This window comes from Rattus rattus, chromosome 8 (assembly GCF_011064425.1).
Source record: "Rattus rattus isolate New Zealand chromosome 8, Rrattus_CSIRO_v1, whole genome shotgun sequence".
Lineage (NCBI taxonomy): Eukaryota > Metazoa > Chordata > Mammalia > Rodentia > Muridae > Rattus > Rattus rattus.
In genome coordinates, this window is record NC_046161.1 from 61,052,278 (window position 1) to 61,195,954 (window position 143,677).

Genomic DNA, 143,677 nt, shown 5'->3' on the forward strand with positions numbered 1-143,677 from the left:
GTCATGGAGATCCTGTAGCTTTGGAACAGCAGGGCTGACTGGCCTCAACCATGCATCACAACCATTAGCAAATGATATAGATTTTGGGATGGACCAATACAGAGCCCTGGATCTGGGCCTGGGTGGTAGCTGAGCTGGTCAGCCCACTGGTTCTTCCTTATCTGCACTACTAGGGCGAGCTTTTATGCCCAGGTCACCCACTGCCACCAGCTGCAGGAGGCAGGGTCAGCTTGCCCACACCCATGCCTCTAGAGCCAGCTCTACTGTGCTGCCCAGTCAAGGCACCGGGTCCATTCTCCCAAATGCTGCAGTCTGTGAGGGGCTGGGCCAGCTCTCCTGCTCTCACACCTGAGGGATGGATTACCTTTGCCATCAGACCAGGGGAGGTGCAGGGCCTGCTCTCCCAAGTTCTGCAACCAGTGAAAGGTAGGGCCAGCTCACCCATTCTCATGATCCCAGGGCCAGTTCTCTCCACTATCATAGGTGGTGAGGGGCAAGAGAGGTGAGGAAGGCATCACCCCCTCACCCATGCTATTTTGCAGCAGACAAGTGCTCTCCCTTGCACTTTCCTCAGAACTGACTCACCAGCTCCCCCTCAACCAGTGCCAACACTACTGTGCTGCCCAGGTGAGGTGCAGGGCCTGCTCTCTGGAATGCTACAACCAGTGAAAGGCAGGTTAGCCCTTTCATGACCCTGGGGTTAGCTCTCCCTACTGCCTCAAATATATGAGCCTATAAGGGGCCACTCTTATTCAAACCACACACCTCCCTTTCTTCCATGACAATACTATCTAATTAACATCCAGCTACACTGTCATCTGCTGCCCTGTTGTAGGTGCCTCTCTTCTTATTTCTGTCACTTTTAGCTTTACTCTGTGCCCTTTAAGTTGCCTTCCTAAAATACAAATTCCACATCCATTCACAATTCCTTTAGGAAACAGTTGCTGCTTCAACTATAGAATCCCACATCTTTCTTGTCTGGAGCTTACACTTTAAGAGTCTCCCTGGGGCAGAGGAGGGAGGGACTCAGTTTCTAGGCCATGTTTTATCACTCCTTCTAATTGACACATTTTTTTCTCCCTCTTTTATTTTGCACACAAAATTTTTTTATTGAGGCTTAAATAGAATTTAAAATTCTGGGGTGGAAGAATAGTTTTGTAATCAATGTTAGTGATACATTTATTCTTAAGAATTACATTTATTGGGGTTGGGGATTTAGCTCAGTGGTAGAGTGCTTGCCTAGCAAGTGCAAGGCCCTGGGTTCAGTCCCCAGCTCCGAAAAAGAGAAAAAAAAAAAAGAATTACATTTACTTACCTATTTGCGTACACGTGTGTGGGCATGAGCATACCACAGCATATGTGTACAAAGGTCAGAGAACAGTTTGGTGGTAGAGGACTGGTTCTTTTCCTCTACCTTCTGGGTCCCGGCTCCAAACTCTGGTCCTTAGGCCTAGATACAGATGCTTTATACACTGAGCCATTTGTCTACCTAGGACTTTTCCCACCTGTTTGGGGGAAGTTGTAGAACGTGAGAGTGCCTTTTCTGAGTTTGCTATGTAGTGTACATACTTTAAAACATTAAATGACCATTTTATGACGATGGGTGTTTTATGTTTGTTTTGTTTTTAACAGTTCATTTCACCAAAAGGTGTAATCTATTTTCCTGCCCTTTGAATCTATATTAGAGTCAGCTTGCTTTGACCCATGATAATAATATATGGATGAACTGAGCTTCCTTGAGCTTAGACCTTATGAGATGGCTGCCCCTGACTTTGTTCAGATGGAATGCTGTCTGCAGACTAAATAGAAGGAAGCCCATGGGAGGCTGAGACAGGAATCAAGTTGGTCCAGCAGACACTCTGCACAAACTGCCAGCTCAGCTGAGCTTCAGAGGGAAGCAACGGAGGGAGGGTGTACTCATGGGTGTATCCATGGGGGAACAACAGGACAGCCTCTCAGGCAGCTACTGTCTTAGGAGAAATGACAGATCAATGGGCTGTAAGACACCCAGTGTGACAAGGGGCTTGTTTTGTAGAATAGATAAGTGAAACAATCTATTTTGTAGAATAGATAAGTCACTCGTGCCCACACATGAACATGTAAAGGAAAAAAAGTTCCTTAGAGCTTAAAGGTACTTACTTTCTTCATTCATTTCCACCCCCACTTTTATAAGAAATAAATAGAACACAGTCTAGGAATTGCAAGTAAAATGCCAACACCAAAGATGTGGGCAGCCTCTTGTGGTTCCTAATCAGCGTATGACACGATACATCTAAATCGCTTTTCTTATGAAACATATCCAGGGTACACAAAAGAGCAAATGAATATCAAATAGTAGCACACCCTGTCAAAGAGGACCGTGGGCACCCCTCCCCCAGCCACCTCACATGTTCTCCCCTACCTCCTCTGAGGGAACCACTGTCCCAAGATATCGCCCCTCATTACCAAGCTGTGCAGTTTTACAGTGATATGAAGAGCATCATTGCCTGTATTGATGATTTGCTTTCTTTATTTAATATGAGAGCTTTGAGGTTTTACTCTTTGTACCGGAGGTGGAAGAACAATGAACTCAACTCTCTGAAGAAAGAAGGGCTGGGTTGGGAGTGAACCCTGCTGGTGGAGTGCTTGCCCAGCATGAATGGAGCCCTGGGTTCTATCCCTAGCACAGTGTAAACTGGACCATGGTGGCACATGCCTTAACCCTAGCACTCAGGAGATATAGGGAGGAGGATCAGAAGTCAGATCATCCTTGGCTCTGTCAGGATGACTGAAAGGACAGCAGAGCCATTATGTCCCATTGTGTCTTTACCCAGGGTGGCACAAACTCACCTCCTCTGTTGATACCGTCCTTAACGTGTACCCATGATTTGGCTTCATTGATGTTTCTCTTTAGCACAGTAGGTGTAGTATTAATGTCGTAGACTTCAAATCCAGAGGCAGGATTTACTCTTGCTAGTCAACATGGGTCATCTTGAATGGTGTAGTAGTCACATTAAAAAAACAAAACAAAACAGACAAAGGGGGGTTGTTTGTTGAGACAGGATTCTCTTTACAGCCCAATCCAGGCTCAAATTTGAGATCTTCCTGCCCATCCTCCAGAGTGTTGATGTGTGTCATCATGCCCAACTTTAGAGAAATTCATTTTAATAATACACTTCTCTTAACCAAGTATGTCTATAATGTTATCCATATATACTTGTATATTTAATATATAACTGAGATAAAAGTTATTATGTGACAGTCTACATTTTTAGGTGACATATTCAAAATTAGATGAACATTTCACAGTTATAGCACAGGTTAATTTGAATTAGCCCTATTTCAAGAGCTCAATAGCCACCTGCAACTAGTAGCTACAATTTTAGCACAGATGGGCTTTTAAAGCCACATGCAGCACAGTCATTGGCAAACCCATCACCAAATTGGTAAGTAAACATTGTGAGGTTTTCTTCATATTCTTCTGAGGCTAGAAGAGTATGTGCATCCAATCTCCCAGTGGAAGCATCTACTATGGTGAGCCTGTGGAAGTCTTTGACAGTTTATATCTCTGTACATAGGTGTGGGCTGCATATATTTCAAGAACCTTTAGGGCACTAACAGTACTGACTGCCCCACCATCCATGGCCAGTCTTTCTTAGGATCAAGAACAATGGCTGGTGCCCTGCCAAGGAATGAACTACTGTTTGCCTTCCCAACATAGAGCTCCTAAGAGCCTTTCATTAGGAGCTGACTCCTATGTAGTCCAAGGAGACTGAGTGTAAACCCTTGTTCTTTGAGGAGAAGCAGGATTCCGCCCAAGGCCAGACTGGCACCATTGCAGTCCAGAGTGGGAAGAACCACAAGCCAACTCCCTGCACGGTCCAGGCAGCACTTTATTTAGATGAATCCACACAGAGATGCTACAGTTTGGTCTGGACATATGATTATAAGGTTTTCATGCCATGCAGCCTTACGGGAAGTCAGGAACACTGTCAGTAAGTGCTGGACCACATGGAATTTATTGTTCCCTGACTCAGTTTCTTTTTTCATCAGTTCAGTAGTACAACTAGTACTTCCCTTATATGATGATTCTATCCAGACCCTAACCCTTAACAAATACTTCCAGGAATATATAAATCAAAAGTTTAAGTGCCTTTGGACTGGAATGAACTCCAAAAGGTTCCAGTTTGTTTTCTGGTCATCCCTGAATTTCTTTTCTCTTCTTTTCCTTTTTTTTCCCCTTGACCTCAGAGATCATCTACCTCTGCCTCTCTAGTGCTGGGATCAAAGGTGTGTACCACTCATGCCTGGATCCCAGGAGATTCTTGAAGCATAACTGGAGCACTGAGAAAAGTTTCATTCCTTAAATCCTTGTCCAAAGAGAGGGGACTCTGTGTGTCCTTCAAGGGGAAGGTCCTCTGAACTCTTGGTGTCTTCTAAGGTCCTGTCAGAAGTGGGGACCATCTCTGAGGGGCTCACAGGTAGGCTCTCTTCCTAATAAACTTCCTGTGAAGAGTCAGGTGGGTTCTTCTGGCTTTCCCATCCTTGGCAAATGCCATCAGATCACAGGTAAAGTGCACATCCTTGTACATCTTAAGACACATCACCTCCCGCAACAGGCAGGCTTCTCTGCCCTTCCAGGTGCTTGGAGTTGGAGTGGGATATTTCATTGAGTTCCAGAGCTGGATGTCAGACTGGGCAATATAAGTGAGATCCTGTCTTTCAAAACAAACAAAAAACAAATTCAAAAAAAGGATACTTTTTCCCCTGAAAGTCCAAATTCCTAGAATTTTTTTGTTTGATCCTCTCAGAGTTGTGAGTTTAATTTTCATGTACTCCTTTTAATTTTGAAATTAGTTTATAATTCATTTTTTAATTTAAGAAGCTACACATGTTTGGGCTGGAGAGATGGCTCTGAGGTTGAGGGCATAGGCTGTTGCTCTTCTGGAGGTCCTAAGTTCAATTCCCAGCACCCACATGGCTCACCGCCACCTATAATGAGATCTGATGCCCTCTTCTGCAGGCATGCATGCAGACAGAACACTGTATACATGATAAATAAATGAATAGTTCTCCTTTAAAAAATGAAGATACACACATTCAGTACAAACTGAACAAAAGTTGTTCAACAAAACCCAAATAACTATCTATTCTAGTCAAGTCCAAATATCTTATGGGTCACCTGTGTAACATTTCAAAGTTATTCCTTGTGTGAAATAATATATTTTCAGTTCTTTTTAAATAAAAAGGAGTATTGTTTCACTTTTAAAGTTACTTTATTGCAAGGCCAGATAAAAAGGCAGAAATCTATGGATTAAAAAAGAAAAAAAAAACATCTGCGGTATAATTGTTTTAAATGCTGTGTTGATGCGTTGAGTTTAAAAATATTTTGATGTGTTCTGATGCTTGGAAAACAAGATTCTGTGAATCACTGTCCTGGATAAACTGTCCAATATGATTATACAGTGTGTGCTCGCTGTGGCACGGTCACCTTAATGAGTTTACATAATAATATACAGCAAGCAGAAAACTAACCAATGAACTGGGGAAAGCAGGCAGGGAGGGAAGGCGTGGAGGGGTCAGGCAGACTCAAGAGTGGCCACTTGAGGACAGGAGTTGTGAAGGACGAGATCAGGAGAGGGTGCTTCCCGAGAGGAGATGGTAAAGTGAGGGCACGCCAGACATCCTCTCCGCACTCCAGTGGGTATGCCGCCATTACACCAGACATCCTCTCCGCACTCCAGTGGGTATGCCGCCATTACACGTGCACTTCAGATCTGCCTAGTGAGAGAGGGACTGGACTTTTACATCTTATTTGTTTAAATTATTTCTAACTTCTACCTAGCTGTGTGGGGGATAGTGGTTCCCATGCTGGGTATCGTAGTTGTGTGCTTGCCACGTTTTCTGAGGAAGCATCCTGAACCCAAGCAGAGGAGGAGGACATGAAGAGAAGGAAAGGAAAGGAGTGTGTGTGAGTGAGTGTGTGAGTGTGTGTGTGTGTGTGTGTGTGTGTGTGTGTGTGTGTGTGTGTGTGTGTGTGTGGTGAGACAGTGTTGAAGGGTGCAGATGGCCAAGAGCATCTATTTTGAGTGGTCCAGGTCTCACTGGCAGGGAGGGTCTTCCACCTGTAGTACTATGCTGGGATCTTCTGAAAGGTTCCTGCTGGGGCACTGATCTACCTGGGCCTAACCGGTCTCTGGCCTCAACTGCCAATCCTGCTGTGATACAAAACACTCCTGTGCCTAACCATTTATGGCAAGGAAACCCCACAGTTTTACATACCACTAGGTGTCACTATTAACCAAAATGAGTATTTATTTATTTATTTGAATTGAATTGCTTTTAGCTTGCAAAATGTGGTGAGAATCTCTCTGAGTTGGTGTTCATCTCTCTATACGACCGACTTGAGGTATTTTTCTCATTTTGTCTCATGGAAGGCAAGGCGGTTTGTGCTCTGGGAGCCCACTCAATGGAGATTCTAATTTGCTTCATGCTGTTCCCAGTTGGAACTTTGCTGGTTCAGAGACAGACACTCACTCATTATTAACTACCTACCACGTGCCTGGCACTGGCCACACCCACAGAGCAGGAGTTACACATTGCACAACTGCAGGAGGCCACTGATCACATGAACCTCTGTGTGGCTCAAGTCCCCCCAAGCGCACAGTGGATTAACTCTGCAAGGCTCTGGGCTCGGGGACCAAAGATTAAAGTACAGTCCATCTGCTTGCTCTCTTCCTCCCTCCTCCCACCCTCTCTATCTTTCTCTTCCTCTCTTCCTCCTCTCCCCTCGGCTCACTTGCCTTATGTACTCCTGTACTAGCCTACGTGTACCCCTGCCTGGAGATTGCTGACATGAGCCAGCATGCCAAATTTAAGGGGTGCTGGCTGGACTCGGCCTCAAGCATGCTAGGCAGGCCCTCTACCAATTGAGCTGTATTCCTGCCTTGCTCTGTTCTCTCTCTTAAGGAAAGTTTGTCTAAGACCTTCTGACTAGAAATACCTTTGCCCTGTTCTCTTTTTGAGAGGTTCAGAGACTACAGTGTAGGTTCCCCTTCAATTTTTGTAAGAAACACTAAATTTTAGCCCTTTTCAGAAAATAACCCCCACTGTGCATAAATCTAAAAATAAAGCAATGTACTTGGAAAGCTAGAAAAATCAAGTCATGACATTGGACAACGCACACACAAAAACAAAACAAACAAACAAACAAAAACAAAACACAGCTCTCACCTCCAAGGGAGTAAAAGATAGTTTAGTCTGGAGCTAAATTTAAGTGGCCAAGAACCAGGAAATGCGGAGACAGGTTACCCCAGGTTCTTTGTTCTCAACTTGGAAGAAGTTTCATGAAGTTTTACACTAGCAAAACAAAGAAAGCCATAAATCAAGACAATTTAAAAATACTTCGGTGGGAGCGTCTACTTACAGGAAGACGGGGGAAGCTCTCCTAAAGCCCCTAGACTATCTGATGATGTTCTTAGCTTTGAGTTGGTGGAAGCTAGGGGTCTGTTAAATTAAAAGACTCCAAAGGTGTCTCTTTTTCTTTCTTTCTTTTTTTTTTTTTTTGTTCTTTTTTTCGGAGCTGGGGACCGAACCCAGGGCCTTGCGCTTCCTAGGCAAGCGCTCTACCACTGAGCTAAATCCCCAACCCCTTTTTTTTCTTTTAATCTATTAGCCACAGGATGCTAGCTGTGGCATAGAGGTAGGGAAGGAATGGCTATTCTCTGCTAATCTAGGCAGAGATAAGGTTGACTGGCCTCCAGATCTGTAACATTCCAAGCCTGCTATGTTCCTGCAGTTCTAATCAGCCTGTCAGTCTTCGTCTACCTGGCTTCTCTGCAGGAATTCCTATTGACATCTTTGCCCTGGAGAAATTGAAGGTGATGCTTGATCAAATCTAAAATCCAAAACAATATCCTTAAATTTTGCATGTCTAAATCTGATCTTTGAAGAGGTGAGTAACAGTAACTGTAAGAACGTGGGGACCAGGATCCTAGAGTCAGACTTGACTAGGTTTCCTGCAGGAAAATACTAGTTAGGCCTCACTGCATAACAAACCAGCCTGTATCTCAGGGAGTTCAATCAACGAGCATGGTTATTAACAATTTGGATCCAGCTAGAGAGGCACATCTCTGTTTAGATGGTGGCCTTACTCTTGTCCCTGGGCCCTGACTGCTGGCTGGCTGTGGAGACCTGGTTGAGATGGTGTAACTGTGCAGGGACTTCTCATTCTTCAAGCAGGCTTCACACGGTGGCCTCACTATGGTGTCTCAAGGTGCGGAAGAGCAACAAGAGGGGGCAAGGTTTAATATACAAGATTCAATATACAAGATTTAATGTACAAGATTTAATATACAAAATATACAAACTTCTTCTTATGGGCTTGCAGGATATTAGTGGATGGAAGCACTTGCCAAGGCCCCGATACACAGGACTCACACAGTAGAAGGGGATAAAGAACCCCTGAGGGTTGGCCTCTGGTCATCATATGCACACGGAGGTCTCTACACACACAACACACAGATGGGGAAAGAAATTAAAGGTAAGAATTTCAAACGACATGGCCATTTGTTTCACAGTTTTCCCTAGGGTCATTTTGTGGGCTGCGTATGAGCACACTAAGGATGCAGCTAAGAAAGGTATTTAAGGCTAGAGGCCCAGGCGTGTCTGGCTGTTAGCTAACTGCTAATAACTATGCCTGTTTGCCAGACTCCTCGAACGCACTACTGAAAACATTGCTCAGTGTTGCCCGGGCTAAGTGGTTGTTGCCATGGTAGCTGAAGAACCTAATCAGATAAGAGTGATTAGAGAGGTACAGTGTGTGTTCTCATTCTTGATTGCGTATTGCTAAATGTTAACTGGAACACCGGTTTTATAAATTTCACCCAAGTCATCCTGAAACCAGGATTAGCCCAGGGATTAATTTATCCTTATTCGTAACTTGTTTGTTTTTTTTTTTTAATTGGTGAGCTCCAATATTTTCTGTGATGAGCAAACATTTATTGAGCAACTATTATATGCTAACTGAATTAGAGATTAGAGATACCAATCAAGCAGTCTTCGCTCTTCTGGAGGTTGCCATGTAACAGGTCAGATAAACAATTAACAACAGACAATAAGGAAGCCTGACAGATTAGGGCTCTGTCAGGCAGTTTTTACTAATGGGATGAGTCTGAGGAGGCATCATAGCTCGGAGCTTGAAGATGAGTTGGTGAATAGAGGGAAGGAAAACACCTGGGGCCTGGCTTGGTGACAAAGACTTTTGATCCCAGTGCTTGGAAGGCAGAGGCTGGTGGATCTCTGTTTTATTTAACTAATAGTTTCAAAACGAGGAACAAGGTTTGCACAACAAAAGCTTATAAGCAGGAGAAGTCACTTGTAGGCCTAGACCTTTCCGTACAGAATTTAGCATTACAATACACAGCAGTAGACCGAACCCCTACTAGGGGATATAGATGGTAGAGATAGAGGGCAAGTACACAGTTGACTCAGGACAAAATGGTCTACTGGCTGGGTCATGTGATTTTGGGAATGCTGTAGAGGTGGAAACCGATTTTACTCAGCCATGTGCTGGAGGCCCTGGGCAGTGTTATAAAACAACAACAACAAAAAAAGAAGCAATGGGTATATGGAATTAAAAAGAAATGACAGGGGTTGGGGATTTAGCTCAGTGGTAGAGCACTTGCCTAGCAAGTTCAAGGCCCTGGGTTCAGTCCCCAGCTCTGAAAAAAAGAAAAAGAAAAAGAAAAAAAAGAAATGACAAACTGTCCTTATTTTACGGATACTCTAATAATCTATCAACATGCCAGCTTTGATGGGTTAAGAGGCACCTCAATTAGCCATGTGTCCAGGGTTTGAGACTGAACACTATACAGACTACAGAAGAAACAGGAAAATCTTTGAATATTCATGTTCAGCAAGCGCCAGGGACAGTTCTGCTCACAGAAAGCAGTAGAGCTCTATTACCCATCTCCAAAACAGCTTCTCTCCACAACAAGCAGGACCACTGCAGAAAGCTACAACTAGACACTTAAGGACCCATGAATCTGGGGGAGGCCAGCCCCAAAGGGTACATCTGTAGTACAGCTTCTACATCGAAGGCTCAGGAACATCACAGAAGAAGGGGCAGAAAGACTGTACAAGCCGGAATAGCAGGAAGTCTGCTGTAAGACCGCGTCTCTCAGACACAGCTGCACAAGCAAGACCTGGACAAAGGCAACATCAATAGACATGCTTGTGTGGAGGAGGGACGATCTCATGGGGTCCGCAACCTAGAGAAGGAGCCACAGATGGTGATGAGAGAAGGGGAATTACCTTCTCCCCGGCACGAGGCCCCTGATGGTTCTCCAGCACAAAGTGGTCAGCCCAGAACAGAAGGGACCCAGCAGGTTCTGTTTATATAACTGTCTTCGTGAGTGCGCTCGTGTACGTGTACATGTGTGCGTGTGTGTGTGTGCTTGTGTGTGCATGTGTATGTGTGCTTGTGTGTATGTGCATGTGCATGTGTGCGTGCGTGTGTGCATGTGTGCGTGTGTGTGTGTGCTTGTGTGTGTGTGCTTGTGTGCGTCTGTGTGTGTGTGTGTGTGCGTGTGTGTGTGTGTGTGTGTGTGCTTGTGTGTGTGTGTGTGTGCGTGTGTGTGTGTGACAATAATAATGAAAGAAAAAAAGGCTGTCAATTTGAGAATGGACATGGGAGGGTTTGGAAGGAGAAAGGAAGAATGGGAGTAATGTAATTATATTTTAACTAAAAATGGGAGGGGGAAATCAGTCATATTCTTCTTTACCAGCAATCTTTAACAGAAAAGCAGAACAGAAAATAAGACAATTTTCACATGAGCAGCAGAACCATAACACACCTAAAATCAACTTAATTAAAAATTCCAGAAAGACGGGGCAGTGGCAGTGCACGCCTTTGATCCCAGCCCTCAGGAGGCAGAGGCAGGTGGATTTCTGAATTTGAGGCCAAGCCTGTTGCAGGATGTTCAGGGCTACACAGAGAAACCCTGTCTCGATAAAAACCAAAAAATAAATAAATTCTAGGAAAAAAGAAAAGCAGGAATCTATCAAACCCTATCAAACAACAAACACAGACCCAGAAGGTTACATTTTCATAGTTGTCTGTGTGAGGGTGTGTGTGGAGACTCCGAGGGATGACAGTGGCAGAAAAGGAGTCTGCATGGTTGCCATTAGCTCTGGAACAACTAAAGAAAAAAGAGTAAGTCTTATGGGAAGATAGTTTTAAAACGCGAACTCACAAAACTGGAAGGAAAGACGGCAGAAGAGAGCCGGGCTCAGAAAATGACAAATGTATGCCCTTTGCTCTGTCAGTCAGCAGGCTGTAAGCACCAAAGTCCTTCCTGCTGAGTCCTGTGGCATGGAGGTATGCAGCTCCCTGGAGCCCCTGCAGAAACACGTCATTGCTGAATAAGGCTGGCCCTAGGCCCACCAGCCAGCTCCCAGCATGGAGCCAGCTCAGCTCTGGTCCATGCGACTGGCCCTGCTGGAAGCCAGAGAGAGTGGAGAGTGTGGGGTAGCAGAGCTGCCCACAGCCTAGGAACACAGGGGTCGAGCCTGGCAAGCCTTGGGGTGGCAGAGCTGTGACACGATCAGGAGCTCACACAGAACCTTCCTCGGGACTCCCTGCCTGACTGCAAGATCACCCTGACTCTGGGCAACAGCAGAGTATCTGAGATGAGTCTCGGCAATGGCCAGTACTCATGGTGCTTCAGAGACTAGGAACCTTCAAGTAGACTAATGACTCGAATATCTGCATGTGTCTCAGTTAGGGTTTTATTGCTGCGAACAGATACCATGACCAAGGCAACTCTTATAAGAACAGCTTTTAGTTGGGCTACAGGCTGGCGGCTTCCAGGTTCAGAAGTTCAGCACATTTTCATCAAGGCAGGAACATCCAGGCAGGCATGGTGCAGGAGGAGCTGAGAGTTCAATATCTTGTTCCAAAGGCAAACAGGAGAAGACTAGCTTCCAGGCAGCTAGGATGAGGGTCTTAAAGCCCACAGTGACACACTTCCTCCAGTGACCGCACCTACTTCAACAAGGCCACACCTAACAGTGCCATTTTCTGGGCCAAGCACATTCAAACCACCACAGCATGCAAAACTGTGGGTGAAATGACAAAAACAAAAGACAAAGGACAAAACAAAACAAAACAAAAACCCATAACAAACCAATCATGTGACACATTTCAGTTTCCCAGTGCCCCAGGAAATGAATATTTGATGGAGACATGGTGGAAGTGCTAGGTGTGAGAGAAGCCTGCTGGACATGGAGTTGTTGAGTTAGGTCAACACAGTGGTGAGCAGCAGCTTGGAGCTTGCACTCCAACTCAGCCCCGGAACATGCTGCCCGGCCACATGCACAACTGCCCTGGTTCTGAGTAACAACAGAAGTCCAATATGAAGACGGTGCATATTCTGGATCAGATCTCCTCAAAAGACCTCTATGGTCCATGCTGTCCTGGAAGCCGCTTGGTATCTGTGGCTTGATGCCCTCCGCCATGTTGAAGCCTGAGATTCATGTGGGTATCAGTTTCTACAGCAGCAAGGCTCGGTGCTGATGTCCCTGTCCAAGTTACCACTAAAGGCCATACAGATGCTGTTGGTCTGGGCTGCCACCTGAGGCCGTGCTGATGTTTGTGGACCCTGCTGAGGGCCATGCTGCCATGAGTGGCTTGGGTAGCCATCTGAGGCATGTTGATATCTATAGCCCATGCCACTGCTGAGGGCCATGTCTGGGTGCACAGTCCTACTGCAGCTGGGATCTGTGTTGATATCTGTGGCCAGCATTGCCACTGAGGGATATCTGGGTGTCCAGATGTCTGTGGTCTGTGCTGCCACAGAGGGCCATGTTGATATCTTTGACCTGAGCTATTGTCAAGGGGTAGGATGGTATCCGTGGCCTGTGCAGTGGCAGAGGGCCATGTTGATGTCCATGGTATGCACTGCCACAGGAGACCATGTTGACACCAGAGACCATGTGGATGTCCATGGGCTGTGCTATCATGAGTAAGTCCATGATACACACTCCCACTGACTATAAAGAGTAAGGAAGCCACTTTTTCCATGATACTGATGACTGCAGACATACAGTTGAGAAAGAGGGACATGAAAGGCCAGCCAGCACAGATACATAATAAAACATTTACATAGAGCAAAGGTAAGAAAGTGCTAAAAATGTACGTGTGTGTGTGTGTGTGTGTGTGTGTGTGTGTGTGTGTGTGTGTACAACTGATGTGTAGCAAATCAACAGGAAGGGATGCTACCACATAGATAGTACAGGGGAACTGGCTCACTATATAGAAGTATTATGTTTGGTCCCTAACTCCTAGTACCACCATAAGTAAACATGAACTTAAGACAAATTAAGGAATCCAGTGTGTGTGTGTGTGTGTGTATGTAAGTATGTATGTATGTATTTTGGGACTTTTTTTTTTTGTGGTCTCACTGTGTAACCCTGGGTGACTTGGAATTTGCTATGTTGAGTAGCCTGGCTACCTGCCCCTGCCTCCCAGGTGAGTTTTATTTTTATGTGTACGAGTGTTTGCCTGCATGGATACACCATATGCATGCAGTGCCCTTGAAGGCCAGAAGAGGGCATTGGATCCCCTGTAGCTGGAATTATAGGAAGTTGTGAACAGTCATGTGGGTGAGGTGAACCAAGCTGGATACTTTGCAGGAGCAGTAGATGCTCTTAACTACTGAAAACATGTGTCCACTCCTCAACGTTAGTTCTTGTAGCAATGTACTACATGTGAGACAACATATTTGCCCCAAAGTTATCAGGAGAGGTTTTTTTATTGACATGGACAAGAAAGAGAACAAGATGTAGAAAAATGAAGACTGATTGAATGACATGTAGGATGGATCATTGGACTTTCTCGGTCTTTAAAAGGTTATATGTAAATAACTCGCGTGGCTGAGTTATTTCATTGTTGCAGGTCAACATACAACGTTGTTTCCTGTCTCTCCCAAGGAGGCTTTGCCCAATACCATGTTGCTCACCACTCCCCTCCAGTGGATGGCTCTGGAATTACCTTCCACTGCCCGCACCTCCTCTTTTGCTCAGACAAGGCTACATACAAATGAGGCTAGCTCCTTCCACAGCTTCTCTGCTCTCTTCCTCTACCAGTTCCCTCTAGGGGCAGCTGGTCACATGAGACTGTTGTGAGCAGGGCACAATGCTGCATGCCTGCAATCTAGTACTCAGGAAGCAGAAAACTGATGCTCCCAAGGCTTGTCTAGGCTGTGCATGCAAACAGTAAGGAGAAAACAGCATGGGATTTCCATTGTTCACTGTGTCTGACTTACTCCCTGAGTTGGGGCTGTGCTAATTTGGTTTAATTTGGTTTTCAGAGGTGAGGCGGGTCCAGACACTCTTGTTTCCAAAGCATTCCTGATGCCTCCACTAGCAAATCTCTGGTTGCAGGTGTCAATCAACTTTGTAATTAGGAATTATGGTGGTCTTCCTCCGTAAGTATTAGAAAAGAATTTTTACACGTTTTCACTGGATCGAGTAGCACAGTCACTATCATAAAGATAGTGTGACTGAGGTCAGACACCCCAGGTCCCAGAGGAAATAAAATTTTCAGAGTCCAAGTTGGTAGGACTCAAAATTTCTGATCCTTTTAATAGTCTTTGGGAACTCTGGCTATATCATGCCATTGTTTCTGCCACTCACAAAAAACTGGGTAGTAAGCAGAGACATACAACATCAGAACCAAACTTTGTACATCACTGTTATGGTGTAGACATTAGTAATCAGACATCTGCTTCTTGTTTGTCTTGACAGGATTCCATGGAGCCCAGGTTGGACTCAAACTCTCTGTGTAGCCAATATTGGCCTTGAACTCCTAATTCTCCTGCCTTTATCTCTCAGTACTGAGGTTACAGAGCCAAGCCATAATGCTTAGCCAGTAATTCCATTCTAGTCATTTAATTACTGCCACAGAATCCCCAAATCTTCGAACGGAGACGTTAGGTAAAGCAGTTCCTTCATGATGCATTTAGCTGTTCCAATGGTCTCAATACCGCATGTTTCCTTGGGAGGTGTCATAGTTCATTGGTCAAGCCATCTCACAGGAGAGAACTATGATGCCCTACCAACCACCAGCTAAATCTTTAGCCGACACAGGGCTTGGGAGGAAATTAGATCAGCAAGGCTGGCTGCTGGCCAGAGAGGCAACTCAATTTGATGGTCCAGGGACAAGCTCACTCTACATATCTTTGTTTATCCATGTCACAAAGCCAGCCACATTAACTGCTGCCCCTAGGCTCTTAGCCCTGAGCACTATTAGGCCGCAGTGTCTAAGGTGGCCCAGCTTAGTGTATCAATTCCAGTCGAAAGAGAAGAAGAAAAATCGCATGCATGCTCCTCCAACCCACTAGTAGGGGTGGTTTACGCTGACGTGTAAGTAACTGGCAGGTACCAGTCAGTTTTCTTTGGAAGTGCCTGAAATGAGGGGGCAGATCATGACCTCCTGGAGTTGTAGACAACTAGAGAGGAAGAGGAAATTTGTACACTACAGTGTAGAGGAAATTTCTAGCTTCTTCTGAGCCAATGTGGCAGCAGCTCTAAGTTCTCTACATCAGACTTTCCCTGTGGTACAGTACCTGTGGTTTGGAAGGCTTCTTCCTTCAGTAGAGAGATTAGGTTTGTGATCATGTCAGCTATGGTTTTGGAGGAGCCAATGTGTAGAATCATGGGGAAAACTGTATCTGGAAGTTTTTGCCTGTTCATCCATGAGGGCCCATGGAAGTTGGTGAGGTTGCCCGTACCAAGTATGGAATTATGGGACAAAAGGGCTGGCCTCTTCCTCCTTCAGCCATGCAAGACCCTTTTAAGAGAGTACATTTATGCAGTGTTAAGTGTGCCATATTTAAACATGCCTAGTTTATTATATTACTTCTCTATAGCTCTGTGGGGTATACGTATTATAGCCCCTGTGTCTTTGATATTTTAAATTAATGTTATCATTTTGAGTTTTTGAAGTAGTGTTTCACTGTGAACGTGTGCTCTTCCTGCTGCAGACTCCTGAGTGCTGGCATTACAGGGGCTACTGTCCCCACTCCTCAGACAGAGGCTGCTTGCCCAAGGCCATGTAGGACAGGGAGTGCTGTGGAGATGCAGACCCAAGCTCTTTCTCCCCTGTGCCTTTCTGTCTGTCTGACTCAGTGGAAGCTGCTGGCTGGGTTTGATTTATGTTTCACTTACAAGCTTCATGAGTGGGAGCTGTCCCTGCACTGTGAAGAGAGGACATGCTTTGGACCAATTCCAAGAACAGGATCTGAGACTCCTGAGGTTAGAGGAGGGTGGATCCAGCCAGCAGGTGTGCAGGGAGAGGTGGCTGCAAGAAATCCAAGCTACGCCTTCTATCTTCTATCTTCCAAGCCCCCCTCATGTTGGCTAACCATGATTTCCTATATACCTAGAATGAGGTAAGGTACATTGCATCAAGATTCGTTCTCTTAAAATGATAAATCGTCTTGTATGTAGAATTGTGAACTTTATAGTTTTTAAGTTAATTATGCAGTATTTTTTATAAAGACTGATTAACAGCCATTATTCCACATTCACAAGGAGTAGCAGCTGAAGGAGTCCATGGACAAGTAACTGAGCCAGCCTCACCATGGTAACGTGAGGCAGCAATGGGCCGAGAGTTTCCACACTGGAATCCAGTTTTCATTTTCTTAGATTAGAAAATTAAGGCTGAGATTCTACAAACTTCCTTTTATTTTAAGCTTGCTCTTAAGGAGCAATACCAGAGAGAAGACACACACACACACACACACACACACACACACACACACACACGAGAGAGAGAGAGAGAGAGAGAGAGAGAGAGAGAGAGAGAATGTATTTGATTATTTTCCAAAGCATTTTCATACATATGGGCCCAAACCTGTATGGGATTAGACATTCTTGTCCCAGCTAAGAGGTCAGAAACCAGAGGCAGACCCAGGGCGAGAGGCGTGTGAAGGTTCCAGGGCAGGTTCCTGGCAGAGTCAGGAGTTTGGCACCATTTCCTCCGGGTCACACTGTCCTCTCACTGATCCTGCCTGAAACTGAGTAGAGTAGTTGCAGTTCACACAGAGGCTATGAATCCATGCCCTGGCTGCATGCTGTGCACAACGCTGTAAAAGTCATTGCATTTTCACATCTGTGTGCACGGCTTTGCACACAGAGGTTGCCTCAGCTCAGGTACAGACAGCTAAGTCTTCTTTTCCTTCTTCTTTCCCCCTGCCCCTCCCCCCTCTCCCTCTTCTTCCTTTCCCCCTTCTTTTCTGGCTGAAGCACAGCTCATTAACAGAACAAGGAGCTGTGCAGAGGGCTCAGGTTCTCCTCCTTTGCTGGAGAACTGTGGAGTCAGAGCCCGGGGTCTCAAGTTCCTTCTATCACATTCCATCAGATGCTGTGCTCCTCAAGAGGCACTTTGTCTCCATCTCTGCCTATGGGGCTTGGAGAGGAGACGCAGCCTCGTCCTCTACTGAGAATGGATTGGTGGAATCGACGCACCTTGCCTCTGATCAGAAAATACAGAACTACACCATCTAGAAAATCGAGAGTCCACATCTCAGAGGAATCCAAAAGGAAGAATAGCCATAGGAAAGCCTGCCTTGCTCTTGAGATAGAATTATCTGGGCCAAGAATAAAGTCTCATAAATCTGCGTTAAGAAAGGATTGATCTTCTTCAAGCTCAGATTCCTAAAACCTAATGCTACCTACCCCGCAGGCGATTAAAGAGCCACACGCTGTCACGAAGCTGTCACGAATCTACAGACAATCAATAAACGTTAGTTTCCCTCCACACAGCCCTTCCTTTGGCTCCATACAAAGGTGAATTCCCAGCTAAGACACTCCCTGTGGAGCTCATCTCTACCTTAGGAAATGGAATTCTTGGGGTTGGAGAGTGGTTAAAATCACGTGCTGCTCTCAGGGAGGATGTTCCTAGCAACCAAATGGAATGCTCCAGTTCCAAGACCTCCATCACCCTCTTCTGAGTTCCTTGGGCTGCACACGTGTTCATATCCTCCTCTCTGACTTCTACATGCACATTTAATGGAAGGAATGAAGTCTCAACATCTAGCAATTCTGTCTGAAAGACTCATGGAACAGCCAATGCCAGCGGCAGCTGCCTTGGCAAAGAGGACCCTGGCAGTTGCTGTTAGTCCCGAAAGTTCATGAAGTCATGGGATCTGATTCCACACTGACGATGTCTGCTGTCAGCACCCATGAGGCCTTCTGGGTCACACACCTACCTTCCATCGCACCACTCCAATTACAGTCCCATGTCATGTATGTGAGCCTTTGCCTTCTGCCTGTGTGCCCTCCGAGAACATGCTTACCTAACAGTTCCTGCCACACAGAAGGTGAATGAACGAATGGACAAAAATATTTCCACTGAATGAATGAATGGGTGAGCAGAAACCATTTCACTGGCTTGTCTCTCCTCCTAGCCATATATGGGTTCTGTCAGGGGCCCAGGCTTACCCCTCTCACACATAGGACCATTGGCCCAAAGCGGGGGCCATAGCTGCCTCAGTCCAGACCTCTAGACAGCCAATTGGTGTCCTCTCCTCCACTCTCCTTGGCTCCTTCACTCTCTAGCCTGGCCTTCGGGCCTGGTTAGATACAGCATCCTAACCAAGCACAGTTCCCTGGACCCATCTGATGGCCAGGTGCCATGATTGCTTCACCCCAAGTCGTGTGAGTAGCGGGCTGTTCTTTGGCTGGCAACAACCTTGCCTGATGATGTCAAAGCTGCTCCTCACTTGTAAAGCTACATTCGTTTCAGAAAACGGAGAAAAGATATGCAGAGTTGGGACTGCAGACCGGTGAGGGGTGGCTTGTGAAGTCTGTTCATCCTACCCATTTCAATTTGCTGCTCCTGTTTCTGATGCTTTACAAGTATTGTTTCCCCTCAGATTCACGCTAACTCCTTATGGCAATTCTCTCTGCCAGTCTCAGCCTCTCTCTCTCTCTCTCTCTCTCTCTCTCTCTCTCTCTCTCTCTCTCTCTCTCTCTTTCAACAGAGTCTCAGCATATAGCTTTAGCTGGCCTGGAGCTCACTATGTAGACCAGTCTAGTCTTAAACTCACAGAGATCCTCCTTCCCCTGCTTCATGAACTAATCCTGGCCCTTTCTTTTTAAAAATATCATCATTGTCATCATCATCATCATCATCATCACCACCACCACCACCACCACCACCACCACCATTGTCACTGTGGGGCTAAGAGGCAAGCATGCTTTGGCATACACGATACATGTTGAGGTTAGAGGACAACTTGAAGGAGTCAGCTCTCTCCTTCCTTAGACTCTACTGTGGGATCTAAGGATCAACTCAGGCGATAAGGTTTTCCCAGCAAGCAGCTTCACCCTCCGAGCCATCTCTTTCTTATCTCCTCCCATATTATTCTGCCCTTTTCTTGTTAACCCAGGGTTTCACTATGTAGTTCAGAGATCCCCCTGCCTCAGCTTCCCATGTGTTGGGACTTCGGGTATAACCCACCACACCAAGTCTCAGCTTATGTTCTTGAGTCCCTTTTGTTAAACATTCTTTACCAATTAGCCAGCCGTCCGATGGAGACGTGTTAGGAACATCACAAGCTTTCTCTCTGTGACTCCTAGTTTATGATCTGGTCTTACTGTTTTACTAACTCCACTGTTTCCTCCTTTCTTCTCTCCATCTTCAGGGAACCTTTTAAAGCGAACATTTGAGGAGAAGCTGAACCGGGCACTTTCCGACATGCTGAAAAAACACCTGGCGTGGGAGTGGCACAGGCCAGTGGCGGGTATGGTCCAGTTGGTCCAGTGGTGGGTATGGTCCAGTTGGTCCAGTGGCGGGTATGGTCCAGTTGGTCCAATGGTGGGTATGGTCCAGTTGGTCCAGTGGCGGGTATGGTCCAGTTGGTCCAGTGGCGGGTATGGTCCAGTTGGTCCAGTGGCGGGTATGGTCCAGTTGGCCTTGAACCAGTCAAGGCTCCACTCTCTGGCCCCAGAATCTGCACCTCTGAACATGCAGGCGTCTCTCTGGGCCTCTGCTCTCCATTCACTTCAGCTTTTAGCCATACTGCTGCTAGGACACCCCAGAGCTCACTCAAGGCCATTTATCTCAGAGAAAAGGTCACCCTTAAGCTTATTGTGGTCTGGAAATGCTTGTGACAAAATTGTCATTGTAACAACTTCCTTGAAGAGATTTCAAGCCCTTTATTACCCATACAATAGCCGAGCTGTTAGGGACAGAACGGTAACACTCCTTGAAATACAGGTGGCACCAGTTTCCTGGTGGTTCTCGGCTGCCCAGTCTCTCCAAGTTGTAGGTGAACAAATGTCTTCTTTGGTCACCAAGGCCAACTTGAATCTATATAGGTTAAGTGTCAGAACAGACAGGGGAACGGGGAGGGCTGGGCTGGTTGCCTTGGCCCAGAGAAGAGGGCATGATGGGCCAGGTTACAAACTTAGAAGTTATGTACTGTCCATATGTGTAGGCAGTAGGAGGACAGGGTTACTAGGAGCAGGAAACCCAGACCCACACCTGAGGTGGTATAGTGACACATGGAGGGGCCAGGGAAGCAGAAACCATCTCAGGGTGGGAATAACAAACAGAAGACATAGGAAGTAAGTGTGGGGGACAACAGAGCAGGAGGCCAGTAAGACTCAGCTCCACATGGGCTCGACACGAAAGTGATCAGAACATCGTGCTCTTGTGTAGAGCCTAAGCATGCATATTACAAAGCAGGCAGAGGTGAGAGAAGAGTGGGCACTAGCCACAGGGGGTAAACCAGCATTGGAACCCGCCTGGCCACTGATCCACACAGCACCTAGCCTGGTCTCAGACGCTTTCCACTCAGTAATGAAACAAGTCCTTTGCTTTCACCACTACTTCAGAGCGGGCAGGCACCTTCTCCAGCAGCTTCCTACTGAGGATGGCCAGATCCTGTGAATTTGCACAAGGAGTGAGCCTGTCTTCCTGCCTCCTCCTAGGGGAAATGCTATTCATTCTTGTGAATGTCTTTATCTCGGTTTCTTATTCGCAGTCTCTTTGTGGTTTCATTGAGAAGAGCTTAATCTGGATGCACTGTGCAATTCGCAGCTACTTGCCTATCCGGTCCAGAGCAGGCAGAAACATTCTGGCTGTGAATGAGGCTTTGACCCAAACAGCATCCTATGCTGGGGCTTTCAAGTAAGGGCGGTGACAGACCACAGTCACATCTAGGGAAGTGAGTGGTGCATGGGTCCCTGACTTCCCATACCTCCCTGGGAGAACTGGCTCCCCCAGGTAACCCGTGGCCCAGAAGAAAGCTGTGGGCCATTGAGGACCACTTAAGTCAGGACTGTAACTCACCTTGGACCTGGGGCTCCTGCCCTCGGGTAGGCTGGGCGTCCTGCCCCGCCCTCCTGCATGATGACATCATGTTTAGGGTTGAGTCGCCGCATAAAAAGCAGCCTAGAGGCGGCCACGAGTCGACACAACCGACGTGCACGCTTTGGTCCCAGGCTACGTGCACGCTGTGCTGGTGTGCTGCTGCCAGCTCGGAGCGGAACAGAGCGCCCCACAGCTTAGAGCCAGCGGCAGCTTTGAGTCGCCGGGACAAAGATGCCTCACTGCAGCCTGCACGCTACTGTCGTCCTCCTATTAGTGATCCTTAAGGAGCAACCTTCCAGCTCAGCCCCACTCAACGGTAAAGTTTCTGCTTGCTTAAAAAAAAAAATGAGTTCTGTGCACTCAGCCTTGCCTGGGCAGAAGGATTTCTGCCAGGCTCTTGCAAGATAAAATCACTACTGAGCGAGCGGGGAAGTTGCTGTGTGCCTAGCACATTTTCAAGAAAGGATGCTAGCTTTGGGATCCTTTGAGACGCACTGTTCGCATTGTTCGCCGAGGTTAGTTGGAGGCACGTTGCCTTTTTAAAGATGCTTGGTGCACAGTTGTAGTTACTCATTTCCCTCTTTTCTGAGCACTACTACCTCTGGAGATGGGTTTGGAAACTTGTTAGCCAGGATCCCGGAACCACGTGCAGAGGGCTGAGAAAGGACTATCTATCTTCCTGTGTGCTGTGGTCCGCAAGAAGGGGAGTCTGGCTGATCTTCAGAACTCCGAGGCAGTTAACCAGTAGGCTTCACCTCCCTGTCAAGGGGATAATGTAGTTCACCGTTAATCATTGTCTTTCCCCTGGAGAAGTCTACTACACTGAACCTACATGTGAGTGCACGTGCCTTATTTCTAATTGTAGCAAGGGGCTGAAATCCGAAGGGTAAGGGTGCTGAGGTTGAGGTGGGAAGAGGAGCCTGAATTGTGGGCTCGTGTCCAAAGCCTGGATAATTAACTCCTTTGGACTAAGAAAAGGAAAGCAAGCTTTAGCCTGCCTCTCCCCCAGCCACTTTCCTTAGGGAGAAGGTGGGGACTGGGTCCTGCTTGTGCCAATGGACCCCACACTGTGGCGATACTTGTGGGTGTACAGCTCTTGAGTTGCCATAGAAGGGAACAAGAGTGACTGTAATGGCTGTAAATGATTGCCTCTGGCGAGGCAGCAGGGAGAGCATTACTCCTGCCCAGCAGGATCAGAGCTCTGCACTCCTTTCCCTGGACTCTGTGGGTAACACGCAATGATCCCTTTACTGAATCTTCGTCCACTGGCTGGCAGGGTCTGCCTACTGTCACCTTCCCCATGCAGTCAGGAAGAAGCAGAATGTGGGAGAAGTCCCAAAAAAGTGGGGATCGATTTTGAAAACTGCTAACTTTGGCTAACTGTTAACTCTCAAGAAATCTATGGAGACTGAAGTTCACCAGAAGTTGTGTTAGCACCAAGCACCTCACACAGAGGAGAGAAGGACTCTCTATTGCTCTTTTTTTTTTTTTTTTTTTTGCAAGTTTGGGACTAACCATTCTCCCCCAACCCCACCCCATCATGTCCAACTCATTCTCCAAACTGCGTAAGAGGGCGCTTGCAGTCCACTCTCACTCACGCTGAGCAGTTTTAGCCACTTCTAGGTTCTGATATTTGTCGGGCAGCATTCTTGACTGCCTCAGGGGATGAAGCCAAACAAAACTCACTGAGGAGGACAGAGACAGTTAATACAAGACTGGGGCTGGAGGGTTAGCTGAGTAAGGGGGTCAAAGTGTGCTCTGTCTGGCACTTGGGGGTTGAAATTTGCCCAAGCTGACACTAGTAAATGCCCCCCCCACAAGAGCCCCCAGTCCAGGAGTAGGAGAAGCACAAGGTGAAGCTGAAGGGTTTTTGGAGACAGCATGGTGTTCTTTGTTGCAATGGCTGAGGGCTGATTCAGTGAACTCCATTGAGCCTGCTCTGCCTGAACTGAAGGTGGAGAGCCAGGCAAGGTCACGCTGCCTGAATGCAGTGTCATCAGCTCCTGGAAGCTGCTAGCACCCATGACAGGAAGGAGGCAGGGCAGGACCCTGGACCTCTGGCCTGACTTTGCTAAATGCCCTCTCCTTGGGGCATCTCCTTGCCCGGTGCCAACCGAGTTTTCAAGTTCCAACAGGCACTGCTGAGCTGCCCAAATTCAACGTTCTTTTTTGAAAGGTAATGGTTCTATTCTAGGAAGAGCTTGACACCCCCCCTCCTTAGGAAGCTCCTGAAATTCATGGGAACATGGTACATGAGTGATAAACATGCCGAGACTTGTAGCAGGCACATGGTCTATCTATGACAGGTCGCTTGACATCACCTGAAAACTACATTCTCCTCTTCTATGGTAGGAAGTCAGTAAATGGCGCTTGAGTCTACAAAACCCAAATGGGGACAATATGAATATATTTTCAAAAGGTATGGAGAAAATACTCAAAGAATCACTTAAAAGAGTCCAAAACCACCCTGGGAAATAATTAAATGGCACGTGACTGGGGGAGGGGCAGTGATATTTGTTAAGAAGCTTTGCAGAACCGTCTGACTCTAAACTGTGCCCAGATGTCATTTGATCAAAATTATCAATTGAGTCTGAAAATTAAAAAATGAAATTAACCCAGAGGCAAAGAAATGAAACAAGGCAGTAATAGCGGCAATGGAGGGGGAGAAAAGAGGTGATACCAGCATTGGAAAGACAGAAATGAAAAAGCAAGGTTCTCTTTCAGCTTTTAGAAGCCACCATTGAGGGGGATGGGGATTTAGCTAAGTGGTAGAGCGCTTGCCTAGCAAGCACAAGGCCCTGCATTTAGTCCTCAGCTCTGGGGAAAAAAAATTAAAAATTAAAAAAAAAAAAAAACCCACAACGTAGACGCCACCGTTGGCTTGAGTAGGACATTCCTGCTCACAGAGGGTGGTCAGATCTTTGACACCACATTTTATCGAGAAACAAAGGGGAGCCAGGTCTTTACTCTTCCAGCTATTCCTCCCAACCAGAGACACCCGGAGACGACAGCAAAAGGTGCTCAGGAGTCCCCCAGTGTACAGGGAGACACAGCTCAGCTTGGGGGTTCAGTGTTCTTCCTGAGGGAGGGTGAAGGTGGGCAGGCCGGGCGACAAGAGCGGAGTCCTGCAACAACTGCTTAAAAATATCACTCGATGTGGGACCTGTGCGCTGTGAAAGGTGGAGAGTGGGAGGTGGTGGGTGGCTCGGGTTATATTCCTGGCAGGGTTTCTCCTCCATATTCCTGCCAGGGCTGGCATTGAGACTCAGATGAGGATGGCAGCTCCCTCGGAGGAAAACACCTTCCATTTCTGCTCCCTGGGTACTGATGTAAAAAGTTCTCCAGGATATGGTGTTGAATGGACAAAAGCAAGATGCTAAATAGTGTTTCCAGCATGGGAGAAGATAGAACGCAAGAGTGTTTGGTCCACTGTGAGGAGCCCTATCACTCATACCCAAGATGTCTACCAGAAGAGGGAAGAGAGGGTGCGAGAGCGAGAGAGAGAGAGAGAGAGAGAGAGAGAGAGAGAGAGAGAGAGAATGAGAGAGAGAGATTCCACTAAACCAACACATTGATTACCTTTGGAGTTTCAAGTCACTTAGAATTCCCTGTCCAGTTAATAATGTTTGGTTTTCTAATATGTCTAGGGATAGCATCTATGCCAGAAGCCCCTTACTGGGTCTACAACCACCCCCATAAACTCCCCATCCTGAGCTCTGTGTGGAGCACAGCTCAGAGGAGACATGGTTCTGGTTCTAAGTCAGGAGTTCTTATTTGGGGCACTGACCTCCTCTTCAGCCTTACCCATTTCAAAACTAGATGTGGAGTTTCTTCTTCACCTGCTTCAGCTCTGTTGTATTGGACTTACCTGTTTCCCTCTGTTCTTTACAGGATCCAAGTGGACCTACATTGGTAAGTAGAGATTCTAAGTGTGTGTGTGTGTGTGTGTGTGTGTGTGTGTGTGCGTGTGCATGCGCGCACGTGCACATATGTGTGCTTGTATATACCACAATGGAGGATGTGTGCATGGATTCTGTGACTCCCAGTAAGCCTTTTGGGCCCCTCTAGGTTTTATTTTCCCTATCTGCAACTTGAGGATGGGGTTCTATAGATCAGTGTTCCTCAGACTGTGTCTAATGTAGCATCGGCTACACTAGAATCTTCTTGAACGCTTTCTGAAAATGCAGGCTTCTGGGTTCAGCCTGAATGCAAGGAGAAACCTGAGAAACCTGTATTTTTAAAGACATTCCCGAAGGTATAGATTTATTTATTTATTTATTTATTTATTTATTTATTTATTTATGTGCTTTTGCTGTGCCAGGGACCTAACACAAGGCCTCTGTCTGTCTGTCTGTCTGTCTGTGTATGTATGTATGTATGTATGTATGTATGTATGTATGTATGTATCTATCTATCTATCTATCTATCTATCTATCTATCTATCTATCTATCAATCATCTGTGGAGATGAATGTCTTAATAAGAAAGACAGAGGCTTGATGGAGGTTATTTGGGGTGTGTGGGTGGTTGGAAATGGCTGGGCTGGTGTTGTTGGGAGAGTCGGCAATAGAGAAAGGCTCCTCAGGAGAGCTATATTCTGAAGTTTTCCCCAAGTAGAAAACCTGCTCTAGGCACTTGAACTGTGAGACTCAGGATTAAGACTTCCAAATTCCAGTAAGGATTTCTCCCAGACCTCCAGCTGCAGGGGCCCTGGCAGGAGGGAGCCCTTCCTCCTCACAGGTCATGTGTACTTCAACAAACAAAGAAGAAAGGGCTCCCTTCTGAAAGTTTGGCTCAGGACCTAGAACTTAAGCTGTCAGTGATTCTGAAATTAACATCTTGTGGCCATGTTGTAAGCAGGTCGTGGATGCAGAGATAATGGTCAGTCTTCAGTGAGGCTCGTTCTGTGTGAAATATGGCCCAGGGCTTCTGGGGGCTTGGTTAAGAACATGTTAGCCGGTTTGGCCAGCCTGTAAGAAAGTTGGCAAGGCTACATCATGGCAGTGAACTGGCAATCTCACCACTGGCCTTCTGACCAGTGTAGGAAAGTTAGTGATATTTTGATATGGACAGAGTCCACTGCACAAGATGCAGCATAGAAATGACCTCCCTGACCCTGTCAGATGAAGAAAGCAGAGGTGTTCTGCCAATGTTGAAGCCAGGAGACTCAGTGTCTATGGGTGGTGACAGTCAGGAAAGTTGATTATGAGAGTAGAAGCATACTGAAGGGAAGTCTGACCTTGGTGTGCAAAGATTACCTCTGGAATGCTTGGGTAGCCAGGAAGCATAGGAAAGTCACTGAACCAAAAACTACCTTCTCCCAGGCCAAGCCCCCAGGCATTCAGCACCCCGCCCCCCAGCACTGCATAGCTCCACTATTACTAACTTCCTTTATGTACTTATTACGTGCAAGGCACGTTACTAGGTGGGTGGGTAATTAGAAGGGTATGCTGAGCTGTGTAGCTGGAAATTACTAAAGTTCATAGTTCAAAGCAGAACATAATAGGTAGTAAGCGCAGATTGCAAATGAATGGTCCAGTGCTCTGATTGTCAGAGGAGAGACCCAGGGCTGGAAGGTAAAGAGACTTCCTGAAGGAACCACATTCCTACATCAGCCTTAAAAGAACAGGAGGACTGGGCAAGGTGAGAGAAGTGCTGTTGGCCCAGGTGCCAAGGGCATCACTCGGGCAGAGACGGGAGGCCAAGCAACTGAAATCGGAAGGAAGCACATGGAGAAGGCTTTGTGGAAGAGTCATGGGTTTGGAGGTCAGAAAGAATGGGTCAGACAGAGGAGTTCTGTCTCGTTCTGCATGTAGTGGGCAGGGGAGGGAGCACATCTGGGTTTTAGGAAGAAGACACTTGGGCCGATAGAAAGAAGGTAAGAAAGTTCTGGGCTCTTGAGAAAACTCTGTTCTGTTCCCTGTCTTCACACTCACCTTACAAAAACAGGTCAGGGCGAGAGTCTGCCTATGGAAGAATCCCTCAGTCAGGTTCTGTATGTTCCCTGCACGTGTGCCCGCATGTGTACGTGTATGCCTGCGTGTGCATTTGTGTATGCCACAATGGAGGATGTGTACATGGATTCTGTGACTCTCAGTAAGCCATTGGTGTCCCTCTAGGTTTCATTTTCCCCATCTGCAACCTGAGGATGGGGTTGTATAGATCAGTGTTCCTCAGACTATGTCATGGGATCAGCTACACTAGAATTTTCTGGAATGCTTTCTGAAAATGCAGTTTCTGGGTTCAGCCTGAATGGAAGGAGAAACCTGTATTTTTAAAAACATCCCCCAAGATGTAGATTTATTTATTTATGTACATTTGCTGTGCTGAGGGCCTAACACAAGGCCTCTAGAACGGAGGCTCTCAACCTGTGGGTTATGACCCCTTGGGGGTTCAAACAACTCTTTCACAGGGGTTGCATATCAGATATCGTGGATATCAGATATTTACATTAGATTCGTTACAGTGGCAAAATTAAGTTATGAAGTAGCAGTGAAAATAGTTTTATGGTTGGGGCCCCCACAACATGAAGAATAGCATTAACGGGTCACGGCATCAAGAAGGTTGAGAGTTGAGATGAGCGCTGCCCACTGAGCCATATGAAAGGACCCAAGGTCCTTCTAGCCAGAGAGTCAGCGCTAGCTTTCCCCCACTGCTTCTGCTGGCATCTCACACACAAGTCAAGTCTCTACAGGGTTCTCTGGGTCTCTGTCATAGCCCCCCAGCCTTCAGGCAAAATGAGGAGGGAACAGGGAACAGTCACATCAACTGTAGCTGTTGTGAGCATTGTTACAGGAAGGGCTTCTTTGAGTGGCCATGAGGCCCGGCCTAGGACTCTTCTTCCTGACTACTTGCCCTGGGCAGAGCCCTGCCATCTGCACTGTGCAGCTAGAACAGTTCCGTGATGAGGATGAAGGACAAACTCTGATAATATGTGATGAGAACATTGGAAAATCTAGACTCTGTTTTTGCTTTTGGTGTTTTGAGACAGGGTCTCTTCTTAGCCCAGGCTGGCCCCCAAAGCTCACAATGTAGCAGAAGATGACTGAATTCTGACTCTCCTGCCTCTACCCCCTGAGAGGTGGGATTACAGGCGTGTGTTACCATGTCCAATTTATGTGTCACTGGGATTAAACCTGGGGCTTTGTGCTTGTACTCTACCCCTGGGTTACAAACCCAGCCCAAAGCTGGTTTCAATTAGGGGTGCACAGTCATCCCTCAGTGCAGATGTGTACTGGGGGACAGAATGAGGGCAGCTCTGGAGGCAACAGGTCCAGGCCGGCAGCTGGCAGTTGGCACCTGTACCCAGAGTCACACAGGTAGACAGCAGGCTCAGCACTGGGGTTGGAAAGAAGTGGTTTCCCAGCAGGAAGGGCTGAACAGAACATGACAAGCCCAACCAGTGCCATGTGCTGGTTTCTCCAGGGTCCAGAACCCAGCACACGGCTACACTAAATCACCTTGCTCCAGGCTTCCGGCTGGACTTCTAGAAGTATATGGGAATTTCTTTTTCTGCTGTCCCTGGCACTGAGCTGCCATGTTGACCTCAGCGTGGATCTCCAGAAACAGGATCATTTTCCAGCCAAGATGGCCCAGGTCCTGCCCCTTCTCTGTTCCTGCGCTGGCTTTAGAACTTTTGAGACTTGGTCATGAGAGAGGCAAGGGGATGGAGCCGGTCTCCTGCCCACCTCCACTTTAAGCCGGTGCCCAGCCCGCCCTGTAGAGCTGGGTACTTTACCTGCTCAACTGCCGAGTGACTGACCCGCAAGTCAGGCTGTCATGTGAGCAGAGGACAAACTCCAGCCTGCTAAGGCAAACCTGGGGCTGCAAGTCAAGGAGTGGGTGTCCTGTGGGCAGTGAGGAGGAGGTGACTGGAAAGTGGCATCAGAGGTAGCTGAGTATACACAATTCCTTGGCATGTGTACTGTGAACAGTTTATGAGAAGCCACCAAGCTGTTGGCTTATGAAACATGCACTTGCTTGTAAATGCATTAGATTCAGTGCAAATGTACAGATAGCTGGTAGAGTCATTTTTCTCTGGTAGGCAGGTTTTGCTAGCCTTATGTTAAAAAAACAACAGCAAAAATCCCATTGTGGGCTGGAGAGATGGCTCCGTGGGCAAGTGCCTGTGGCCAAGTCTGACGCCTAACTTTGCTCAGGGGTGACCCACACAGTGGAGTGAGAGAACCAGCTCCTGCAAGGTGTCTTCTGACCTCTACACATGGGGTATGGTATGTGTATGAGCATACGCATGGACACACATACACACACAATACACACACACACATACACACACATACACACACACATACACACACATACACACATATACATACACACACATACACACATCACACATACACACATACACACACATACACACATATACATACACACACATACACACATCACACATACACACATACACACACATACACACATCACACATACACACATATACACACACACACACACACACACACACACACACACACACACACACACACACCCTCCGGTGTGTTTGAAACAATGGAGTAACCAAACAGGAATGCCAGTATTGGGAGTAATGAGCCAAGAGCAGAGAACAGTCATGATCTCCAGTGGTACCAGGTGGTTGTCTGCAGATTTTAGCTTAGAAAGAGACTCAGGCAACTAAGATGGGCCTTCATCATAACGTTGGGAAATGTAGGTCCCAAAGCTTCCCCTTTCCAAGTCATCACCACCCCGCCAAGAGCATCTGTAAGGTTAGCCTCTCCATTCGACATGTCACTTGGGATCAATGGGGCCCTGGCTATGTTGGCCAGTGATGTTTGGCTGCAGTAGAACACAGCTCTTCCTGCCCAGCTCAGTGATAGCTCGGGCAGCTTTGGCTTGGGGAAGATTTGGTGTGCCCCAGGCACTGCGGTGCACTCTCAGCACTGCCATTCTCTAAGCCTATCCTGCTCCTCCCACACAATGGATTCTCCTTCCTAAAGACCTACCTTCGGGGGTTGGGGAGGTAGCTCACTCAGTAAAGTACTTCCCATACAAACATGAAGGCCTGAGTTCAGTGTTCAGCAATCACAGAGGAGCTGGGAATAGTGACACATTTGTAACCCAAGTGCTGGGGAGACAGAGACAGGCCGATCCATGAGGCTTCCTGGCCAGCTAGCCTAGCCTAACTGGCTAACCCCAGCTTCCAGGGTTAGCCAGTTGTCTCAAAAACCAATCTTGACAGAGTCTAAAGAAGGACCACGGAGACTGACTCTGGCTTCTACATCCATGTGAACACATATGCACATGTTCATCCTGCACACACATGAGCGTGAGGAAATCACATGGGATCCTCCATAGCGGCAGACACCACACTCACATCCCTCACGTCTCTCCAGCCCTGCCTCCACCTGCCCTCTGCCTGCCTCTGCTGGAATACAAAGTTGCTGCCAACACACGTGCCCTGGGGCCCTGCACACTCTTTAAGCCCTTCTTAGATGTTAAAACCCAGAAACGGAGCCCAGGAAAGGAGCTGGGAAGCAAATGTTACTTTGTACCCTAAAGCAGAGATGGAGACCCATGTGTCCCTCCCCCAAACTGCAGTAATAAGAGCAGGTCTGTTGAAACTGAAGGAAGGGCGGAAAATGGCAGCTGGGGCACACGCAATTACAAGGCAGATTTAATTAAGGGGGTGCATGTCTTTCTCCAGTGTCCCACAGCTGCCATCCTGAGCATGAATAAGAGGCCCAAAGTACTCTTCAGAGAGCTAGGAAAGGCCAGGCGTGTTTTTCCTATTAGAGAACTGAACCTTGTCCTGTGTCCGGGGACCTTTCCTGAGGCCAGCCATCTGACCCACTCTCATTTATTACATCTGGGCTGCAGTCCCAGTGACTGCTAATTAAAGCTGTGACATGCAGGGTCAGTTGGGATGCGGTGTGGTCTGCCCGCTTGCAATGGTCCTCATCGTTCCTGGGTTGCAGAATTGGGGTTTAACTGTGCCCTGCATCTTTGTGACTGCAGATGGCCTTACCAGCCAAGTGAGAAGACAGAGGTGGCAGTATTCATTCCTACAGTTGGCTGTAAACTGGGATGTAGAAGTGGGGAGACTCCAAAAGCTGACAGACGTTGGGCATATCCACTAGGTTACTTTCTGGATGGCTGGTGTTAGAAGTAACTTGGCTGCTCTGTTCCTCAGTCTATAGCTATAAAACAGGGAGAGACAACGTTTACCTCAGCGTGTCTCAAAGCATAGTCCTTGGGCCAACACCATCAGCATCAGTGAGACAGTTAGATATGAAGATTCTTGGCCCCGCCCCAGGCCCACCCACCAAACAGGAAGTCTAGGTAGGCCAGCCATCATTTTAGCAAGCCCTTTATATGAGTCTAGTGTCTACTCAAGTTTGAGAACTACCCTGGGCTTCATAGGGCTGTGGTGAGGATCAAAGAAGACATTTCATGGAAAGAGGTTGGCTCAAAACTAAAAGCCACTCATCTGTCTGTGTCAGTATCTGATGACACTGGAGTACCCAATGTACCCATGTGCGCTCTCTCTCTCTCTCTCTCTCTCTCTCTCTCTCTCTCTCTCTCTCTCTCTCTCTCTTTTTCTCTCTCTCTCTCTCTCAACTGTAGATATCCTCTTATATTCTGACTAAACAAAGGATATTTCTTTTTGAAAAGGGAAGAATTAGACAAAACACACAAGAGCCCCCAAACCCACCCCCAGCCCAGTGGTGCTTTTTCTGGCTTTGTCCTTCAGATCAGTGTGAAGCTGGGTCTAATTTCCTGTGCTTTCTTGGTACTTAGACACCATGTATCTGTCTGTCCAGCCAAGGTCACTTCAGCCAAACACCAATTTCCCAGGAAGCAGGCCTATCCTGGGTGCCTGAGCCTAAAAAGGAAAATTAACTTGGCATAAGGCTGTTGGGATTCTGAGCTGCATCTGTCTACATCCACACAGGACCTTCATGGCTAGAGAGCATGTATGGCTCCCTATGCATTTGACCCAAAGAGACCTCTAAATTGGCAAAAGAGCTGAATTCAAAGTTGGTGTGTGTGTGTGTGTGTGTGTGTGTGTGTGTGTGTGTGTGTGTGTGTGCGCGCGCGCGCGCACGCGCTCCAGAAAGCCAGAAAGCACACATTTTTGAATGAATGTGTCACTGTGACAAATGCCTAAGGGGAGAAATTTTTTTTTTAAAGAAAGGGTCTCACTGTGTAGCACTGGTTGGCATTGGGCTTGCTGTTTAGATAAGGCTGGCCTTGGGTCACAGGGGTCCCGTTGCCTCTGCTTCTTAAGCATTAAGATTAAGGACACAAAATACTGTACCTGGCAAAGAGAAACGTTTTTTATTTCCCTCATGGTTACACAGCTTTCACCAGCTGTCATCATTCCCCTGGCCCTGAGCGAGGCAGGACATTGTGGTAACATGGTGGAGACGGTGGACTGGGGCAGGGCTACTCACCTCATTACAGCCAGGGAGCAGAGAGGCAGGAACATCCATGTAGCTCCTTCACAGACCCCTCCTCAGTAGCCTTCTTCCACCAGTCATTCCCACTCTGATGGCTCATTAAGTTATCAACACCCTCAGGGATTCCCGTATTTATGAAATTATTGTCCTGGTGAGCCAATCACCTCTCCATAACCACACATAGCAACTGGGACCAGACCTTCAACACATGAGTCTTTGGAAGACATGTCAAATCCAGAGCATAAGAGCAGTGAAGAAAATGGTTCGCACAACACTTTAGGGAAACGCCCACAGGCTAAAGGAGACAGGCCCTCTTTCCTGGTCACTTACTTTCCTCTGCCAGGCCGCCCTGCAGTGAAGGAGCCACGCAACTAGATTTTTCCAGGGCAGTGCTGTGGGACGTAGATAGAGTAGGTGCATCTGCCACAGTCAGAGACCGGATTCTATTGGTTCCTGATTATCTCCCTTCCCCACTCCTGAAACCCAGATAGATCTCTTTGGGACAAGAGTCTCACCATGTGTCCCAGGATATCTGGAAGCATGTGGGTCTTCTACCTCAGCTTGCTGAGTGCTGGGCTGAGAGGCTTGCACAACCCATTGAGTCTTTGGTGAGAGATCCAGTCACCAGTGGCATCGAGAACCATGAAAGTATGGTGGATGTTTCACAAAGCTTTACTGAGAAACCATGATCCAGATGCCAGGAATATGGCGAGAGGAACTGAAATGAGTGGTTTCAATAAGTAGTGAAAACAAGGGGGGGTCAAAGGATGGGAGAGGTGATGGCTGCACACGCTCTGCTCCAGCATCTAGGACAGACAGGGACTCACTCAGTCTTGAATATAGCTCTGCCCAGCCTTCTATCAGTCCATAGCTCACACGCTCAGGCAGTGCTGGGTAAGCAAGGAAAAGTTTTAGCAATGTAATTGATGTGTCCTTTTAGTTTACAGAAGTATCCCTTTACAGGGCAAGCTTATGCCAACCAGGAAGGAACAAATCTTGGCTGCCACCTCCCCTCCTTGTGTCTATAAAGGTTGACTCAGGATTGGCAGAACTCTAAGATAACTCTTAAGTCAGATGGTTCTGTTTAGCTCGCCTTACATTTTACAATGCTTTTGCAATCCTTAATTGGTGATTCAGTCTGCTGCAGGACCTCTGGGTAGAATGGGGAAGACCCGTGCAGTTCTCACAGGGACACGTGCAGATTCCTGCAGAGGCGCCTCAGTCACGATGAGAGTGGGCTTTGCTTACTGTACCCAAGGGTGACATTAGCCAATGAGTCCCAGGGCTCTTTTGGAGTAGCCCCTCCCTTGAAACTGCAAGTGGAATGGAGAAAGAAAAAGAGGTGATACTTTCCCTTGTGTGACAGAGATGTTTTGTAGCAGATCTGAAGCAGTTATGCAAGTCACTGTTTCCCTTCTTGGCTTTGGTTACCAGGAAGACCAGAGACAAACTGTAGCTCCAGCTTGAACAAATGCCTATTTTTATTTATTTATTTGAGATAGGGACTAACATGTCCCAGGCTGGCCTCAAACTCGATTTATACCTGAGAGTGACCTTGAACTTCTGATCCCGTTTCCATCTTCCAAGAGCAGGGATCACAGGGGTGTGCCACCACACCTAGTTTTATGTGGTGCTGGGGACTGAACCTAGGACTTTGTTCATGCTGGTTAAGCACCTGAGCACCTGAGCTATGTCCCCAGCTGATTTTTGTTTGATTTTAAGAAATTACTACAGCAATGAGCTGGCTACCATGTAATAATCAGGTTTTAATACACCTGAGAGGATCAGTTTACATCACGCTGCAAATATTTACTGAGTGAATAGTAAGTGGCAAACATCGGGCTGAGGACACAGGCATCAGGACTGAACTCTGTTATGGGACTGGCAGTCTGGAGACTCAGCAAGTAACTGCTTCTTAAGGCACTGAGCAGAACTCTCTCGTAGAGTCTTGAGGAAAGGATCAGGGCAGTCGTTCTCAACCTTCCTAACACTGCAGCCCTTTCATACAGTTCCTCCTGTTAAGGTGAGCCCCAACCATAAAATGATTTGCTACTTCATAACTGTAATTTTCCACTGTTACGAATCGTGAAGTAGATATCTGATATGCAGGATATCTGATATGTGACCCCTGTGAAAGGGTCATTTGACTCCCAAAGAGGTCACGACACAAGTCGAGAGCCACTGGATTGGGGCAGTTCCTTGAGGCAGCATGAGCTGAGATCTGAAGGTCATTTAAGAGCCAGGGAAGAGCACTGGGGACAGAGCACAATGGTCAGCGAGGAGGCTGGCATGTTATGAAAGTGACCCGGAACCTCAGTGAAGAAAGAAGAACCTTGGGGAGAGAGAGGAGCCTTCAGCCTGCTAGGGAGGCAGCAGGAAGCGGCTACCAGATGTTCTAAGTCGAATACTCATGTGAGGGGGAAGCTTTGCGAAGGATTATCTTGGCAGTGAGACGAAGAATGGATTGGGAGGGAAACGCTGGGAAGGGAGACTGGAGGAATGTGAGGAAAGTGGAGTGGGTTCCAGATCACAGGACCGGCAACGTGGACATGGACCTGCTGGAACGGTTTAGAGCCATACAGCTCCCAGTGGAGCCTGCCTGCTCCGCTCAGCGTCGCTGAGTACTCACGCAGGCTGACTGTCACTAATGCTTGGAAGGGCCCTAAGGTAGCACGGGGAAGAGGAGGTGCAGATGGAGCTATTCAAACCTTTACAAACAAGGCCAAGGAACGGTTGGCAGGTGGCTAAGCAGAGCAAAGGGGCCTCGCACACCCAGACCTAGGTCTCCTGACTCTCACCTGAATCACTTCCCCAGGCGCTCGGCCATGCTTTACGCCAGAGACTGTGCTCCTGCATGACACATCATGCCACAGAGGAAACGCAGGGATTGAAAGAAAAAAAGTAGACAATGTGGACGTGTCAGAGACGAATCACGTCAAATTAACTCGCTTTTCTTCCCCTCCACGGGATAAAAGGCTTGGTGGTTAAGGAAAACACAATAGACTAAAGCCTGTTGATATAAACAAGCATTTGGCAGAGCTCATCGCCGCGTGCTCATGGGAAACGTGGGTCAGACCGGTGTGATTGCTTGGAGGAGAAATTAGCGGCCTCTAGGTCACCACTGCCACTCTCAGCACCTGGGGAAGAGGTGCAGCTTTCCCTGGGAGCCGTCCTGAGCCAGTGCCCTTTTCTGAGGCCTTAGGACTGCCACAGATGGTGGTAAAGGTACTGTGGCTGGCTTGAGAGCACAGTGGAGGATGTGCCTGAGTGATGAGCCAACCAGGGGTGGCTCTGGCTTGCAGGCCTCAAAAGGGATGGAGGAGCAGGCCCTGCAGGACGTGAGGAGAGCTACATGCAGAAATGGTGGAAGAGAGGCGCAGCACATCCGCCCTTGTTCACACGTGACCTCTGCTCTCCTGACACCTTCATCTACTTAGGGGCACTGGCCTCCCAGTTTGTTACTGAGCTGCATATCTGGGCCTCTATGTATTGTTTGGCTCCATCTTAAAGCCACTCCTTCGCTGGCAAGTTCCCTGAGAGTCCCCACTTTTGATAGACTTGTTGGCGTAATGGGTCCATTAGCAAGGAGGAGGCGGGAAGGGTCTCATCTCTAAATGGATATGTGGTAGAAGACCACAGGGGTTGAGAGTGGTCCTGGCACCTAACTGCCACAGGAAGGACAGAAACCATCTCCCGGGGCAGCCACGCACAGCTGCACTAGCTGTGAGACCTGGGGTACCTTGCTTTGATTCTCAGAGCTCCGCTTGCAGAATGCAGGGAGCAGCAGCCTTCTAACCGTCATTCTGCACAGTCTAAACATGATCTTGGTGACCACTGATGAAGACTTTTCCCTCAGTGGCAGCTGGTGATCTGGATCTTGCTGTGTCCAGAGTAGTGTTCTGGGGCCTGTGAGTGGTGATATGCCATGAGGGACCACGCATGCCCAGGAGGGGAGTTACTCAGAGGGGATGTGACCATGTGCTGAGGCAGTTATCCTCCCTCCCCATGGAGGCTGCCCAGGATCCTGGATCTCGTGATTGGCTCCAGAGGTGGGCGGTGGTGATTCAGGAAACATCTACCTATGGACACAGCTCTGGGATTCAGAAAAGGCACTGAGGAGACCATGACATTTGATCGAGGGTGGTAGGGTTTCAAAGGAGACACCAGTCTGAATGAAATACAAAGCCACTGTACACTAGGCCAGGAGCCCTGGATGTGTTTTAGGTGAAGTAAAAGGGAGACGCTACTGTGAAAGGTTGGAAAGCAGGCCCTAAATCTGGGAGGAACCGAGATGCTTCAGCTCTGAATGAGCTGCGCTCCAGTAAAATAGCCCACCTTGTTTAGACCGTCCAGAAATGACACCAATACCCCACAGCTGCCCTATGTGATGGCTGCTGCTCCCTGAATTCTGCAAGCGAGGCTCTGTGAATCAAAGCAAGATACCCCAGGTCTCACAGCTACTGCAGCTGTGAGTGACTACTCTAGGAGATGCCTTTGGTTTCCCCACTGCACTTCACACCTGTGGAAAAGACTGTTAGAACCAGTCTATAAAGGGACTTACTAAGGAGGAGACCTGGCAAAACACCGTTTTTTCCATAAAGGGATAATTGAGGTAGTTACACACACACACACACACACACACACACACACACACGAGCTATAGGTTATCTACAGAAAGGACTTCCCCATTGTGAAAGTTACTAAGTTCTGGATCAGCATTCAGAGGCCAATCCAACTTTACTTTAGCTCCAAATCCACTCTGGGGAAGGGCAGGAAGTTCATGTCTTTGTGTTTGTTTGTTTGTTTGTTTGTTTGTTTGTTTGAGACAGGCTCTCAAGTCCAGGTCCTTTAACATGCTAGGTAGTCAAGGATGACCTTGAACTCCTGATCCTGTCTTGATTCCTATGTCTTGAGATCACAGGGGTGTGCAGGCCCATCTGGTTTTCTGTGGCTCTGAGGACTGAGCGCAGGGCTCCCTGTGAGCGTTCTACTAGCCTAGCTGCACCCCAGCCAGTCCCCACCTGTTCTCAGTTCTGGGTTCCCCAGGGACTGCTTATGGGGATGTTTTATGCTGTCACAGCCCCCTCCATTTCTGGTTTCCCCCTCCAGTTCTTGCCTATCCCGTAGGCTTTATCTTCTAACTTCCACTGACCACTGTCCAGTGTGTTGAGAGGTTGCTATGATGGAGAACAAGGGCTCCCACAGGTCCCAGCTCAGCCTCGTTAGTAACTGTGTTAGTAACTGGCCATGTGAGTAGCCAAATGTCTCAGTTAAGGTCTTTATTGCTATGATCGCCAAAAAGCAGGTTGGAGAGGAAAGGGTTTCTCTGGCTTACACATTCATATTACTGCTTATCATTGAAGGATTATCATGAGCATTTCTTTCTGTGCTATCCTGCTCCTCGTGGCTTGCTCAGCCTTTTTTTCTTAAGTAGAATCCAGAAGAACAGCAGTCCAGGGGTGGCACCACCCTCCCCCACTAATCAGTAATTAAGAAAATGCCATATAGCTGGATCTTACGGAAGCATTTTCTTGATTGAGGCTCTCTGCTCTCAAATGACTTCAGCTTATGTTACCTGGACATAAAACTATCCAGCAAACCATCTTATTCCATCTTTCTGAGTTCATTTACCTTGTCTCCCAAATGAGAGCAGGTACCTATGTCACAGGGTAGCTATGCAAATAGAAATAACTCAGAGCCGTGGTCCAGCCCTCCACAGTTCTTGTGAATTGAGTTGCATAAGGGCATGCCTTGGTCTTTTACCTGCATATTCCCCGGGGCTGCTTTTGTGCCACAACAGCAGAACTGAATCTCAACAGAGACTGTGTAACCTGTAAAGCTGGAAATCCTTCTGGTCTAGCTTTCTTGTGGGAAAACTTAGTCAATGCCTTATCAAAGAGTTGCCTGGGGCATAGTCAGTGCTTACTGAATCATGGCTTTGTTGAAAGAACTCTAAACCCAGTAGGTCTTGGAGTTTAAGAAAATTTAAATAGAAAACTAACTCCTGCACATTGTCTTCTGATATCTCTACTCAAACCATGTTGTGGATACATATGATCTCCCCCCCACTCTCTCTCTCTCAAAAGAAAAGAAAAGGTGTGGAGGGGAATCCAGAATAGACACAGGTTGTCTGCGTTCCCTGAGGATGACCATTGTGTCCTGTCTTTTCAGATGGCAGGGACAGTGTCATCCTCTTACAGACAGCCTTGCCTTCGTGGGCTGCAGTCTCTGTGCCTATGTCCTCTCATCCTTGAAGCCCCTACTCCATGTTTCTGCCCATGATGACTGACAGTGACAGCTGCCACTCCCATCAAGAAAATGTTCTCTGTGGGTGTTATTTGGTCCCTTCTTCCGTGTTCCCTGATGGGGCAGGAACAATCCTCTAGTTCAGGGCTTCTGAAATTCTGCATGACTGAGCTTTGTGGTGGGATCTTTCTGTCATAGAGTGGTCCTGTGCCTTGCAGGATGTTTCCCAGTATGCCTAGCTCCTGTCCAGCAGATGCTGACAGCATGCCTATACTTGTGATAGACAACAATATCTCTACACATTGCCAAATGTTCCCTGAGGGGCAAATTGCTCCAACTGAAAATCACTTGGCTTAGTCTAAAATAACCCCACAGTTATTTGGTTAATTGGGTCCAGAGCAGATTAAGCTCACGTTTAGAAAAGCAGGGTTCTGTGCAAGGGCATGTAGACACTGCTTGTGTCTGATTGGTCCTGTTGCTTCATTCCATAGAGTACTGGGGCTCGGCTCGACTCTACAGCTGATGCTGCACATAGCCCGAGAACCTGGATAGCTTCTGCCCCCTGTGTTACTAAGATGTTTCTTCCTGCTCCCCTCCACTTCCTCTTTCCTTCCTTCTCCTCTTAGGCAGGGGATTGACCTCAAGGCCTTGTATACCCTATACAAGCACTCAGTCATGAACTTCAGCTTCAGCTAAGAGAAGAGTTTTGTGTGTGTGTGTGTGTGTGTGTGTGTGTGTGTATGTGTGTGTGTGTGTTTTGACTTACATGTATGTGTGTGTAGAAGTCAGAGGTTAGCACTGGGTGTTTTCCTCCATCACTTTCTATGTATGTATGTATGTATGTATGTATGTATGTATGTATGTATGTATTATTGCATCTGTCCATCTATCTATGTATCTATGTAACTGGTCTCTCTGTCTGTCTGTCTGAGACAGAATCTCTTACTAAACTCAGAACTCACAGATTCAGCTAGCCTGGCTGCACAAGGAGTTCCAGGGAGCGGCCTGTCTGCCCCAACTCAGGACTAGGGCATCAGAAGCCTGTCATTTATGTTGGCCTTAGGGATCTGAACTCAGGTCCTCGTTCTCAAACGGCAAGCACTTTACTGACTGAGCAGACTCCCTAGCCCAGAGGGGTTTCAAAAGGTCCCCTCCCATAGTACCAGGAAGGCTGCCCTAGGATATGAACATGCTTACGAATCCGACACCCTGTGCCAGCCTGTTAGCGCCTTCATCTCCATACCTGACTCCACTTCAGAGGGAGTATTTGGATACTGCGAGTTCACTGACTCACTTATCACTCCCCTGCTTCTTACCAATTTTCCCTGGGGGTGCTGATCATTCGGTGGTATATAGGGAGGATCAGAGGCAGAGCCTCGCCCAGAGTGGATTTGTAGTTAAGGAGAAGTAGACAGATACTGCAGCAAAATAGCTCAGCCTGAATTTGACCCCTGGGAATGACGTGGTATACGAAGGGTACAGATCACCTCAGAGGTGAGCATTAGAAGAAAAGCCAAAGAAGAAGCCACCACAGGGCTCATATTAAGAGACAGCAGCCTGGGGCTGAAGAGATGGCTCAGTCATTAAGGCCAGGTTCACAACCAAAGGACAAGAGACAGGCCACCTCACAGAGATTCAGAGGAACAAGAGATGTGAGGTGACAACGCAGACCAGACAAAGCCATGTCCTGAAAACAGCGAGCTGCAGGGCTGCTGAGAATGACACATACCTGTGATCTCAGCACTCGGGAGGCAGAGGCAGGAGGGCAAAGAGTTAGGAGCCAGGTTGGGCCACACAGTGACATAAAACAGGAAGAGAAAGAAAAGTAGCAGGGGCTGCAAGATGGAGCATGGCAAGGGCGAAGTCTGCAGAAGAAAATGAAGGCAGAAGAAAGAGCATTTGGACTCAGTGGTCTGTGGACATGGGATTGAGCGCAGTGAGCAGCCAGGGTCACTATTCCCCTGAATAGCAGGGGAGGGTGAAGAAGGCAGTAGGCGGACAGTTCTTGTAACATTCAGAGCAGAGAGAAGCCAGACCAGATCAAAGGCGAGGTTCTCACCTAGTGGACAGACATGGAAAATCCACAACTGGTCATCAGTCCAGAGTGACATTCAATTTAGATAGTCCAAGTTTCCTTGAACTCCTGTGCAAATGCCAGTCAAGCTGTGGCCCCATCCCCAGCCTCTGGTATATAACAGATGAGCCCCTGAGAAGGGGGATGAAGAGAGGGAGGGAGAGCGAGTGCTTCTGTCAGCAGGCAGGCAGCTGCACCCCTGAAGAGAAGCACCTGTGACATTTACAAGTCTGCCAGGGAAGCAGCCCGCCAGGGAGCTGCCTCCACCCACAGCGTTTACTCTCCCACAGTCTCCTTTCTGTGCCAGGAACATTGTTATAGCCTTGTAGCTCCTAATACTTCAAGGTTTCTCTTCCTACCCAGGAGCTTGTTGTGAATAATAGCCTTCTTGACCCCCAGCCTTCTCCTGCTAACTGCTTTCTAGGTCCATTCATGGCTTGCTTTCTGAAATGCAAGAGGGAGGACACCACCGAGGTTTTACTTTAGCCAACAGCTACTTTACAGGAAAGGACAAAGGCAACATAATAGAGTTGAATACTTAAATTACAATAAGATTGGCCTTATGAATGGCTAAGTAAACTGTAGCATATACACAGAGAGACATAGTACTCAGCTGTAAAGAGGAGAGAAGAGTGAACACATGCTCGAGGGACAAGTCTTGAAAACATGATGCTAAATTAAAGAAGCCACTCTGGGATCATATACCATGGGACTGCATTTACATTAAATACAGAATAAGTGGATTAGTGGTTACCCTGGGACTGGAAGGAGGGAGAATGGATAGAAACTATTGATTATGTTTGGGGAAACCTTTGGGGGGGCTGAGGAAAATGTTCTAGAACTAAACAGAGTTGATGGTTTCACACTTCTATGAATATTTTATTCTTTGTCTATTACGACACACAAAAAGAATAGTTACAAAATGGGGCTGAGGGGGCTGGTGAGATGGGCCAGCAGTTAAAGGTAATTGCCACCAAACCTGGACACCCAAGCTCAATTCCTGAGACCCACGTGCTGGTAGGAGAGAACTGATTCTTGCGAGTTATACTGACGCCTCCAACACACAAATAAATTAGTAAATGTAATGTTTAAAATGTTTTAAAAGGGGGGCTGGGGCTGTAGCTCATGTGGTAGAGTGCTTGCCTAGCATGCATGAAGTCCTGGGTTCAGTCCCTAGCACCACATCAAACCTAATGTAGTTTTACATGTCTGTAATCCAGAAAGGCAGGATCATCAGAAATTCAAAGTCAACGGATTCTATGTGACTGTGAGCACCATGGACTCTGAATCCAGAAATGCAAGGTCACTTTTTAAAACTTTATTTATTTATAGTGCATTCGTGTTTTGCCTGTATGGAGGTGTTGGAATCTCTAAAATTGGAATTACAGACAGCGGCGAGCCACCATGTGGGTGCTGGAAATTGAACCTGAGTCCTCTGGAAGAGCAGCCAGTGCTCTCATTGGCTGAGTCATCTCTCTAGCCCTCAAGGTCATTCTTAAACTACATGAGAGTTTGAGGCTAGCCTGGGCTATATGAGACCTTGTCTCAAAAATTTTGTTTTTGGTTATTGCTATAAAACACAATAGAAACCTCGCCTTGACCCAAGAGAAAAACACAGCCCTGGCTCCAATCATAAGGCCTTTGATCAGACAAGGGCCTCCACCAGCTCTTCTAACTTTAGCTAAATATTAGGATCACTGGGGCAGCTCGAGACCAGTAAAGCAAAATCTCACAGGCAAGATTGGAAGCTCACAGAGATCCCTGTGTGTGGCAAAGGTTGAGAAATACTGCTTTAGGCCAGTGGTTTGAAAATGTGGCACCTAGCCCAGCAACATCAGCACTATAGGGGATGTGTTGGACAGGGAGAGTTCAAGGTTCTGTCTCCAAACTACAGTATCAAAAACACTGAGTTTCCGAAAGACTCAGTGGTCTGTGTTGTAAGAAGCTCCCACTTGGGGTTGGGGATTTAGCTCAGTGGTAGAGCAAGGCCCTGGGTTCGGTCCCCAACTCTGGAAAAAAAAAAAAGAAGCTCCCACTTAAGCGTGGTGACCGCTCTTCTGAGTCTAGACCATGGGAACCAATCTTGGAGTAAGAGTCTAGAAGCCTCTGTTGTGTGTTTGGCTCTGGGGTGGCTGTTGTGAAGACACAGAGGCATACCCAAGCCCTCGGGCACCCTGTGGGTTGGGTTCTTGGAATAAGATGCATCCTTTATGGCTGGGTAATATTCCATTGTATGTCTATGCCACCGTCTTGCTTATTCATTTCCCTGTTGATAGATATGGGTTATTTCCACCATTTGGTTTTATGAATAATACTGTTGTCTAACCAGGCTAGTGGCCACAGGCTGCTGTGGATTCAGCAGTTTCGCACGTAGTCCAGTTCCCATGTCAGTGAGTCAAAGAGAACCAGCAAGAACATCGTGCATTGGGCTTGCACAGGCCGCTGCTTGTTTTCATCATCAGGGTAGGCTAGCACCGTGTTAGCAATTGGCACTAGCTCATAGTTACTGCAGTTTCTGTACTCAAGAACTATTTGAACATTTCAGAATGTCCAGGCTCTTTTTGCAGGACTCTCTCTCTCTCTCTCTCTCTCTCTCTCTCTCTCTCACACACACACACACACACACACACACACACACACACAACTAGTTGCTTGTCTTAGTCCTTGGCAAGCACCAGGATCCCTTGGGAAGGTGATATTCAGGAACAGGCCCTATGCCCACTTCCAAAGTCTGGTTCAGTAGGTCTAGCAGGGGACCTGAGAGCCTGCATTGTTTTCTTGCTTTCCTTGTATCCTTGCCTTTTAGCTCAAGGTGACCTTGAACTTCAGATCCTCTTGTCTCTACCTCCTGAGAGCTGGAGTTACTAATATGCTCCACTGTACTTTATCTGGTGCTGAGATTGGAATCTGGGGCATCTTGCATGCTAGGCAACTGCTCTCCCAACTGAGCTACATCCCCAGTTAGAATATACATTTTGAAGGGGCTCTAGGGAGATGATGATGATGGCGATAATGAGGAAGACCATGAAGAAGATGATGTTTCTTTGAGGAGTAGTCTAAGTACCACTTGACTGTCGGGATAGAAAGACCAGCATTTCTTTGGCTAAGTGTAGTTGCTGAAGGAATGAAGAGTGCAGAAAAGGCCCTGAATATACAGAGGAGCGCAAGTATTTAGATCTGCCTTAGAGTGTGAGCAGGTAGATATTCTGGGGAGCTGCAAGAAGTTTAGCACACTGGAATTTAAAGGAAAGGTGAGAGCAGGGAGGTGGTGTGGCTTCTCTGTGATCAAAAGACTCTAAGACAAGAGGGCCTGCCAAGAGGGTCGATAAGATGGAGAAGCAAAAGCAAACAGATAATTTACCTTTGGCATCTTGGAAACCCCACCCTCCTCACTACAGAGAGCTTCCCTCCAGAAAGAACCTGACAAAAGCCTTAAGGTCAGAGTGTGAATGCTATGGAGCCCGTTGCCCCTTACCCCTGCCATATTGAAAAGGAATATTGGAGAGGGTTATAGGCAGGTGGGATGGTGGGATGAGCAGGAGGGCGAGGCTTGCAGTGACTGGCGGAGCTGATTGACAACCCCAGGCTCACCCTCCCAACCTGCACCATCAGTCCCTCCCACCATGGCTGGAACAGAAATGATGGCAGACAGGCTTAGGGTGGACTTTACAAGGCCCAAGCTGATTCTGCCTCTTAAGTCTACACAAATTAATGGACACGATAAAGATAAACTCCGGATACAAAGGATGACTTAGGCATCTTTAGAACATTCCGTCTATTTTGATTGGTCTATAATGTAAAATCCAAGAGAAAGAGTGGCCTGCTGGGGCAGCGTCCTTCAATACTTATAAGTAAGGAGTCGCCCTGGCCTGCTAGCCTTTGCTCTCTGTTCCAGCCAAGGCCTGATTCATCTATAACATTAACAAAGTGAAAGTTTCCAGTTTCCAGCCCAGTGTGATTCCTTGACCTCTGTTAGTAAATAACACAATCGGAAGGCCTCAGCCATCAATTATTAACCTGTGGTCCAGGCAGCTTCCTTCCCTCTGGCTGAATCTTGCCTTTATACTTGCGTCTGACCACTTGATCGACAGGAAAGCAGGCCAAGTCCAGCCAAGGTGTGCCTAGATTTGTTGTGAGAAGCCAGGAACTTAAATGTACTTTAACTATATTTTTTAAATGTGCCTCTATATCTGAATGACATCCTAGAGATATGTGGTTTTGAGTTGGTTTTAGAGGGAACAGAAGGATCCTTCCTTCTGAATGGGATTCTAGGGGCTTAGCTGCATTTTCTGTAGTTCCAGCCACAGAATCAGGAGTAATGGATAGTCTCTCCCTACGGGGTGGGTACCGGACTCCTGAGGGGAAGACTTCCTCAGCCTGTGAAAGAGCACATGCCAGTCGGCATCCAATAACCCTGCTCAGCCTCACCACAGAGCAGCTTCTTCTTTGGCAAGGAGCCCAGTGGGCCCAGGTTCTCTCTGAGGGCAGGTCTCCTGTACATCTGACACACGCCAGCTATTAGCTTAGCAGGCCTGTAGGCTCCCCAGGATCCCCATCTGGACGGCTGTTCCTCCTTCTTTGTTGTGGGTCATTTCATCTCATCTTTTTTAAAAAAAAAAAAAAAAGATTTATTTATTTATTTTATGTATGTGAGTACACTGTCACTCTCTTCGGACACACCAGAAGACAGCATCAGATCCCATTACAGATGGTTGTGAGCCACCATGTGGTTGCTGGGAACTGAACTCAGGGCCTCTGGAAGAGCAGTCAGTGCTCTTAACCGCTGAGCCATCTCTCCAGCCCTCATCTCATCTTTTAAGTCTCAACTTTGATGGCATCTCCTTAAGGAAGTATGCCTGTACCAGGAACAGTGTGAGGTCTCTCCGTTTCCTCCATCACAGCCTTGTTCAGTTCCTTCACAACAGCAATTGCAGAAGTTCCTTACGTGCAACTCATTCTTGGTCTCGATCCCTGGAATGTAACCCTACAAGGACAAGAAGTAGACCTGCTTTGTCATATTAACCCTGGCTATAGCATCTGGCGTACAGAAGGCCCCTCTGTGAAGAAATGAACTTCAAAATTAAGTAGCAGTTCAAAAGGATATTAAGTAGAGATTTTTCTCCTTCATTCAGTATGTGTATTTTCTCCTTCGTTGAGTATGGTTACTCAGATGTGCATGTGTGTGTGTGTGTGTGTGTGTGTGTGTGTGTGTGTCTGTGTAAGCCAGAGGTTGACCCTGAGTGCTGTCCCTCCAGAGCTGTCATCTTATTTTTGATAGATGGTCTCTTACTAGGACCAGAGCTTGCCAGTTTTAGACTTGGCTGGTTGGCTAATGTGCCCCAAGGATCCTCCTGTCTCAGCCTCTCCAGCACTGTGATTGCAAGTGCATGCATATCTAGCTGTTGCGTGGGTTCTGAGGATCAGACTCAGGTCCTCACGCTTGCAGGACAAGTGCTTTACCAAATGAGCTCCCACCCCAGCCTCTGAACCCTCTGTTTTTATTGTAACTACAATCTATCTTGTTAAGTATGAATTTGTGGTTTGTTCATAACCACTGATCATTTGCGTGCACACTTACGTACTAGGACTAGGCACGGTTTTATTCTCCCTAGATCTCCAAATACAACAAACTAGCCACATCCTTGAAGGACTAACCAAAACCTACACATTTTCACTGAGTGGAAAATATGACTGTTGGTTGGCAAAAGGTCACCAGCATCTAGAGTATCAACTTTGCCACACAGGCAAGTTCTGATCTGTTTTTGTAGCCAGTCTGAAGAGACATGGCCTGGAGCCAATTGCCAGGCAGCTGCCTGCCTTAAGCATTCACACAAACACATAGGGCATTGACTTCAGAGAGTGTGACCAAAAGTTGGGGACAGAAGGCAAAACTGAAAAAAATAAATCAATTAAAAAAAAGAGAGAGACCCCAAAGACCAACCTCAAAACCACATTATTTTTTATTATTGTTGTCACTCCAAACTCTATAATGTCCTGTAAAGTCACAAACAAAATATATTTTCTTTAAAACTGTGGGGTTGGGGAATTGTATCAGTGGTTAAAGGTCCTTACAGGGGACTCGAGTTTGATTCCCAGCAACCATGACATGTGCTCACAACAGCCTTTAACTCCAGTGTCAAGGGATCCAGCTTCTTCCTCTGGCCTCTGTGGGCACTGCACTCACATGTACATACTCACCCACCCCCACATATACACATAATTAAATATCATAAAAATTGTTATTAAGCTTGAGCACATAGGACAGTCAGTGAGAAACTATAAACAAGCCTTATGGGTAATTACATGGTTCATGCTTTTATTATCATGATATATTCTATAATGTGGGTGTATCAGGTATATAAACATAAGAAATTAGTTAACCTAGACATTTTTTTACCCAGACATCATGTCTGCAAGCAGGTTATAAAATTATCCTTCAATCCCTTGCATGAATTATTCGCCTAGAGCAATGGTGCGTCTGCACACTGGATGCCTAGATGCCCTGTGAGCACTGAGGATACAAACAAGCTCTTAAATCACTCTATGAGATGAACAGGGAAAGCCGAAAACTCACTGGGTATTTAATTATACTAATGAATTATAAACGGGTTTTACATGGGAAATGAGCTTATGGTGTAAAGAATCCTATCTTTAATGATACATAAATATCGGCAATGTTTCAGTTAAATTTTCTATTGCTCTGATAAAATACTATAACCAAAAAGCTTGGGGAGGAAATGGTTTGAATTCTAAGGCTTCAGCTTAGAATTCCCAGGTTACACTCTGTCACTGAAGGGAATCTGGGCCAGAACTCAAGACAGGAACCATTGGCAGAAACTGAAGAAGAAGTCATGGAATGCCACTTATTGGCCTACTCCCCATGGCTTGTTCAGTCTGCTTTCTTATACAAATTAGGACCACGACTGAACATGGGTGACACCACTCACAGTGAGCCAGGCACTCCCATATCAGTCAATAATCAAGAAAATGCCCCAAGGGTCAATATGGTGGGAACATTTTCTCTCTTGAAGTTCCCTCTTCCCAAATGACTGTAGCTTCTGTCAAGGTGGCACAAAGGTAGCCAGGGTTTATAGATTTTCTTCTATAGTTAGGGGAGGGAATAGAGGAAGTTGGGGTACAGATCAAACTATTGAAGTCATGAAAAGATGGTTCATGGTCTTTATACACTATATACCACCCCACCCCCTCTCATATAGCCTCATGTAACCTAGGCTGGCCTTGAACTCTTGTTTTATCTCCTGAGTCCTGATATTACAGGCATGTACTCACGCCTGCATTTATGTAGTGCTGAGGATTGAGGCAAACCATCTCCCATATTGCTTCACCTCCAGCCCATACAACGTGTCTTTACTTTTGTTAATGCTTAAATTTTTCTGTAATTAAAATTCAAAACAAGACATGTGAGTTGAATGTGATTGTGCATGACCCGAAACCCCAGCCCTGGAGTCAGACACTGCCTGCCTCAAGTTTGAGACCAGTCTGGTGTAAATTTTGAGTTCCAGGCTAGCCAAGGTTAGTGAGACCCTGTCTCAAATAAAACTAAACTGAGTTTTGTGAAAGCAAAGACACGATGTCTATTTTCAGAAAGCAGCTAAGGTGAGTGCAGGCTTAGAAGTCACATCTTTGTTTTAGGCTTGGTCTGGCTGGGTCCATCTCAGAGCGACAGACACCAGACTGCTGTTTCTCCATAGCGGATCCTCCTTTCCCATCACCTTGGCGGCCTACAGAATCTCCGACTATCTGGTTGGGGTTTCCATTACCTAGGTGCCTTTTTCAGGCAGGCTGCTGTGTTCTGGTCTGCAGCGTGCAGCAATCCCTCACTGGGTGCCTTCTTCAGCCCAGGATGGATTCTGATCTTACAGGCTGGAACTTGTCCCCTCCCACTTTCTGACTCCCGGTCAGGTCTACTTTTCCAACTTGTGAAAATGCTGTGCCCACAAATGTCACAAACACCCTGTGCTGAAAACCTGCATCTTTTCAGAGCTTATCTGTGTTTCAAAGTCCAGTCCAAATTTTGCCAAGGCCAGTGTCTGCTTTACCGTGGCGGAACTTCTCAGCCAGCTTAGAGATTCCCACAAGGGCAATGACTCAACCCTTTCTGCACCTGAGTCGCCTGAGGCTACCTCCAGACTAGCGCTCTCCCACAGTCTCAGACCTTCGAAGGCCGTTCCCTAGGAGCATGTAATGGTAGTTACAAATCATAGATACAGTAAACTGCCTCTTAAGCTCATTTTAAAAATCCAGCCCAAAAAGGAATGAAAAAAGAAGGGTGATTACAAGAAAGATGTTCTGTTCTTTAATGGGGAGACTCAGATATACTTCCATGGCAACAGAGATCAGGGAAGGAAGGTTACACAGGAGAAAGAAATGTGTTCCTGGAAAAAGCAAGGGCTTTTGAAAACTTTGACAGGCTGGGACACTTTAAAAATGTGAAAAACAGCTAGTTTCTGCTTTGTCTTGGTGGGGACTGGGGAGGCACATTGGGGATAAGGGAGTAGTATTTGGAAGGACCAGCCACAGGAGCAAGGCCACCACCACTAGATCAGGCTGGTTACAGCAGGAGAATGTCATTAATCTGATTAAGGCAGGAGAGGGAAGCTGGCAGCGTGGGTGACAAGGAAGGGGGAGCCTGGGCAGCCTGTGGAGGGAGGGCCTTTGCAAGATGAATTGGCAAGGGTCTAGCCTACAATGGAGGAGGTGGCCATGGGAAGTTGTGACTCAAGTAACTGAGAGCAGAGGATGCAGGGCTCACCTGGGTGAGGGAGAGGATGCAGGGCTCACCTGGGTGAGGGAGAGGATGCAGGGCTCACTTGGCTGAGATTTTGACTGTTGGAGATGTTTTCTGACAGGACACTATACAATCAAACTGTGATCTGGGCCGAATGTGATTGCTGCGATGTGTGGACCTTATTGAATTCTAAAATTTACAAACAAACAAAAACTTAAAAACTTGTAAGTCTCCCATGAAGTCTGCACTCAGGTCTTGAATATATGCATCCTCTCCCTAAGTGTCCTTCTCCCTCCTCCTGACATCCATACTTGGATTTTCTGTTAAAACTGTTTCATTGTCAACTCCAACTTCGCTTCCTGATTCACAGTGAAATAACTTTATTCTGTTCAGTCAAAACCCTGTAGTTTCACCTGAGTAGATATCTTTAAAGAACTCATGCTCCTACAGGATGCAGAAGAAGGCTATGTCTCCCACTGCCACTGCTGTTAGGGGCCTACCTGAGATGACCCTGAAGCATTACTGAGTTCCATAGGATGAGGATCCTCCAGGCCAAGACTGTCTCATGTCCTCCCCCTCAGGGAAGGCAGGTCTAGACTTTAGGTCCTGGATAAGCAGGATCTAGCAGGATGTATTCCTGTTCAATAGTGAAGGAGTTTCAAAAATCTGATATTATTATCAAACCCTAAAAATAAGGGGCCAAAATCTCAAGAGACTGGATAGAAAGATGGGGAAATGGGGAAATTGGGAGATCAAAAGGATGAGAAAAAAAACCCTCTCTGTAGACTGGTTGAAACCTTTTTTCAGCTGAGAGCCAAGAATTTTAGCATTACTAGAATTCACTGTAAATGTAGAGACATATTCTCTTCTCTATAGGGACACTGCAAATAAGAATGTTACAATAGCAGAGGCAAGGGCTGCAGATCTGTCATAAGTGAACTTGACTTGCATGCATGTGGCCATAGGTTTAATCACCAGACTGCTAATAATAATAATAATAATAATAATAATAATAATAATAATAATAGTTTAAGAGAACGCTAAGAAGAATGAAGAGCTTGTGAGGTAAAGGTACTTGCTAACAAGCCTGCTGACCTGAGTGCAGTCCCTGGGACCCACATGTGGAAGGAGAGAACTGACTACCCATGCATTCCGTGTCGCATGTTCACACACACAGGCATGAACAGCAGGTGTGTATACATACACAATATATAAAACTTTAAAAGCAATAAATTACCCTTAAAGCCTAATAATATATGACCTTTGGATTTAAAAAACTATCATGTGGTGCATGATGTGCACGTGTGTAGAGTCAGTTCTCTGCTTCCAGCTTTATGGGGGTTCCAGGAATCAAACTCAGGTCATCAGGCTTGTGCATCAAGCTCTTTCCCCACAGAGCTGCTCACTGGCTCGTGACCTTTGGCTTTAACCTCACCCTCTCCCAGCCGTAGCTTTCTTATAAGCTTTCTTACAAGAATCTTACAAGCATGAGTATGAACCCTGCTTATAGTGAAAGCATGTCTGGACTTCTTTGTTACTTAGATCTAGGAAAGATTCCATAGTCCCTTATGAACTCTGTGTTTAATCCTACCAGCTTACAATGCCCACCCAATGATCACATTTACTAAAAGAAGAAAGAAAATCTCTTAGAAACCCTTCGAACAGTGTGATTTCAGAAGCCACCGATGTATCGGGGCTGATATTAAGTCACTTAAATACCAGTTGCTCTGGAAGCGTGCACCTGTGTCTGTGTCACCCTTTTCCCGAGTGCCTTCCTCTGTCCCCTAACACCCACACATAAACCTGTTAGCACCATTTCTTCATAAACTCCTACTTTGCTTCCTTGAAAAAAAAAAAGGAATGATCTGGTTCTAAAACTGAATGCTGATTGGATTTGGTAATATTAAACTCTAACTTAACTCTGCAGGGGCCACAGTAGTATTGAGCTTTTGTTTTGAGCTCTCATGGTTTAGGAGAGCTTACGGAGACACAGGCAGAGGAGATCAACCTGGTTTGTTTCAGAGTTGTCCAGGCAGACAAGACGGAGAAGATGAAACAGGACTGGCTGAACTCATAAACTGTCACAGCACCGCAGCTAGGTGACATGGAGTTCACTTTGCTTATTGCTCTCTCCTGTTGTATATATTTGAAATTTTCCCTACACAAGTAATCTTGTACTCAGATAATGTAGGTCCTGTATCCTGGGCCTCACAATTCCCAGTCAGAAGTCATAAGAGACATTTTGAGCTGTGCCATGTTATATTTCAAAACAAAGATCTGCCCACTTTTTGCTACCAGGAGGGAAATTCGTGAACTATAAAGAAACAATGCCTTGCTTTTACTTGGGAAAACAAGCTTTGGGACATACACGTTCTCTCCTTCATGATCATGGGGTGAGGGATGGGGATGGGAGTCCCACCAATGGAAGAGGAACTGTGGAAACCTAAAGCAATGGCCAGTATTTAGAGGAACTGCTCTCTGGCAAAGAGCACTTGTCAGGAGTCTGAAAGCTGGTGCGGGGTGTGTAGCTTGGTTGGGAGAACGATTGATCCATAGCACCACATAAACCAGGCATGATGGTGCACGCCTGTAATCCCAGCACTGGAGAGATGGGGGCAGAGGCACAAGGTCAGCCTGAGACACATGAGACATTGTCTCAGGTTTAAAAAAAAAAAAGATTGTGAAAGCTGAGACTCCATTGAGAACTTAGAGCTTTCAGTGACCCTCCCAGGATTAGTGTGGTTGCAAGTCACGTGGTCTGGACAGAAACTGGAGGGCAATGGCCGAGTCTCTACTGTCGTATTTGATATTGGTTGGGTAGATAGATACCTAGCCATGTCTCTCTCTCTCAAGCCAGGAAGTCATGAGGCTGAATGGTAGCGTCCCCAGCTGTGCAAGGGCCATAAGTGATGGTGGTGGTGTCTATGAACTCTGTGAAGTCATAGTAACCAGGCCACATCCCACAGCATAGGACGGAAAGCAGGTCTCCTCTTCAGCAGGGAGTCCCAGCCTTCCAGAACCAATCCTCACACAGATGAACTTGAGAGCTGAAGGGAGATTCTGAACCTGAACAAGTGATCTCATTTTCAAATATTCTTTTTAAACACAGGATCTCATTTAGCCAAACTACTCTCAGACTCACTATGTAGCCAGGGCTGGCTTTGAGTTCTTGGTCCTCTTGCATCCATCTCACAAGTACTAGGATTGCAGGGGACCGGCAAGATGGTCCAGTGGGTAAATGTGCTAACTGTGAAGGCCTGAGGAGCCAAGTTCATATCCCGGGACCCATGACATGTGGCACAAACCTGTAATCCCAACAAATCTATCCTGAGATGGAAGGCAAAGAAAAGAGGTCTCCCCAGAAGCTCACAGGCCAGCCAGCCTACAGTATGTATGCACCTGCACATGTGCACGCACACACACACACACACACACACACACACACACACACACACACACACACACAGTGGGGGAGAAAAACTGAAGTGGCACTAAGTTCTGGATACGCACCACCATAACTAGCTCTAATTCTTCTTTGAAGAGAAAAACAGCATGTGGGGACTTCAAACAGGTAATCAGGTACCCTTAGAGAAAAATGAGCCGGAAACAGGTGGGAGAATTAGTGAACATGTGAGGACCTGCTGTGTGCCAGGCACTGTAGGAAATGTGTGAATGAGTGAGACACTCCTTGCCTCCAAGGAGAATGTAGGGGAGAGGAGGAAACAGATGCACAGAATCTCCCAGAGAAATACCCAGAGAGAGAAGGCAGCAGAGCTCTGTGATCCATGCCAGGTAACTGATAGTGAGCCTTAGTCTACCTGAGGGCACTTCATTCATCTCAGTGTTTCATCTACAAGATACTTTCATCGTCTCCCCTTGGCTGTGTCAACGTTATAGATTTTAAAAGGAGCAAACCATGCTGCTGATGGTGAAAGAAGGGGGAGGGATGGAAAGGGTCCTTCTAGACCCTGCTGCCATACGGGCCTGCGACTGGCACCAACAACAGAGGTCAGGACCAGGCCAGGTGGTGTCTACACCCCAGGCAGCCCAGGGACACCGGCATCCTGTGCCTTCACTTCCAAAGCTGGTTCCCACTGGGCGTCTTAGCAGATGCATTGGAGCTGCTTGGACTTGAACGAGCCTCAGTAAGTCGTTCCAACTTGCCTGGTGCAGAGGGGAAGGTGCTTAAATCGCGGATCTCAGGCACCAGAAGGGACGCTCCAGAACACAGTGTCCGACGCTGCCATTTCTACCTAGGTTGGCAGTAGCTCCATGAGCGAACATGACCTGGCCATGGCCACTCACCAAGGCAGAGAGACAGTTGGTACTGCAGTCTGGCTCTCTGGGCATTCCTGGTCCAGTGTTCTCACTTCGGTTTCTCCTGAAGGCTTTGCCCACACTGACTCTGCTCTCTTTACTTTACTTATTTTTCTTGCCCCCAAATACCTAATGTGGCTTTAACTTCTTATAGAGTCTACATGGGACACAGTTTAGACAATTTCCTCCTTATAGTCTCCCAGGATCTCAGTTCTTTTAGGGGAATGTCTGCTAGTAGCCTCAAAACCCATTTAATTTCCATGGGAGATAATCTTTTAAACACAGATTTACATTCTTTCAAGATTTTTCCCCTGAGGGAGTGGCATAGTTTTCAGTGGTTCTCAACTTTCTTAATGCCGAGAGCCTTTAGTGGTGATCCTCATGTTGTGGTGTCCCCCAGCCATATAATTATTTCCACTGCTATTTCATAACTGTAATTTTGATACTGTTATGAATGGTAATGTAAACATCTGTGTTTTCTGATGGTCTTAGGTGACCCTGAAGGTGCCTTGTTCCACAGGTTGAGAACCACTGGTTTATCTGCTCATGGAATGTTTGTTTCCATTCACAGAGGAGCAGCTGCCAGCCCTTATTTAGCAAGAGCATGGGCCTTGCTGCTTTTTAGTTTTAAGTCTGTTTCTCCTCACTGAGGACTTGTCAGTTTTATTACAATAATTCAATTGCAGTATTACCAGGCTCCCTCTGGTTAAAACCCTGCCGTGCTTGGCTTTGTGGTCCGAGGCCTATAATTACACAATGTTTTCAATTATCCCTTTGAGATTGCACCATAGATGTAGATATCAGGAATCTGTATCCCCAGGGTTTCCTATCAGGAACCTCACACTGTGAATCGATCAGCCTCAAAGACGTACAGTTAGATTCATCAAATTTTCCCCACTAGGATAATGTCTCCTTAGTGTTCAACATGGGGGCCTCAAGACCTAGGTAATTCCTGGATCACAGTAGATGTTAAACAGTCAGGTGGTGTACTGTTGGATAACACCAGTTTTCATGTTGCGGGAATATGTATTGTGTCAAAATGAGAATAAAGTGGAGGTTGGGTAGGGGGCTCTAGTTTCTGTCCTGGGTTACTCTAGTCTTTTATCCTCCACAGCACTTTAATGGCAGATGGCTTTGATATGTTTGCTAGGCCTGAGTCTGTAAGCTGCTATCTCCAGGTCTTGAATAGTTTACCTTAAAGACTAGGACTGACCCTTCTTCCTCATGGTGGTTACAATGAGCGAAGGTGTTGAGTATTTCTTCAGACCCTCACCACTCTTAGATGAGGTCCACAAGGAGGTCAGGGGCCAGCACATACACTCGCCTCTTACAGAACAGTGCAGCTGTCTATGCAAAGAAAAAGGAAAGAAGTAATAAGGAACTGTTGTGTAGACAGATTAGAAGATGATAGAAGATTAAAAAAAATTCTTGGTGGAAAACTGAGCTTGAGTCTCTCCTAGGTCCTGCTGGGGAAAAGAACTGGTCCAAGAAGTACCCGTCATGTGGGGGCCTCCTGCAGTCCCCGATAGACCTACACAGTGACATCCTTCAATATGATGCCAGCCTGGCACCACTCCAGTTCCAAGGTTACAATGTGTCTGTTGAAAAGCTATTGAACCTAACCAATGATGGCCATTCAGGTAAGGGAGACACCTCAAGAGGCAGGTCTGAGTCTCCTTTGACTCCTTGGACATCTGACCAGGAGGGGATCCTCTGAAGCACCCAGGAGAAGGGGTTGGGAAGAGACTGTGAGACATCCCTGACCTACTGTGTGTGTGGGTGGGGTGGGGTGGGGGGGTTGGAGTTTGTTGGAAGCCCTGGCTCCAGTGACTCTTTGTGGACAGCACATCTCAAAACCATGTCTCTTGTGGGAGGGAAAGGGAACAGATTGGTCTGATCCTAATGGCTCATTGGCTAATCATGACTTGGACACACACACACACACACACACACACACACACACACACACACACACACACACACACACACAGCCCAGGTTCAAAGGAAGTTTTTCCAATCTAATAATCCAACCAAGAGTATCCTCACCGGAATGCTCAACTGCTTAAGTTTTAGTTGACTCCAGATGTAGTTAAGCTGACAATCAAGATCAGGCGTCACAGGTACTAGTGAGTCATCAGACTGGGTAAGAATTTTAACTTCCTTGAGTTGTCATTTGGAAGAGATCTGCAGACTGGGTATATCAGAATCTGTTGTACAGTAGTGCTTCTTAAATAGCACTTGTCACTGTAATTCTCCAATCTGAAGAGTTCTTCACTGAAGGCTCCAGTGTCCGACAGGAGCCTGATCCATGGAAAAGTAAAAACACCCACCATCGGCTTAGAGTTGGTGCTCTGCAGGGAGATCTGTGAAGGTGTTGGTGTCACTAGAGTTGCACTAGGGAAAGAGGCCAAGTGCCATGGCTATGGTCTGCTCCTAGTTCCTGCAGCCACCCGTGCCTGTGCAGTGGCTGCCTGTGGGCCTGCTTTCTAACAGGGTCGGTCTGGCCAGGGCTCTGAAGGCTGCTTCTCTATTCCTCACAGTGAGACTGAATCTGAACTCAGACATGTACATCCAGGGACTCCAGCCTCACCAGTACAGAGCGGAGCAGCTGCACTTGCACTGGGGGAACCGCAATGACCCCCATGGCTCTGAACACACCGTGAGTGGGAAGCACTTTGCTGCTGAGGTGAGTGAATGGCAGTATGGCAGAGAGAACCTAGCACTGGGTCCCCCTTCCACAGCCACTGGGATGGAGCAGTCTTCACAGTCTTTGTCTCCACTATTCTGTCTACAGCACGGGAAGGTCTCCCTCCCCTGCACTTATCCGGGTCTTTGTCCCTTCCTTTGTTGGGCCACGCTGAGTTTGCCTGTTCCTTTCACTGTATGATGCTGTTGAGAAGGCTGGCCTTGCAGATTCGTGGTGGGATGCATCTAGACAACCCCCGCTTTGTGCGGATGAAGACCTCACAGCTTGCCTGGCTGCCACAGCTCATTGCTTACTCACATCTGCTCCTCCATGCTTCTCAGTCTCCACACATTGTGCTTGCTTACAAACGCCTTTCCCTCATCATTGGACTTGGGAATATGAGGACTCTGACCTGGGCCACTCTTGCAGTTTGCCATAGGTTAGGGGGTGACTGGCATTAAGACGTGGAGGGCAGCATGATGATTAGAGATTCTCTGAAAATGGTTTGGGCACAGCACTGTGTCGTGCCACCTTGAGGTTCTAACCTAAAATGCCCAGAAAGAGAGTGAGAAGTCAGGCAGAATGTTCCTGCTGTACCACGGGCACATCACGGGGTGGGATGGCGAGGGGTCTGAGCTGGGGATGTGGCTCTGAGTGTAAACAGAGAAATAAATAAGTAAGAAGAGGTGAACGCTGCTGATCGGCCAGCAGATCCCAGGGTAAGTAATGACACAACTATTCTCTCCTCCGTTCACAACTGCTGAACTGCTTAACGTCTCAAGCTAATTATAGGTCTGGTACGAGTGTGGAGGGGATGTGATTCGGGCCCAGCAGAATGGTATGATTGGAGATGCACGTATTTCGGAGCAGACCCTTCCTTCCTTGGAGCTCAAGAACTGCAATTTCTTGCAAGTTAATTGCAATGTTGAGGCTTCTGCTTCCCCCTGGGAGAACAAAGTGGCAGCTAGGACGTAGGCTTGGAGAGTTTGTGCATTTAAAAATATTTCCAGGGTGCTGGGGAGATGGCTCAGCAATTAAGACAGCATACTGCTCTTACAGACAACATGAGTTTGATTTCCAGAATCCATGTTGGGAGCTCACAACAGCCTGTAAGTCTAACTCCAGGGGATCTAATGCCTTCTTCTGGCCTCCTCAGACACCGCAGTCACATGCACACACACACGCACATGCACACGCACACACACACACAATCTTTATAACATTTGAGACAGAATCTTACTATGTAGCCCTCACTGACCTGGATCTTACTATGTAGGCCGGGCTGGCCTTGAACTCACAGAGATCCTCCTGCTTCTGCCTGTTGAATGCTGGAACTGAAGGTATGCACCACTATGCCTAACTAAAATAAAAATAAAATCTTTTAAAAATATTACCAATTGTTACATTCTCTGCTCTTAAGCTAATCATTAGACAAGGCTGAGGGTCCTGATTGCTAATAAGAAAAAGCATCAGGTGCCCCTAACTGGCCAGGTCTGTGTATGGAATCTTTTTGAAGTAGTGGTTCTAAGGGCTGGGGGCTACAGAAGAGTCTTTCAGAAGCCCTCACCAGGGAACTCCCACCGCCCTGGATTAGTTTTTACCTCTTTTTTAATTAGTTTTAATACATTAAAAGCAGAAGCAGATCACAGGGTCAATCAAGCAATAAGGACCTTGGGTAATTTAGAGAAATAGACATCTCTCTGTTTCTCCAAACCATTCCAAACTGGCGTGGGCCATGTGATAGGCATCTTTTATATGGAAAGACAGTGAATCAAGAGCCCCAAAGAAGCCTTAACAGATGATCACTTAGAAGAAATACCATGGAAGTCAGGTGTGGTACTGTATTCCTTAATTCCTAGCACTCAAGAGGCTGAGGCAGGAGGACTTCAAACTCAAGGCCAACTTAAGCTATACAGTAAGATTCTGCCCACCACCCCCAAAATGACGCTGGTTCAATTCCCAGCCCTCACCTGTCAGTTCATAACCTTCTGTAACTCCAACCAGGACCCTCTTCCAACTTACACTGGAACTAGGCATGCGCATGGTACACAGAAAGAGGGGGCATGTGGGCAAAACAGCCAAACACATAAAAAGAATGAAATGGAAAACAGTAGAGGCCACATAATGACATTAAAAATAGACCTTATGCTGAATTTCCTTAAAAGAGAGAGATGATGAGTGACTAGGAAAAATCTCGATATGCAATAGTTCTGGGGCATGGGGTAAAAGTGCACGTGTTTGCATGAAGAGTTACCCACTACGAAGTCTTCCAAAGGCTAGGTGACACTGTCTTTAGGGTTAAAAGTCAGGTTTAAACATTACAGAATTTATAATAACAATGACCATAATGCCTAGGTTTTCTAAATCTAGGACATCTCAAAAACTTCTCTTTGCCTTAATAATTAGTTTCTGATCTGATTAAAAATGTCAGTATTTAGGATTTTATTTTGAGAAGATTTATCTTTAAAAAGTCTTGTTTTATAGACTCTTAAAATCTGGTTGATAAGGCCAGGCAATGATGGTGAACCCTTTTAATCTCAGCACTCTGGAGGCAGAGACAGGCAGATCTCTTCAAGATCGAGGCTAGCCTGGTCTACAAAGTGAGTTCCAAGATAGTCAATGTTATATAGAGAAACCATGTCTCAAACAAACAAACAAACAAACAAACAAAGCTGGTAAAAGCCATGCTATGATTTCATCTGCCTGAGGGATAAACACCAGTATTTTGTGCATTATCAATTATGATTAAGTTGTAGCCAGCAACTGGTTTCCTTCCCCACCCCTACTGCTTCCAGATCAACTACAGAGATACCAAGTTATAGGAGACCACTTGACCCCAGGCTCCAGAAAAAAAACTGAAGGGAGAAGAGCTCCAAAGTACCCAGCTTTTTAACAGTTAACATAAAGACCCACCCACCCATTCGTGCCTACTGTACCTCCGCTACTTTCCAGGTGCCTTAGCGGACATGAGAAGTCCAGTGAATAAGATAGGTTGTGCCCTGGCTTGCAGGTTATAAAGGACTGGAGGAAAAGAGAAAGCTAGGGAGGGATGGTAAGGGTAGGGGATGAGTTCTTTGGGAGAGGCGAGAGACAGATGTCCATCTTCCTGGTTAGTTCAAGTCTTCTACAGAAACAAAAGGTTCCCGTGAGTCACTTGTTCCCTCATAGGTACCTTCTCTCCTATTGCAGCTGCACATTGTCCATTATAACTCAGACCTGTACTCCGACTTCAGCGCCGCCAGTGACAAGTCAGAAGGGCTCGCTGTCCTTGCTGTTCTTATTGAGGTATGGTGTGTTTAGAGGACTTCTGACATAAAGTCTGAGCAGAGAAGGTGTCAGGACCAGGTATGTGTTCTGTGCACAGCAGCCTGTAGTGAGCATTCCTGGGTGGCCCCGCCTGGCCTCTAGAGCAGGGTATGCTCCCCGTGAAGCTTCTTCTCTTTTCTCAAAGGAAGCTTTTTCTATATCTAGGCAGCTGAAGAAGACATGCCTTTTGTGACATTAGAAATATGAGCCCCCATCTCTAGCCCTGTTGCATGGTATGGCACCGGGGAGGGCCTGTGGGGTATAGGGATCCATGCTGAGCCATCACATCACATGTGTCTATCACACATACAACACCTAGTATCCAAACACCATTCTGGAATGAATTATTTAATCTTGGAAAATGAGAATTGAGCCTGGTGTGGTGACACATGCCTGTCATCCTAGCAGGTTAGAGGTCAAGGCAGGAGGACTGCCGAGAATTTGGGGTCAGCATGGGCTATATATAAAATTTTTATCTTAAAAACTTGGTGGGGGTTGGGGGCTAAGAAAGGAATGACTTCTAATCAGCTTGCTTTGTTTTCCTCCAATGAGGCAACATGTTCCCATTTCCCAGTGTGCTAACTTATTTGGCTTGGCTTTTGTGAACTCAAAGTTCTTCTAAGTTTCAGGTTAAATGGACTGGTTGTAGTCTACCAGGCTCATATCAGATAACCAGGAACATACCTTATATACCGGGACAATCAAACCTGGCGTCTTAAGCTAAAACTAGCCAAGGGTCAAGAACACTATACTAACTTTCAACAATCTGGTTTGGGGTCAGAATTTTCTTTGTGAGGCAGATCCTCAGGGAAGGCACCCACTCCAGCCATCTGATGGCAACTGTCAATGTTGACATAGGACTGAGCCTATCTTACTCTGTCCCGGCTCACCCTGTCTGATGTCTGTTGCAGATAGGCTCTGTCAATCCGTCCTATGACAAGATCTTCAGTCATCTTCAACACGTCAAGTATAAAGGTAAGCGGTGTTGGCTACTTATTCGTTCACCGTTACACAGCATGTGATTATCCCTGTGCCATCTTGAGCATAACAGCATAAGGGGTAGGTGCTACCGGTGTTCACGGCATTAAGAGCAGCAAGTTGCCAGGCCATGTTGGGACACTGGTCAGGTGGCCCAGAAAAGAGCACATTCACGGATGTGACTCTGAAGGTTTACGCTGTGCTGCCGTGCCTAGCTGTGCCTTTTCTCTCAGGAGTTAGGCTGATGCCCTCACACCCAGCATGTCTCCCCAGGCCAACAAGTGCTCATCCCAGGCTTCAACATTGAAGAACTTCTGCCTGAGAGCCCTGGCGAGTATTACCGCTATGAAGGGTCCCTGACTACACCTCCTTGCTACCCTACTGTGCTCTGGACAGTTTTCCGAAACCCTGTGCAGATTTCCCAGGAGCAGGTAACGAGCTAGAATCTGTGTGACATCTTGTTCCCTGCCATCAGCTGTTCTAATCAAAGACTTGATTTCCTCAGAGTTCCATTGGCATCTCTTCAGAACTTCTCCAGATTGGACCTGCTACTGAAATGCTATAGAAATTACAGACTAAGCTCTAAGAGGAGCTAAACATCAAGCTAGGAAAATGAGCGCACTTCCCACAGCTCTTTAAAGAGAGCTGCAAGGCTGTGTTTGCTAATATACCCCTCAGCGGCTGGATGGCATTTGCTGTCCTTGTAGGAGAGAGAACCTGGCTCCTTTGGTGGAGCAGAATGAAGATTATACCAGGCTAACCCATGGGCTGTGGTACTGCAGTGGTAAGAGGCTCCCTTCCCTGCCTTTAAGCTCAATCTAGCCATGCAAGCGGAGGAGCCATCTCTAAGCTGCTCATGTTGGAAGGCAGGCTTAGAAGTTCTCACCTGACTTCTGAGCTGAGTCACTGCTCATCCTGCTACCCCACAACTTGAAATCATGAAGAAGAGTGTAGGGAGGTGGACGGTGCTGCACAGTAATCACCCACCCATCATCCTAGCCAGCCCTCACTGTCAAACATCTGCTCTGTACTATGAGCTTCTGAGCTCAGAAGCCTTGATAAATGGCAGCCGGTGGGTGGACAGGAGAGGGGATGAGCTGAATCAGAGGTGAAATGTGTGGGGAAGCAGCAGTAGCCAACCCAGGAGCTGCCATAGAAACAGATTGTATCATATTCACGGGGGTGTGAAAACGCCAGGGAGCCAGCAGCCTGATCACCAGAGGGCCTCTTCCCTCTGTCTTTTTACTCTGATTTGACCATAAAAACAAGCCCACCCACACCCCAACTGCTTTAAGAGTTGGGTTCCAATTTAGGGTCATGAAAGGAATGTGGTCTTGTGGGAAGCTAAAAGGAGAGCCCCTTCTCTTCCGCTTTCACTGGGGGGTACTCTGGAGTCATCAGGAACCTTGACAGCAGGGAAGCACCCAGCCCAACCCAGCAGTACCTAGTGAGACCCTCAGAATGAAGTTCTTCTTTGGCTTTCCCATTGTTTTCAAATACTTTCTGCCAAGCACCTCATAGGCAGATTCTAGAGGGTTCCCCCAAGTCCTCTCTCCAGTAGGCCAGTCCAGCGAGCATCATCTGCTCATGAGACCTGTTTCCATTTTTCTCCTCAGCTGCTAGCTTTGGAGACAGCTCTGTATTTCACACACATGGATGATCCTTCCCCCAGAGAAATGGTCAACAACTTCCGGCAAGTCCAGAAGTTTGATGAGAGGCTGGTGTATATCTCCTTCCAACAAGGTGAGGAAGGTGTTGGGGAAAGGGAGAGGCAATGTGCACCAGATGTCTGTTTCCTACCAAGGAAGCCGTGTTCTTTGGAGACTGGCTGAGCCCCTGGCTGCCAAGGAACCAGGACACATCCAAGATCTTCGGTGTATGGAATACTGTAGTCTCCCTCAGTGTCCTCCATGTCCTCAAGACTTTGGAGAGAAGTTCAGACCATGACCTTGAGGTACATGGACCAGAGCCCTTATTAAGTCTGGGAGTCACCCACAGGTGGAGATGAGATGTTTTGAGGGACTTCTTTGCTCTAAGAATGATCCCTTATTCTAAGACACATGGAATCCTTTGTACCAGGAGAGACTTCAACTTCTCACCCTAGATTCTCTTGCATCAAGGGCTACATACACCCTGCCCTCAGTCTAGCAAGGTGATTACATGCTACAGTACACACATTCATATATGTTCCTTTATAAGGTCAAGAATATAACCCATGTTCAGAACCACAGCAGCTCAAAATCGAATGTCGTAGCAGGACCCATTATGCAAGGAAGCTCTCTGGTTCACGGCCATATTTTTTTTTTCTATCTTGAGCTTGCACTAACAAACGCGTTCCAAGTTGAATAAAGCTTAATAGTTTCATTTATTGCAACTGCTAGGGACTCATTATTCCTCCTAAGTCTGTAACTGTAACTATTAAGGGAGAATTAACATTTCACTTGCTCAGTGCCTCTGTCATACACTGAAAGGGTGGGGTGAGGGGATAAGGAGAACTGTTGCCATCCACATCCATCTTCAAACCTCTGAGGTCACTTTCTCACCACACCTTCCTGAGCTGTGCCAGGTTTGGGGATCTTGGATGGTCAGAAGCAGTGCAAGGCTGCAGAAGTACCCTTGTCATCTCCTCATGGAGCAATAGGCCAGATGTTCGTATTTTAAAGCAATTCATAGGCTCATCTGTTAGAGGAGCCGTGCCCTCATCTCACCTGATGTTGTTGTTGTTGTTGTTGTTGTTGCTTTACTATGTGAGATTATAACTGTCACATGCTCAGCTTAGACATGAACCAATGAAGACTGTTGCCATAAGGTATTAGAAATCTGCCCTTCTGACCTGACCCATCGACATGGCCAGCATTGTGTCTCTAGGCTATCTCTGTGGGTTACCCTCATGCCTGAAGATGTGTGTTTCGTGTTCTCCTCTCCGGATAATGCTTGCTTCAGGTCACTCCCCTTCTCTCCAGTTTCTGAGTCTGAAACAGCCCAGAAACAGGGTGGCCCTTCTATAACCTGAATGTGTAAGGCAGTGACAATCCACGGGTTTTCTAGAGAATGACTTGAAAGCCTGCGATGCTCTCATTTGTTCTGTTCTGGGCACAGTGTTCTCCTTTCCCATTCTTCTAAGTGAACTGTGTAGTACTTAGGGTTGAGCAAAACTACTTCAGTTCTCTGTGTTCTTGAGACAAGGTCTCATGTATTTCAGGCTGCCTCCCAACTGACTGTGAAAGTCCAGGCTGGCCTTGACCTTGTGGTTCTCTTGCCTCAATCTCTCAAGAGGTTGGAGTTGTAGACATGAGGCACCATACTTGGTATGGAACTACTTTAGTTCTTAACTTAAAAACCTGGAAATGAAGACCATTGTCCAGAGAGACCAGGCAAGATTTTGCTTATGTAAGAGCTGTTTTCTGAGGTAGTCTGTATATATTCTTGGAAAAGGGGGTAATATATACTATCCCTGAAGTCAGGAGACCTCCATTTAAGGTGTTGCTCTGTTTTCTCTCGACTGTATGATGTGAATGAAACATACCCTTCTTTGACCTAGGTTTCCTTGGTTACAGGACGCTGGGCTAGAGTCTTGCTCTGACATCCTTTCAGTGCCAGCATATTAAATATGGAAACTAATAACTGCCAATCCTAACTTTACATTGCAGGGTCAGAGTATGGGGGCAGTTACAAAGGATCAGAAGAAACTGTGCAGGAATTTGATTATGACAACTAAAAGTAATCCCCCTTGAACCAACGGACTGTGGCACTGGTGCTAATTAGCCATCTTTCTAGATGGGCTCAGGTCTAAGTAGCTGCTTGTAGACTGGACCATACAGGCAGGTTTGTAGCTGAGTGCTTTGGTAGATCCTGCAAGATCTGGCTGGAGTAGATTGAGAAGGCTCTAGACAGAAGCTTGAAAAGTAATTCCTGGCTTCAGCCATTAAGATCAAAGCCCAAATGCAGCTTTGCCACAGACCCTCCTGCACGGCTTGGTCAGAGCTGCTGCTTTGTGAGGCTAGACTCAGCTTTCTCCTTGGAGAATCTGTGATAGTTCAAGGCAAACTTGTTCACTTAGACACTGGTTATAGAAACTTGGCCAAAGTACTGCCCTTCCTCATCCTCCAAAACATAGGCAGCCAAGGCTACTTCCTGAGGCAAGATGAAGAAGAGGCCCCTAGGAGGCTCGGCTCCTACTCCTGTGCCCACAGGTGCCTGGATTCACAACCAGCCTAGGGCAGGTCTGGTTTATGGTGTGAGCCTGCTTAAGCACATGACAGTGATTTGGTTTCAATTCTTTGCAGATTTTTCCATGTAGGCCGTTTATAACTCATGTCTATTATATTCAGAATTTCCTTTGGAAGTTAATGAGAGCTAAGGAGTCTAAGTATTTTCCAGGAACAGAAAGTAATCTAAAGAAAATCTCTAGGGGAGAAAGTGTGTGTGTGTGTGTGTGTGTGTGTGTGTGTGTGTGTTCTGAGATTTAATCAAATTAATTGAAACAAATAGGACTGACCCATTTAACCTCTGCTATTTCCCTAGAATATATTTTCCTAGAATATGCTTATAAAGGAAGCTTGGAATCTGCCTGCAAGGGGCCTGTACTTTAGCTATACTATAGCTCTAGGGTGGGATTTCTGAGCCCTGGCACTATTGACACACAGGACAAGGCAATTCTTGGAGTGGGTGCCTCCCTGTGCCCTGTGGCATTAGCAGGTGTCCATCATCCTCACTTACTAAATGCCAGGGGCATATTCCCATTTGTTAGATTAAAAAACAAAATCTCTAGACATTGGCCAGTTCTCTAGGGGAGATGGACCAAAATGGCCCCATTGAGAACCACTATCCCTTAGGGATTGGTCAAAGAGTTTGTAGGTTTAGGACTGGTTTTCTCGCTATTAGTATAGAATTCTAAAGTTGAATATCACATGCTCTGATATGTATTTTAATTAGATTTTTATTTTATATGTATATGGGTATTTTTCCTGGCATGTGTGTTTGTGTACTATGTACATGCCTTGTGCTCCAGGAGATCAGTAGGGTGTTGGAGTCAATGGAACTCTAATTACAGATGGTTGTGAGCCACCATGTGGGTGCTGGGAATTGAATGCAACTTCTCTGGAAAATCAACCACGGAGCCATCTCTAGTCTTTAGTGCATTATGATCCTGAAAAACCAACCCAAGAGAAGCCTTGTTCCCAAAGGCGAATACCCTTCTTATATAATTAGGTAAGGTTAAACCCTTCTTATATAATTAGGTAAGGTTAGGAGAAGTGGCAAGAAGAACTGGTCTTCCTTTGGGAAGTCCACAGAGCCCTTCATCTAAGCACCTTTCTGCAGGACCCTGTCACCCTTTGTCTCTTTCCTATTTGTATGGGGCTTTCTTGCCTGGTGGTTCTTTTGACTCCCTAAAGTCCCTACTCTAGATGGGAAGCTGCAGGCCCTGGAAAAATCACCTCTTCCAAGGAAAACTTGTGCTTGCCCTCAAGGTGGGGTACTAGAGAGAACACTCACCTAAAGCCACTTTTGGTTTCCTGAGAGCAGGTACCCTAAGTGAGGATGCTGGCAAGAGCACAGGTCAGGGCCCAGAAGTGGATTAATTTCTTCCTGGTCAGTGGCACCAACTCTGAATCCAAGTGGTGACAGGTAATAAGCTAAGGACCTATGAGACCCAAATACTGATATTGTCTAGCTTGTTTTAAGCTTGTTAGGGGAAAGGAAACTGGAGAGGCACAAGGAGGCCAAAAAGTTTCTGTAATCATGTCTTTAGTAGGCCTGCTCTGAGGAACTGCATGCCACTCTAGAGCCAGCTGAGGGGCGTTCAGATGAGTGCGTGTGCTGGACTATCGAGCTTGCTGGACGCGTAGTGGGGGGGGGCTCTAACCAATGGCCATTTGCAGAGTAACATAATTAGAGCCTGCTTGACTTAGAGAGAGACCTGCATAGTTTTATAAAAACCTTCAAAAGAGAGAAACCTCACCCAGCTAAGATGGCTAATTAATTTCCTGGAGACTAGAACTTGTGTGCTATGGTTGTTGACCTTCTGTTTCTTCAAGTTTCTATTTATAAATAAAAGGTATTCGATGGAAAAGTAGCACCGATTCTTCCAAGGTAACCAATGAAAAATCAGAGACGTTCCTACCTTCCAATTCCTAGACCTGGATCAGGGGTCTGAACTGTCAGCAGCAATCATCAGGAGTGATAAGAAGTGAAGCCCTGGTCCTTCCGGCACACCAAGAGTTTCCCTAGTGCAGCCTGAGTTATATACTGTGGAGTCAGAAACGGAACAGAACAGAACCAAACAAACCCACTGTGCAGTCCTTCCTGCCCCTGACACAGAGCAGGCTTCGTGCAGGAACAATAGCTGGGAAAGGACCCTGGCCGATCCTCCCACTTGGCTCTCTGGGGCCCCCATCCCTGTCCTCTCAGCCTCAGTCCCCCCAAACTGCAGGGCCTCCTAAAGCAGGACAGGCACATACAATATTTCTCTTGTCTGCACTGGCCCTCCCATTCTCAAAGTTCTTTAATCACAATTTTAATCACACCTCTCAGAAGCGCTGAGCACCACCCTGGAGGAGGCTTACCCACCTCTTTCATGTCATTTATTTGCCTCGATTGAAGTATGAGGCATATAACTGAATAGGTATTTATTACAATACAGTAAAACTAGAGAGAGAGAATATTATACACACCCAATGGGCTCCTTAGGGAAAGGATGCCTGATGGCTCATGGCTCATTCAGTCTTTATTTCTGGCACTGCACCCAGTATGCTATAAGCTCGCTGAGAGAATATAACTGACCATTTACTTTTCTCTTTCCTCTCCAGTATCTTCTTTCTAGAATGGTTTACCCATAAACCTGGCCAGTTGTGGAATTTCAAGTCTTAACTTTGCTCTATTCTCAACTTGCCAACGATATTAAAATAAAACCACGTGAAAGGGAAATTCAAGACTAGAACTTGCAACCAACTTTTAAAGGCCCGGAGGAAGTTGTCAACCGATGTCAATACTTTTTGTTGCTCTGTGATGACAGGGATATAAGTTCCCCATCCTATTTCCCATCACCACTTAAGCCCAGACAGCCTGGACCACTGAATGCCACTCGTAGTACAAGAGCTGGCATGACACCTGGCTCAGAGCAGTGTAGCCTCCATGCTTGCAATCTGGGAGACAAAGTCCTCCGTTCCTAGCCCAGTTTTATAATCCAGCTACTCCATGATCTGTCTAATGATGCATTCTGAGCAGATTTCTTTGCAGAAGTCATTCTCTGACTGGATTGCATATGGTTGATTAAAAACAGTGCTGAGTTAGAAATGCCCTCCAAAGACAGTAATGTGTGCTTGGTCACTGAGGACATTTTCCTTAGCGAAGTACAATTTGAAGGGGACACTAGCACTGTGGCTTATACATCACTCAATAAGTCACGTGTTACCATTCTAAGTCAATGTCATGTTCTTAACTATTCACCCCCGTGGTAAACCTAAACTCTCCTGGCTTATTCCATAAGATTGAAGGCCACTGAAGACTGGCCTATGTATAGATCATCCCTACATAACATGCCGTCTATGAAAACAGTCCATGCTTTCCCTGGACTTTGAAATAGGAAGGGATTGCATCCTTCAATCCAACAGAATGTTTTAAAAAGCTAGAGAATACCAGACTGTTCCTCCAGGTGTGCCAAGATGTGTAAGTGAGCACTTGCTCTTCGGGTGGACTTGTCTGTGTTTGTGCTTGAGGCTTCAGAACACCTCAAAAGCAGTTAACCAGCATCCTCGGTGCAGCCAGATGCCGGCGGAAGATGCAGCTCCTGAGCCAGCCAGTCCAGGTAGCAAGGCCTTTGGGTCAAACAATACCCGACCTTCTCCAGGTGTCCTGCCTTCCTGGACGATGCAGCTGTCTGTATCTGTGCGCAATTTCCTTTTGCGTGTCATATTGCCCTATCTCTGCTCACTCTGGCTGGTTACCCCAGTGCTCTATGGAGGCCCTAAACAGGCAGCACTCCCCTATTTTCTCAGCACGAATCCTCGTAGAAACTATCTCAGGAGTCCATTCTGCCAGGTTCTCCTCAGCTGGCTGTCAGGGTCACCTCTGAGAGCAAGCCTCTCTCAACTTCCCCCATCTGTCTCAATGTTCTTCTTTAGGAACTACCTGTCATCATCCCTGTTTGGAAACAACCCATTTCTTTGTTTAAGTTGAACAGAACCTTCTCTAGCTCTGTCTGCCCCACACCATCTTTGCTACCCGCACTCTAGTTACCCACAGGTTGGCCTCACCAAGCTGAGACTCTGCTGAGAAACACTGTGTCTTCTCTCTCTGGCTTTAGTTCTCAAATCACCTCAACTTTTCTTCCTGAAATGGCTAGCCCCCTGGCTCTTTAATCAGCAGGCGCTTTGGCTCTAGCTTCAGTGGACCTCGAGCTCACTAAGCAAGATGACTTTTCTCTGCAGACCTTGGTCGGTGCTGTCTAAATTGGTAGGATGGCATTCTAACCACATCTTCCTGTCTTGAGCATCATGGGAAGGAGAATTGTTGGGGTGACACTGCTATTTGAGTTTTTCTTCCTTGGCACGTAGGTTCCTTAGGTTCTTTGCCTGCATGGCCAAGCTGCTTTGGCTTTTGCAACATAAAAGTCTTATTTGAAAATTCACCTAGCACAGTCTCTGGAACTTTCTTTGTCTTCATTGCTGTCTAAGCTCACATCATTGTTTCCAACGAGAGGCAATTTAGTCCCTGACAAGAGGATACCCAGGAGTGAGAACTTGGGTTGGAATACTCGGTTCAGTAATGCCATTGTCAAAGTGCTACAGAGCAAGCGAAGAAAGGTGGACTGTTTCTACAGAGTCCACCGAGCTTGGCCACTCTGGAGAAAAGCTCCACTCTACAGCCTAGCTCTCCATGGGCTTTGCTCAGCAACCCAAGACCATAACACACAGGGACCTCCTTCAGCCATGTGGTAGGAGCATTGGGCTATTTGGGTCTGTATGGCTTTCACATATTTCTGGTGACTGTGAAATAGATGGACCACCTTGGACAACCTAGCTAGGTGGCTTGCTGGCGACAGTCTTACATGGCTGGCTCGGCACTAAGAGTTTCTGGAGCTTGAGGAACAAAAGTGTTTCATCACAGGGCTAGAGAAGAAACACCAGAGCTTAAGATAGAAACAAACAAGGTCTCCAGAAGCCATGAAAAAAAACAAAATAGCAGCAAACTCAAATTCTAAATTGTACTGTGCTTGAACCTCAGGCCAGTGGGAGCACACAGTAAGTGCTATAGAAGCATGAAATTCTCCCCTAGTGGGAACCTGCCCTCTGTTTATCTCAAACCATATATTGCTACCCATGGTCAGTTTACCAGGGAGACCCTGGCAGGCTATCTGACCAGAGGAACTACTTAAGAGCTATAGTGGTAGCCAGCCAGAGCAGGAGCAATCACCTGTCCGTGAGGACACTCTCCTTCTGACTACTCAGTTTACTCTCAAGGTAGCCAGGGACACTCAGGGTCTGGCTCATCTCAGGGTTGGCAGACTTGGTGTGAAATTGTAGAGTGGTAGAGAAGAGGAACAGGTATCCTGGTTCCTGTTGAGTCAGCCAGGACTTGGCCACGGGATAGGAGAAGGCAAGTGAGTGAAACTTCACCTGGCAGCCTCTGGTCTTGTGAAAGCCTTAGTGTGTTGAAAGCCTCAAGGGCGAATTCTTACCTCTGCTGGCGCCTCGCACTAGGGCTCACCTAGCGTCTTGGCTGGCTTATGGTGGGCTTTACTGGTGTAATCTGTCTCTGTGTGTCAGATTGGCTTACCACTGCCTGTCACACTCAGGACTTCAGTGGTAGAACAAATAAACAGGAAAACAGGGAGACAGGGAGGCAGGGGGAGGCAGGGAGACTGGCAGGGGGTGAATACACACTCGCTCTGTTAAGTTTCAAAAAACCACTAGAAAAGAAGATGTGTGTAAACAGAGACTTCTCTGGATGAAGGCCCTGGCTGAAAGAGGGAAGAGTAGTGAGACCCTACTGGGGGTAGCCTCGGGGAAGCTGTGACTAGGTTCCCATTTACTCAGGAAGATGCAGTTACAGGGACTATGTCTTCTGAGATCCCTAGTAGGCTATGAGATTTTACCTTCAATGGCTGGATCCCACTCAGAACTCTAAACTCACCCTACTTATCCCTAATAGTGATCTCTTGGGGGAAGTTGTAATACTCCAGTCTCTTGAAGCAGAGAAGATAGGTTGGTAGATAGAGGAGTTTGTCCAGTAAGGCCAAGCAGAAATGAAAAGAAAAGAACCAAACCATGGTGAGAGAGTAGGTGGCAGTAAGAGAAGGCTCATGGCAGGTTCTGTACTGGGGGTACAAGTACCAGAGAAGTAGACAACAACCGACCAAGGTAGGTTGATTCTTATGCATCTTCAACTTGACTTTTTGACCACCATGATTAAAAATTGAAGTCTTGTCCTAGCAAAGAAAGTGACTGTGGTAAAGGAACAGAGGATGGAGAGGAAACAGTATGGATCCCTAGGTGGGAACTTCCCCCACCCCATCAACCTAAGCCAAGAATAACCATCCCCCAATATGAATAACCTCTGGAATACCAACCAAAAGTAAAAGGTAGACTACTGTGCACCAGTCAGATCCATCATGGTCTGGCTCTAGATTAACTTCCAATCTTCTCTCCCCCTTTTAAGTAGGACTGCTTACCGACACAGGACTGAGTTTGGGTAGGTGGCCTCCTGAGTGTGCATGCTACAACTGGGTGACCCCATGATTTACACTATGATCTGGGCCTGTGAAACTTTCAGCCCATCTTCTCTGCTTCTCTGCTGTCGCTTGGGCTTCTGGTGCCCCTCAAGCTGCTCTCTAATTAAAAAAATGAACTGCCAATCAAATGTTTCTCTAATGAAAGACCGAATCAGAGTGTGATGTGTATGCAAAAAATCCCACCTAAGACAGTCTGTAGGTTAACGTTGGAGGGCATTGTGTTAAAACATACCTAAGCCCAGTGTTAAGGTCAGGTGGCTGCCCATATGACCTTCACTGTGGGGCTAGTTGTTTAGGACTGCAATGGAAATTGAGGGCAACATTGATAGTCATTCCAAGAGAACTTACATCCAGCAAGCAAATGTAGATCTTGTTCTGTAGCCCAGGATTTCTCACAGTGTGGTTCACAGACCACAAGCATCAGCATCAGCTGGAGATTGTTGAAAATAAAATACAGATTCCTGGGTTCCAAGGTCCAGTAGATCAAGCCACGTCTCTGAGGGCTGGCCTTTTGGAAAGTCTACATTGTGCAAGTTTGAGAAGCCCTGCTAGAGACCACTGCAGTTTGCATATGGCACTTTAAGTGCAGCAGCCCAGTGCCCTGTAAGCCACACAGGACAGAGGCTAGACGCTGAGAATAGAAGGGGGGCGCTGATAATGTTCTGAGGACAACTGTGTAGCTAGGACATAGCTTCCCACCCGAGTGCTATGATGGATGAGGTGAGGCAAAGGGAGGAGAATGACGTGTCCCCTGCCTCTGCACCAGGTATCATCCTTTCAGTGGCCCTGGCTGCTGTCCTTGGGATCTCCGTTGTTCTGGCAGTGTCTGTTTGGCTCTTCAAAAGGAAGAAGAGGTGAGTTGGTTTGGATTCAGACTTCCTATTCTGAATGTGTACCTTATGTGCCCATGATGATTGATCTACCTGGCAAGACAACTTTGCAAAAAGCTGTGTAACCTGACACTATCCTAGGAGTGCTGCTCTCCAAACACCAGTGCCCTAGTTCTTTGCTTGAAATGCTGGTCATTTAAGGGTTACTGTGCTCAGGTGTGGAGGTGACTCTACCTAATTAGGCTCTATTACTAATTAGCTGTGTGACCTTAGATAAGTTTGTATTTGTCTTAGCACGAATATCTGTACATCTGGCTTTTCTTCTATGAATCAGTAAAGAAAAATGAAGAAAGCCCTGATCTCTTGCTCATACTAGCTATAAATGCCTTTTGCCCATAGCTTTATTGCAGTGCTTGGTTTTTCCTCAGACATATTTCATCTCTTCTGCTATGGAAAATAAGAAGGTTTCTAGGAATTATGGCATTGGAACTTTGAAGTGGAGTGGGGGTAATAATAGGACCTTCTTCAGAATGCAGATCTAGTATGACCAGGCCTTAAGAACAGAAAACAAATAGGTTCTCTTCTAGTCAGTGCTTAGTGGATACCATTCTCTCTCAAGACCAAAGGACCTGGAAAGTTTCTCAAGAGAGGAATCCGGACTTGTAAAAGTCCTACATCCCACACCTGAGCCAGGCTGCTCTCTGGCTCGCTTTCTCTTTTTTGACTAACAAGACTTGTGTTCTTATTGTTCCTGTAGCAAAAAAGGTGACAACAAGGGAGTCATTTATAAACCAGCTATCAAGAAGGAGGCTGAGGTCCACGCCTGAGGTCCCTGGCAGTCTCAGACATCCAAGGAAGGACCTTGCTTTGGACACTACATACTTTGGCTCTCTGGACACTTGAAATACCTCAAGGTGTTCTCTTGAGCTCACCTGTATCCCCTTCCCCCAGACTCTTGTGAGGCTTCCAGCTGGGCCTCCCCTGTTCCACTGTCACATCCATCCCAGAATGACCAGTGAGTGGGATGAAGTGAACTAGGGGGCAGGAGTTTTGAGTGGACTTCTCCAGCTGTGTGAGATGGCTAAAGATTCTGAATTCTGAGTCACAAAACCTAACTTGCTGGTGGACCATTCTGGTTTGGAAAACACTAGCATCCTGGTTCTTCCTGGTACATTTCCAGAGTCCTGAAGGTTATTCTCCAACCTTCCAGACTACAACATGCACCCTTTGCTTAGGTGACACTTTTGAAACTCAGCTTCCTTCCTCAGGGAGCAGTTGTTCTCCTTGGATTTCCTTCTGCTCTGACAGACCCGCCAACCTGACCTCACACCTACAGGGAAGAACTGAGACAGGAAGTACAGATTATCAGAAAGAAATGAAAACCATAATATACCAGGACATTTTTACAGTCCTATCTTTTGGGTTACAGACATTGACCATGCCTTACAGCAAAGCACGCCCATGTTTTATTCCTTAGTGGGGATGGAACAGAGACAGAGAAAGGAGAAGCAGAGGGAGCGGGAAGGCATACACTGTCCAGGAGTCGGCCTTTGGAGCCAGAACTGGACTCAAGATACAGTGCAGGGGAAACAGTCTATGCTATCACCTACTTGGCCTCAGGAGGACAGTTACACTTTACACTCCACTCCGTTATTTGGAAATGAATTACTTCCTCTGTCCTGGAATAATCTACTCTGTTTTGAACTCAGGGGAAGCAGACAGAATCAAGACTACTGGACAGCTTTGCCTCCTTTGCCCAAATGTCCATTCTACCTTGTCTGATCTTCCTACTACCCACTCGGTGTCAGGACTGTCTACTCCTCTGGCTGTGGGGAAGTCTAAATAATGTCTAGTGAAATGTATTTTCATATTATCAAAGCAGGAAGCTATCTATCTGTGTAGAGCTAAACCAGGTCTTGGTATTTAAGTACCGAGACCAATAGAATGTTTCTAAGATTCTCCCTGTTCTTCCCCTCAGTCCCATGGTTTCTGGGAATGCTTAATCCCTTCTTCATGTTCTTTCCATCGAGGTGAGAACCCTGTGGAGAGCAGTCAGTTCCATGGCTCAGAAGAAATCTCAGTCACCAGCCCCTGATTGCTAGTTCCTTGCAGTTCATAGGGAGTTCTCTGAGTTAGTCTCATTTTGACAGCATGGAATGTCCTCTTGAAGAACAGGTTTATATATATTTTTCTTCTTCTATCCTCCCTCCTGACTTGATAAAAATCTCTTCCGCTATTACAGTGTTTCACAGTGGCGGCCCTGTGTCTTTGTAGCATAATTCACTGGGCAAGATTACAGGTGATTAGATGGGGGCTCAGCTGTGTGTGCAGTATCTGTGCATGCACTCCTTGGAGTCTGGGTGCCACCCTAGCCTTGGGACCAACATGCCTGATGGTGTCACCAGAGCGAGGGCAAGCCTCAAGAAGAAACAACCCAATTTAGGTGGCGTCCTGACCTTGGTCCAGGATTGTCCTCCAGAAGCTATCATAAAGCAGTCCAGGGCAGCAAGTCTGTCTTAAAGAAGTGTACACACTGACAAGTTATGTGAGAGTACAGCGAGGTCATCATAGCTGGCCTGAGGATTGGTCAGAAAAGGAGAGATGCTAGGAGGTGAAAACAGTGGCATTTCTCCTTCCCTCTTCCCCTTCAGCATGGTCCAGGCATTCAGTCCTCGCTCAATCCTCATGGCTGAGATGAAACAAAGCCAGGGAGGCAGAAAGAGTGCTCCAAGAATCAGCGCTGTCAACCTTTAACTCCTGAAGATGCAGCTTTCTTCAGATTCAAAATCATTCTGTTGGACACCTGGCCACCACTGAGGGAAAGCAGTGCTGTGGTTTATGATGAACAGCGCGCCTTGCACTCCTTAACTCTGCTGTGTGAGGTGCAAGGTGGGTGCCTGGGAGAGCCTGGGCTGGCACAGGGCTGGGCACATAGCAGGTGGAGATGACCAACACAACGCATGGGTGGGCAGGGGGCACGCACCAGGGACCTGAGGAAGGCACTGGCTTCTGCAGTATTTCCTCTGCCTCTAACAGGAAAACTTGAGTCTCTGTTCTTTGTTAGTATCTGTCTTCTATTATAGCAAATCCTATATCCATGGCTTTAATGGACATTCTAAAATTTGCTGCACTGACAGTCTTAATATTTCTATTTCTCTCCCTCTCGATACTCTTTGAAGACCTCCTGATTGGCCCTGAGGAAGTACCAGGGGTAACAGTATCTCTGGGTCCCTGTCCCTCAGCCCATAGGCCACTGTGATAATTGTCTGCTTAGCATTTCCATATTTATTGTACCAATGATTGTAATGAAGACATACACTGAAAGTTTGAGATTATAATAAAAACATTTTTCACATCTGACTGATTTTTTTCCCGAGGTAACAGCAGATGAAGCATTACTCTTGGTGATGAGTAACTGACGAGAATAAAGAGTCTTGTCATTTGCATCCAGCTCATTGACTCTGGCTGCAAATGAAAATACACAGATGGCCTTAATCACTTAGGATGGAGGAGTATGAAGATGTATGATGTGTGCAGCTCTGAGCCATGTGGCTGTTAGGGAGGCCGGGGAATCCAGAGTAAACAGAGGAGGACTTAGGAGGGAAACAACATATACCGGGGCTTGAAGAACAAGTCACAGGATGCCTGCTTTCCTAGTAATTGAGAGTCTGAGACAGAAGTATCAGGAGGCCAAGAGTACTTGGTGCTTTTGCAGAGAGCTGATTTGGTTACCACCAGCCATGTCCAGTGGCTCACAATCACCTGTGACTCCAGGTCCAGGCGATCTAACACCCTCTTATGGATTTTGGTACCATACCCATGTTAGATTTGAAAGAGAGGAGGTACCCCAAACCAAAGGGTTATGACTACAGGAGATAGGGCTGTCTCTTCTTACCCTGATGATACTACAAGCAATAGGTAGATAGTAGTAGATAGTAGATAGTAGCCTCTCTTGGCTGCCTATGTCCTTATTTTGGATCCTTTGCAAAACATGCTATCACCCCCCCCCAAATAACCTATTTTCTAAATTCAGATTTCACATACTACTTTGCTGATGAGGCAGTGCCATTCAGGTTATGGTAGGTTCCATCATGTTTGAGATATTTAGAGAACTATCCACAAGTGACATGCTCTGGGAGGTGCCAGCTGCCCCAGCTTTAGACTAGAAGTGCTGACAGTTGCTTTACTGAGAACCCAGGCATTCTCTAGTCTCTGCTGAGGCATCCTTCCCGGTGACGTGGCACTTGCAGAGATGCAGACAGGTTGGGAGAAAGGCACAGAGCTCCCTGAAACGCTCATGCTTTGGACTTGCTCCTATTCCTCTAGGCAGGAGGGTGGGAGGACACTTCCTCAATCAGGCAGTAACTCCTCTCTCTGCAGCCCTTACCCACATTCTGTAGAATCAAGACTCATCTGGGTTAAGCCAGAGAAGCATTCAGGTGGAAGCTGCCCGTGGTAGAATGCCTTCAAGGCCTTTTCGTCTTGATCATGCCCTTGTCTGAATACAGTTAAAACTACCCAAGCTGCCTTGAAGAAAAAGGCATAGGTTACTTGTGTTACCAACCCTTCGGTGGCTGAGGTAAGGAGGATCAAGAGCTCAAGACCGGCCTTGGCTACACAGTGGATTTGAACAGTGGATGGAAAAGAAAGACTGAATATACTGATATACCATCCAAAGATAACATAACTGCCACGCAGCACTCTTTAGACCACTGGTTTCCAACCTATAGGTCGTGACCCTATTTGGGATTTATATTATCAGACATTTACATTATAATTCATAACAGCACAATTACAGTCATGAAGTAGTAACAAAATAATTTTGTGGGTGGGGGGGTCACCACAACATATGAAACTGTATTAAAGAGTCTTAAGATTAAGAAAGCTGAGAACCACTGCTTTAGACTTTCTAGTATACACACAAAAGGGAATAAAGAAACTAGTGACATTTTAATAATCTTATATACTCCAAAGGACCTAAGATAATGTCATTTCAATGTGTGATCCCCACTTGCAATGAGATATTTCAATTATACTCTCATATAATTTAAAAATTTGTTGTATATTTTATATGTGTACCATATTTTATTGCACAGGTGGCACTATTAGGTCTAGCGGTCCAACTTGGGGTTGGAAGGATGAAGATGGAGACAGATTTTAGAGGACAACATAGAGGGAAGAAGACAGGAGGAAGAAGGAAATCAAGCTAAGATGAGCAGATTAGCAGCAGACCTTGGACTTGGTTCCTCCTCCCCTCCTATTTCTTCCTTATAGCATCAGCAGCTTCATAGCCCTTCTGACCCTTGACACTGCCTGGAGGGTCCAAGTGTTGAGTGACTTGGACCTGGGGTGTCCCAGTGCTTCTGCCTGTCATCTACTGTAGGTGGTACCTGATTATCCTCAGTAAAACACAGCCTCTCTTTCTTCTTTCCTCCCTCACTCTTCCCATTTCCTTAAAGTCGTTGGGTCATCTCACCTACAAGGTATTTCTAGGTGCCAGCCAGCTGAAGAGGCAGGTTCTAGCAGAGTGATGCACACATGAACTCTGTTGACTGCATTATTCACAATGGATCTGTCCTATGTTAGAGAATGGTGCTCTTTCATGGAGTCATAAACCCCACAAGGTTCACTCCCAGGAGGAATTGAGACCTCTGAGGCATCTGCAAGAAGAGGAGGCACAATCCTTATCACCATCTGCAGGGTAGATCTGGGTATGGCCAACACTGAGCTGCCATTCACTCTGAAGGTCACCCAGCCAGGGACTCATAGTGGCTTTTATGACTCAGATTTGATTGTTACAAAGGTTTCAGGTAGACATGAGGCTGGGTGCCATGGGGAGAACCTCCTGTTCCGTTTATGCTCCTTCATTACTTAATGACTCGGCACAAACAAGGACCAAATTCCTGGCTCACTGAATGATTCACCGTAAAGTGTTTGTTACCAGGTGCCATCCACTTGCCTGTATGTTGTGCATTTGACTGTATTGTGTCAGTATGACTGTAGGCCAACTAGCAGTTTGTGGTGCCTTAAACAGCTTTGACTGTTTCTGTGTACTTTCACTCCACGATGCAATCACCCAGGGAACTGTGGAGCACTGCTTCCATCTCCTAAGTGAGAAACAAGTATCTGGCTGGACAGACGACCACAGTCTTCATCAGCAGAACCCTCCTCAGGCTACACGAAAGCACCTTACTTTCTCTGTGTCTGTTTCTCTTTCTCTCTCTCTTTGTCTCTTTCAGTCTTTCTCTGTCTCTGTCTGTCTCTGGCTCTCTGATTCTGTCTCCCTGGATCTCTGGCTCTGCCTCTGTCTGTCTGTCTGTCTGTCTGTCTGTCTGTCTGCATGTATATGTGTGTATACATACCTGTGTTCAGGAAGTTGGTATAGAGTACATGCAGATATCAGAGGACAACTTGCAGGAATCATTTTTCTCCTTCCAACCATGTTGGTCTTGTGAGTCCAACTCAGGCCTTCAGGCTTCAGCAGATACTTCTACCCAGATTCATCGTTATGGTCTGGAAGCACTTTTTTGTAATAGAACTCACCATCCTTTCCTTGATCATGCAATGATCCCAGAGACTGAAGGCACTAAATGATTTCTAGAAAGTTAAGAACCTCCTGCCTCCAATCTGTTTGATGGCATTAAACTTTGACTTCTACTCAGGTACAGTCTCAGCCAACATTGCCAACTACAGTGGGCAGAGGAGCTGGCTCAGCTCCCAGGATATTATCTTTATCTCTAATTTAAGTAAAACTAAATTCCCAAGGCTGCGTTTGTTGGCCTGTCTCTCTTCCTAAGGCAGGTCTAGAGTAAAACAGTAAACACACACGCAGTGTGAGTGTGTGCTTCTCAGTCAATACATGGATATCATTTCATATGAGAGAATTCTAAAGAATAAAACATAGTGACAGAAAACAGGTGAATGGTTGCCTGGGGAGGCAGAGTGGTATGTGCGTGTATACATGTATGTAAGGATACAAGTTTATGGGAAGTGGCTGGTAAACATGCTCATTATCTTGGTTTCTCCATATAGGTCAAGAATATACAAATTTTACACTTTAAATAGAAGCTTTATTATAGCATTTACAGAATTCAATAAATATCAGGGGAAGGGGACTCACATATGGGCAAACCATTTTATTTCCTCTTGGTCACCAAGTAGGAGAGGTTTGGCCAGGGCTATATCACTCCCTTAGACTCCTACTATGGGGAGTGAGATCTCTAGCCACTTGGCCAGCTATGACCTCTCAAGACTGTAGGTGAAATTCATCATTTCCATTTGAGTTCACCCCTTTCAAATATTAACTCATTTAATTGCCTACAATGTGCACAATAAACACAGTATCCTTGGTCTCAAGGGCATACTCAGGCTTCTATAGCAACTCAGTGATGACAGCCAACTTGGAGAAACAAAGACTTTTCTTTTTTTTTTAACAAAGACTTTTCTAGTGAAAAATATAACATAAAGTAACATAACATATCTGATCAAACCAGGTCTCACATGTCTTAGTGTCTCTTCTCATGACTAACATAGAACCATTTGAATCCTTTCTGTAGAGGGCCATGGAGCCATTAACAAATACACTTCAGGAGCTTACCACTCCCTTTTAACCCCTGGTGAATTGAAGATAGTATCCTCGTATCCGTTAAAGCAGTTTTCAGCTGACTACCTCACATACCATCTCATTTGAAAGCAAAGCTTTAATGAATTGTCTGCTAAGTGTAGAATAAGTAGTGGGGATTCTAGCATAAGACAAAAGCCACTGACTATAGCATATAGTAACCTGAACATAATGCTATGTTGCCCATTAACAGAAGGATGGCTAACCCAATAATGGCATATACACAAAACTAAATTCTATTCAGCAATAAAAAGTTGCAAATACTGATATTCACTAAAACAAATGAATCCTGGGAAATTGATGGGCAAAAGAATCCAGAGGCAGAAGTATAGTTCATGTTATTCTAGTTAGATAAAGTTCAAATAAGAACAAGACATTTTTGAAAATTAAAATATATATATATATATTTGAGCATATGTGGGCAAGAGGAACGTAAGCCACAGTGGAAGTTGGAGGACAAGTCCAACTTCTACTTTTACAGGGGTTCTAGGGATGGGATTCAAGTCACCAGGCTTGTGTGGCAAGCACCTTCATCATGACACTGAGCCATCTTGATGGCCCCAAATGAGCACAGTTTATCTCTGAGGATGGGTATGATAGTCACTAGTGTCTGTGTAGAGTGACTTAAAGGAGGAAGAACAACCATTAGGGAAATGATATGTTCTATATCTTGGCAGGAGAGGAGTATAAGAGTACATGGGGGCCATTATGTACATATAATATGTTACAAATCATTTATTGAATGTAAATTATCTCCCAATTTAAGAATGAAACATGTAAGGGATCATGGTGAAGAAAGTCACTTACCTTTCTAAGTCTAATAAAGTCAGGTAAGGCTTCACACAGGAAATGACACTTGAGAAAGATCTTGAAGTCAGATGCTTCCTACTGGAAGCTAAAAGAGAATAAAAATGTGGGAGGTATTCATGGCACAACTAGATAAAGGAAGCCCTAAGGACGTACTTGAGAATATCCAAGAATGGAGAATAGGTCTCTGACTCACTTTGAACTGATTTTTTTTTTTTTTTTGTTTTTTTTTCGGAGCTGGGGACCGAACCCAGGGCCTTGCGATTCCTAGGCAAGCGCTCTACCACTGAGCTAAATCCCCAACCCCTGAACTGATTTTTATACAGAGTGAGATATCCCAATTTCATTCTTTTATATGTGGATATTTTGTTTTCTCGGCTTTATTTGAAGAGGATCTTTTTCTCCAATGTTTGCTTTTCAAAACATCTTTGTCAGAAATTAGCTGGCTTTAGCTCTGGGTTTATTTCTGGGTACTCTTTCCTTTATTCTATCAGTGTGCATGTTAGTGGCACAGTGTTCTGATGCCCGTGCCACGCTGTTCCTGTTACTATGGATGAATGGTACAGGAATGCTCAAGGTTCTTAGTAATCAGGGAAATGCAAATCAAAACAACTCTGAGGTCCCATCCTACACCCAGCAGAATGGCTAAAATAATACAAGCTGGCAAGGGTGTGGAGCAAAGGGAACACTCCTCCACTGCTGGTGGGAGTGAAAACTTGCATAACCACTTTGGAAATCAATTTGGTGTTTTCTCAGAAAACTGGGAATAGTCCTACCTCAAGACCCAGGTACACCACTCCTGGGCATATACCCAAAAGATGCTCCATTATACCTCAAGGACAACTGCTCAACTATGTTCATAGCAGCTTTATTCATAATAGCCAGAAACTGCAAACAACCTAGATGCCCCTCAACTGAAGAATGGCTAAAGAAAGCGTGGTTCATCTACACAATGGAATACTATTTAGCTATTAAAAACCAAGACATCATGAATTTTGCAGGCAAATGGATGGAACTTGAGAATATCATCCTGAGTGAGATAACCCAGTCCCAAAAAGACATTCATGATATGTATCACTTATAAGTGGATATTAGCCATAAAGAGGTACCATGCTATACTCCACAGACCTAAAGAAGCAAACAAGAAGGAAGGTCCAAGCAAGGAAGCTTGAATTTCACTTAGAAGGGGAAATAAAACAGTCATAAGAGGCAGATGGAGGGAGAGAACTGGAAAGGAGGGGAGATGGAGAGAGGAATGGAAGATTAGGTGTGGGGAAAGACAGGAGAAACGCCTAGATGGCCATGAAAGTGAATGGAACTCTGCAACTGAATGGAGTGAGGAGGTAGGGGGCATCTCCAGGGTGAGACATGGCCTGGGACAAGAGAGGCACCCAAGAATCAATGGGGGTAACCTTAGCTGTGATTCACTACATTGGAGATCTGGAACCTAAAGAGGTCACCTCCTGTATCCAAACAGGAACCCCAGTGGAGCGATAGAGATACCAACCCGCCCACCAAACTTTCAACCCAAAATTTATCCTTTCTACAAGTAACGCAGTCACGGGGGAGGGAGCAGAGACTGAGGGAATGACCAACCAATAAGTGGCCCAACTTGAGACCCATCCCACGGGCAAGCACCAATCCCTAACACTATTAATGACATTCTGTCATGCTTGTAGACAGGAGGAAGTTGTCCTCTGAGAGGCTCCACCTAGCAGCTGACTCAGACAGAAACAGATACCACAGTCAAACAGTGGATGGTGCTTGGGGATTCTTATGGAAGAATAGGAAGTATTGTGGGTCCCAAAGGGGATAGGAGCTGTACAGGAAGACCAACAGAATCAACTAACCTGGACCCTTGGGGTCTTCAGAGTCTGAACCAAAGAGCATACAAAAGCTGGACCTAGGCCTCCTCACTTATGTGTAGCAGGTGTGCAGCTTGATTTTCATGTGGGTCCTGAACAACTGCAGTGGGGGTTATCCCAAAAGCTGTTGTCTGTATGTGAGATACGTTTTACTAGCTGGGCTGCCTTGTCTGGCCTCAATGGGAGAGGAAGAGCCTAATCTCACAGACTTAAAGAGCCAGGGTTGGAGGGGATACTCAGGGGGACTCCATCCACTCAAAGGAGAAGGGGAGCGGGAGGGGGAAAGGATTGTGGGAGGGGGTAGTGAGTGGGGAATAAAGTGAATAAGTAAAAAAAAATTACACTAAGAGAAATCAGACACAGTGAAACTCCCAACTTTCTATCTAGGATTGCTTTGGCAATTTGGAGTACACTTTCATATGATTTTTCTAATTTGGTGACACTGTAATGGACTTCACTGAATTTATAGATAATTTCCAGTAATATACTAATTTTTAAAACGAAAGCATCTTACTCTGTAGCCTTGGCTTGCCTGGAACTTGCTGTATAGACCAAGCTAGCCTCAAACTTGCAGTGACCTTCCTGTCTCTGCCTCCAAAATGCTGGAATTACAGCGCTGTGCCACCATACCTGGCTTCACAATGCTAACTCTCTGATCCATGAACATGGGGGAACTTTCCTTCTACTGTCTTAATTGGTTTGCTCATTTATTTATTTATTTTCTCTTCTTTCCTCCTCCTCCTCTTCTTCTTCTTCTTTCCCCTTCTCCTCTTCCTCTTCCTCCTCTTCCTCCTCCTCTTCCTCCTCCTCCTCCTCCTCCTCCTCCTCCTCCTCCTCCTTCTCCTCCCCACTTCCTCCTAGGGTTTTAAAGTGTTCATTATAGATGCCTTTTTTACACCATTGGTTAGGTTCAGGGATTTTTTTTAGGCTATCCTCAATAGAACTGTTTTCCTAATTTCTTCCTCAGTATGTTCACCATTGGTACGTAGAAAAGGTACTGATTGTGTATGTTGATTTTTTTTATTCTGCTACTTTATTTAAAATGTTTTCAGATTGAAGAGCTTTCTGGTAGAGCCCTTAAGCCTTTTAAGTACAGGATAATTTAATTTCTTCCTTTCCTTCTCTTGCTTTGTTACTCTAGCTACAACTTTAAGTTCTATACTATGTAAGAGTAGAGCAAGTGTATACTTCTGTCCTCATTACTGACTTTAGGGAAAATATGTTTCTCAGAGACTCATGTTACCTGAATAAAAGGGTTTCTCCAATTGCCCTCCCCTTTAAGTCTTCTGTCTTATCCATTACGAAGAAAAATAAGAGAAAGCCTAGGACGAATTTCACTAAAAAGCTGATAATTTTAAGATTATGGGACAGTGGTTTTTATCATATGGGTTCTGACCCTTTGTGGGGGTCACATATCAGATATCCTGCATATCAGATATTTACATTATGATTCATAACAGTAGCAAAATTACAGTTATGAAGTAGCAAGAAGATAATTTTATGACTGGAGGCCACCACAACACAAGGAACTGTATTAAAGGGTTAAAGCATTAGGATGCTTGAAAACCACTGTTATAAGACATGACCCCCATTTTTGCAACAACAGAACCCCAGTATTGGTGTGTTGCAGCAGAATAAGCTGTACGACAGTCTCTAAAATAAGCACAAATGGAGGCTACAGTCAAGAGGACAGGAAAATAAGAGTAACCCAAAGGGACCCCAAGTTTCTGGCACAAACAGACAACAAACCCAAGGAACCCTATTTCTGGCACAAATAATTAGCAAACATTAAATAAAGTCTAACCCAATACAGTTTAACATGAAACTCATCTGAATAGTTGTTCTACTCACCAGGTGATCTCTAGCTCTTGACTGATAATGAAAAGCAATATTAAGCAAGAAAGGGGACTAGGAAGATTGTGCAGTGGTTAAAGCACGTATACAAGAGTGGGGACAGGCATTCAGATTCCCAGAACCCATGTAAATGCCAGGTGGACATGGTGGCCTGCTTGTAATTCCAACCTCAGGAGACAGACAGGGGACTCCCAGGGCAAGCTGTTTAGCAAGAATAGCCGTATTCTCCAGAAAGACAGGGCATCAAGTGAAGGATGGCGTTGCTATCCCACAGTCAAAGCTCTGACCCATAATTCTTCCTGTCTGAAAGAAATGAAGGGATGGAAATGGAGAAGAGCCTGAGGAAAAGAAGGTCCAGTGACAGGCCCAAAGTAGGATCCAGCTCAAGGGGAGACCCCAAGACCTTACGCCATTACTGAAGCTATGGGGCATTCATGAAAAGAGATCTACCATGACTGCCTTCCAAAAGACCCAACAAGTAGCTAAGAGTCAGATGCAGATATGTGCACCCACCCAATGAACAGAAGCTGCTGATCCCTGTGGTTAAATTAGGGAAAAGCTGGAGGAAGCTAAGGAGGGTAACCCTCTAGGAGAACTAGCAGTCTCAATTAACCTGGATGCCTGAGATCTCTCAGATACTGGATCACCAACCAGGCAGCATACACCAGCTGAGATGAGGCCTCCAACACATAGACAGCAGAGGACTCCCGGGTCTGGGTTCAGTCTGAGAAAATGCACCTCCTAGTCTTCAAGAGACTCGAGGCCACAGAAAGTTTAGAGGTCTGGTGGGGTGGGGATATCCTCGTGGAGGTGGGGGCATGGTTCGGAGATGGGGGTGGGGTGGAGGTAGCAGGATGAGGAACTGCAGGGGTCGAGGTGGACCGGGAGGGGAATCTGGAGTGTAAAAATAAATAAATAAATAAATAAATAAATAAATAATTTTTTTTAAAAAGAGTAGCCACATTAGCGAGTATTGTGTTTGATTAGAGACCTTGTCTAATAAATAGGATGGGAGAACAAAGTAACCAAGGCTGATTATTGACACCAACCTCAGCATTCACACGCATGGATCTCACGTACAAATATGCAAGCATGTGCACACACATAACACATGTACCTACCAAACACACATGGAAATAGAAAAGAAGGCAAGAAAAGGCTGTCTGGAGAGACACAGATTTTTATACTTTCCTTTTGTCAAATATATATTTATTTTTATTCACTGTGTATGAGCATTTGCTCGCATACATTTATGTGTACCACATGCATTCAGTACCCTCAGAAGAAAGAAGAGGGTGTCAGAACCCCTGGAATTGGAGTACAGAAAACTGTGAACCAATATGTGGATGCTGGAAACTGAACCTGTGTCCTCCGTAAGAGAGCAAGTGCTATCTTAATAAGCTACCTCTCCCAACCCGGATTTTCTGTTTTTTGAATAAGCTTTGTGAGTGTTTCTTACACCTCATTCATTTAATCTAAAATTTAAAAATATTATTTGTAATTATACACATGTATATATGTCTGTGTGTAGCACGTGTGAGCACAAATGCCCATGGAGGCAGAAGTGCTGGATTCCTTTGACGCTGGAGTTCCATCTGGGTTTCCAGGCATGGTTGTTGGGGACAACGTGTAGTTTCTTTGGAAAAACAGTACACTGTTCTTAACTGAAGAGCCATGTCTCCAGCCCCTCAACTAAAACTTTAAATTTATTGACATTAAGTTGACCTCAGCATTCTCTTTTTATTAATGTTAGATCTCTAGTAATGTTCCATTTTCTTTTTTTGTTCTTAGGTATGTTGTTTCTTCTTCCTTTAGCTTTTCATAATTTTTGATTTTGAACATCTGTATTTATCTAATAAGCCTTTAATGCTTAATATATCCCTCTCTACTCACTTCCCAGGGACTTTGATGTGGTAACTGTTTTCCTCTCTCTTCAACGTCAACTTTTCCCCCTTTCTACTGAATTATCCCCATCACAATACATTTCCAACAGAGTCACAGCCTCTGCGGCTCCCCATCCTCCCCAGGCTCTCCTCCCACCCCTCTACAGCACTGTGGGTACAGTGGAGACTGGCCTGTCCTCCCATTCTCTAGAACCAGCTCCATTTAGGTGATCAGCCTTTTCTCCATGGTGAAATTGTTTCCATAAAGGTCACCAGCAAGTTCCACCTCTCTACATAATACCATCCACTCCTGCTCTTCTTACTCATCAGTCAGCAGTATTTGACAGCTTTTGCTCTTGTTCCCAGCATACCACCCACACTGGTTTCCTCCCTCCTAACTGCTCCCCTTTCCAGCTCTCACATGGGTTCCTGCTCCATGGTTCTTAGCCAGCACCTGTTATTTTGTATCTATATAAACTGCCCAGTGAGTGTCATCCTCCTAAAATCTAAAATGATATGTATTCAAGTCTTCTATATTATTCATAATTAGTAGCATATGCAGACTTTTGAGGCAGGGTCTCACTGTAGCTCAAGCTGGTTTGAAGTGATTCACCCTAACAGGCCCTGGGATTACAGGTATGAACTTCATGACTGGCTAAACTTAGCTGTTTTAATCTATGTGGTTAATTATAAGTTCTAAAGTGACAAAAAGACTCTATAATATCTTGTTTCTTCCATCCTTTAAACATGTCTAAATAGTGTGTGTGAAAGTCAAACCCCAAGAAAGCACCTGACATTCCACCTTTTATTTTACACAAATACTTTTTAAAAGTATAGTTTTACATGATTTACACTTAAATAACAAATATCATATACAAGTCACTGAACTTTAAAGTATTGGACATGTTAAAATGTGTGTTGAATGGAATACAAGTGTTCTACTCAAATCTAGATCAATAAGTCAGCTGAGCAGTTCTTCTATTCTAATTCTTGATAAGATGAAGACAAAATATTTATATTTTTCTAGTAGAGGATTCTCACATCTGAGGCTGTTCATCAGGAAACCTCCATTCTAACTAAACCCCAAGTAAGTGACACCTAGCAAGACTCACGACTTTATTGAGAAAGGGCCAGTGAAGCGGTAGCCAACCCTGGGCTGACACATGAGGAGTGTTCACCTCCTCACCTGTATTGAAAATATACTGTATTGTAGCTCAGAGCTATTGGTCCAGAGGCTGGATCATCCAGGAAGATGATCAGTATAAACCTGGAACAGCCCCATTTCAGACAGAGCCAACACTCACCGTATGGATTCCAATGACAGGTCCTCCCAGTTTTCTGACCCTCCTGTCTGAGGGTAAAGGGCATACATGACCCCTTAGCTGCCTCATCTCCTCACTAGGGGGGGGGGGAGTGACAAGACTAAGCTATCTGAAGCTGCCAAGTAGAAACTAAATCATGCTGTTTTTGCCTGCCTCTGTCTTCAGCTACTACTCTGTAAGGATTTGTAAGTTCACTCTTTCACAATTTCTTAGAGAGTTTTCAAAGTAAAACTCCAAAATCCTTAAGGGTTTTTTTCCCCTTTACTTGGCTTTAAGAAGCCTCAAGAACATCTTTGTGCCAAATTGATTCTGAATACAGAGATATGAGACATGCCTTGTGAATTGTAAATTAGCTAATGAACTTCACTTTGGAAGTCTCATAACTAATCAGTAATAAACAACAGAATGTACAGCCAAGTTTCAAGCAAGGCAGTAACTATAGTAACAGATACTGAAGGATGGTCTACTCCAAATGAGGGAGATATTAAGAATGAAATGTTAAATAATGTTTTTACTGCCCATTGGAAAAAACACAGGTCTGGAAGGTCTGCTGCTACAGAGTGAAGGTCATAAAGGTTTAACATATAAAAACGTTATAGATGATACACAGAGATCGTGTTCATTTCCTCTAAACATTAAAAAAGACTAAAGTAAAGCCTACTGTTAAACTAAGAAAATAAACATTGTAATCGTAATGATATCCTTTAGCTAGGCATGGTGGCACATGCCTACAATCTCCAGCAAGGGCTTAGTGCTCACATCTATTGTTTACACCTGTGTTGATACAGGGCTGAAGCTAATGTAACAAGAACTAGGTATAGAAAGCCTCTCTCACAGTACTTACATTTACTGGGAACAAAAGGCATCTTCTGTGCAGTCTGAAGACACTGTCCTCACCTCCTTTGAGCACATTTCATCTGAAGAGGTCACTGTTACTACACTGCTAGTTAGGCAAGCAAAAGAACAGACGGGTGGCTTTACGCAGCTCCAGTAATGAGCACTGGTTCAAACAAACTAAAGATAAACGTGACTTATATAAGAGCACAACTGAATCTGTCCCTGCTATTCACATGGCCAACGAATATCTGTTACACAAGCGCTAAAACAATGTTCAAGATTCCAGGTCAATTTTATGTGCACTTTTCTCTCTTCACAGAAAACCTGTGTGAAGCACAGCATACAACATCCAGGCTACTCCTTTTCAATTATTAATAAGAGCAGCATTTCAGTGTGTATGTGTAAGACTCCTCCTCCCTCAGGCTTCCTAGGTAAGGTGCAAAGCACGCTATTGAGAGAGTTCTGCCTGAGCTACAGCGACACTCACAGTATCAGAACTACTACAGGCAACCAAGGACTACTCAATAATTTCCTCAACTAAGTTTCTCTAGGCAAATTCCCTTCCAATGTGTGTTGGTTCTATTGTTGAGTATGCATGCTCTGGCCTGTGTAGGCACGTGAATACAGTTGCAGTTGAAAGCCAGATGCCTTGGATCTCCTGGAGCTGTACTTAGAAGTGGTGGTGAGCTGCTCAAAGGAGGTTCTGGGATCTGAACTTGAGTCCTCTGAAAGAACAGTGTGTGTGCTAAACCAGTGAGCCATCTTCCCAGCCATTCATCTGAGCTTTTATTAATTGAGATTTTATAATTGTCTCATTTGTAATATCATGGTTTGCTTAGATTACTTGCTTAGAGCTCAAGTTTAACAACAGTCAAATTCTCAGGTTCTCCATACCTCAGACAAGCAAATATTTTATCAAAATATCTACATACAAGGTGTATAAGACAGCAGTAATAACCAATGATATGTGTTTCTTCCTTAGTTTAACAAGAGAAAATACCATGTTCAGGAAGAAACACAACCCAGCTCTGTGGGCATCTATTTGTTTTTGGCTCTGTAAAGTGAAGTTTGCTGTTTTTCTTTCTATGTCTTTGTCTTTCTACTCCAGGGAAACTCTTATATGAAACTACAAATCTACGAACTCCAGCAAAGGCACTGCCATGACTTAGAGCTGAAGTAACCTTTAAGAAGGTAACAATGGTGGTTTCTCGGGAAGTCTGTAGTCCTGCTAGAAGCTTCTTACTCTTGCAACTCTACACTGAGACACTCACATATTTTAAGCATGGTGGGAGTTCATAATTAAGGTTTAGTTCATGGTTAAGATTCTAGTCAGCTCAAAACACTGGCTGCATCCTCATTTCAAACACATCCATTCTTCTTGTCACCATGGTGCTGTCACGCTCATCTTCAGTGTCACTGTCAAGCCCTCTCTCTGCTGCCCCTGGTTCTTACGGAAGTGCACGTGTGTGCTGGGTTCACCAAGGCATCACTTCCATGTAGATTTCCATGTAAATTTCTACTTCACACTCTAAGTTCCTAGAACACTTGGACTGGGAACAGTTTCCACAGTAGGCTCACAATTTAGTAGCGTTTCCTTTTACAGAGGAAGCCAGAGGACTGATCTGGAAGACTAACAAAGCCCTCTGATAGTCCTATAAAGGGAATGCTCTTTGTGTCACTGAAACCAGAACCCAGACAAACCCTGAAGATGAAAAGTTACACGCCAGCTTGAAATCTGACAGCTTAATGACCATCTCCAATTTTACCATGTACCATTAGGGCACTGTTTGGTGTCACAGGAGGAAATGAGAAGTGTCATTGTCATACTACTTTGTGGTTGAGCTACATTCTCACAAAGTCCAGAGAAGATCTTCCAGAGGTATATGGCTCATCTCCCTACCCAGCTTCTCAGAGATAAAAATGGGGAGCTTTATCTTGACGAGGCCAGCTTCAGACAGCACACACAGCAGCTTAAACTGAGGAGGCTATGTTGCTATTAGTATTACATAATGAATAAACCTTTGGAATCCATAGAAATTGCACTGGCAATTTCTTCCAAGGAAGTCAGCATATAACCAATCCTCAGAGTCTGGATTTATACTCAAATAATTTAGTACCTGAGGAAGAAAAATTTAAAATGGAAAAAGTAGCAAGAAAACTACAGGATATCTGTGGTCCTTACCGTGGCTAAGTTATAATGTCAGTGTAGGTTACTGCATTTAAAGGCACAGCCTATGATGCTGGTGAAGGACAGCAAAGCCATCCACAGACAGAACAGCCCTTTAGTCTGTGACGTCAGTGCATAAGAAGACAAGGGCTACCCAGGTTTTCAGAAATTTACTTGCTCAGCAGAAGTTGGCTTAGGAGACAAATACAGAACAGCCTTTGGGTTCTCTGAAACTTCCCATTGGACCCCAGTGACTCAGCTGTATTGCACATCTGGGATACTCGAGTCTGGAGGGGAAGCCCAGAAGCATCGGTCTTTGTTTCCCCAGATGCCTCAAATGTGCAGCCAGGCTGCAGGCCACACTGCAGCTCTTCCAGAGGCTGCTGCATGAAAGCACAGGACAGCTGCAGGCTAGAAGCTCTGCTGCTCCAAAGCTCCAGAAGAAAAGGGTCATTTTAGAACAGGGCCCGGCTGCCCTTCCTCTGGCACACAGGCTGCTGTTTGGAGGTGCTGACCGTCAGAGGTTATCTGGAGCGCTGGTTGTAAAGAAGAAAGTCCTTGTCTTGGCAGAGCAGACAGAGTTTCAGGCTTCGGCGGCTGCCTCCAGCAACACAGAATGCCCAGATGCCCATGAACACCATGATTATATATGCTGTCACCAGATTCACTTCATAGTGAGGACTTAGTAAAGTCTGCAAGGAAAATAAATCAGTTTGGGTAAAAGCACAAGCCTCTTAAACACGTGGAATAAACAGAGATAGAGGAAAATACACAATGCTTCCAATAGCTGGACTGTCTCACAAACAGGAGATGGATGTCATCTCTGTCTCAGAAAGGCACAGAACAATCTACACAGCAGACAGTGGTCTGTGAACTTGCATTTTGATTGACTCAAATGGCAACCCAGAAGACAGCTGTTAGCCAGAACCCAATGGGATACTTAACAGGAAGCACATGGAGCATATGCCTAACTTATATCCATTTCTGTGTTAAGTTGGCTCTAAGAATTTACAAGAAAGTCAGGTATACCTAGGTTACTTTAATATGAACCATTAGTATTCAAAGGAACATGAGGAAACAGAGTCAGATTTTGGCTGTGCAATGTCTATGGATTCCACAAGTTTATTCATTGTAAACACCAACAGCAACATAGCTCTTGGCAGAGCACATGTTTATTATGGATTCAATGTCCAACACCAAAGCATGACTGACAGAGTGCCAAAGGGCGCTGTGACCGAAATCACTGAGGACAAGGCTTCGCCGTGATGGGACTTATATACCTCATAAGTAACGGTAATGAAATAAATTAACTACAATTCATGATTGATGCTAAGACAGAATAGTGGCAGTTGTGACAAATGCTAGGATGAGAACAAGGTGATTTACTTAAGGGATGATGGAGGCCCTGAGGAAGTGGCACTTAACCTGAGACAGATAAGAATGGGAATGAACTAGCCCTGTGCAGGCTGGCCATGGGAGGAGCAAAGGTGAGGACAGAGCTGGATACAGGTGAGCACTAGAGCCAGCAGGAATTCAGTTTAGAGGACTGGAGAGATGGTTAAGGGAACTGGCTGATCTTCCAGAGCTCCTGAGTTCAACCCCTGGCAACTACATGCTGGGTACCGCATGGTGGGTCACAACTATCTGTACTGAGATCTGGTGCCTAATAATTTTTTTACAAGGATTACAGTTTAGGAATTGAGGAGCAGATGAGGTCAGGCAACTGTGAAACCAGCAGCTAAGCAATGTGAATGTTACTGTGTGTGATACAGGGTCCTGTAGAGGGTTTAGATTGGGATAATTATGATTGGCTTTGATTTTTAAACTGCATAAAAAAGATTAGAGGGACTGGTGAGTCAGGAGATGAGTTAGGAGGAGACTGCACTGCTGAGGAGAGAGTGCATGGTGATCTAGGGAGGTAGTGATGCAGATGGAAAGCAAATAGGATGAGCTCACAGGGCTCAGTGATGGACTCAATGCGAGGAGGATGCCAAGACTGGCTCTTGTATTTCTGGCCTGATGGCTGATGAATGCTTGAAAAGCACCAACCTTGGAAGAGACTGGCAATTAGTGGGCAGGAACAAGCTCACAGTGAATGCTACATGACAGATCCAAAGATACCATAGTAAGGATTAATAGTCCATGAAATTTCAAAGGGCGGAGGTCAAAAAGTTAGTCAAGATTTTTTTTATAAAAAAAATATAAAGGACTCTTAAAAATTAAAGGCAGTAGCAGAAGGACAAAATATTTGAACAAGGGTGTCAAAAAGAATTATCCATCTGACAACAGATCCACATAAAGATGTGTTTATTATCCAGTAAATGAAAGTTTGAAGTTTACTGTGCTTCTACTATATTCCAGCAGGATAAGGAAGTTATATCAAGTGTTGGCAAAGACATAGAGGAGCTGTCTATAATTGATAGTAGATACTGTTTAAGTAGATAGTGTTTAAGTTAACATAACCAAGCTGAAAAACTGAGAGATACCACAAGCTGACTTATGCACTCTAACCAGAGTGCTTCTGGGAATGTGTCCAAAAGAAATGTGCATGTGTGTTTGCTGTCAGACATACATGTAATATTTTTAGTCACACTCTACACAATAGTTAGAAAGTAGAGTACTGAGGGTCTGCACCGAAACATGGCAGAGGTTGGGTCCAAGTCAGTGCTGTTTGTGTGTCTCGGTAACATCTGCCGGTCACCCATTGCAGAAGCAGTGTTCAGAAAATTGGTAACTGATGAAAACGTTTCAGATAACTGGAGGATAGACAGTGCGGCCACATCCACCTATGAAGTGGGGAACCCCCCTGACTATCGAGGGCAGAACTGCATGAAAAAACATGGCATCCACATGCAACACATTGCACGGCAGATTACAAGAGAAGACTTTGCCACATTCGATTATATACTGTGTATGGATGAAAGCAATCTGAGAGATCTGAATAGAAAAAGTAATCAAGTTAAAAACTGCAAAGCTAAAATCGAGCTACTTGGGAGCTATGATCCACAGAAGCAGCTCATTATTGAAGATCCCTATTATGGCAATGACTCTGACTTCGAGGTGGTGTACCAGCAATGCCTTAGGTGCTGCAAGGCCTTCCTGGAGAAGACTCACTAGCTGGTCCTAACCACCACCACTGAGCAACCCACTCCTCAGTGCTGTGCCCAAGGGTGGTGGCAGTCCTTAGCCCCATACCCCACCTCTCTTTTCAGCTGACTTACTGTATATCTTTAAAATAATTGTAGGTGGAAATCAGGCATTTGTTCAGAAGGATAAAAACATTTGAGGCAGACATTTGAGGTGTGGCTCAGTATTCTTAGACTAACAAAAGCTCTGGCCTCGCCATAATTACAAAATAGTGGAACGAGCAACTGTGGAACAAAAGAAATCCCAATAAAGTAAGAATGACCCACAAGGTCCAGATCAGCCTTTGAGCCCAGCCAGCCTGGGTAGTCTGGTCTAACTGGAGTGCGAGCATGGCCAGCACCCAGTGTGCTGTTTGCTTGCCTTACACTCTCTATTCTATATTGTCTCTTATTGTGACAATATCTCCATCCATGGCAGCCTTCCATTTAACACTGGGAGAGTTTAAACCCAGGCACAATGAGGGTTCAGATATTTGAGAAAGGAGAACCTGGATGTGATGATGGGCCTGGAACTCCAGCAGGCCATCCTGGGCTGTACAATGACTCTCTGTCTGAAAGATAAAAATGCTAACAGATGGGAGCAACAGGTTGGTGAAGTTAACACCTTTAATCTCACTTGGTTTTTGTGTAGTTTCTTGAGCTTGGTTCCTATTTGAGCCACTTTGCTTCTTTAAAGAGAAAGTAAGTGTGCTTAAATAGTGGTGTGCATTTGTAAGTGTTCTCTCATCAACATTTTACAAAGTTACAGGCAAGCATGAGTAATTTTAGTGTATGTTCAGAAAAGGGACCTCAAATTTATGTGGATATATGTCAGAAAAGATTGTGAATTAAACTGGGATGTTACCAAATACAACTAAAAATATAAAAAAAAAAAAAAGAAAGAAAGTAGAGTACTAAAGACATGACTCGGTGGGTAAAGTGATGGTTGCCTAATCTGAGTTCAGATCCTGGTACTCATGTTAAAAGATGGCAGCAGCTATCAGATGTTGTGATGTAAGCTTTTACCCCAGCACTTGGAGGGCAGAAACACATGGGTTTGTAAGTTTGAGGCCACCAAGGTGACACAGTAAAAGTATCTTTAAAAAGCGGCATGGAGCATGACATTTGTAGATGCTGGGGGCTTGCTGCCTAGCTAGTCTAGACAAAATTCAGAATTCCAGGTTCAGTGAGATACCATGACTCCTAAAACGAAAAACCCTCAAAAAAAACAAAACAAAACCAAAACAAACAAACAAACAAAAGAACAAAACCACAAAGTAAAAAAAAAGAAAAAAAAGTGGAGAGCTGTAGGGAAAGGCATTTCAACATCCTCTTCTGGCCTGGACCTGCACACATAACAATATGTGCACCCACATGTACCTCACACACAAAACTAAAAATAAACCAGGAGCCAGGACATGAGACTCACACATGTAATCATAGCACTCAGGAGGCTGATGTAGGGGGAGACTTGAGGTCGGCCCGGGCAACAGATGAGACTCTCAAAAATCAAAAAACAAACAAACAAACAAAAAATAACCAATCTGGAAATACTCTAAATGCTTCTATGTTGTGGAACAGATATTATGGTCTATGCACAATGAAATGCTGTACAACAATGGTTATGGTTATTTAATGGTGAATTTCATAAATATACCACCAAAGTAGTGATAAATTGCAGACTTTCTGAGCAGATGTCATGGAGGTTAAGCATTCCCTGTTAGTGGGAAGACAAATCCTGCCTGAAACACAGCAGGACAAGAAGGTGCACTACTGGAGTGTATGATGCGAATGGTGAAGAACAATGGGGGGGGGGTAAACTTTACAGCCCCAAATGAATAAACCTTACATCAAACAAAGACTTTAGGTTCTACTCTGAAGGCTTCTAAAGCCCACATCTCTCCTCCTCAGTGAGTTTGGCTCCCAGGACACCCAGGCCTCTGGATTTCCCAATTTCCTCCTATGCTTCCTTGCTGACTCCTCCTTTGTAGCCTAATCTCAATGATGGAGCTCATGGGACTCATGCTTGAGCATCCACTCTGTTTATCCAAAACCCTTTGAATTACCATTTCTCGACCAAACCCTGCCCCAAAGTTACCCATTTCTCATCTAACTTTTACCTGACCTAGTCTACTCTTGGATATTTAACAGGCACCTAAAAAGTAATGGCCCCAGATAGAACCCATGACCATGCCTCTCAGTCTCAGTTGATGACACCTCTATCCTTTCAGTTGTCCAGGCCAAAAGCCTTGAATATAACCTTAGCTCCTCCTCTTCCTCTCCTAGGCCTCGTCCACCTTGCAGGAAGCACCGATGGCTCCACTGTTGACTCCTGTTTCCTGAACACGGCAATTTCTCATGCTTCACCGCTCTTACATCCCAGTCCTCCCTGCCTTTCCTGACTGAGGTGACTGCTCCCGGCCAGTGTGCTCTGAGGGCAGCAGTCAACGCAGTCCTTTCCAGGTGTGTGTCAGATTACCCCACACACAACGCTCCCCTCATTTTGTATTTTAAGATAGGATCTCACTCTGTAACCCAGGCTCGGCAAGATACACAAGTCCTTGCTTGGCTTTACAAAGACGCCATTATATTAAAGACAAGTCTAGTATCCACAGATACTGCACGGAGAACCATGGAGGAGGCAAAGGGGTTGCATCTTAGTTGGATTAGAGGACAAGAAGCCCAGTGGAGAAAGTACGATAGGGAGCTCTAAATGGACAGACAGGAGAAGCAGGAGGAAGGGTCCACCAGTAGAGACATTTTTAAAATGTTGTTTTGTTATTATTATCATTTGTGCAGTATGAAATGCACATGTCAAGATGCAGCTGTGGAGATCAGGGGACAGTTTTTGGGAATTGGATCTGACTTTCCATAATGAACTCTGTGGCTCAAACTCGAGTCATCAAGCTTGTCTAAAGCAATCTTACCTGCTGACCCACCTTCTGGCCCAAGGAAACCTTTCAGTGTTGTGTGGAAAGTGTGCAAAGGGCCATGGCAGGGTCAGTTTAACAACTCTCATGTATCTGAATGACATATTACCAGTCAAATCCAGGTCATTACACACTGCTTTAAAAATAAGCCCTGACACATGTTTTAAACTATACTTTGTGAACTGGCACTGTTATGATGTCAGGGAGGAGTGGAACCCATACTTCTGCTACTGGTCAGACAGTGGAAAGGGTCACCATCCTACAGAGCATGTTTGAGCAATTTGTATCAAGCACTCAGAATACTCACACCAACTGTCAGTTGGGTCCCTGCCTCAAAACTTAGACAGATGGGGAAAGACCATGCACATAAACAGTTAGGAAAGCTTCACAGCATCCACAAACAACAAGAGGGAAGTGATTAACCAGTCAAATTAAAATAATTTTTTTTTCTTTTTTCTTTTTTTTTTCTTTTTTTGGAGCTGGGGACCAAACCCAGGGCCTTGCACTTGCTAGGCAAGCGCTCTACCACTGAGCTAAATCACCAACCCCTAAAGTAATTTTCATGTAACCATTTAAACTTACTAAAATTTGTATCTTAAGGGGTTTGTCATGAAGGAAAATTGTTTCAGATACGCTTCATAACACAAGCACAATGCCAACTATTTTAGGCTTGGCCATACATCCACTAAAGGACAGGCATGGGGAAAATCTCTAATGAGACAGACCCCATATTGACAGTGACTGTCACTCTATGTCCACTTACAGGGCTTTCCTGGTTTGTGCTCATGTCCCCATGAGCCTGTACCTCCTCTGGGGTGGAATCCACCACTCAGATGTCTGCACTCGAGCTCTGTAAGCACTGGGAAAACAGCACCACACTCACCTGGGTGGACACCACCAGATGGGTCAGGAGAACTGTAAGGAGGATGTACCACTTATTCTTCTCACAGCCATCAAAAAACACGATGCCCCAGAACACGTGCAGCATTATGATAACCAGCGTCATGAAAGCTGAAAGACAAGTCAGCAGTCAGTGGCCAGTCCTGCAGACAACAGGCACCAAGGCCAGTCGAACGCCACTACTGTTCACCAGCTTTGAGCGGCCCCTGGCTGCAGTCACAGAATCTGACCACCACTGCACAGAACTGGCTTTGAGAAGAACTCCAAGTGAACTCTCAAATACGCATGTGGGGTCCAGCCTTTGTAGTTGCTATTCCTCTAGAATATGGCCTGTTTGACAAGAAGCCAACTTGGATTTGGTTTTCAAAAAGGTTCCCTGAGGTGCACATTGAGATTAGTATAAAATCTATTTAAAATACATATATAAGTGGTTTGCTTATATATGTGTCTGCGAATATGACTAATGACGGAAGAGGTCTGGCAAAGGCACAGGATCTGTGGGAATGGAATTATAGATAGTTGTGAGCTGATTTGTGGGTCCAGGAAATTGAACCTGGGTCCTCCAAAAGCACAGCCAGTGCTCTTAAGCACTAAGCTGTATCTCCAGCCTCAATACAGCTGGTTCCTAGAGAACCGATGCATGGTCAAGTTTCAGAATCCTGACAAGCAGGTATTCTTGTAAGTGTGCACAAGGAGATACAAGAATATTTACACCAGTACTACAGCCATAACGAAGAATGCCCACCCTTACCACAACAGATAATTAAAACACTGTGTGCTCACAAAGTGAGCTACTGTGTATGACCCTCAGCATGGACCATCTCAGGAACATGGGGCTGACTGAGAGCAAACACACTGTGAACATGTATGTTATTCTCATGGAGTAAGACACCCACAAAACAATATTAAAGACATAATTGTTGTGCCTACAGGACAGGAAGCTGTCACATCTCTGTGACAGTGTCTTCATGCCAGGCTCTGGCAGACCACACTAAAAGGATTTAATTCAAGCCCAGCCATCATTCTGAAGAGGACAGTTCCTAAGGACAGATGCCTGCCAATGGTGCGACACTGAGACCACTTAAGAAGTCCAGGGGCTACGTTTGCTTTTTTAAATATACCCGAGTCAAAAAGACCAAGGCAAAACCTGACACAGTGGGAATTCTTTTTAAATCAGTGTTTCTAGCTGTCAATCAAATGTCAAGGGAAGTCACTGTCACAGGCATTTGGCATCTGGCTGGCAGCCTCTGCTTGCCCTTCTCTCTGGGCACTGCCATGGCTGTTAAGATCAGCTAAGTGTGCTCCCAGGGTTAGCTAGAGCCCAGCTACCTGGGAAATGCTCTTACGGGTGACATTTTTCAGCCTCTTCTTATCCAAAACAGTGTTATTCTGCAAGCTTCCAACAAGTATCCTCTGGACCTCATGGGCACTGATCTTGTTTCCAAATTCTAGACATTCTGAATGTCTTGATCCTTCCTGTTAAGAAGTCTGATGGACTTCTTTTGCTTCCATTGTCATGACATCTCATCTCAGACTAGCATTCAAGGCCCTGTACAGTCTAGACCCAAATGACTTTAACAGCAGATCCTCTATGAATCTTCAACTGTATCTTTATGTCAGAAACACTGAACTCAAGCCAGGCATAGTTGTGCAGCAATTGGGAGAATAGAGACAGAAGTAGGTGTCTTAGAAGTTCAAAGTCATCCTTAGGTACATAATAAGATTGAGGCTAGCCTGGGCTACATATTACTCTCAAATACAAAGAAACAAAAAACAGGACTTCTCTCCTTCTTTCCCCTATCATATCATCCCCTCCCCTCCTTCTTTATATGTAAGTGTGTATGTATATATCTATGTATGCATGCACACATATGTATACATAGACATACATACACATACATCCCTCCCCATTCTACCACACCTAATACTTGCTGTAAGATGAAACACAGGGTCAAGAGGATGGCTCAATAGTTAAGGTGTTTGCTGCCAATGTTTCATACCTGAATATTCTTTTTTGAAGGAGAAAACCAACTTTCATAAGTTGTCCTTGAACATCCATAAATGCACACACATAAATATAATAAAAAATTTAAGATCCAGCACAATGTCATTTTCAGTAAATATTGCCCTGATACATACATACTCTTCTCCACAGTTTTCATAAATTTGTTTTTAAGAATCCTGTTCCCAAGACCAACCTGCATTGAGCTCATGGCAATCTCACTGCCCCAGTCTCCCAAGTATGGGCATTACAGGTATAAACCACTACATCTGGCTTCCGACTCTTGTTGCACTCGATACACATTTCCTGAGAGTGGAGACAGCCAAGTATGAATATTCTGGGTATGTACCCTTAAAGTCAGCTAACTCTGGTTTAGAATCCCACTTGTGTGGATTTGCACAAGTTGTTTACCTCTGCACTTCCACATCCTTCACTTCTAACATGGACCCACTCCACTCTGCAGACTTGGGTCCTTAGCTATAGTGTCAGGTGGGAAAGTAAACATAGGTCACCATGTTTATCCAGATTCTCGGGTACTTGGTTATGGAGTAAAACCCATTTCTCTCTACTCTTGTAGATTTTCCTTCCTCTCGCCCTGTCTTATTACCACATTTCTTTTCTTCCTTTCCTTCATTATCCAACAAGGATTTTCTCAGTGCCCTGTTCACATGGGTGAGTCTGAGCCCTGAGGCTATTGCCATGTTAGGCTCAGCTACCCCACCTTCAGCTTTCTGTTTTATTAGTGTAATGTTACTAACATCCCTACATTCTGGCTGGCTTTATAGCACCATATAACAGATACTTAGAAACTGGTTTTGCTAAAAAAAAAAAAAAAAAAAAAAAAAAAAAAAAGCACGGACTCCTTACTCAGATAACTGAATGAATGTCTGCCTCCACTTCAAGTGTCTCCATTCTTGTTGGATACCTGTTTACCCTGTAGTGGGCATGATAATCATTCAAGAAGAGTCTGTCTTAAAAACTAGGGAGCCCTAACCTAACTCATTGCCCTTCAAAGTTAAAGGCATAAAGATAAGAGTAACTGAAGCAGCTTACTTTCTGCCTTTGCATGTCCTGTTCCAGACCCCAAAGGCACCTAAATGTCTCCAGTCATCATCCTAAGCGTGCATTCATCTGGGATCCTAGGAACAGAAGAGCTGACTGGCGAGAGCACTTCCCAGCTTGGGGAAATTCTCATGCTTTCCTGCATCAGGAACAATTATCTCATGAGAACTTGCTTATCCCCTCAAGTCATAGTACATCTTCAGACCATCTTGCAGGACCAGAACGGAGACCCTGACCAATCAGGACCACACACTGACAGTTTAACTGTGCACAGCTTTGCCCTCACACTCAAGTCTTCTCTTCAAATGTAAGGCTCTTGTCAGTGCTCTCAAGATGTACTTGGGGATCCCTGGATCCCCATGACTGATCCTTTCCCTAGTGCCCCATATTGACCTCTCTTTCAAACTTTTCACATTGCTCATCTCAACTGGGTGTAGAGTAGACCGGTGTCTAATCCTAAGCTGTAGGGACTTTGAGAAATGGGGCTTTTGTCTCAATATTCCAATGCTGACCAGGAGCTAAATTTACTATAGCAAAGCATTGTGAAGTATCTACAACTGGTAAGAAATGGGTGCCTGAATATCTAAACTATCCTGCCTCATACAAATATCTACACTCATGCACACTGCTTTGACACTTATTAATAGACAGAATTCCAGCTAGAGTGAAAACCTGTAACAGCATCTGTCCTCCCTTCCCATTGCAAACCCTTCTCGTTAAACCCGACATATAAAATCCTAAAAGTCCTTCAGAAACTCTGATGCTAAAGTTTGCTTTATTCTATTCTTATTGAGAACAGAAAAACATGGGGCAAAGAGATAGCTCAGCAATAAGAGGTCTTGTTATAGTTATAATACTGGGCCTAGTTTCATTTCTTTTTTTTTTTTTTTTTTTTTTTTTGGTTCTTTTTTTTCGGAGCTGGGGACCGAACCCAGGGCCTTGCGCTTCCTAGGTAAGCGCTCTACCACTGAGCTAAATCCCCAGCCCCTAGTTTCATTTCTTAATGACACTAATCAAAGGCACATATGACATAGGCAAAGAACTGCAGTGTCTGTGCGTCACACTACTCTTCCTCACTGTAACATTTATATTATGCTTTGTGTACTTAGGTGTATGTCTTTACAGTCAAAAGGTATGAAGAAATTATTAATAATTATTTGTAGACTGCATACTTAAACATTCAAAAGCACTTCTTACCAAATACTAAATTAATGATCCAGGATATAACTTGAACTTGGGACCGCAATCCCATATTTCCTTCTCTACAAAACATTTCCAAGAAAGAACAATGAGTCTAATTACTGCTGTCCTGCTCCACAACCACAGATAACAAGGAACTAACTTATATTTACTTGTAAGATACATGTAAGTATACTATATGGGTACTTCATAAACTATGCCTGTCTGTAACATAAAAATCCATGTATATACAGGTATCATACGGGTTGTGCATTATTAACTATGAGAGACATAGATGGAGATGCTAATTAACAACCCCATACTCCTTACTTATTCTAATTACCATTTTAGGTACAAATCTACTTATCCTAGGAATTCATTTTAGGCTGGCCTTGAAAACAGCTGGTTTTTCTGAAGGGAGTTAGCACCATCTAGAGGACAAAAATCTGTAGCAATAAAGGAGGATGGAAGGAAATGGGCTCCTACAATGATGTAAAGTATGAGAAAATTTACAAGTAACACGGAGGCTGTCTTATTAATTTCTATTAGATTCTAACAGACATTAGCCATTAAACCGACATTTGATTCTTTTATACAAACTTGACATGATTATCACTTAACTTATATGTCATAAATATTCCAGTTTAGAAATATTTACAAAGGTAGGCTGCTCTGTTGGAGGCAACATTAAGCATGACCTATTAACACACTTTCCCTTAACTCCAAGCTGGAGTCTCAGGGTCTGAACTGGATGCTGTAGGCCTCAGAAAGTCAAGACCTTTCAAACGGAGAAGATTAACTTGCTGGCTGCACGGAGAATGGATTCACTTGAGAGGCTGACAGCACTGATGTCCACAGGAGAGGCTGAGATTGGAACTAACAAGGAAACAGAATGGTGGAGGACTGTCACCAGGCTCAGGGACGGCATGGCAGACAGATGGCTCTAAGCTACCGCAGCTTTTTAAAAATTGGTCATTTCTCTGTATAACCTTTTTATTCTATTAAAGGTTACTGAACCTCTTTAATTTTTGGCCATATTTGCCTAAAGATGGTAAGCTTCCTAATGACCTTTAGCCTGGGGGTGAACGTTGATTTAATTGAATAAAAAAAATGGGTATATGAGTTCCCTTATTTCAATGATAAAACTGCTATTGATCTAAACATAAAATAATATTCTGATTATAAGACAAACTTGTCATTGTACTATAATTTGTAGCAGCTAGAGAATGAAAAGTAATGTGAAAAGAGTTGGTCATTTTTTTTTTCCTTTTTCTTTTTTTCAGAGCTGGGGACCAAACCCAGGGCCTTGCAAGCGCTCTACCACTGAGCTAAATCCCCAACCCCGAGTTGGTCATTTTTAATGCATCAATTTGTTTATTATTTTTCATTCTAAATTGAAAGATCATATCATACTGCCTACCTGTAAATAGCAATAAGCTATAGATAAATCAAAGATTAGAATTTAGGGCTTGGGTTTTATACTGAGTCCCTAGCACTGGACAAGACGAAAAACAGGGGCTTACAGGCCTATGTTAAAAATAATATAAAATCTCAAAGCAAAGAAAAGCTAGCTCATAAAAGTTAGCTGCTAATGTTACACACACACACACACACACACACACACACACACAAATATATATATATAATATATAATATATATATATATATATATATATATATATATAAATTCTTATGCAAGATAAGCTCTTGTAATATTCTTAAAGCACTCCAGTCAAACCCCTGTCCCCACTTTCAGGTCCTTCACTTAGAGTGCCTAAGAATATCTTGCCTTTAAAAGGCTTAACACAGGGCTGGAGAAATGGCTCAGCATTTAAAAGCACTGGCTATTCTTCCAGAGTCCTGAGTTCAATTCCCAGCAACTACCTGGTGGCTCTCAACCATCTGCAATGGGATGTGGTGCCCTCTTCTGGTGTGTCTGAGTGCAGTACACATATGCATTAAATAAATAGATAAATAAAAAAGAAATCTTTTTTTTAAAAAAAAAAAGGTTTAACAGAAATTATTATTCAGTTGAATTCTGAAGCCAATGCATGCATACAAATGATCCTTTAGAGCAGAACCCTGCATGGGCACAGCTATGACACATACCTGAATTAAGGAAGAACTGAGGAGAATCACCATGAATGCCCACTGTGCCTGGCCCCAAGGCATTAGACAGGGTGTTCACAAAGGAAAACACTCCACTCATGATTCCAAAGCCCAAGCCAGAAACTAAAGAGGAAGAAAAACACCGGTAAGCCCTTTTCCTGTTATGAGTTCAGTTCAAATCTCATCTTCAGGGACATGGGGAATCCTACTTCACTGCAGGGGACAGGGTCAGCTTTCTCAGCATGTGTAAGGCATGGCTTAGCTACCACAGCAGAAGAAAGGAAGGGTGCTGCTGGGAGGGTGAGGAGGATTTGGTTCTTTGGACTGGAAGGAAGAAGGGAAGGAAACACCACCTGCTGTTGCTGAAGCATCAGCCAGGCCTGGGAGGCTGCGTGAGAAAGGAGGAGTAAGGGAAGTGCAGAACAGGATGAGAGGATAATGAGCAGGGGAGAGGCACAGAAGGGACTAGAGAGGAAGAGGAGGGCTGTGTGCTGAAGGCCTGGCTTTGGTTTATTATAGCCAAACTGTGAGGGAGTAACTGACTGCACACAGACTGGGCTAACTCTACTTAGAGGCCTAGATCCAGTGAGTGAGGGAGTGTGTGTGTGTGTGTGTTACATGTGCATGTGCATGTCTGTGTGTGTCTCTGCTACATATCTGTGTGTGTGTGTGTTACATGTGCATGTGCATGTCTGTGTGTGTCTCTGCTAGTATCTGTGCTTTTGTGTGTGTGTGTGTTACATGTGCATGTCTGTGTGTGTCTCTGCTACGTATCTGTGCTTTTGTGTGTGTGTGTGTGTGTGTGTGTGTGTGTGTGTGTGGACATGCACACTGGTGCCTGCATGAGTTTTTGTGTACCATGTGCAGGCTCTGCAGGTGTTGTATCCCTTAGAGATAGAGTCAGAGGTGGTTGTGAGCCACTGTGTGGGTGCTGGGAACTGAACTCACGTCCTCTGCAAGAGCAGTAGGTGCTCTTAACTGCTGAGCCATCTCTCCAGCACATTTATTATTTTTCTTCATGATACCACAGGGTCTAACTTACCATAGGCCAACAGTCGCATCGAGGGTGCTGTCTCCTCAGGGTTTATGCTTTTCAAACCCTCATTGGCTTTTCTAAAATAAAAAAAACAAACATATTTTTTGCTGTTTTTACTTTTTAAAAAGCAGTATAGGAAGGAGGTCACAGGACCCTTCAAAACTAGATATTAATGCAGCTTCAGATCAGGCTATACTCTCAATCCAGAGTCCATTTAAGTCAGACCCAGTACTCTTTTGTTACTGTTGTTTGTTTTGTTTGAGACAGGGTCTCTCTACTTAGACCTGGATGTCCCATAACTAAATATGGAGACCAGACTGATCTCAAATTCAATAAGGTCTGCCTGCCTTCGCCTCCCAAAGGCTGGGATTAAAAGCAAGTGCCACCACACCCAGATCGAGCACATTTTCAAAAAATGAACTTAAGTGAAATTTCCGCCAACTCCATCTAGCTGATATTTCCATAAAAGGAAAAATTAAAAATAACAGCAGCAAGCCAAGAGGGATTGAGTTTAATATGAATAAAATCAGTGATCTAATTTCTGAGCCCAATGAATATTTATTTCATTACCCTGAGGGATCTACCTCTCTGAATTTTGTACTTCCCGAAGTCTTAGGTCTCTGTCTCCACTGTACTGGCATTCAGTTATATTTTCCTCTGTGGCTATACTTACTCTCATTCCTCTTTCCCTCTTTCACACTGAAAATCCAAAATTATTCTCACCCCTCTAGTAGCATTCTTTTTTCTTTTGACTCAGGAACTGAACCCATGCCTTACACATACCAAGCACATATTTTCCCAGTGTGACACCTATAGGCTGCCCCCTTAAAGCAGCTAGGTGATGCACTAAAAGGTTAAATTTTCATGCTGGTACTTAATCATACAGTCTTCTGATTTTAAAATATTTTATATTTTTGTTTCATATTCCGAATTAGGATTCAGGATCGTAAGCAGTTCATTTTTTATAATAATCTATATGATAAAATGCTGTTGTTAGAATAGGATAAAAGAAATCAATCCAGAGTGATCATATCTACACTTCTGTTACTGTCAGGTCACAAACCTACCAAAAGTCTGCCTCTGTCCCCAACCATCACCCTGAAGACATTAGGAATGCTAGGTGTGGTTCGTTATATTACTGTCTCTGTTACTAAAACCTGTTACCCAAAACTTCTGCAGCCATTTAAAAGCCAGCTGAAGGGATATTTAAATTATATTTACTGTAAAGTGTGTTTATTAAAGTACTTTGGAATCAGTTTTTGCTGAAACAAAAGCAGGTGAGAAGAACTATAAAAATAGCTATTTCAGTGTTGTCCATTCAGAAGCACAGAATCCTCCCAAATTTAATGATTAAACTATATAAACATAAACTAACAGCATTCCTCTAGATTTGTTTTATTGGGAAAAATTGGACAGTTTAGTGGTTGCCACTCCAGAGAAATATGAAGACAGCCACACAAATATCTGGGTCACATCTTTCCTACAATCAGGAATTAAGTTCCTAGGCATGGTGGCGAGTGACTGAAATCCTAACACTTGTGAGGTGGAGGCAAGAAGGCCTGAAATTCAAGGTCATTCTCAGCTACATACTGAGGTGAAGGCCACTTAGGGATATGTGAGATTATGTTTCAAAATAAAATAAAACAAATGATAACAAAATAACTAAAATTTTGTATTTATTTTATATACAAATCTCTTGATAATCTCCCATATATATATGAATACTGAATATATTTTCAGTCTGTCTCTCTGCCTCTTTCTGTCTCTGTCTCTCTGTCTCTCTCTGTGTCTCTGTCTCTCTCTGTCTCTGTCTCTGTCTCTGTCTCTGTCTCTGTCTCTCTCTCTCTGTCTCTCTCTCTCTCTCTCTATATATATATATATATATATGTATATATGCTTGAAAATGAATAAATGAGCCAGTTGTGATAGTGCAGCCTTTAATCCCAGCATTTCAGAAGCACTGGCAGATAGATCTCTAAATTTGAGTTCGATACCAAGTTCCAGGCCAGTGATTGATAGATAGATAGACAGATAGATAGATAGATAGATAGATAGATAGATAGATAGATAGATAGATAAGAAAGTGATTTATAAGTAGTTTTACAAGGTTTAAAATTTGGAACCTTTAAGTTTTGTTCTTAGAATCTGGTAACAAATATAACAAGAGAGTTTTAGCAGTGAGAAGGAGAATCCCACACAGCCTGTCATCGATTCTGTTCATTGGGAACACGGAAACTGTTTTGTGTGTTCTCACTTCCTAGTGTTAACAGCGAACTGTCAGTATCCTAACATTTCCTCAGGAACTCTGTAACATGACATTCGAAGAAGTGTTCTCAACTCTTGAAATTATGTATTTAAGATATTTGGGCTTTTTACTCTTTTGGTTTCTTTTTTTATTTTGTTTTTTTGAGATGATTTATGTAATTAGGCTGGCTTCAAAATCACTATGTAGCTATGAACCCAAAGCTAAATCTCCAGTCCCTAAATACACCATTTTACAAAATTTTTAAAAACAGAGAGACTCTGTATACAAAAACCCCTATAGTAGGGCAGAGTGTATAGGTCAGTAGTAGAGCTCTCCCCTAGCTCTCACAAAGACTCTGGTGTGCAGGTGGGTGGGTGTAGTAAAAGAAACAAACAAACATACACCCTGTAGCAGTGATTATCTTAGATTTTTACTTTTCTGTAAATATAATATTTTCCTAAAATAGTTATTGTATCAATGTTATATAAAAACTGAATTAGGTTGCAAAATTTTCAATCCAAGTTTTTTTTAAAAATCCATATATTTCAGGCGTCATATAGCAGTTTTAGACAACACAGCAGTTACAGAGGATAAATGTTAAGCAATGACAGTTGTGTTTTAGGCAAGTAAATAGATGCATAAATAAAGTATGGCATAAGAAATAAAATCAAATATATTCACTTACATCCTAACCCCAAAAATAAAAGCTCATGACTCAGGCTTTTTTAAATGTATTTTTCATTTGCAGACTTGAAACTATAGAAACTATTTTTAAATGAGTCTCTGTTTCCCAGTACTAGTCAAAATAATGCAAGGCGTAATCTCTAAGAATAAATCCCTTGAGGCGGTAGGAAGGAAACAAGGAGTTCCAATGGTAAGAAAGCTCTTTATTGTTCCAGTAATTATTTCCCTGGGTTATTTTTCCTCAATAACAAATTCTTTTGTTCACTCATTTCTTGCCTGTTTCCTCCCATTATAAGCTCCACCAGGCAGAGTTTCTGTCTCTTAATCACCTTTGTGCCTCAGTTTCTACCAAGTGTCTGGCATTGGGAAAGTTCTCAAGAAACATGTTTGGGAGGACGGAGGAGGGAAAGAGAAGGAGGGGTGGGAGAGCAGGCAGGCAAACCAGATTGTAAGTTTCAACACTCGATATTTTCAGACTAAAAATGTAACAATCAACAAATTATTCAAGTTTAACTGGGGAAAATAAAGCAAACACTTAACTTACTTTAACAGTCTATAATATGCAAGCCTGAACAGCTCTTGGATACAGACAGAGAGCAACACTCCAAAGATGAGCAGGTAATTCTGTACTGGTCCATCTCTGTTGTCAGTGATGACTCTCACTAGGAACCAGAAAACAGACGAAAGCAGCAGAGACACCAACCAGAAGAAAGCACTGGAACACATAAGAAAAAAAGAAAATCACAAGTTAGCAGAGGCACAGGCTTAATAATGTCTTTAAATCAAAACCTGCTTGAGTTACAAATTATTTTTAGTAAACAATTCTCATAAAGTGGTGTTTTGGGTCTGAACTTTTTCTCCTAGTGAGACAAATAGTCCATCCAAGAGGAATGTCAGGTGTGCTTAACAAGAGCGATTCAGTGACCCTGATGTGTGACACTAGGATACTATCTGCCAAGGGCTGACTAAAAGGAGCTTGGTTTTTCTACTTTTCCTAAGAGATGCTTTACCTCTTGTGTGCTATAGAAATATACAACCAGTGTCGGTTGCAAATCTCATATCCTTTAAAATCTCCAGAAAATATACATTTACTGGTTAGATACTGCTTTTTAAAATTTATTTATTTTTATTTTTAATCCTTTTTTACAGTCCAGGCTTCATCTCCCTCCTGGTCTGCCCCCCCCAACCCCCATTGCTCCCCATCCCATACCTACCCCCACCCTGTCTCCAAGAGGATGTCATCTTCCCTGTCCCTACAACATCCACCCCACCAGGCTTCCCCACACTCTGGGGCATCAAGTCTCAGTGTCTTTTTCTGAAAGAAAACAAATACCTAAAGCCTGCATTAATATAGTGGGAAGTTCAGAAGTTGCAAACTTCTGGCAGGTGCAAAGAAACCAAGACCAGCTTTCACCGGCAGAGTTTGATATTTACCAAGCTCCCGGGAGGACATGCCTGGTCAGAATATTTGTGTTATTTGGGCTTTCATCCTGGACTGCACCCCAGTCAATACCCAGGGGGTCTACAAAGAAAACCTGAGACTGAGTAGCCTGCACAGACATTCTGAGTCCGAGGATTGATGTGGGGGTGGGGGCCAGGGAATAGGTATCTGATCCCCAGGTGACTTCAATGGCAGAGAGCGAGAACGACTCTTCGCTGCCGCTGAGCACTGGGTGAAATGAGAGATTCCTACGGAAAGACAAAGGGTCCATACACAAATGCATCTACTAGTTCCCACACTTAGCCCACAGAAGCCAAGGGGCGTCCGCGTAGCCTACGGGCCTGCTCTTCTCAGACCCTCCCAGGAACAGAAGAGCCTCCGGTCCTCTTAGCCCTTGGACGATGCCACAAGCTGGAGCCGCTGGGAGATGGGGATCCCGGGGTCGTGGGAATCCAGGAGAGGGAGGGAACCCGCGGTGTCCCGGACTCGGCTTAACCTCACCCGGCGATGAGGAAGATGACTCGCAAAGGGTCTGTGGCGATGGTGAAGACGTAGAGGGAGAGCGCGGGCCCGAAGGCGATGAAGGCGCAACCAAAGAACACGGCAGCCGTCATGACGCCCGCGGAAGCCAGTCCTGGAGGGCCCTGCAGTGCCCAGTGGACAGCGGGTGCCGGGTACGGGGCGGGGCTGGGTTGCGAAGCTCCGCTGCGGTCAGAGCTGAGGAAGAGGAGGCACTCGGGAGGCGGGGCCTGGAGATGCTCTAAAGCCTGTGGGAGCCGAAGACCGGACGGCGCTCGGGAGGCGGAGCCTTCGCGGATGAGGGGCGTGGCTTCGGATGCACAGATCCAATCAGAACAGGAAACGGAGGTCGAAAGGTGGAGCCTGGAGGTGTCCCACTCCCAGTCAAATCGGTGCGAGGTCTGAGCCTAGGAGGCGGGGCTTCGAGTTTCTCCAAGACCGGTCAGAGCCAGCCTGCAGAGCGAGCTCAGAGTGCCGCTCTACTCCAGTCTGAGCCAGCCGGAGTTCTGGAGACCAGGCTGTGTAGTGGGTGGGGCTCCGAGGTGCCATAAGTGTAATCAGAGTGAGCGGCTAAGTGGAGCACCAGCCGTTAGGCATAGAGTTTGTCCCTGCTAGTGGAATTTTGTCCATCACCTTGTGCCCCGCTGTTCCTAGGCTTAGCTTTTACACCTGGATTACTTGCTGATGGAGAAAGAATATAGAGGTGGAAGCTGTATTTCTTGGTGAATATATATATATTCTTACAAAACCTGATGCCTAGAAAAAATGCCAGAATTCGTGTAAAAACACATAGAATTCTTCCCACCCCCAGAGCAGCCTTTCCTGTCACAGATAGGTAGTGCTATGAAGGGTTATGACAGATGAAGAGGTCCCTGGTCATCACAAACCAGAGAAAATGAAAGATCCACCAGCAGAATCTTCATCTTCCTAGTTCTTGTCTTCCCTTTTCTCCAGAAGAGGTCAGTTGTTAGAAATAAACTGACTTTCCTCTTTAAAACAAATAATAAAGATCCTTTAGCCCAATGAGTGGGAAACTAATTATTGTTCTTTAAGAGACCTTGATTCAATTTTCACTGTCCTAGGTGTTAGGGATAGTGTGTTTGGTCTTGAATCATTTACGAATGGCTTTGCTTTTAAATGAAGTTTAATTTGAACTGGATGAACCTAGTACATAGAAGAGCAGAGCCCACATGCAGCACTTCTAGGACAGCAAGGTTTATTTTCTATCCTCCAATGCCTAACTCCCCTATCTAATTATTAACACCAAGTATGCTTAAAGTTACTTTTATTAATATAATATCTTCATTAATTTGAACATATATAAAATGTATTTTGGTCATATTTATCCCCGCTCTTCCCCTTAGCCCTTTCCAGATTCATCTCCATCCCTCTACCTACTCCCAACTTCATGTGCTTTTTCTTTCTTAAATAACCCACTGAGTCTAATTTGTATTGCTCATATACTCCTGGCTGTAGGATCATCCATTAGAATGTGGTCTACCTCCCAGGAGCCATGCCCTCAAGGAAAACTGACTCTACCTGAAAAGCCAAGCTGTCAATAGCTTCCCAGTTAAGGTTTGCAGCTAGAATATTGACTGGCTTGATCTTGTGTAGGCAAACATGGCTGCTCTAAGTTCATGAATGCATTTTTTTTTTATGAATGCATTGGTCTTGCTAAATCTGGAAGACACTGTTTGGTCTGTTCTACCCTAACCTGTGGCTCTTCCAATCTTTATGCCATACTGTCACTTCTACGATGTTCCCTGAGTCTTGTAAGAAGGGGTGTGATACAGATGTCTCATTTGTGTGAGGGCATTCCACGGTCTCTTTTCTGCTGTTCTTTGTTGTGATGTACTACATTGAGCTCGGTCTACTTTCACATATGGTTGTACACTTACAAAGATCACCCATTTATATCACGGTATTTTTATTGATCGGTCAAAAACCAATTGGAGACAAAGACCTTTACCATTTGGACATGCAGATTCCCAATTGAATCGTATCTTCAGAGATCTCAGCCAGCCCATCACTGGTCCACAAATACCTAATAAGATCTCTGTGGTAGAGAAGTCAAGGCTGAGGCTACAGACAGATATCTTGTGCTTTTGAACTTCCAGCCATGGCTGTGTGACTGTGGTGTGGCCAGTGTATTCTCTGTGTTTCAGTTTCTTTTCAAGAAGATACATGGAAAAAGATCTTGCTATATCTAAGTTAGGTTTAAATAGCATTTAAACTTGAGACAAGAGAGCTGCCCACATTAGCAGAATCTGCTACTACTTGAATGAAAGGGAGCGTTCACCATGCTAGACCCCTGTGGACAACCCCTCATAAGCCTATCAGAACAGTAGACTGATGGCGGAGACACTCAGCCAGCTAGCTATCCGTCCCATGCTGAGTCTCAGAATGAGATGCCCAAGTCACTTAAGGCTGAATGTTGCTCTTATGACCCTTTACTGGCTGCTTCCAGACACTAAGAGTTGTAGACATCTAACAAGCATGGCTCCCTCTCAGATCTAACAAAAAGTCAAATTTCAGCCCTGGACAAAGTTCCTTAGGGTCACCTGGAGCTGACTCTGGAACCATGAACTTCAGCCCAGGCTTCAGTGTACTTACCTCTCTGTATCCCATGGTTTTCTCGGCCAGGCCCCGTCTGATTCCTACAGGGTCTTTCTGTTCATAGTGAGAGTCACAAGAGTTCTGCTCAGTTATCCCAGCACTTAGCCTCCTCTCTGCAGGATAGAGTCAGGTGAAGGATTTCCTTCTACAGCAGTCTGTCTGAGCTGTGTGTGTCCTGCACTGAACTATCAATCCCCAGTGTGGAGACACAAAGTAGAGTAGGCAGGAACAGGACAGGCCTCCTAGTCCAGTGTGGATAAAGTAGAATTCACACAATCCAGCATCCAGAAGTTACGAGAAATCACTTACCATGTGATACAAGGAGACACACATTTGTGTCCTCACTTTGATTACATGTATCGAAGGGTTGCATGCTCTAGTATCTTGTACCTTTCTGGGTGACATTAAGGAACAGCAGGGATCCATTAGTGAATATTGTCTCTCTACCACTGGATCGATGCCCCCACTTATATGAGTCGGTGCTATTTTATAACAGACGGTTTAATCATCATCTGTGCAATCAAAACCTTTGACCTGGGAAAAGGCATGACAATTCTGTGATTTATTGTGAACATGTAGAAGATGCTGTCCCTTTCAACAACATTGAAGTGCCAACAACACTGTCAGACCATGACTGGAGTGTTTCAGTAGGTTAAAAGAGGAAAAAGTCACATCACTATTGGCAGCATGGTACCCTGGGTAGGTTTATCGCTCAGTCTGGGTGTGTGGGTGTGGCTGTGCCGACCTACTTGTTGGAGATAAGCAACTTGCCCTCCATTCCCTCCATGCCCCTAAAGTTGTTTCCTCTTCATTATTATCTTATCTCATGTGATTCATCTGTGTATCATATGCACATCTGGTGCTCAGGGAGGCCAAAATAGGGCAGCCTATAACTCTAAAACTATAGTTATAGACAGATTAAGTCTCCATTAGCAGGGCCTTCTAGAAGATCAGCCAGAGCTCTTAACCACTGAGCCACATCTCCAGCCCCAGGGTGTTTCCTCTGAATGGTATTCTCTCCTCCCGCCCACACCGCTCTCCCTTTACTACCCTCAGTTCTCTGCTCACACTCAAGACTGTTTGGAGCTGAAGTGATGCCTTCCCTGACTGCTTTTTTTTTTTTTTTTTTTTTTTTTTTTATTAACTTGAGTATTTCTTATATACATTTGAATGCTTCTTTTACTGCAGACTCTGCCTTTTCACTTTCTGCCTATTGTTCTGTTCTTTGTTCTTGCAGTCAACTGTAGATTCCACTCCATGATGTGTTTACTGGGTCTGTCTTTAAGTCCACTACAACTAGATAACTGTGATGTCAGAGACCACTCTGACCCTTTAGAAAAGGCTCAGGTCCCTTTGATTGAATGAATGAATATGTATCCAGGGTCCTGGTGTATCTGCAGGATTTTCCTATAAAACTCTCAATTCTGGAGCTAAGGGTGGTGCTTAATAACCCTGTTTGTTTTTTTATTTCTCATATATTTGTTTATGATGTATACCTATGTTGTGTGTGCCACAGAATATTAAAAGTCTAATTTAAATTTACATGAGAATTTACTCACAATTCAATTTGATATAAAAACTAAGTAAAAACTTAAGCTCATATAGATAAAGCATACATGCACAATAATACTTAAGACATATTTTAAAAACCAAGAGTTTGAGTGTTGTTGTTGGTTGGGATTGTCTCTCCTGTAGTCTTCACTGTGAAAAGAAAATTCACGACAAAGTTCTTTAGTAAAGACATAACAGCTTACATTTAGCGGTTTTATATTTAGAATATTTGATATATGTTATGAAAGAGAATATAAAGCTAATTATGTTTCTAGTTCTGTCATGAATTTAGGGGTTTGATGGTAGCTTAATGCATAAAAATATGTTCAATGGTAAAAATGTAAGATCCATGTAAGGTGCCACAGCTTTCATTCTGAACAGCTGTTCTAACTGTATAGCAGTTCACTGAAATGGACTGATATTGGGTCTGGTTAATTTTGGCATGATTTTTTTACCTGCAATCTTTTTTATAATAAAGTCTTAAAAAGAGTATTTCAAAAGGAAATACTATTTTGTTACCCCCAATTGTTATATAAACAAAATAAAATTGTACTTGATATATTTATTGATTTAGAACCTATTTTGGAAGGAAATCCTTATCAAAAATATATTAATATAGCATTAAATTTTGTAGCTTAATGAAATCTTTATCTTGTGACTCTAATAAAAGTTATTTCATGTAAACAAGTAACATTTTAAGGTTAATGAAATATTTAATAGCCCCAAATACAATTTTAATAAGTTTTAAGGTATTCAGAGTGCCCAGGTTTATAACTCTGTAATTTACCAAGCCTTTTAATATATCATCCAAGCCTGGATATGTACATTTTAGTAGGATATGCAAAAATAATGATTTTAGCATACAATATAAATGAATTTCTAAAAAGCTTGGTCATAGTTTTTGTTTGTTTGTTTGTTTCTTTTTTGTTTTGTTCTGGACACCAACAGCGCATGGAAACAATTATCATAAACACACAGGACACACTTTTCATGCAGTCTAGCTGCACCCTGTAAAAATCAAAGTTTCTAGCCCTACTGCCTTGAGTATCAGAAAGGCTTAGTAACACAGAAAATCAACAGCAAAAACTTGCCGAAGGTAAAATTCCTTCTCTATTTTTGAATATTTAAAATCTACTAAGTAATGTTTTATCGACTTTATTATTGTTAAAAAAAATTTGCAGACAGAAATGTCACACACCAAAATTAGCTAGACCTAAAGTTTGTAGAACTTAATGAACTCATGTACAGTTAGAATTGGCATGCGAAATGGGAGGTGTGAGGCTCAACATTAAATTTTACACTTGAGTATCAAATATGCTGTTTGCACTTATCTATCACCAAAACCAGAAAAATCCTTTCAAGATCTAAATACATGAAGGGTAGATGCCTTTGTTGGTGAAAATGTTTTTCTCAATGATACTTTAAGCTAGTTTTAGAGAGTGCCTTTAAGTCTTTAGTGTAAGGTCTCTAATTGGGACTCGGGTCTATTTCTGATTGCTGACACCACTGCAAGAAGGCACCCTCATCTGGGACTAATGGTGGTAGGGGACCCAGAGATCCTGCATCCCACCGGAGCTCAGAGCCCTTGGCCTCCAAGCAGGCAAGGGACTGGATAGAGGCGAGGACCCCTGTCCAAGCCACCTATGAGAGTGCCCAACTAAGTGCGAACACCGAAGAGACCCGGGGGCTCACTACCGGAGCACGGAGCACAGAGCTACGAATGCTGCCAAGTCTGGGTAAATATCCATAGATACTAGAGGAAAGCAAGGTGTGAGGGACTCCAGACAGCAAGGGGTGGGGGCGCAGGTGTGTCTCAGAGTAGAGTGTGAGTGTGCCTGACCGGAGAGACGCAGCTTCCCGGGGAAGGATGGACTACTGTGCCCTTCCTGCCTGCAGGCGCACCTGCACAGACACAGTGCTTGGTTCAGCTTTTGGTCTTGGTCCAGCTTTTGGTCTTAGTCGCAGCCTCAGCAATTTCAGAAACACGCGGAGGCCACGCCTTCCCACCTCCCAGGTCCAGTTCTGCAGAACCCTGAGCAACTTCAGACTCAGTGTAACCCGCAGCCTAGCCTGCCCCTCCCTCTGACCCAGCAGGGAGCATCTCGAGGCCGCCCCACTCCCTTGACACTCCAAGACCCTTCCTTTTGACCCACCTTGGAATACCTAGAGGCTCCGCCCCACTCTTACCGGCGTTTGACCAACAGTGGAGAATTTAGGAGCTTAGCCCTACTCACTTCGCAATCATTGCAATCAAACAAAATAGATACACCAATTGCTATGAAAGTATACCAAAACTTAAACTTTCCCACCTGAGTGCTTAAACAAGCGGCTCAGAATAAGCAAATGAACCAATGTGTTCTCTCACCTCTGCTGTTCAAAGGTCCCCCCAAAACTTAAATGTCTCCTACCAGCGCGGTGGCCTCTGCATTCCTGAGTGAAGAGCAGCCCAGCGGTCCAGGCCGTCCTCCCCATGATCACACTAGCTCTTTCCAGATTAGGCTGACTCCCACTTAACCACAGGCAGTCTTGCTGAACTCCTTCCTTGGTGACATTGCTCCTTGGGCTCTTTTTCTTTTTTTGGGGGGGTGGGGGCTTCTGCTGTCTGCCATTCTACCTGTAGAAGGATCTGCAAGCGCCCTAAGGGACCCCAGCCGCTTCTCATTCTGAATATAGTCCTAATAACTGACCTGGAGGCGGCTGCAGGAATGACCAGTGCAGGGGGATGCTTAGTTCTCAACCAAACTGTTACCAGGTGGGGTTTCCGGCCACTTCTGCCTCACCTTATCTAATTCTTGGCCCCACTCATCTAACCGTCATTTGAGACCAGGTTCCTATTCAGTGACAGACGACTGAGTTTTCATCTATTTCCAGGCTGAGGTACTGTTCCCATGGCTACACATTAGTCAGGTGGGCGTGGTTACTCGTTTCCTGGCTTACACTGTGTTTCCCGTCTTCCAATGGAGCACTAAGAAGGAGCTGCCAAGCTCCCTCCTGCTCCTGCCCACCCCTCAAACATCTGCTTCCATCTTTTTCCCCCTCTTTTCACACACCACCTCTGCGCAGGTGTGTGTGTGTGTGTGTGTGTGTGTGTGTGTGTGTGTGTGTGTGTGTGTCTGTGTCTGTGTTTAAATCAAAGTTCAATTAACAGGGCACCTGACTCGCACTATTTGCAGTCTGCAAAGAGAAACAGACTCCTTTCAAGGTCCTTCTCCCTGAGCTAACCTGCCACCCACTCTCAGGGACTGTACGTAGGACTCCTTTGCGGAACACTACAGAAGGTAACTCCACGGTGTCCCACACCTATTTGAATCAGCTCCAACTGGCTTCCACAAGTGCTAATCTCTGATTCTTTAAGACAGGATGCTACACATGGGAGACGCTCCGGACTGTGGAAACATCTGTGTCAGGGTCAGGATTCCTGTCAAGCCTTTTATAGCCACTGCCCTCTCTTCAGAGCTGAAATTCTAAAACTCACCACCGCAATACAAGAGAAAGTGCTGGGCAGACTTAAAATGTTACGTCCCTGGGGTTGGGGATTTAGCTCAGTGGTAGAGCGCTTGCCTTGCAAGCGCAAGGCCCCTACCTGGGTTGGGTCCTCAGCTCCGAAAAAAAAAAAAAAAAAAAAAAAAAATGTTATGTCCCTTTTTTTGCATAAGTGTAGGTTAGTATGTTATAGGTTACATACCCTCTGCCTGCCCTCTCCACTGAGGGAATCACCGGCCACGGAAGCTTTCCTTTCATCTTAGGACATTGTTTCCCTCCACAGAACCACCTGTGGCTTTTAAAAACACAAACAAACAAAAACAAAACAAAAAAGACCCCTTAAGACAGCAATGATGTGGATCTAGTCGAATATTCAGGAAAGAAATAAACAGTATGTGGACAGACTAAAAGTTTGCACTGATATATATTTTCTCTTTTCTTTAAAATTTATTCTAAAATATTTAAACACAGGAAGCCACATGCATAGTGCTGCACTGGGATCTGAGATAGAAGTGGGAGGAAAAGAGCTTATGCTGGGACAAATTGTTACTTTTATTGGACTTAATTCATATTAACACTCTAAGTCTACTATAGTGTGGATTCTGATAAGCTAAGATACATGTGCTAACGCCTGGGACAGCAACTGAGGAAATACCATTTAAAGCGATAAAGTAATTCCCAAGGCGGAGGAGTGATAATATCTGAGAAGATGGAATGCTTTGAGCCTACTTTGAACATTGCTCATGTGGATAGGTAGCAAAGCATCACATGTGCCATATATAAATACAACTTTATGTTAGGAAAAAGTAAGCAACTAAAAGTTATAGTGCATCTTATAAAACGCAGGCAAATTTTGTGTTGCTTGAAAAGATTAAAATGACAACTGAAAAAATATAATTTTTATTTGTTTTTGTTTTTTGAGACAGAGTTTTTCTGTGTAGCCCGGACTATCCTGGAACTCACTATGTAGACCAGGTCTGCCTGTCTCTGCCTCTCAAGTGCTGGAATTAAATGTCTGCCCCACCACTGCCCCCCAGAAAATATAATCTTAACACTATAATTACTTGACACAAAAAAAGCATTAAAGGCATCAGGAAAAGATGAAGACATAGCATACAGAAGTAAAAATCTAAGCGACAAGTGTTATTAAAATTGTAACAGTAATTACATTTAATGAGAAGTATTAAATGTTCGGATCAAAGAAACTCCCAGAAGGAATAATAATTCGATAATCAACTGTTTGTGCTTTATAAGTAGCTCGCCGTTCTCTAGAGGACCTGTAGAATGAATATACACTAAAAGAGGAGTTATTAGACTGCTTACAGGTTATGGTCAGAATAGTCCAACAATGGCTGTCTCATAGTGAAGAGGGTGAAATCCAGTACTTGTTCAGTCCATGAGGCTGATGTCCAAAGATGTCTTCTGACTCTGCATGTTTACCTACCCATTGACATGTGGACACACACACACACACACACACACACACACACACACACACACTTCATAACAATAAAATGTTTAATATCAGGAATATGCAATGATATAATGATTACAAATGTAATGTCATCTAGCGATGAAAAATGATACATTAAACAAAATCTGAAAATTGAAGAAAAAGAAAATTTAAATGAAAATTTTAACCTTATGTCACTCTCAGTAAATGATTAAAACTCTGAGCACAAAGTCAGAAAGGCTCTAGAAGACCTTTTATGCAATCACCCTAACTGATAGGTGCTGACCACTGAATCTGTGTTTTCAAGTATACAAGAAATATGTTTTATTAGTTGGCTGGGCATGGTGGTATATGCCTTTAATCCCAGCAATTGAGAGGCAGAAGCAAGCAGATCTCTGAGTTTGAGGCCAGCCTGGTTACCAAGACAGCCAGGGCTACCCAGAAACCCTGTCTCAAAAGAAAGAAAGAGAGAGAGAGAGAGAGAGAGAGAGAGAGAGAGAGAGAGAGAGAGAGAGAGAGAAAGAAAGAAAGGGAAAGGAAAGGAAATCCCTGTTAGATCAAATGCTAAACTATAAGGCACACCTACATATATTAAAATTGATTTTACTTAAAGTATGCTTTTAACAGAAATGGAATTAAATAAGAAACCAGAAACATGGCTCTTTCAGAAAAAATTCCAAATATGTGGAAAGTCAGCATCATTTCTGAATAATTCCTGGGCTATAAAAAATTTAAGAGAAGACTTTATAAGGCATATTGAAATGAATTAAAAAGAAAACATCGGGTGTCGAAGTGCACACTAACTACAGGAAAATATGCTACTCTAAATACTTGAAAAGTTATTCCCATGATAAACTATCTCAATGTATTCATCATCAGTGGGACAAGCACCTGCTATGTCAGGGAACCATGCATTTCCTGCTGAGTTAACATAGAGCGTTCCCTGGAGGTCATCACAATGGGGGAGGGTGTTCAGTAATTGAGGAATTGCTTATGGCTGTGTCAAAATAAAGTTTTGGAAATTTTGATGAAAATATAATAAATGTGCATAAAATAAAAAATCCAAAACTGTATTTCAAATTATAGATGTAAATATTCACATGTTAATTACACTCACCATTATGTTGACTAGATCGCTAAAATGTACTCTTCTCACCCAACCAACACTGTACACTTTGATCAATGTCTCTCTTATACCCCAAGTCTCTGGTAACCCTTATTCTACTTGAGTTCAATACTTTTAGATTGCACAAGTAAGTCATGTGTCCTCTTTCTAGGCCTGGCTTATTTCATTAGTATAATGTCCTTCACATTTATCCATTTTTCAAATAATGCAGCTGTCTGTCATCCACCATTTTTAAGACTGAACAGGATGCTGTTGATATCTACACACAACACGAAAAGCACACATTAAAGCACATTTACTACATATTTACTACAAGGTGGGTGGGCTGTTATCTTGATATTTTCTGTCCACCTACTTCTCTGAGTTGCAGATAGATCCATTTTTTGTCTGGAATCAACTAGTCTAATAAACAATAAATACTGAATTACTGAGAGCTCACTCTGTGCCAGACACCAATCTAAGCAAAGGAAATCTGACAGGGAATACACAGTCTGGATGCTTCTCCCAAGGGGCACATCCTGTAGAGAGGAGAAGGAACTCAGGAGGTAGAGGCATCCTGATATACACACCGATTTCCAGATGGGCCAAGGCAACCCAGGAAGACAGGACAGAGAGAGAGGGAGAGAGAGAGGGAGAGAAAGGAGGAGAAGGGAGAGAAAGGGGAGGAGGGAGGGAGAGTGTATGTGTGTGGTTGTTTATCCCAGCCAATACCTGAGACAAACTGTAAGTAAGATCTTGTGACATGATGGTTGACCTTAAAAAGCCAGAGATCAAAGAATACATAATGCTTGATTCAAGAATACATAATGAGGGGCTGGAGAGACGGCTCAGTGGTTAAGAGTACTGACTGCTCTTCCAGAGGTCCTGAGTTCAATTTCCAGCAACCACATGGTGGCTCACAACTATAAGGGGATCTGATGCCCTCTTCTGGTGTGTCTGAAGACAGCTACAGTGTACTCACATATAATAAATAATAAATCTTTAAAAAAAGAATACATAATGATTGGTTCAAGTGCTACAGAGTTTGGAAACAGACACCACTGAACTCTATATAGCGTTTATTTGTAATACGAATTGGTGCTTAAGGTAAAGGGCGGTGGATTAAGTGCTGATAAGTAGAAGGAAGGCATATAATTAGACAATTACATCATTATTGTGCTTAAGGCAACTTCTTAGCTGTGCTGTATAACTCACTCTTTAAAAATGTGTAGGAAACGCAATGTAATCACTTATTCAGTGGTCTAGTATTTAAAATCTACTTTCAGAGCCCTGAACAAACCCTATTCCTGAAGAAGAAATGTCTCTTTTCTGAACCTCTTCTAACCTAATTTCTCTACCGTGGCTCCTACACGATCCATATAAGTAGAGCCAGGCAATATTGGCACCTTTGGCTTATTAGTTTTAGCGTAATGCATTCATCTACACTGAACCTACATCGGGGCTCTTAGACAAGCATCTGTGCAGGCTTTTTTTTTTAATAACCACTACACTGTTCTAAAGCGGCTGTATTTTATATTCCCATCAGCAGTAAATTAAGCCTCTACTTTTTCCATATCCTTACCGACATTCTTTTTCTCTTTGCTGTTTTTAAATATTCTTCTATAGATTTATTTTTAAATCTGTGCATTTGGTGTTTTGCCTGCGTACATGTCTGTGTGAGGGTGTCAGAACCACTGGCATTGGAGTTACAGACAGTTGTGAACTGTCATGTGGTTGCTGGGAATTGAACTTGGGTCCTCTGGAAGAGCAGCCAGTGCTCTTAACTGCTGCGCCATCTCTGTAGCCCTTCTTTTTCTTTTTATTCTACTAACTGTGAAGTTGTATCTCATTTTTTCCTAATGAGTAAAGCTATAAGCACACTGTGATGTCTGGCCATTTGTGTGTCTTCTTGGAGAGATACCTACTCAGGTCCTTTGGTCATTTTTCCTTTTTGAAATTATAGTGTAATTGCATCATCCCCCCTTCTCTTCCCCTTAACGTTCAACATGCAGCATTTGACCCTCTGTTGTCAGGTTTTAGTTCTATCAGCTACACAACTTGCCAGTGTTTTTCTAGGTTTTCTTTTTACTTCCTTGATCATCTTTCGATGTGTAAGTCTTTACTTTTGAGGGAGTCCAGGTGTTCATGTGTGCTGCTGTTGTCATAACTAGGGCTTAAGTGCCAGATCCAAAGTTATGAGGGTTTACCTAACATTATGATTCCTTATTAAGAGTTTTATGATTTAGCTCAAATATTTAGGTTACTGATCCATTTTTAGTTAATTTGTCATACATTGTGTGAAACAGTTTGCATGAAAACTACTTCAATATTTGTTACAGAGCCCAAGAGAAAGAAGCATGAATCAATCAGTAGGGCCACACCAAATTTAAAACAGATATGTGGACAGAAACTAGGAGCTAAAAACCTGAGTTTGATGTTCTGAACAAGGTATGAACTCAAGGCAGATAAGTGTGTGGATTTATATAAATTTCTGGTGCAAGATACAACCATTCAGTGATTATTTAAAGAAATGCAGGGGCTGGAGAGATGGCTCAGTGGTTAAGAGCACCCAACTGCTCTTCCAGAGGTCATGAGTTCAATTCCCAGGAACCACATGGTGGCTCACAACCATCTGTAATGGGATCCGATGCCCTCTTCTGGTGTATCTGAAGACAGCTACAGTGTACTTATATATAATAAATAAAATAAATCTTAAAAAAAAAAGAAAGAAAGAAAGAAAGAAATGCATGACTTTTTCATTGTATTCTGAGAAGCTACTCTATTTTGATGCACCCAAGGAAAAAAAAGGGTCAGACTTTAGGATGTTGGCTGAATTTTTCAAACATAATCTCATTTCAGGAAAGCAAATATTCTTCCACCACCATTACTTTCAAAGGGACTTTCCTTCTTATGTAACCAATATTCACGGCTCCAAAACCAAGCCACAGCAATGGGCTGACTGCGTACTTGGAATGACCAGGGGCTGTAAACGGAGCAGCTAAATAACAAAGGAACGTCTGTCTTTAAAAGTCGTTCAATGCTTACAATTTTAATTTTGTTCCAATTTGTTTAGTCTATCAAGGAGGAAAATGCAGCCAGTTAAGCTTCCATACTTCTATTTCTGATATTAGAGAGCCGTGTGAAACCTGAGAATGTCTTCAGAACTGATTCTGACGTCTGTTTAATTTTAGCTCATTTTACCAGGGGAAATGAGACGAGGGAGGAAATGACCTTCTCCTTAGTGCTGGTCTTGGTGGTTTTGATGTGCTGTCTGATTTGCTTCTCAAACAATCCTCTGTAGCAAGTATCATCATCCCAAGATGGCACAGAAGCATTAGAGGCTCTGGCTCTGAGACTGAGTAACTTGTCTGAAGTGAGAGAGTAATTTTTGCAGATTGAATATGAACTCATGGCTGGCTGTAAAAGCTTTATGCTTTCCAATATAGTCAAGTGTTGGAATCAGAAGGCGGTCCGCAACAAGAACTTGAGACTTTGGTAATGTTCAGTTTGGTATTAAAAGAACTTATGAGGTGTTAAAAAGGGCTGGTTATCAAAACTAGCATATAATTTTGCACCATTTGCTTTTTACAATCAGAAACACTTGCTAGTTTTAGAAAAAATATGTAAAAATGAGTCAATATAATTAACATTTTCAGACTATCTTTGATAGTGCCAACAAAAGAAAAAATCCTGTTTTTAGGTGGATGTGTTCAGTGGCAATGGGCATGTTGGGATTTCCACTATGAAACTATTCCAGTGGAGAGTTTGAAAAGAAGAACAGAGGTAGAAGCTGCAGTAGAGAAGGCTGGGTGGAATGATCTGATTTCAGTGAGCCTTTCTGAGAGAAAGCCAGCCACCTGCTATCGTGTCCTGTGGAACCTGGGATGCTGCCTATTGACGTTCTCTGTTATCCGGCTGAAAGGAAATTAGGTTAGTGGCTGCACTGAGCCAAACTGAGAGCACAGTGTTACCTTACTGGGAACAGGCCAAGGGACGGAGTCAGTCTTTCCCATTCTGACAAAGGCAGGCATAGAACCAATGACTCAAATCTGGGGAGGAAATTTAGGGGCAAATTTCTATGCTTGATTGAAATTGGGTGCTTAAAAGGAAGAGTGAGATAGAACGCTAGCTTTACAAATGAGGGAGAACAGAGCAAAGGGTTATATATCCTGATACAGACACCAATGCCTGGTGCTTGGCGCAGTTCTACCAGATCCTGCAAAATTATTCCGGGACATCAGAGACTCCCACATGGCTGCTTCCCTTAATTCATATTCATTCCAGAGTTTAATGCTTAGGATTGGAGGATACGAGTAAAGTGCTTATGAGCAGACATGGGCCCTGAGTTTGAATCCCCAGAACCCATGCACCTCTTGGCTAGGCAGCAGGTATCTGTAATCTCAGCACTTGTTCAGACAGATGGGAAGCGAATACAGAAGAATTCCCTGAAGCTCCCTGCCCAGCTCTCCTGGCACTCACAGCAACAAACAACAAAAAAACAGAGGTAGAAGGTGAATCGAATCCCAAGGTTGTCATCTGACCTCCACATATGCACCAAATACAGGTTCCTGTCCTCACACTTACATATGAATGAAAACACACACACACACCATACAACATGCACAAATGCACAAAAGATTTTTTTAAAAGAAGAGAATACTGCATATTTGATAAGAAAAGTTAGCAACTAAGGGGATGGAGTAGTAAGTGGTAATACCCTTCATTAATATCTATCTTTATTCATTCACTTTGCAAACTCTCACTGAGGGCCTTTAAAGGTTTGAGTATAGTGAGTTTCTTGGTTTTAGATCACGTTCTAAGGGGCTGCAGAGATGGCTCAGTGGTAAAGAGTACTTGTTTGCTCTTGTGCAAGTTTCAGTTCTCAGCACCCACAAGATGGATTTGTAAGGCCAGTTCCAAAGGGTCCAAAACCCATTTCTGGACTCCTCAGGCATGCATATGGTACGCAGGCATTCAGGAGAACACACATTAATGTTTGTTTCTGATCTATCAACGATCAAGCAGCAGCAAGTATAGGCACACAATAATTCCTTCGCTGATCGAAAGCTGCTTTCTTTTATGAGGGGCTCACTAGGTATGTAGACCAGACTGGCCTCAGATTCGGGATCCTGTGGCCTCAGCTCAATCCCAGGGTTACAAAAGTGCACCATCATGCATGGTCACACTATTTCCTCATTGCCAAGTAATTTCAGGCCTAGAATTTATTCCCATTCAGAATAAAAAGATACGTGTCTGTGAAATATGAGAATCAGTGGAAGAAGCAAGCTGACATCTATAAGTATCCTCTGACCTCACACATACATAATAGTCAATTTTTTTTTTAATTAAAGAAGAAAGTTACACGCCAGCTTGAAATCTGACAGCTTAATGACTATCTCCAATTTTACCATGTACCATTAGGGCACTGTTTGGTGTCACAGGAGGAAATGAGAAGTGTCATTGTCACACTACTTTGTGGTTGAGCTACATTCTCACAAAGTCCAGAGAAGATCTTCCAGAGGTATATGGTTCATCTCCCTACCCAGCTTCTCAGAGATAAAAATGGTGAGCTTTACCTTGACGAGGCCAGCTTCAGACAGCACACACAGCAGCTTAAACTGAGGAGGCTATGTTGCTATTAGTATTATATAATGAATAAACTTTTGGAATCCATAGAAATTGCATTGCCAATTTCTTCCAAGGAAGTCAGCATATAACCAATCCTGAGAGCCAGACTCAAATAATTTAGTACCTGAGGAAGAAAAATTTAAAATGGAAAAAGTAGCAAGAAAAATACAGGATATCTGTGGTCCTTACCGTGGCTAAGTTATAATGTCGGTGTAGGTTACTGCATTTAAAGGCACAGCCTATGATGCTGGTGAAGGACAGCAAAGCCATCCACAGACAGAACAGCCCTTTAGTCTGTGATGTCAGTGCATAAGAAGACAAGGGCTACCCAGGTTTTCAGAAATTTACTTGCTCAGCAGAAGTTGGCTTAGGAGACAAATACAGAACAGCCTTTGGGTTCTCTGAAACTTCCCATTGGACCCCAGTGACTCAGCTGTATTGCACATCTGGGATACTCGAGTCTGGAGGGGAAGCCCAGAAGCATCGGTCTTTGTTTCCCCAGATGCCTCAAATGTGCAGCCAGGCTGCAGGCCACACTGCAGCTCTTCCAGAGGCTGCTGCATGAAAGCACAGGACAGCTGCAGGCTAGAAGCTCTGCTGCTCCAAAGCTCCAGAAGAAAAGGGTCATTTAGAACAGGGCCCGCTGCCCTTCCTCTGCACACAGGCTGCTGTTTGGAGGTGCTGACGTCAGAGGTTATCTGGGGCTGGTTGTAAAGAAGAAAGTCCTTGTCTTGGCAGAGCAGACAGAGTTTCAGGCTTCGGCGGCTGCCTCCAGCAACACAGAATGCCCAGATGCCCATGAACACCATGATTATATATGCTGTCACCAGATTCACTTCATAGTGAGGACTTAGTAAAGTCTGCAAGGGAAAATAAATCAGTTTGGGTAAAAGCACAAGCCTCTTAAACACGTGGAATAAACAGAGATAGAGGAAAATACACAATGCTTCCAATAGCTGGACTGTCTCACAAACAGGAGATGGATGTCATCTCTGTCTCAGAAAGGCACAGAACAATCTACACAGCAGACAGTGGTCTGTGAACTTGCATTTTGATTGACTCAAATGGCAACCCAGAAGACAGCTGTTAGCCAGAACCCAATGGGATACTTAACAGGAAGCACATGGAGCATATGCCTAACTCATATCCATTTCTGTGTTAAGTTGGCTCTAAGAATTTACAAGAAAGTCAGGTATACCTAGGTTACTTTAATATGAACCATTAGTATTCAAAGGAACATGAGGAAACAGAGTCAGATTTTGGCTGTGCAATGTCTATGGATTCCACAAGTTTATTCATTATAAACACCAACAGCAACATAGCTCTTGGCAGAGCACATGTTTATTATGGGTTCAATGTCCAACACCAAAGCATGACTGACAGAGTGCCAAAGGGCGCTGTGACCGAAATCACTGAGGACAAGGCTTCGCCGTGATGGGACTTATATACCTCATAAGTAACGGTAATGAAATAAATTAACTGCAATTCATGATTGATGCTAAGACAGAATAGTGGCAGTTGTGACAAATGCTAGGATGAGAACAAGGTGATTTACTTAAGGGATGATGGAGGCCCTGAGGAAGTGGCACTTAACCTGAGACAGATAAGAATGGGAATGAACTAGCCCTGTGCAGGCTGGCCATGGGAGGAGCAAAGGTGAGGACAGAGCTGGATACAGGTGAGCACTAGAGCCAGCAGGAATTCAGTTTAGAGGACTGGAGAGGTGGCTCAGTGGTTAAGGGAACTGGCTGCTCTTCCCCGGGGTCCTGAGTTCAATTCCGGCAACCACATGGTGGCTTACAACCATCTGTACTAAGAACCGATGCCTAATAAATAAATAAATAAATAATTTTTTTACAAGGATTACAGTTTAGGAATGGAGGAGCTGATGAGGTCAGGCAACTGTGAAGCCAGCAGCTAAGCAATGTGAATGTTACTGTGTGTGACACAGGGTCCTGTAGAGGGTTTAGATTGGGATAATGATGATTGGCTTTGATCTTTAAACTGCATGAGAAGGATTAGAGGGACTGGTGAGTCAGGAGATGAGTTAGGAGGAGCCTGCACTGCTGAGGAGAGAGTGCGTGGTGATCTAGGCAGGTATGGTGCAGACTAAAAGCAGATCAGATGAGCTCATGGGGCTGACTGATGGACTCAACGGGAGGAGGATGCGAGGACTGGCTCTTGTATTTCTGGCCAAAAGCCTTGAACACATCCCTGCCTCCTCTTCCTCTCCTAGGCCTCGTCCACCTTGCACCGATGGCTCCACTGTTGACTCCTGTTTCCTGAACCCGGCCATTTCTCATGCTTCACCGCTCTTACATCCCGGTCCTCCCTGCCTTTCCTGACTGAGGTGACCGCTCCCGGCCAGTGTGCTCTGAGGGCAGCAGTCAACGCAGTCCTTCCCAGGTGTGTGTGCAAAGGCATCCTCGTGTGGAGCGGAGAACTCACAAAAGGTGGGTCTTAAAGGTTAAACTCAGGATATAAACTCAGGATACCAAGCTGACCAGGTGAGCGCTTTTACATGCTGGTGAGCACTGGCACTAACCAGCATGGTTGTGGAAACCATGGGATGTTAGTGGGAGATGCGGTTAAGAGTTGCTGGGGAGGGGGGAGTGGATAGTTTGTAGGTCAGAGCCACGTCTAGAAAATGTAAGGCTTTGATTTTTCCTCGTAGTAAACAGAATGGTTGTTACAACAGTGTTGAAGAAAGGAACGTGGGCACTGTGGAAGCTGAGGCAGCATGACTTTGAGGCCAGTCTATCTGATTACAAGGATAACCTGGGCTACAGACCGAGATCCTGCCTCAAAATACAAAATGCATTTACCTTTTCACAGGAGAAATCCTTTCAATATTGTATGTAAAATGTACAAGGGTCTAGACAGGACTACACCAGGGTCATTTTGATAACTGTCATATATTTAAATGACATATTACCAGTCAAATCCCAGTCATTACACACTGCTTTAAAAATAAGCCTGACACATGTTTTAAACTATACTTTGTGAACTGGCACTGTTATGATGTCAGGGAGGAGTGGAACCCACACTTCTGCTACTGGTCAGACAGTGGAAAGGGTCACCATCCTACAGGGCATGTTTGAGCAATTCGTATCAAGCACTCAGAATACTCACACCAACTGTCAGTTGTCATGGTTCCCTGCCTCAAAACTTAGACAGATGGGGAAAGACCATGCACATAAACAGTTAGGAAAGCTTCACAGCATCCACAACAACAACAAGAGGGAAGTGATTAACCAGTCAAATTAAAGTAATTTTCATGTAACCATTTAAACTTACTAAAATTTGTATCTTAAGGGGTTTGTCATGAAGGAAAATTGTTTCAGATACGCTTCATAACACAAGCACAATGCCAACTATTTTAGGCTTGGCCATACATCCACTAAAGGACAGGCATGGGGAAAATCTCTAATGAGACAGACCCCATATTGACAGTGACTGTCCTCTATGTCCACTTACAGGGCTTTCCTGGTTTGTGCTCATGTCCCCATGAGCCTGTACCTCCTCTGGGGTGGAATCCACCACTCAGATGTCTGCACTTTCGAGCTCTGTAAGCACTGGGAAAACAGCACCACACTCACCTGGGTGGACACCACCAGATGGGTCAGGAGAACTGTAAGGAGGATGTACCACTTATTCTTCTCACAGCCATCAAAAAACACGATGCCCCAGAACACGTGCAGCATTATGATAACCAGCGTCATGAAAGCTGAAAGACAAGTCAGCAGTCAGTGGCCAGTCCTGCAGACAACAGGCACCAAGGCCAGTCGAACGCCACTACTGTTCACCAGCTCTGAGGGGCCCCTGGCTGCAGTCACAGAATCTGACCACCACTGCACAGAACTGGCTTTGAGGAGAACTCCAAGTGAACTCTCAAAGACGCATGTCTCGCTGGAAGTGGGGTCCAGCCTTTGTAGCTGCTATTCCTCTAGAATATGGCCTGTTTGACAAGAAGCCAACTTGGATTTGGTTTTCAAAGAAGATCCCTAAGGTATGCAATGAGGTTAGTATAAAATCTATACAGTCTATTTTCAGTTAGCCTGCAGCCCTACTTAAAGTCAATTTTCTCAATTGAACATTCTCTGTCTGAACAAGTTTCCATACTAAAGAGGAATTTTTCTTCAGAAACATTTTTTAGAGGATGGAATAAAAACCTATCAAACATGATTATAACTATCTTAAGATTCTTTTTAGAGCAATTGGCAATGAATCGACACCTTTATGTCTCTAGAATACTGCCTGTGTATATGTCCTATATCCTGAAATAACTTTTTTTTTGTTTAAAGCAGGAAGTCCCATATATTCTGTTCACTTTAACATGAAACTGGTATTTAGATTTCCCTTTCCTGCCATCCACCAGACAGAAAAATCCCAGGCTAGAGTTCCATTCTACCCTGCTTGAAGAAAAAATTAGCTGGCATTGCCAAGCAAAAGAGAATCGTTGCATCTGTATCAATCCAGCAAGAAATTTAAGTTACACCACATACTCTGTCTATACCCCAACCCTGTTAGTTCTCAGGTCAAAAGATCATGAGTCCAGGGACCTGTTATCAGTGCAACTTACTGGTACTCACCCCACCCATGAATCGGAAGCAGTGGGGCAGAAGCCCAGCAAAGCAGGTTTAAACAGCCTTTCTAGAGAACCGATGCATGGTCAAGTTTCAGAATCCCGACAAGCAGGTATTCTCGTAAGTGTGCACGAGGAGATACAAGAATATTTACACCAGCACTACAGCCATAATGAAGAATGCCCACCCTTACCACAACGGATAGTAAAACACTGTGTGCTCACAAAGTGAGCTACTGTGTATGACCCTCAGCATGGACCATCTCAGGAACATGGGGCTGACTGAGAGCAAACACACTGTGAACATGTATGTTATTCACATGGAGTAAGGCACCACAAAACAATATTAAAGACATAATTGTTGTGCCTACAGGACAGGAAGCTGTCACATCTCTGTGACAGTGTCTTCATGCCAGGCTCTGGCAGACCACACTAAAAGGATTTAATTCAAGTCCAGCCATCATTCTGAAGAGGACAGCTCCTAAGGATAGATGCCTGCCAATGGTGCGACACTGAGACCACTTAAGAAGTCCAGGGGCTACGTTTGCTTTTTTAAATATACCCGAGTCAAAAAGACCAAGGCAAAACCTGACACAGTGGGAATTCTTTTTAAATCAGTGTTTCTAGCTGTCAATCAAATGTCAAGGGAAGTCACTGTCACAGGCATTTGGCATCTGGCTGGCAGCCTCTGCTTGCCCTTCTCTCTGGGCACTGCCATGGCTGCTAAGATCAGCTAAACGTGCTCCCAGGGTTAGCTAGAGCCCAGCTACCTGGGAAATGCTCTTACGGGTGACATTTTTCAGCCTCTTCTTATTCAAAACAGTGTTATCCTGCAAGCTTCCAACAAGTATCCTCTGGACCTCATGGGCACTGATCTTGCTTCCAAATTCTAGAGATTCTGAATGTCTTGATCCTTCCTGTTAAGAAGTCTGATGGACTGACTTTGCCTCCATTGTCAAGTCAGACATATCAACTAGCATTCAAGGCCCTGTACAGTCTTTTTGAGAAAGCATAATTCTGCCAGATTTTAACGCAGATCCTCTATGAATCTTCAACTGCATGTTTGTATCAGAAACACAGAGCTTGTGCCAGGTATGGTGGTGCAGGACTCGGGAGGTAGAGACAGAATTAGAAGGCTCAGAAGTTCAAGGTCATCTTTGATTTGCTTAGTCAATATTAAGTCATACAAAGTAGAATTTAACTAAGGGAGTAATTTCTTCAAAATACCCCAAAGGTAAGTAGTTTGCTAACCTGGCCTGTTAGTAATAAAGAATGTAAGTGTTTGTTTACCAGGATTGAGCGATGTAGGCTCCATTCCCATGACAATAGTAACAACCCTGACTTAAAATCAACCATTATGCCTATCCCCATATTAAAGAACATGCCTCTAACAGACAGCTCAAGGGGATAACACAGGGTCAGAACCACTGACAAATTCTGCTATGCCATAAAGTTCACACAGGTCTCTTTTTGAGAAAGCATAATTCTGCCAGATGGGCAAAATGACTCCTGGTCTCCACTGTTTGAAAAAATAAACAACACTGGTGTACTTAAAATAATTATGGCAATGTCTTTTGTGTGTAAATCTCCCATCTGCTAAGTCTCCAGGTTTACATTATCCTGTCTCTGTTTACATTGTGTAACAACGTCATAAAAACCTACGATGTACATTTTGAGAAATCTACTATTTGAGGCTGGCTCCTCTTCAGGCATTAGCCAGAGCTGGATGCAGGCTATTATAAAAGGGCATTTGTTTATTAATCTCTAAGTACACAGAGTAATTTCTCACTGGTAAGACCCAACATTTCTGTAACAGTGGCAGAAGGAGAGAACTGATTCCTATAAGTTGTCCTCTGACCACCATACACATGCCAGGATACCCAAAATTAAATTCTCAAATCCATCCTCTGTGCAACCAGCAAGTTCATCTGCTTGGAAATCTTTGACTTTTTGAGGCCTACGGCATACAGTTCAGATCCTTTAACTCTGGCCACAAGTTAAGGGAAAGTGTGTTAATGGATCGTGTTTATTAATGTTGCCTCCATATCTCCATAGCCTATTACCTTTGCAAATATTGACCTCCAGTTCAGCTCCATTCCCATAGAAAATGAGACAACCCTGACTTACAATTGCCCATCAGGCCCACCCCATATCAGAGAACATGCCTTTAACAGGTAGCTCCTGGTGCCAGCATAGAGTGGCTCCCATCATTAAGTCCTGGCATATCATTAAGTCACATGTGCTCTCAGCAGGAAAAGCCTAATTCTGCCAGGTGGGCAAGATGACCCTGGGTAACAACTATCCAAAAAGAACAACCCTGGTGTACCTAAAAATACTTTTGGAAATGCTTTTGCTATATAAATCTCCCAATTGCCCAAGTTGCCAGACTTGTTTGCTGTCTTTGTTTAAATTGTTCTAAGTGTAACCTGGGGTTAGGACCCAAAGATGATTTAAGGTTGACAGTGTATATGGAATGTATATATGTGCCTAAGGTCTATCTACATAAGCTGGTAGATAAATTTCCATTTGAGACTGGATCCCTTTTGTGCTTAGCCAGAACAACTCACACAATGTTATTAAGGAGGAGCAAACTTCATTAATCTCTAAAGTGTGCAGAGTCATTTCTCACTGGTAATGCATATCAATTCTATACCACAACAATAAGATAAGTTACAATGTGAATGCTTCCTCTAGAAATCAGGCCATGCAGCCACCCTGAAGTAAACACTGTGACTCTCATTTAGCAGAGACACGGGGAAGTTACAAGAGGAGGATCAGGAGGGACCCGGCACAGTAGAGTCAGAACTAAAGAATCGGCTGTTGAAGAAGTCCACAAACACTAAGATTTCTGATACTCGTATCCACACAGCCGCAGCGCCACATGGATTCTAGCAGAGGTTGCTGAGGAAGGCTAGACTAACAAAGCTAAAAGTAGGGTGGAATTTTCCCTATCAATTTTATATAGTACTGTTTATTTCCTTTTATACTGAATGACCCTGGGCATTCTTCTTTCTTTCTTCATTTTTCATTTTCTTTAGGCAGTATTTCACTATGTAGCTCAGGCTGGCCTTGAACTTATGGGGATCCACCTGCCTCTGTCCCCCCAACCCCAAGTCCTGGGATTAAAAGTATATATACCACCATGCCCAGCTTTTGGTCATTACTTAAGTCTTTTCTGAAAGAACTGGAAATGGAGACCTGTAGGGCTCTTCCTTCTACTTGACACACCCCTCCTGCAGCTCCTTCCTCTGTTAGCCTTGGTATCAATCATCTTTAAGTAAATCTCTATTCAAATAGCACTTCCTCCGTAAACTGTAACTAGTGTTACTTTTTCCGTGAGGATTTTTAATGCTGTCTTATAACAAAGGTCTCCATGAGGCTCTGGGGATGGCCATGAACCAGACAGCCTTCGCTTTTGCTTTTATCATTTAGCACACACCTGGGGATGGGGGTGGGGGGTTAACCATCGTCACATCAGTCATCCGCAGTTGGGGTACACAGGACAAAGGCAAAGAACTTCACTGTTGCGGTATGAGTCAGTGCCTGTCTTCCTCTCTGTAGCTTTTATATTATGCTCTGTGTTTGGTTTTATTCCATCCTGGGCGGAAGGCGTGGGGAAACCTTTCATGTTTATTTATAGAATATGTAGTTAAATAGTGGAAAGGACTTGTCCACGTGTATTAAATTAATGAGTTAGGATACGACTTGAACCCCAATCCCATACTTCCTTCCCCAGTGAACTTCGGGGAAGTGGCAGAGACTAACTTACAACTGGCCTGCTCCACAGAGAGCAAAGGGCTAACAGGTTCATTCCATAAACTAGGGCTGTCTGTAACATAAAAATCCATGTATTCAGGTATCATACAGTGTGTGCATCATTAACACAGCCCACATAGATGGAGATGCTAATGAACAACCCCACATGCCCCACTTATCCTAATTACCATTTTAGGAACTAATCTACTTTTCCAAGCCACTCCTTTGAGGCAGGCCATGAAAGTAGCTGGTTTTCTGAAGGGAGTTGGCACCATCTAGAGGACAGAAGCCAGCAATACAGGAGGATGGAAAGATAAAAGTTCCTTAAACAGTATATGTAAACTTAAAGAAAATTCACAAAACTGAAGCAGTATAGATCCCTCCTGAGAGACACATCCAGAGCATGTCCAATACAGAGGTCAATGCTAGCAGCAAACCACCGAACTGAGAACAGGACCCCCTTTGGGGGGAATTAGAGTGGAAAGAGTTGAAGGGGCTTGCAACCCAATAAGAACAACAATGCCAACCAACCAGAGCTTCCAGGGACTAAACCACTACCGAAAGACTGACCCAGGGCTCCAACTGCATATGTAGCAGAGAATAGCCATGTTGGGGCACCAGGGGAAGGGGAAGCCCTTGGTCCTGCCAAGGTTTGACCCCCAGTACAGGGGAATGGGGGGGAAGGGAGGGATGGGGGGGGACAACTGTATGGGGGAGGGGGAAGGGGAGGGAGGGCTTATGGCCAGGAAACTGGGAAAGGGAATAACATTTGAAATGTAAATAAAGAAATATATCTAATTAAAAAAACGAAGCAGGGGTTGGGGATTTAGCTCAGTGGTAGAGCGCTTGCCTAGCAAGCGCAAGGCCCTGGGTTCGGTCCCCAGCTCCGAAAAAAAGAAAAGAAAAAACAAAAACAAACAAACAAAAAAAAACGAAGCAGTAACAGACTTTAGCTATTAAAACTACAAACTTAACATTATTACCATTTAAATTTTATGTCAAATATCCCAGTTTAGGAATATTTACAAAGGTAGGCTGCTCTGTTGGAGGCAACATTAAGCATGACCTAGTAACACACTTTCCCTTAACTCCAAGCTGGAGTCTCAGGGTCTGAACTGGATGCTGTAGGCCTCAGAAAGTCAAGACCTTTCAAACGGGGAAGATTGACTTGCTGGCTGCACGGAGAATGGATTCACTTGAGAGGCTGACAGCACTGATGTCCACAGGAGAGGCTGAGATTTGAACTATCAAGGAAACAGAATGGTGGAGGACTGTCACCAGGCTCAGGGACGGCATGGCAGACAGATGGCTCTAAGCTACCGCAGTTTTTTAAAATTGGTCATTTCTCTGCATAACCTTTGTATTCTATTAAAGGCTACTGAACCTCTATTTATTTTTTGGTCATATTTGCCTAAAGATGGTAAGCTTCCTAATGACTTTTAGCCTGGGGGTGAACATTGATTTAGTTGGGAAAATGGACGTGTATGTTCACTTATTTCAATGACACAACTTCTGCGGGTCAGAAAATTAGAAATACAACATATTTTTAAACAAATGTGAAATTTAGTGGAAATAGTATTCTAATTATAAAACAAATTTGTGATCATTGTTTCTGGTGAATGAGAAGCAAGGTGAAAAGAGTTGGTCTTTAATTGTATCTTTGCATAAAAGACAATTAACCTACCATTTCTTCTCTCTGAATTCAAAGATTAAACCATACTACCTAAATCTAAAAAGTACCAGGATGTAGGTTAATTAAATATTAAGACTTAGGGCTGGGGGCTCATGTATTTAATCCCTAGCATTAGGTAAGGGAAAAAACCATTTAGGCAACTGGGCTTACATTGAGAATAAATATAAAATTCCAAAAATAAAGAGACTATATTCATAAAAATTAACTGCTAATATTTCAATATGCTGTAACATTTTAAACGACTAAGATATATATCCTATGCATGATAAATTCCTGTAATATCCTAAAATACTCCAATCAAACCCGTGCCTCTACTCCCGAGTCCTTCACTTAGAGTGCCTAAGAATATCTTTCCTTTAAGAGCTTAACGTAAATCATCATTCAGTTGAATTCTGAAGCCAGTGCACGCATACAAATGATCCTTTAGAGCAGAACCCTGCATGGGCACAGCTATGACACATACCTGAATTAAGGAAGAACTGAGGAGAATCACCATGAATGCCCACTGTGCCTGGCCCCAAGGCATTAGACAGGGTGTTCACAAAGGAAAACACTCCACTCATGATTCCAAAGCCCAAGCCAGAAACTAAAGAGGAAGAAAAACACCGGTAAGCCCTTTTCCTGTTATGAGTTCAGTTCAAATCTCATCTTCAGGGACCTGGGGAATCCTACTTCACTGCAGGGGACAGGGTCAGCTTTCTCAGCATGTGTAAGGCATGGCTTAGCTACCACAGCAGAAGAAAGGAAGGTGCTGCTGGGGGGTGAGGAGGATTTGGTTCTTTGGACTGGAAGGAAGAAGGAAGGAACACCACCTGCTGTTGCTGAAGCATCAGCCAGGCCTGGGAGGCTGCGTGAGAAAGGAGGAGTAAGGGAAGTGCAGAACAGGATGAGAGGATAATGAGCAGGGAGAGGCACAGAAGGGACCAGAGAGGAAGAGGAGGGCTGTGTGCTGAAGGCCTGGCTTTGGTTTATTATAGCCAAACTGTGAGGGAGTAACTGACTGCACACAGACTGGGCTAACTCTACTTAGAGGCCTAGATCCAGTGAGTGAGGGAGTGTGTGTGTGTGTGTGTTACATGTGCATGTGCATGTCTGTGTGTGTCTCTGCTACATATCTGTGTGTGTGTGTGTTACATGTGCATGTGCATGTCTGTGTGTGTCTCTGCTACATGTGTGTGTGTGTGTGTGTGTGTGTGTGTGTGTGTGTGTGTGTGTAGACATGCACACTGGTGCCTGCATGAGTTTTTGTGTACCATGTGCAGGCTCTGCAGGTGTTGTATCCCTTAGAGATAGAGTCAGAGGTGGTTGTGAGCCACTGTGTGGGTGTTGGGAACTGAACTCAGGTCCTCTGCAAGAGCAGTAGGTGCTCTTAACTGCTGAGCCATCTCTCCAGCACATTTATTATTTTTCTTCATGACACCACAGGGTCTAACTTACCATAGGCCAACAGTCGCATCGAGGGTGCTGTCTCCTCAGGGTTTATGCTTTTCAAACCCTCGCTGGCTTTTCTAGAAGAAAAATACCCTTTTAAAAATATATGTTGTTGTTTTTAACTTCTTACCAAGCAGTATGAGGCAGGCCACAGGACCCTTCAAAACGAGATATTAATGCGGCTTCAGACCAGGTTACACTCTAACTCCAGAGTCCATTTACCTGAGACCCAGCACATTTTGATAACTTAAGTCAAAGGAGATTTATACTCACCTCTGCTAGCTGAGGTTTCCATAAGAGGAAAAATTAAAAAAATATTTGCCATAAGCCAATAGGAATTAAGCTCAATGGGAACAGTAGCAATGTTTTAATTTCTGAGATCAGTAGATACTTATCTCATTATCCTGAGGGATCTACCACTTCTCAATCTCACATATCTATCTCCAGCTTCTTGGCATCCTGTTGTTATTTTCCACTGTGGCTATGTTCTCCCAGCCTCCCTTCTATCGTCCAAAGAACCGAATCCTTCTTGCCCTCCCAGCAGCATTCCTTTTCTTTCAGTGTAGTAACTAAGCCCATGCCCCACCCAGGCTAAGAACAGGCGCTATCACTGAGCACACCTGCAGGCCGCCCCAGCTTTCCCTACTCCTCCCCACAGCAGTTTATTAAAGTAGCTGATACATTGAGGAGACAATGTCTCATGTTGCTACTTAATCATACCTGTCTTATGATTTTACATTTGATTCATATTCCCAATTAAACTTCAAGAGAAATACAGTCTGATATTTTTCTAATATGCTATATGATATGCCTTTAGTATAGGATGTAAGTACTTAAATGAAAAAAATAAATACTTCTCAGTAAAAATATCAACCCAGAGTGATCTACCCACACTCCTGTTACAGACAATTCACAAGTGTGCCTCTGCTCCCTGCTTCACCATGCAGATATATTAGGAATTCTAGGTGTAGTTCATTATACTGCTATCTCCATTGCCCAGAAACTCTGCGACCATTTAAAAGCCAATTGAAAAGATATTCGAATTATACTTCCTGTAAAGTATATCTACTAAAGCAGCAAAAGAGTCAATTCTTTGGAAACAAAAGGAGGTGAAATGAACTCTAAGAACAGACAAGTCAACAGAGTGTACTCAATCCCCAGCCTCTGTGTGAATTTAAACCTTAGGGGAGCCAGCGGTGTGGAGCTCAGGTTTACAGCTGTAGCACTTGGGAGGCTGAGGTAATAGAACTACTGCACGTTCAAGGCCAACCTGGGCGGTACAGTGATAGCCTACTCAGAAAGCCAACATAAAACACATTTTAAAGTATCAAGGAGCAGATACTTATTATTGTTGGTCTATTTATTACGGAAATACAGAAATACTGAATAAATACCATTGATTTGTTAATCACTGTTCTGATGATGTAGAATTCAACCAAAATAAGCCATATGCACAGTGTCCTCTGCTTTTCTAGAAGCAGAGAGAACAACTTGCTATTTCAGTGTTGTCTGTCTGGAAACACTGTTTAGAAGGAAGGATGTGACTCACGTATTTAGGTGACTGTCTCTGGAGCAGAAACCAACTAAATCACACGGCTTCCTTAATACAATAAGCCTACCTTTCAAAGACTTCTTTTAAATGTTAGTTAAACCTTATGAGTTATAGACAGTAATATTCTATATCAGCAAATGTACCCATGAAGCTTAATCAGTAAGTTGGGAGAAAGTCTGTTTTGTGTAAGTTGTTTTTCTCTACTGGACACACTGCGGTACTGCAATCAGAAGTTTCTAGGCATGGTGGCCCATGTCTGAAATTCCAGAAAGGTCAGAAGTTCAAGGCCATTCTCAATTATATACTGAGTTGAAGGCCATGTGAGGATAGAGGAGACCCTGTTTCAGAATAAAATAAAGCAACATAAAACAAAAAATTGCATATTTCTATACAGAACCCTTAATAATCTCACTCTCATATATACACACACAAAAGAGGTGTGTATACCCCTTTAACGCTAGCACTAGGGAGGCAAGCAGCTGGATCTCTGTGAGTTTGAGACCAGTCTTGTTTATATAGCAAGTTCCAGGCCAGTCCGTGTTACATAGTGAGATGCTGTCTTAAACAAACATGAAGAAAATGATATATCAATAGTTTCACAAAGTTTACATTGTAGAATTTGGAACTTTCAACCTTTGTTCCGGGGAGCCTAGTATGAATTGTAACAGAGAATATAGACCTCGGTATACATGAGACTTCCCGCCTATCACAGTCACGTTTTGTGCTTTCTCACTTCCTAATGTTAAGGGGGAACTGTGAGTGCCGCAACATTTCCTCTCTCAAAACTGCTACACAGCATGAGGAAGTTTACTCCACTTCTGGATTTATGTATGTAAGACATTTGAGGATTTTCTTTTTGTTTGTTTGCTTGGTGTCTGAGCCGGTCTCATGTACCTGGCTGGCCTCACTATCATTGAAGAGCTCAGAGTACAGGGCTGTCCCACCACACCCACTGTATTATTTTACTTAGCTGGGGATTCTGTTGATTTATCCATTGGTAAACTGATAGGCTGAGTTATTTAGACAACAACTCTGGTTAAGGGCATTGTTAAGATTGCACTGCAGTAAAAGCACTGTGAAATCCAGGTGCTAACAAAAGGGGCACACCCACTGCCAAAGGGAGAGATGGGCTTAGAGGGCCTTGACAGGGACCTGTGACAATCACGTGGCTGAGATTTCAATGGCACACACCAAAAGTAGAGCCACATCGGTTACCCTAGTAAAAGTGGACGGTTATAATTCAGAAGGTAGGCTGAGGGCAAGGAGTATAGATCGTTTGCCTCTCATGTGCAAGATTCTGCCCTCAATCCCCAGTACTTTAAAATAAAAACAATAAATTAAATCTTAGGATGGTAGTTAACTAATGTTTACATATTACAAACATTCAACACAATTAGATGTCCTCCCTGTAAAAACTTAAATGTTACTTTTTGTTTCTTTGAAAGTCTTGGGCTCTTTCATGGCCAGCATGCCCAGCTTGAAATGCTACTTTTTCCTCTCTTTCTTCCTTTCATTTAAAGCAATACTGGAGATGAAACGCCCCAGGGCTCTGAGCATGCTAGCCTGGATGGGCTCTACCAATTGAGCTACATTCCCCACCCTTAACCTTCCTTTCAACATTTATTTCACGCTCTTTACATTTTTCCCAGGGACTACAAATTTTCATCTTAAACCTTTTCAAAAAACACATCTTTTAAGTTACATTTATTTATTATTTATTTTCCGTGTGTGTGTGTGTGTGTGTGTGTGTGTGTGTGTGTGTGTGTGTGTGTACTCCTGAGCACATAAACACCAGGGTACATATGTGAAGGTCAGGAGACAACTTGAAGTCCTTTCACTTTTTCTACTTTTTCCCTGGGTGCCAGGGATTGAACTCAGGTCATCAGGCTTGGTGGGCAGCACTTTTACCCATGGAATGCCTTGCCAGGCATTCCAAAGCTATGGGTATTTTTGCTACTAAGAAATGGCTTCCTGGTTTTCAATTTGTAACTTAAATTGCCTCATTATAAAAAGGGAACCTACTATCTACTGCTAAGAGCACAATGTTTTTAAAAACCCAGGATAATAAGCATATTGGGAAACCATACAAGCATTAGCCTGTTCAAGGTGTGGTTCCTGAAGCTCCTTTAGGTTTTATCTATGGACTTCATGGGGAGTCTGAAGGGCAGAAATGAAAACAGGACAGCACATTTATCACTCCACTAACCTTGACTACAGAAGCAAAGCTAACCTCATGAGCTCCTGAAAGAACATGGGGCTCCCAGTCTAAGCTCTGACTCAAATTCCTGGTTTCATTTGACATCCTCATGGGCCTGTCAGATGACCATATCCTAGCCCCAAAAAAAGCACTCATGCCTCCCACCAAAAAAAAAAAAAAAAAAAGCAAAAGCCAGTCCTGGTGACAACTCACTCTCTCTCTTTTTTTTTTTTGTTCTTTTTTTTCGGAAACCAAACCCAGGGCCTTGCGCTTCCTAGGCAAGTGCTCTACCACTGAGCTAAATCCCCAATCCCTCTCTCTGGTTTTTCAAGAGAGGTCTCACTATACTCCGTGAGTATCATGGGACTCACTTGGTAGACCAGGCTGGCCTCAAGCTCACAGAGATCTGTCTGCCTCCTGGGATTAAAGTGCACACCACCAGAGCTTCTGTCTCTTAACCACCCTTGTACCTCCAGTTCCGACAAATTGTCTGGCATTGGGAAAATTCTCAAGAAACACTTTTGGGAGGAAGGAGAAGAAGGAGGGAAAGACGGCAGGGCAGGCAGGCAATTTAGGTTATAAATTTAAATATTCAAAAATTCCAAGCTGGACATGTAGCAATCACCAAATTGTAATTCAAGTCTAACTGGAAATATAAAGTAAACACTTAACTTACTTTAACAGTCTATAATATGCGAGCCTGAACAGCTCTTGGATACAGACAGAGAGCAACACTCCAAAGATGAGCAGGTAATTCTGTACTGGTCCATCTCTGTTGTCAGTGATGACTCTCACTAGGAACCAGAAAACAGACGAAAGCAGCAGAGACACCAACCAGAAGAAAGCACTGGAACGCATAAGAAAAAAAGAAAATCACAAGTTAGCAATGCACAGAAAACAAATATCTTGATTTTTTTTTTTTTAAGTAGGAAAGAAGTCCTTGAAGTGGTGTTCTGGATCAGAATTTGCTTATCAATGGTTCATTTTTCTCCTAGCAAGAAAAATAGTCCAAGAGGAAGGTCAGATGCGCCACATGAGAATGGTTCAGTGATCCTGTCGTGTGCACACTAGAACACTATCTGCCGAGGACTGGCAAAGAGGAAGTTGGTTATTGTCTATTTTTCCTAAGCAATGCTTTGCCTCATTGGTGTGCCATAGAAATATACAAGCAGTGGCCGTTACGATTTTCATATCCTCAGTATTCACTAGAAAATATGAATTTAATGGCTTAAATGTCTGTAAAGATAAGTATCTTTTCTGAAGGAAAACAAATACCTAGACCTATATTTACTGTGTGTACCATGGAAAATCCAGAAGTTGCAAACCCGTGCTTTGGTCTACTGCTTTCCAGGTCTGGTTCTTACAACCTTCCTGTGGACTTTAAGGACACAGCCTGCTTTGGGTTCAGCAAGCTTTGGGTTCAGCAGACTCTTGGTTTTTAATGGCAACAGCGAAGGAGCACTATTTAGTACAGGCAAAAAAGGACACTCAGAAAGGCTGGAATCCCTGGCCCGCTAGTGAGCTGGCTTGATGCCAAGTCCTAGAAACTGTCTCAGCCGGTGCAAAGAGACCAAGACCACACACATTCACAGCACAGTTTGATGTTTACCAAGTTCGCAGAAGGACCTGCCTGGTCAGGTGTTGCAGCGTTTTCTCAGGCTTCCACCGTTGGCTGCACCCCAACCATTACCCAGGGGCCTACAAGAAAAATCTGAGCCCAAACTCCTCACAGGCATTGAGCCCAAGAATGGGCGCTGAGGAGGTGGACAACTGATCCCCAGGTGACTTTAATGGCAGAGAATGAGAACGACTCTTTGATGCCCGCTGAGCACTGGGTGAAATGAGAGAGTCCTATGGAAAGACTAAGGCTCCATACACGAATGTATCTACTTATTCCCATCTTAGTCCACAGAAGCCAAGGGACACCTGCTCAGCCTGAGGGCCTCCCCCTCCTCTCAGCCTTTGGACGGTCCCACAAGCTGGAGCTACTGGGAGATGGGGATCCCGAGGTTGTGGGAACCCAGGTGGGGTAGGGAAACGCGGCGTCCAGGACGCTTAACCTCACCCGGCGATGAGGAAGATGACTCGCAAAGGGTCGGTGGCGATGGTGAAGAGGTAGAGAGCGAGCGCGGGCCCGAAGGCGATGAAGGCGCAACCGAAGAACACCGGCGCTGTCATGGTACCCGCAGAAGTCAGTCCCGGGTGGATCCAAGGTGCATGGGACGCTGTCTTAGCGGGATATGGGACGGGACACGCCTGCCAGGTGCTCCGAGCACAATTAGAGAAGAGGGCGGAGCAGAGCCCAGGAGGCGGGGCCTCG

The 143,677-nt window shown here is 44.6% G+C and overlaps 4 protein-coding genes across 9 annotated transcripts; 2 read left to right on the forward strand and 2 right to left on the reverse strand.

Annotated features, from left to right (window-relative positions):
* The first annotated feature begins 21,446 nt into the window (after window positions 1–21,446).
* Ca12 (carbonic anhydrase 12) lies at window positions 21,447–76,079 on the forward strand. Of its 2 annotated transcripts, XM_032911603.1 has the most exons (11): window positions 21,447–21,680; window positions 25,256–25,276; window positions 55,648–55,827; window positions 56,728–56,873; window positions 60,063–60,158; window positions 61,091–61,154; window positions 61,431–61,588; window positions 62,774–62,900; window positions 71,820–71,849; window positions 72,656–72,743; window positions 73,477–76,079. In XM_032911603.1, the coding sequence occupies exons 1-11, from the start codon at window positions 21,596–21,598 to the stop codon at window positions 73,544–73,546; spliced, it is 1,065 nt and encodes a 354-aa protein (XP_032767494.1). In that variant the 5' UTR covers window positions 21,447–21,595; the 3' UTR covers window positions 73,547–76,079. The 2 variants fall into 2 exon arrangements, with proteins under 2 accessions (XP_032767494.1, XP_032767495.1); XM_032911604.1 differs by lacking the exon at window positions 71,820–71,849.
* A 15,147-nt stretch (window positions 76,080–91,226) lies between these two features.
* On the reverse strand, window positions 91,227–110,527 carry LOC116906735 (gamma-secretase subunit APH-1B). 5 transcript variants are annotated; one of them, XM_032909555.1, is made up of 6 exons: window positions 110,290–110,527; window positions 108,892–109,062; window positions 105,425–105,495; window positions 104,383–104,505; window positions 98,014–98,141; window positions 91,227–91,767 (listed from the first exon to the last, which is right to left on the reverse strand). In XM_032909555.1, exons 1-6 carry the CDS (start codon window positions 110,400–110,402, stop codon window positions 91,600–91,602), a joined length of 774 nt encoding a protein of 257 aa, XP_032765446.1. In that variant the 5' UTR covers window positions 110,403–110,527; the 3' UTR covers window positions 91,227–91,599. The 5 variants fall into 5 exon arrangements, with proteins under 5 accessions (XP_032765446.1, XP_032765444.1, XP_032765448.1 ...); XM_032909553.1 differs by lacking the exon at window positions 110,290–110,527 and adding an exon at window positions 109,782–110,214; XM_032909557.1 differs by lacking the exon at window positions 104,383–104,505 and having other exon boundaries at window positions 110,290–110,518.
* LOC116906736 (low molecular weight phosphotyrosine protein phosphatase) lies at window positions 93,705–95,092 on the forward strand. The gene has a single exon (XM_032909558.1). It carries the CDS (start codon window positions 93,716–93,718, stop codon window positions 94,190–94,192), a length of 477 nt encoding a protein of 158 aa, XP_032765449.1. The 5' UTR covers window positions 93,705–93,715; the 3' UTR covers window positions 94,193–95,092.
* A 15,944-nt stretch (window positions 110,528–126,471) lies between the features above and the next one.
* LOC116908285 (gamma-secretase subunit APH-1B-like) lies at window positions 126,472–143,647 on the reverse strand. Its single transcript, XM_032911545.1, has 6 exons — window positions 143,423–143,647; window positions 142,034–142,204; window positions 137,615–137,685; window positions 136,641–136,763; window positions 129,743–129,870; window positions 126,472–127,003 (listed from the first exon to the last, which is right to left on the reverse strand). Exons 1-6 carry the CDS (start codon window positions 143,533–143,535, stop codon window positions 126,488–126,490), a joined length of 1,122 nt encoding a protein of 373 aa, XP_032767436.1. The 5' UTR covers window positions 143,536–143,647; the 3' UTR covers window positions 126,472–126,487.
* Window positions 143,648–143,677: the final 30 nt, after the last annotated feature.

What these genes read in the sequence shown, in the direction of transcription:
- Ca12 (XM_032911603.1), top strand. Translation starts at nt 21,596, where the DNA reads ATGCCTCACTGCAGCCTGCACGCTACTGTCGTCCTCCTATTAGTGATC. An exon ending in TCCTTGCTGTTCTTATTGAG is followed by an intron (nt 60,159 to 61,090) that starts GTATGGTGTGTT and finishes TGTCTGTTGCAG; the next exon opens with ATAGGCTCTGTCAATCCGTC. An exon ending in TCAACACGTCAAGTATAAAG is followed by an intron (nt 61,155 to 61,430) that starts GTAAGCGGTGTT and finishes ATGTCTCCCCAG; the next exon opens with GCCAACAAGTGCTCATCCCA.
- LOC116906736 (XM_032909558.1), top strand. Translation starts at nt 93,716, where the DNA reads ATGGCAGAGGTTGGGTCCAAGTCAGTGCTGTTTGTGTGTCTCGGTAAC.
- LOC116906735 (XM_032909553.1), bottom strand. Translation starts at nt 110,071, where the DNA reads ATGCATTTGTGTATGGACCCTTTGTCTTTCCGTAGGAATCTCTCATTT. An exon ending in CATGTCCTCCCGGGAGCTTG is followed by an intron (nt 109,063 to 109,781) that starts GTAAATATCAAA and finishes TATGTGTTCCAG; the next exon opens with TGCTTTCTTCTGGTTGGTGT. An exon ending in TCAGTTCTTCCTTAATTCAG is followed by an intron (nt 98,142 to 104,382) that starts GTATGTGTCATA and finishes CTTGTCTTTCAG; the next exon opens with CTTTCATGACGCTGGTTATC.
- LOC116908285 (XM_032911545.1), bottom strand. Translation starts at nt 143,535, where the DNA reads ATGACAGCGCCGGTGTTCTTCGGTTGCGCCTTCATCGCCTTCGGGCCC. An exon ending in GATGCGACTGTTGGCCTATG is followed by an intron (nt 136,764 to 137,614) that starts GTAAGTTAGACC and finishes CTTCCTCTTTAG; the next exon opens with TTTCTGGCTTGGGCTTTGGA. An exon ending in TCAGTTCTTCCTTAATTCAG is followed by an intron (nt 129,871 to 136,640) that starts GTATGTGTCATA and finishes CTTGTCTTTCAG; the next exon opens with CTTTCATGACGCTGGTTATC.